At 43.0% G+C, this 144,179-nt stretch overlaps 1 protein-coding gene across 2 annotated transcripts; it reads left to right on the forward strand.

The window, feature by feature from the left end:
• The first annotated feature begins 6,051 nt into the window (after positions 1-6,051).
• On the forward strand, positions 6,052-110,217 carry map3k9 (mitogen-activated protein kinase kinase kinase 9). Of its 2 annotated transcripts, XM_052031381.1 has the most exons (12): positions 15,277-15,309; positions 33,218-33,281; positions 33,784-33,858; positions 77,445-77,625; positions 82,074-82,222; positions 85,683-85,858; positions 86,742-86,982; positions 87,261-87,383; positions 90,632-90,785; positions 97,542-97,654; positions 104,053-104,847; positions 108,402-110,217. In XM_052031381.1, exons 3-12 carry the CDS (start codon positions 33,855-33,857, stop codon positions 108,878-108,880), a joined length of 2,415 nt encoding a protein of 804 aa, XP_051887341.1. In that variant the 5' UTR covers positions 15,277-15,309; positions 33,218-33,281; positions 33,784-33,854; the 3' UTR covers positions 108,881-110,217. The 2 variants fall into 2 exon arrangements, with proteins under 2 accessions (XP_051887333.1, XP_051887341.1); XM_052031373.1 differs by lacking the exons at positions 33,218-33,281; positions 33,784-33,858 and adding an exon at positions 6,052-6,421 and having other exon boundaries at positions 14,757-15,309.
• The last annotated feature ends 33,962 nt before the right edge of the window (positions 110,218-144,179 follow it).

The raw sequence follows: 144,179 nt of genomic DNA on the forward strand, positions 1-144,179 counted from the left end.
CATCTCAGGGATAATTTTCATAAACCTCCTCTGGATCCTCCAACGCCAGCACATCCTTCCTTAGGTATGGGGCCCAAAACTGTTTATAATGCTCTAAATGTGGTCTGACCAATGCCTCATAAAGCCTCAGCATTACACCCTTGCTTATATATTCTAGTCCTCTTGAAATGAATGCTAACATTGCATTTGTCTTCCTTACTACTGACTCAACTTGCAAGTTAACCTTTAAAGAATCCTGCACTAGGACTCCCAAGTCCCTTTGCACCTCTGATTTCTGAATTCGCTCCCTGTTTAGAAAATAGTCTACACCTTTATTCCTTCTACCAAAGTGTATGACCATACACTTCCCTACACTGTATTCCATCTGCCACTTTTTTGCCCATTCTTCCAACCTGTCCAAGTCCTTCTGCAGACGCCCTGCTTCCTCAACACTACCTGCCTCTCCACCTATCTTTGTATCATCCACAAACTTGGCCACAAAGCAATCATATGCGTCACCCAGATCATTAACATATAACATGAAAAGCAGCGGACCCGACACCGACCCCTGCAGAACACCACTAGTCACTGGCAGCCAACCAGAAAAGGCCCCCTTAATTTCCACTCTTTGCCTTCTGCCAGTCAGCCAATCTTCTATCCATGCTAGTACCTTTCCTGTAATACCATGGGCTCCTACCTTGTTTAGCAGCTTCATATGTGGCACCTTGCCAAAGGCCTTCTGAAAATCCAGGTAAACAACATCCACTGACTGTCTATCCTGCCTGTTACTTCCTCTAAGAATTCCAACAGATTTGTCAGGCAAGATCTCTCATTAAGAAAACCATGCTGACTTCGGCCTATTTTATCATGTGCTTCCAAGTACCCTGAAACTTCATCCTTAATAAGGAGCTCTAACATCTTATCAACCACTGAAGTCAGGCTAACCGGCCAAAATTTCCTGTCTTTTGCCACCCTCCCTTTTAGAGAGATGGAGTGACATTTGCAGTTTTCCAGTCCTCTGGAACCATTCCTGAATCTAGTGATTCTTGAAATATCACTACTAAATCCTCTACAATCTCTTCAGCTACCTCTTTCAGAACCCTGAGGTATAGTCCATCCAGTCCAGGTGACTTATCCACCTTCAGACCTTTCAGGTTCCCAAGCACCTTGTTCTTAGTAATAACAACTACACTCACTTCTGCCCCTGACTCTCTCGAATTTCTGGCACGTTGTTGGTGTCTGGAGTACTGATGGGCTATTCCATGATGAAGAATACCAGGAGTCAAAGTAGGTCAGTTAGTACAAGAATAATGGATGAACAGGACTTTGTGAAGGTTAGTTCCAGCAGAGTGGAGTTTTGGATGACTCTGGTAAATATGGTAATTGAATAAATGAAAATCAATTACAAGCCCATGGATTTCTACAGCTATCGTGACTATACTTCCTCCCACCCTGACCTCTGTAAAGATTCCATTCCATTCTCTCAGTTCCTACACCTCTGTCACTTTTGCTCAGATGATAAGTCTTTCCACATAGGTGATTCTGAAGTGCCTGCCTTCTTCCTGAAGCATGGTTTACCTTTTACCACAATGAACAGAACCATTGACCCCATATCATATCATCTACTTCCCACACCTCCTCGCTCACACCCTCTCTTCCTCGACAGAGCAAGAACAAAGTTCCCCTGGTCCTGACCTTCCACCCCACAAGCCTCTGCATTCCACAGACCAGTCTATCACAGACTTGTCACTTCCTTCCATCCAGTCCATCTTCACAGTGCGTTGCTTCAGAAAGGCTAGTAGTATTGTCCAGGATGCCTGCCACCCTAGCCATTCCCTTTTCTGGGAGAAGGCACAGGACTTGAAAGTATATCCATACTTAAGAATAGCTTCTTCCCCACTGCTATCAGACTTCCGAACCAATCACCTCTTTCACACCATCTTCCCAGTGGTTCTGCTACATTCTCATACTCTTTACCTCTTTCAGTTATTCTGTTATTGTCACTTTAGCACTTCTTTTTGCTCTACTTCAGATTGCACTACAATTTTTGCACCATACTGGATTCAAAATTGGCTCGGAGGTAGGAAGCAGAGGGTGATGGTTGAAGGTTGTTTCTGGGAATGGAGACCGGTGACGAGTGGTGTGCCACAGGGGTCAGTGTTGCAACCCTTGTTATTCTTTATTTATATCAATGATCTGGATGCAAATGCACAAGGCTTGATCAGTAAATTTGCGGATGACACGAAATTAGGAGGTGTTGTTGATGGTGAAGAAGGTTATCGTAGATTACAGGGGAATCTTGATCAGTTAGGGAAGTGGGCCAAGGAGTGGCAAATGGATTCCAATGCAGATAAGTGTGAGGTAATGCATTTTGGAAAGTCAAACCAGCGTAGGACTTGTACTATGAATGGTAGGGGACTAGGGAGTGGAATGGAACAGAGGGACCAAGGAGTACAAGTGCATAGTTCAGTGAAAGCAGCATCACAGGTAGACAGGGTGGAGAAAAAGGCATTTAGCACACTGGATTTCAGTCAGAGCATTGCGTTTAGGAGTTGGGACATTGTTGCAGTTGTATAAGTCGTTGGTGAGGCTGCACTTGGAGTACTGTGTACAGATTTGGTCACCCTGTTATAGGAAAGACGTGGTTAAACTGGAAAGAGTGCAGAAAAGATTTATGAGGATGTTGCCAGGACTGGAGGGCCTGAGTTGTAGGGAAAGGTTGGCCAGGCTAGGATTTAATTCCTTGGAACATAGGAGAATGAGGGGAGACCTTTATAGAAATGTTTAAAATTATGAGAGGCATAGATAAGGTGGATGGCAACAGTCTTTTCCCCAGGGTAGGGGAGTCCAAAACTAGGTGGCGTAGATTTAGGGTGAGAGGGGAAAGATTTAAAAGGGACAACTTTTTCACGCAGAGGGTGGTGAGTATATGGAACAAGCTGCCAGAGGAAGTGGCTGAGGCAGGTACAATAGTATCATTTCAGAAGCACTTGGAGGGGTGGGGCTTGGAGGGGTATGGGAAAACATAGGAAATTGGGACCAGCTGGGTGGGCACCCTGGTTGGCATGTACTTATTAGGCTGAAGGGCCTGTATCCATGCTGAATTGCTCTATGACTCTGTACTGCTGTTTTGTGCTCGTTGTTATATTGTTGTATTTATTATTACCATGTATACTGTTTACTCTGTGAACTTCATGCGAACAAGGAATTTCATTGCACCCTGGTGTATTTGACAATAAACTAATCTAATCTAATTAAGGATCACCACTTGCAATTTCCACCAGCTCCAACAAGATTCCATCAACGGACACATATTCCCCTCCCCTCCCTTTAAACATTTCAAAGGGATTGCGCCCTTCATGACACCCTGGTGCACTCTTCTGTACCCACCAACAATCCCCCATCTTATGGCACTGTCTTTTGTAACCACAAGAGTTTCATCACCTGTCCACTCATCTCTTCCCATCCCACCATTCAGGGATCCAAACAGTCTTTCCAGGTGAGCAGCAACTCACTTGCAATTCTTCCAATTTAATGTACTGTATTTGGTTTTCACAATATGATCTTTTCTACATTGGAGAAACCTGCAGGAACTTGATAATTTGAATGGGAAATCTTATGCCTTTCAACTTTAAGTGAAGTTGCAGATAAATATTATCTAATGGAAAGTTATTGTTTAAATAAAGAAGATGTCATCTAAAAAAAAAATCTACCTAAGCTTATTACACAATTAAAGTGTTTGCTTACTTTAACCATTTCTCTGAAGTTTTGTTTTATTTGCCTATTAACACAAGAGAAGAATTCTCAGCTGAGAATTGCTTTCCAACACTTATTTTGGGAAATGTTGGGATTTCTGTCTTTATAGTTTAAAGTACTGCAGCACCTTCAATCCTTAGGGGAGAAGTTCCAGATTTCCACCACCCAGAGTGTGAAGAAGTTCTACCTGTTGTCTAGTGCTAATTAGAGCTGAAGCCTGCTTCAAAAGAAGTGCTTGCCATCAAAGCTGAGAAGAATGTGTGAAAAGGAAAGGGGAAAGATACCCCCTCCAGAAGGTCGATTTCCCACATGGAAACATATGCAATTTCTGCAAATATATCTACAACTCCAACACTGGATTACTGAGTCACCACTTGGAATCCATCAGGGATCATCCTTAAGGGATTGCTGCTGCTGCCACTATCTTATAAATTCAAGGGAATATCATTATGCTTATATTTTCAATGTTTATACCTTTTATCCTCCGTATGAATTCAACATATCAGACCCAGCAAATCCAGCTGTGCTGCTTGGAACAAAATCTAATACACCAGATGGTGCTTGACTATCACCCTCTATAACTGAAGCCCTTTGTCTTCCAATCTCTTTAAGGTGAAGGCTAAAATGCCATTTGTCTTTTTGATTAGCTTATATTGATCTCTAAATATGGATAGCTAAATCTCTTTGTTCCTCCACAGTTTCTCATGCCTTTCCTATTAGAAAATATTCTGCTTCAGCTTACTTAAACCTAGATCTTACATTTTCCCTTATTGAACTCCATATTGCCACGGTTCAACCCATAAACTTGATATGTCTATGGAGTCTTGTAATGTCTTGTTCTCTTCTACCCACCTTCAATCAAAAAGAGCTCATTCTACATATTTTTAAATCTAATTGAAAGCGCCTTCTAAATACTACATGTTTAACCATTTGCCTGCCTAATTCTGACTCATTCAGCAGCAGTTTATTTTTGATTTCTAGCAGTCATTTTGCATAGTTTTTTCCTGCCATACTGTAGATCTTAACTCGGACGTTTAGCTATCAAAACTAAGCATGACATGGCAAAACTTGTCGAATTACTCGGCAAAGCAAGCGAACTATAAACAGTTAACGAAAGTGTCAGGTGGCTTTCTTCATGAACTTTTCAACCCCTGAATTTATTTAAAATCGGTAAAATGACACATTAAATAAACTATTGATCATGAAGTCTTCTTCAAGGCTTTCGGCCTCGTAGATGATTTGATCACTGATCAAAAAAAAACACTTCATTTATCACTCTCTTCGTACTAAAAAGAGTTAAATACTCCGAACTCAGTTCCAAACACCTTGTGATATCCTTACTGTGCGGGGATTTAATCCAAGTTGATCATTCAGCAAAAAGACAAATTAACTTGTGTCAGAGACCATACCTTGTTTCTCATGTGCACGGGACATTTGTGCATTATTTAAATTCTTTATTTCGAATTCCGGCATGCAATCTTAATTTTATTTTTACCTCAGTTGACCTCATATTGCCGGCTTTGTTGGGGCTTCTCCCCGCTCCTGCTATGGCCCAGGCTGACATCCAATAGAGCACCTTGCTCCTCTGGACAGTTCTCTAACTAGATGAACGTGTCTTTGTTTGCGATGTATCCACATATTTATTCATTTGCGTTATTTGATTTCGCAAACGGGCGTAAAGACCAAACACCAATAAACTCAAATCCAGTGCCCAAAGCATGGATATTGACTGTGATGCTCATTTCAGATTTAACTGCGCTGTGAAGGGGGACTGCAAATTGCAGTGAATGGTCTGAAGTCGTCCGGACAGGATTAATACAAGGACAGCACAGCCGCACGGTGCAATCATATGACATGCTGATCCAATATCGGATCCCGAGCTATCACTTCATTCCCATCACTGCCGTGGTACTCCAAGGTCCATTTGCGTGATCGAGGTGACAGAATGAATTGCATAGGCATCGTTTATTTCAGAGCAGAACGCTTTAAAATGTGACGAGTAGAACAATGGAGGGCGGCGTGGAGGAATTTGCTGGCTAGTTTGCGAATTCAGTCCCGTTTCCAGGGAATGGACAGACCATCCCGTCACATCGCAGGTCCATTCGCAGCCTTCCCTTCCCAAATCCCCGGGACCCGAGACGTCCCGCGAGCGCTTGTATGATTGACAACAGTGCGCGGCCAATCCGACTGCGGGCTGCTCTGGAGTGACACCGCCGATCAAGCCAATCAACGGGGAGCATGCCAGGGGGAGTGGGCGGGACGAATGGAATTTCGCCCCCCTCCCCCTTTCCTCCTTCCTTCGCCTCAGTCCTCAGGTTAGGCTGAACCGCAGGTGGAGACGGATGCAAGCGGGGGAGCGGCGCTGCCGCTTCTCCCTTGCTCTTCCCTCCCCCCCATGGAGCAGCTCAGATCCGTGTTCATCAGGTCCCCCTCCTCTGCCGCAGCCGGCTGCTGCTCCTCCTCCTCCTCCTCTACAGCGGCGGGGAAGGAAGAGGTTGAGGATAGGGATAGGGCGGCGCAGGAAGCCTGGCAACAGCAGGAGCTGGACGAAGAAGAAGAGGAGGAGGAGGAGGAGCAGCAGCAACCCACTGCTAACCTTTACTGGACGGCCGTCTTCGACTATGAGGCGAGCGCCGAGGACGAACTCAGCCTGCGCAAGGGGGAAGTGGTGGAGGTGCTCTCCAAGGTAGGTTGGCTTTTGCGCACCCGGCATAAGCCTGGTTGCCAATGCACCTCAGTGGAAGGAGCAAGCATTGGGGTTGCTGATTGGTTTGCAGCTCAAACACATCAAAACATCTCGCACGGAACGCGAAACGAACAAATCCCAGTAAAATCGAAAATGTTCCAGTCATTGAAAACGCTGTCATTTTTTAAAAAAAGAGTTGGTTGACCATTTCCATATGTGGGGGATCGGAGCATTTGCAGAAGGTGCATTCCAGTATCACTGCATTCCATCCTTCCATCTCAACCTTTGATCCAAGTGAAAACTGACGTTTCTTTTATTGGTTACATTTATGTCAGAGAGAGCCAGCACTGATGTGTAAAGGTTTTGTCAGTCCCGATGAACCTGGATGCATTTCTTCTCAAAAAAGGTCAAGTAGTGGACGTGGTAACGTTATTTCCAGAGTTCTAACAGCTGTCTCATGCAGTCCATCGGAAGAAAATGTGATAAAGTTGAAGCTCAAAGGAATAACTTATTGATCTGGCGAGGAAATGACCGAGTTACCGGAGACAGGGGATAGGCAGGTGCTCTAATTGGTGGGATCCCAAAACGAGCTTCCATTAGGCTGCAACTGTTTACCATGTTTATAAATGACTCAGGCGATCTTCGTTGTGTGATTACTCCAGCCTTTCTACATTGTCTTTTCCGCATATTCAGCAAAAGCCACTGCTTCTGGTGATCCTGTTTTCAATCTGCCACAAGGAGCCAGTTGCCATTTCCTGATCATGGTCTTACTGCATGACTGAGCAGGCACAAGGGGGGTAGGGGTGCATGGTTGCTACCATTCAACAGCAGCCCTCTGGTAAAGGATAATTCTTCTGATTCCAGTGACATGGTCAGCTGCATAGTAGAGCACAAGAACAGCTATTTCCTGTTGAAAAGTGGCAGCTGATAACCACCAACCTAACATCGCCAGCCTTGATAAGATAGAAAGACAAATAATCCAGATTTTGATGACACAAAAATAGTTGGTGTAAAAGGAATATTGATGGAAGTATTAAGTTACACTTTATTCTGCATTCTGTTATTATGTTACCTTGTACTATCTCAATGCACCGTGTAATGAAGTGATCTGTATGAATGGTGTGCAAGACAAATTTTTCACTGTACCTCTGTACATGTGACAATAATAAACCAACTCCATTTCCGAGTTACAAATATGTTAATTAACTGAATGAATAGAAGCTACTTTTACGAATGAATTTCACTGTGGCGAGACATGAGGCATTCACTTTGGGCATAAGTAGATGTCCAAAGACAGATGGCGGGTGGTGGTTCTTTGAAACAGATTAATAGAATGTGTCATGGGCAGATAGCGAAAATAATGGATTGCTGGCCTTTTATGTAGAGGATTGGAGTAAGAGGGATAGAAGTAATGCTACAGCTATAGAATGTTCTGATCAGACCACACCTGGAATCAGACCACACCTGGAATAATGCAATGAATTCTGGATGTTACATCGTGGGAAGGATACATTGGGCCTGGGGGAGTGCAGCATTAATTTACAGTTGTCTGGATTTCAGGAAATGCGGGGAGAGATTTATGAAATTAAGGTTGTCATTTCTGGAATTTGGAAGATTTAAGTGATGATTGATTTACATTTTGTGTTGAAAATGGCATTGGCTAGTCATCTACCCCCTTACAGTACCTACTCAGCCATTCAGTAAGACCATGGCTGATCTTTTACCTCAGCACCACTAACCTTACTTCACAGTCACAATGATTCCTTTATTTTCCTTGTTGAACAGCCATCCTCCTCCAGAGCTTCTGTTATCCAACTAAATGGGACTGACCTCATTTGGCTCCATTCCATCTATCAAGCCATGGGTGTAGCATTTGCAGGGATCAGATCTCTTCCAACTCCCATACTGTTACCTTGAAGAGGCTCTAAGGTTATGTTCTTAGCCTGCTCCTCTTTCTCATCCATGTACTTTATCTTGGCAATATCATCAGAAAACACTCCAGATTCCACAGGCAAACTAATAACATCAAGCTGTGCCTCATCGTGACTTCTATCAACTTCCCCATGGCAATGGAGATTTTTTACCCATCCAGTTTTGCATGAGCAGAAACCTCCTTTCTCAGTAATAATTGGAAAAACTGGAGCAATTGGTAATGGTCCACTGGAATCTCCATATTTAAGCCACAAAATCCATCCCATTCCCTAAGCATTGTCTGAGATTGAACCAAAACGTTCACAGACTTGACGTACTGTTTGATCTTTATGTCTCAATGTCATGCTCATCGTCAAGATGTCCTGCTTCAGTGGTAGTCTTTGTATCTACCTTTGCCTCAATCCATCTAGGTTGAAAATGCCTTTGTTGCCTCTAGACCTCACAATTCCACAACTTTGCTGGATTGTTTCTCATCTTCCATTCTCGTAAATTTCAGCACATTCCTAAACATTGCTGCTCAGTGCCTAACTTTCAACATGTCCCTTTCTTCAAAGCTCCCTAGGCCCAGTTTAAGATCAGCAACACTGTATTCACATTTCTCTGTGACTTTGTCCCCTCTCTATCAATCTAACTGCTCCAGCCCCAAAATGCTTTTAATGAAGTAATAGAGAGTTGGTGAGGGCAGTGCATCTGATATTAGGTACATGGATTTTAGAAGGTTTGATTTAGATAGTCTTTGATGGAATGGGCAGACATAGACTATGAAATTTAATGCTGAACAGTGTGAAGTGATATATTTTGGAAGGATGAATAAAGGGATATTGATCAAATAATTCCAGGTTAAAGATGTAATGGAAACAATGTATGAAGCCCTCATGCATAAATCTTTGAAGTTATCAGGACAAGTCACTAAGGTTGTTTCTGTAAAATAAAAATCCTTATAGAATCCATAGCACCCCAGATAGAAGCATGGATGGTAAAGATAAGAAATTTATGCTCCATTAATTTATGTTAAACTTTATGTGCAGTTCTGATTACTATACTTCTGGAAGGACATGAAGGTTTTAGAGAGGACAGCTACTAGAATTTGCTCCCAAAACCCCTAGCTTGCTCCTAAAATCTAGAAAGGCAAGTTTTTCATACGTGGTGATCATTCCACAATATTTTTGCAGCATTTACTCAAATAAAGGTTACTCCATAATTTGTACTTCATTATACAATTTTCTGAAAACAATCCATTCCTCTACAAGTAAGCACATAAATTTCCCTTCACCATATGTTACTCTATCCATAGAAACGTAGAATAGCACTTAACACATTGAGTCTGCACTTGCTCTTTATGGAGAAATCCAGTTGGATCCATTCCCCTACTCTTTCCCCATAACCCTACAGCTGCTTTTATCTGAATATGTAATGCATAATGGTACAATAGCTGGTACTGCTGCTGCACAACTACACCATCTCCGTTTGATCCTGGCGCCAAAGCTATCTGGGTGGAGTTTGCATGTTCTCACTGTCGCTGCATGGGTTTCTTCTTGCATCCCAAAGGCGTTCTGTTTGATAGGTTAATTGGCTACTTTAAGTTCTCCCTGGTGTGGATGGGTAGCAGGAGAATCGATGGAGAGTTAGGTATTGATAGACATGCGAGGACGAACAGGTTACAAGGAAGTGGAACTGATAGGAATGCTCTGAAACCTGGCACAGATCCAGTGGGCCTAATGGTCTCCTCCTTTGACATAAGAAAAAATATATAATTATTTTTGGTAAGCTGAAATTGAATATACAGCCACCATACTTTCAGACAATGCATTCCAGATTATGACTACTATTGATTATTATGCTTGTCTCATTATTTTGTAACATGAAAATTGGTATAATTTTTCATCTAGTTGAAAAGGGAGGGCATTCTTGGGGAGTCAAGAAATAACTTGGATTGGAACGTTCATTTGCAGTGCTGGGGAAATCAAAGATTGAAAGTTTAAAAAGGTTGTGAATACTAAAACTTACAGTAATGACACATAGAGGAAGGGTATTAGTTTTCCAGGAAACTGGCTTCTGGGTATTGAAAAAAAAATTCTAAACTGAGGAAGCAAGATGGTTATAAATAATTGTGCTTATTTGTGCAAAAAAAAAGGGGCAGTCATTTGTGACGTTGCAAGGTAGACAGGCTGTGGAAAGTACTGGTACTTAACATCTTCCTTCAAAAATTATCATTTAACTATTTTTTTAAAGGTATCGAAGTGCTATTTCAATTGGTATCAGCAGAACAGTTCAGCATCCAATTAACAGCAGCACTGGTAAATGAATGATTGAATACATGTGGATGTGCGTTAACTGGCAATGCCTGGCTGAATGTTTAACATGAGCTGAGAGTTGTTTAATGCAAGATTAATATATATAATATTCTGATTTGCTGTCTGGAAAAATATTCATCAGGCAATCAGTTATGGAAGACTGCTAAAATGGTGGCTTTTAAATGCACTAAAATAAATGAAAATAGAATAAACCTGATTTTTCCCATCCCCACAAGTTGCACATGGCAAGTTTTCTTTATGCAGCTTAGTACACAATTTTGTTTGATAATATTATTGAAAACCCTGGAATGTTCATTTTTTTTATATGACAAGAAAATCTTCATACTTAGCTAACCAGTCCTTCAATAGCCTTTTGACATCCCATATGGAGAAATGAGGTTCCTTCTGCAGCGTAATTTAATGGACAGGTTAATGTAATGCGTTCTGTCATTTGGGAATCATGGCTACAGTTTAATTTTGGGATGTTAAAGGTGCTTTTCAAATTCAGTGATGTCTCATGCATGGTGACCAGATCATGGAACACCTGTGTTCTCGTGACATAGTGCCTTGTGGTGAATCCCAGCATGTGTGTTATTTTGTCTTTGGTTCAGTCTGTCCTAAACTTCCTTCTTACATTTACTCACCTAAGAATAAATTCAACGGAGCAGGCTGAATATTTTGTTTCCTGTTGCTTTATGGCTGCCAGTGTTTGAAATAAAAGAATGTTTGGTGAGGAGATGGGTCATTCAGCATCAGAAAGAGAAATAGAGAGGCTGATTGATAGTTTGGATATGACTGACTTGAATTTTGATCAATGTATCTGTGGAAAACACTGTACTTCATTTTTATTCCTGGATGATTGATTGATAAAACATTGTCTGAACTGCTTTGAGTAAATTATTGCACAGACCAGGACAGCTTAATTGAAATACTACCATTGATAGAAGCACTAACTATAGTTACAGCAATAGTTAGACAACAAAATATGTAGACACTATTGACTCTGAGTGGAGATTGACAGGATAGGTGGTGAGAGGATATTTCCCCCCATGGGTACGTAGTTTCAGAATAAGAGATTGCCTTTTTAGACTGTGAGAAGGAATTTCTTTGTTCAGAGTGTTGTGAGAATTAGTTTTCTAATATTAGTGGTATCCCATTCACTCCTTGTTGCTGAATTGCTGATTAGTAAAAGTTCAGTTTTGCTGGGAACTGGAAACATTTGGCAAGTAACGTGTGGTTATTATGTACTATTATTTTTACTTGTTTGTATCTGAATACAGGTTTGAAAACAAAAAATAGATGGATCTAGAAGGTTGCAATCTATCCTTGGGGTTCAGTTGATTAATGAATGTATGCAATGCTTTAGCATTCTGGTCTCTCCTCTTCCTGCAGCCATGAGATAAAATTGCGGCTTTAGTTCTTGATCTTGGGCCACTTCTTACTCTCCATACTAATATAGCTGATACATATAAACTCTTAATAGAAATTGTTTAAGCAAATTACTGTTCCTATTATTGTGACATGAGAACATAAGGAATGTGAGCAGGAATGGGCCACACAGCCCCTTGAGGCTGCTCCACCATTCAATAAGACCATGGGTGATTTGATCTTGGTCTGAATTCCACTTCATCCAAAAATTTATCTATCTCAGTCTTGATTATTTTCAATGACTTAGTATCCACTGCTCCAAGGATTTGCAACATTCTGAGCAAAAGAAATTCCTCCTCATTTGCAGTCTTAAAGGGCAACCTCTTATTCTGACACTGTGTCCTTGTTCTAGATTCCCTGATCCTCTCAGCATCTGTCCTTTCAATCCCTGTTTCCTTCAGAATCTGAAACGTCCACAAATTTTATTGAACAAGTATTGCTGTCACTGTAGTCTTGCTGTCAATGACAGTGTGACAATTAAGCCCTCCTGATCCGTGCAAAGATATACACAGATCAATTCAGACTTTTTTTTGTATGATTTTCAATATTAGTAACTAAATGCTATTTTTTCTATCAGTTTTCTCTGTCTTGTTATTCTGCACTTTGCCAAAGTGCATCTTTTCTAGTTATACGTTTTCTGGAGGAATGTTTGTGTAAGTTTTGTAGTAAGTTTCTTACTTAAGTAATTGTTCAGAAAATCAAAACAACTACTGAAGTAAGGATAGATATATATCATGATTTAATCCATTGTTTGTAAAAATGGTCACCAGACAATTAATTTTCCAAGAAGTTACATGGGGAAGTGTTCCTTGGGCTAGAGAGTTCATGGAGGAGCAGTTTGAATTACTGATCTGCCCTAAATTCATCCACCTAACCAAGGATGGTAATAGGAGAACAATTTACCTCTTTGTCGGTAACCAATTTCAATTTGGCAGCTGTAAGATCAATGCATAAAGCCTCCAGGCTACCAAGGGATTATGATTTGTCCAGGGTATTTGTTCCTGAACACTTGTAAAAACAAAAAATCAATTGGTCTTGTATGGATTTCTGGAGGAGAACAGGACTGAGTTTGGCTGTGATGTCTTTTACAATCAAAGCAACCCACTGCTATTCATTGTTTAAGGTGGAACCTGGATAATGGACACTTGGTAGGTATGTAGTTAGGAATGTTGGACTGTACTCAGGGTTAAGCTGGATTTGGATGCCAGAATGCTTGTCCTGTTTTTTGAAAGTGACATCCATCGATATATTTATTGCCCCATTTTCTCCTGATTTCCCTCTCTCCCTCTCTCCCATAAATCTCACAAACAAAATATAAATAAAGTTGACCCTGTAGTGATGTTTCCTCTGATCCTGATATTATGATGATCACCAGTTCAACTGAGGCAACTACATTTTTGGAAGGTTTTTTTGGTTCACTTGTATTGTTGTAGGTCTCTTTTTTTTAATCTAATGTCCAGAAAAAGTGGCTAGGATGGTGCAACATTTGACACCACTGCCTCACAGCTCCCCAGCTCTGGGTTCAATCCTTGCTACAGGTGCTGTCTATGTGATGTTTGCATGTCCACCCCATTATACCCTTGGTTTCTTCCCACCTCCCTAAAGATGTGTTGGATGGTTAACTGACAGCAGTAAATTACCACTTAGGGTAGATAATGGCAAAATAACCAAAGGGGAGTTAATGGGCGTGTGTGAGAAAGAACAAGTTGCAGGGCTACAAAGAAATGAGATGGAGGGTGGGATTGATGGACTGCTGTGCTGGGAGCCGGCATGCACCCGATGGGCCAAATGGCTTCTCTGTGTTTAGTAAGTAAGAATACTAGCACTTGACTTATTCCTCTTTGCTTTTAATCAATATATTTGATCTAGGTCAAAAGAGTGTCTCTGCTTGATGTTATTGTTGGTCATTCCAAAAGAATAAGCTTAGGCAGTACTGAAGTTTGTAATATGGGTTTAAGTTGCTTAAGACACTTTAATTCCTATTTCTACCATTATTTTATGACTCCAATGTAGACAAACCTTGTTAGAATAATTCAAAGAGTAATGGAATATCAACTGAAAATTGACTGCTGGTGTCAATTCTGCCAATCCCTGGAATTGCTTCAGATAATTTCTATGTATAATGTATGAGGGATGGACAGGTCAAGAGATCTCTTTTATTTATCAAATTAGCCGGCTGGAGTTTTAATAGCATACCAGGATCTTAACATGAATCACAACAAATAGATGTGCTTTTTTTTAAAAAAGTGCACAATAAGTCAATTGGCATCAAACAAGCTATTCTGTTACAGATGCTAATCTGAGACACTTCACCAGAATGACAAAATCAAACTTTGAAAAGGTTCTCTTTATGGAGAATAGAGCAAATGCTTGAAGTCTGTTACTAAAGTACACAATTAATTTTACAGGGTTTTTCTGTTGTATGCGGATTGATTTTTGTGAAAAGATATCAACAATTATAGTACAAGAGAGGTCAGCAGGATAGTTGACAAGACTTATTTAATGAAATTGAAGATGGAATGAGTGGGTGGGTATCCGCAGTGTATGAAAGACAGTGTAGGCCAAATAAAATGGAATTACTATAACATTATCTGCTGAATATGAAGGTATGATGAGTGCTGTCAGGGACAAAAAGTACATGCATTGAGATGGAATAAATGAATTATTTTTTGGCTGTTTAGGATTCCAAGGTTTCTGGAGATGAAGGCTGGTGGACGGGTAAAATCAATGACCAGGTTGGCATCTTTCCCAGCAACTATGTCACCAGTGCCCCATGTTACAGCAAGTTGCAAGATCGAAGTACAGATGTTTACCCTCATCTCCTGGAAACAGACTTCAATGAGCTGCAGCTGGAGGAGATTATTGGCATTGGTGGCTTTGGCAAAGTTTACAGAGGCATCTGGAGATTGGAGGAGGTCGCTGTTAAAGCAGCTCGACAGGATCCAGATGAGGATATCAGCCAGACCATTGAGAATGTTAAGCAGGAAGCAAAACTGTTTGCGATGTTGAAGCATCCCAACATCATAGCCTTGCAAGGTGTTTGTCTGAAGGAGCCCAATCTTTGTTTGATCATGGAGTTTGCCCGCGGGGGCCCCTTAAATCGAGTGTTGTCGGGCAAGAAGATCCCTCCTCATATACTTGTCAACTGGGCAGTTCAGATTGCAAGGGGCATGAATTACTTACATGAAGAAGCAATTGTTTCTATTATCCATCGTGACCTCAAGTCCAGTAACAGTAAGTACATCAAAGAATGAATGTCACTGGGCAAAGGTGTGCTTGGTGGTGTGATGGGAGAAGTTCAACCAACATGGGGGCGTAAGTTGTTTTGCTGTCTATCCTGTGCAAGGTAAAAGTGTTCATGTGGAATTGGAAAGTACTAATTTTGTGTTCTTTAACTTCTTCAGACGTGATAAGAAATAAATTCCTCCTGTATGTGGCTTCGATATTAGAAGTACAGGAAGAAGCAGGATTAGAAGTCATAAGATATGTACCTTCCAAAATGCTAAAATCATTACAAACGGTGTGTGGATTTCCACTGCTTCATTGTAATTGGATTGCATTATGCACCAATAAAGACAAGGGTACCTTGCAAGAACATATAGCTTTATGCAGAGTCTCAGAATTTAGAAAGGACTAGAGTCTGGGAGAAGGGGAGGAGGGTAGTTTCACAGGGAAAAAAAAAACCCTGCATTTTAAGCTGATGCAAATATTCCAAGTTTGGCTGGGATTTGCCATCTGCAAACTGTAATGGCTGTCTGCTTTGTAGCACAAGAACCCTATTCACCATTCATTTATGTCATGATCACACTTCATTTGTGCATCTTTGCTTCAATTCCTTGCCTACAAAAACCTGTTAACCATGGATTTGAAACTTGTAATTATCCCTAGCATACATTGCCTTTTTGGAAATGATTCCAAGCTGCTCTTTATGAAGTGCTTCTTGACACTTTCTACATAGATGCAGCCTGACCTGCTGAGTATTTCCATTGTTTTCTTTTCGTGATTCAAATTTACAGCATCTACAGTTTTTTTTGCTTTTTTAAAAAATCTGTAACTGTATCCTTTTGGTAGTTTGAGAGCGTCTCTGTAAACTAACAATAAAACAAATGATACTTTTGAAGTTTGGATGACAACGTTGAAAGAAAGATTTAATATTTGTAGAGCACCTTTCATGTTTTTGGAATACTCTGAGGCACTTCACAGACAATGGCATACATTTGGAATATTTATAATGCAGAGAACTTTTGTACCCAATGTGCATACATTAAGGCACCATTAAATACAGGACCAATTATTGATGCTGGTTTATGGATAAATATTGGTCAGGATTCTGGAAGATCTCTCCCACTCTTCTTTGAATATGGAACAGGAACTTTGCATCCACTTTGCATGCAAATAGCCTCTTGGTAAAACAACTCTGAAAGACGACAATTCTGACTGTGTAGCAGTCCCTTAGTACTGCACAGAACGCAGTGAGCCTCAGTTCTGATGGGCTTTGCAGATACAACATTGCCATTTGTTCCAACACAGTTTTTGGGGGAAAAATTATTTCAACCAGATCATATTTGTTCATCAGTCAAATTACATATCTTCACTAAACTTATTAAATGTATTTGTAGCCCTAAATAGATGAACAATAGCAAGGTATTGGTATCCAATGAAATTGTTGTGCATAGAAGTATTAATATAGTGAACTTAGAAGATGAATGTCCTATGGGTTATGAAAAAGGTATGAGAGGAACTGGATGGGCCAGTGAACCAAAAGTAGTGCTACCACTTATCCAGGCTGCTACACAGATGCTAATGTTTTAAAAACCTGGTCTCTGGGATCTGAAGTCAGATTTTCCTTTCAAATTAATGATGAAGCTAATGACAATCCCAGTCATGTGCAAAGTACAGCAACTTCAGATTAAGAGTAGTTACATGGTTTCATGTGAATATCCAAATGCTGCTATCTGTCTTGCTCTGCTCTAGCACTGGCTTTGTGCAAACAGCATTTCATCTACTGCCTCACTTCTGAGATGCATTGAAAGTCATTTAATTACTGCCTTTGTACTGTAGGTATGAACTAAACCCATTGCAGATATTTCAGGCTGGCAATTGATAACCCAGATAATCTTTTAGCAATTTGAGTAATTGTCAATTAATCTGTTTTGCACTAAAGTTTAATAATTATCTGTGGTGTCACATTATTTTGCATTGTGGAAGGTTTGAAGAGTTTTTTTTTTGTTGTCTTTTGCGTTTGATTTCTCCTTTCCATTTTGTTTCCTGTATCCTGATTTGACATGAAATTCACCTTCCCCTTTGTCCTTTGCTTAATTATTTCGCAATCATAAATCTCATTTGTTAAGGAAGTGCAGTCATTTACACCACCCCCCCCCTTAGCCTTATTAAACCTTTAATTGTTTGAGCTTTCAGCAATTTTCTAGGCAAAAAAACCTTTCCTTTTTAAACTGTGTTTGGAGCCTTGTTGAATCAAAAATTGATTTACTTTAATGCTTCAGGGACAATGCAAGGTTTGATGGCTTATGCAAAGGTTAATGGCACGTAGTTCTGGTTGGAGTGTGATTCCATCAGTGCTAACGGTCTCGATATATTTTGCCATGGTGTGACTGAGCTCGGCTTTGCTTTAACCAATGTCTATATGTGAGATGGAGCTTGATGGATAGGAATTAAAGTGGGGACTGGCATTGACTTCCTCTTCCACTATTCCCCATTACTTAACTTCACTGCAATTTTTTTTGAAGTAACAGACCATCCTGTTAGAGGGGGCTAATTTGACAGAGAGGAAGCATTGAACTGATAACCTTTGTTTTTTGTGCATCACTTCCACTTGATTATAGTGCTTGCTGAGTAAGCTGGGTGGAGTGGTTTACTCTAATACGTTTTTGCTTTAAGTCTTGTTCCCATGGGAATTTATAGTAAGTGAAGGTCAAGTAGCCATTTGAGTTATTTTATTTATAAAGATCTCTGTGATAGGTATTGCTGATCATTCCTTTTATTTGGTGAAGAGTGTTTAGCTGGTCTGTTGAATTGATTTTAAACCTCCTAGTTGAAAGCAAGTGACTTTTAAAGCATTTTGCTAATTAGATTATATTGTTCCTTGCAGTGAAGGAACTAGAAGGGAAAAGAGATGTCTATTTTTACTGATAATTACCTTAATTTGTTTTCAGAATACACTTAAAATCCACTGAATGCCTTGTACTTAAACTGGGCATAATCAAACCATTTGTGCCATTGAATTGGAGATCATATCTTATTTTCTTATGATATAGAAGAAGGCTATTCAGTCCATTGAGCCCATGTTGGCTCCCAGTTGAGCAATCGCATCAATCCCATTCTCTATGTCCTCATTTCCCTGTAGCCTTGTAGCTTGTTCTCACTCGTGTACCCATTAACTCTACCTTTGATTACTTTTGCCACTTTTTTTTACACTAAAGGAGAATTTACAGTAGCCCAGTTAATCAACCAGCACTTCTTTAGGACGCATGAGGAAACTCAAGCACCCAGTGAAAACCTACGAGTGCAACAAAAAGTCTATTGGTTTGGTATCACTAATCTTAAAGACAATGAGTGGACCATTTAGGGATGTAATGCATGAGTATTTAGATTTCGAAGAGCACATTAATCTGTAGGCAGGAAACTAGCAGGCCCATAGGCAGAAGTTAGTTACAGATTGACCAGTGATGTTGCCAGAGTGATAATGCGCAGTATTAATAATGATCTAAATATAGGTTCTGTTTGTACAATATGCAAACTTCCCAGTGATAGCAGAATCTGGAGAAGAGTGAACACGATAGATTTCAGTGGCTTTGGATAGAACATTCTGAAGGGGCAGAGAGAACAGCCAGAGGCTGTAGTGCACATTGATATTAACACAAAGGTAGAAAGAGGGATGAGGTTCTACAAAGTGAGTTTGAGGAGTTAGGCAAAAGGTTATAGACTCCCTGTGGTACGTGCTCATGAGAGTAGAAATAGGAGGGTAGGACAGATCGACACTTGGCTAAGGAACAGGTGCTGGAGGGAGGCAGGTTAGGAAGCAGGGGAGGGCTGGCACACTCAACTGCATTTACTTCAATGCAAGGAGCCTCCTAGATCAGTCAGATAAGCTTGGACCACAGATCAGCACTTGGAATTATGATATTGATGCAATCATAGAAACGTAGTTGAGGGAAGGGCAGGACTAACAGCTTAGGGTACAGAAGCTTCAGACACGGCGGAGGCAAATGCAAAAGAGGAGTGGGAGTCGCGCCACTGATTATGAACTTAACAGAATTACTTGGAGAGGATATCCTGGAGGGATCAGAGAGGCCATATGGGTAGAAGTTAGGAATAAGAGAGGGGCAATCACTTTGCTGAGGTTATACTATAGACCTCCCAATAGTCAAGAGGGAATTAGAGGAACAGATATGTAAGCACATCACAGAACAATAGGGTTATAGTAGTGGGGATTTTAACTTTGCCAATATTGACTGGGATTGCCTTAGTCCAAGGGGCTTAATTGGGGTGGAATTTATTAAGCGTGTCCAAGAAATTTTTTTGAGACAATATGTAGAAAGTTCTACTAGAGATAGGACAGTACTCAACCTAGGAAATCTTAGAAAATGAAACTGGGCAGTGGTGGCAGTGTCAGGGGGGAACACTTTGGGAACAGTGATTGTAATTCTCTAAGTTTCAAGGTAGCTATGGAAAGGGATAAGGTTGGTCCTCAGGTTAAGGTCTTGAACTGGGGGAAGGCTGATTTCAATAATGTAAGAGAGGACCTGGCAAAAGTAGATGGGGAGCAGATGCTTGCAGGTAAAACGACAGTTGACAAGTGGGAATCTTTTAGAAGGGGATTGATAAGAGTTCAGGGCCAGCATGTTCTGGTAAGGGTCAAAGGCAAAGATGGCAAAATGAGAGAACCTTGGATGACAAAGGATGTGGAAAGTTTGATCAGGGGGAAAAGAGGAAACATGGAAGGCATAGGCAACATGGGACTGAGGGAGTCTCTTGAGGAATATAGAGTGTGTAGGCAAGAACCTGACAGAAATTTGGAGCACAAAAAGGTGGCTATGAAATATCCTTGGCAAGTAAGATTAAGGGAATCCCAAGCATTCTGCAAGTACATCTGGAACAAAGCAAGTCACCATAGGGACCAAAGGCTGGAGCCAGGGGATGTGAGTGAGGTCCCTAAATAAATACTCCTAGTCTGTATTCAGCAAGGAGAAGGGTGTGAAAGATGGTGAGTTCCGGGAGGGGTATGTGGATAATCTTGAGCAGTCAGTATTATGGAGGAGGTGGTGTTGGTTGTCGTGGGATGCAGAAGGATAGATAAATCCCCGTGGCAGGATGAGACCTATCCCAGGATGCTATGGGAAGCAAGGGAGAAGATAACTGGGGCCCTGACATAGATGTTTGCATCTTTGTTAGCCATGGGTGTGGTGCCAGAAGACTGGAGTATAGCTAATATTGTTCCTTTGTTTAAGAAGGGCAGCAGGGATAACTTAGTTAACTACAGGCTGGTGAGCCTTTCATTGGTGCTAGGGAAATTATTGGAGAAAATCCTAAGGGATAGGATTTATGTACTTTTGGAAAGGCAAGGGCTGATCAGGAATAGGCAGCTTGGCTTTGTGCAGGAGGAAATCCTGCCTCATCAGTTTGATTGAGTTTTTTGAGGAGGTAACCAAGCAGATTGATGAAAGCAGATTCACATCCAAATCTGTAATATACATCACAAAAAACAAGGGTCCCAGCACTGATCTCTGCAGTATACCACTGATCACAGACTGGCAATCAGAAAAGCATCCTTCCTCCATTGTAGCAGGGTTGTCTATATTTAATACGACATTTGATAAGATCCTGCGTGGTAGTCTGGTCCAGAAGGTTAAGGCACATGGGATCAAAGTATGCTGGGTGATTGGGTCCAAACTTGGCTTGGTGATAAGAGGCAAAGGATAATGGAAGAAGGATGCTTTTGTGATTGCTAGTCTGTGATCAGTGGTATACTGCAGAGATCAGTGCTGGGACCCTTGTTTTTTGTGATGTATATTACAGATTTGGATGTGAATGTAGGAGGTATGATTAGTAAGTTTGCAGATGACATGAAAGTTGATGGTGTTATGGATAGCGAGGAAGGCCATCTAAAGCTACAGATGGATGCTGATCAGACAGAAAGTTAGGTGGAGCATTGTCAGGTGAAATTTAATCCCAACAAGTGTGATGTGATGTGATGCATTTTGGGAAATCAAATAGCAGTAGGGACATGTACAGTGAATGGTGGGCACTGAGGAATGTTGATGAACTGGAACATTGGGGTTCAAGTCCATGGTTCCCTGAAAGTGGGTAGAGAGGGTGGTAAAGAAGGCATTTGGCATGCTTGCCAAATCAGGGCATAGAATGTAACAGTCGGGATGTTATGTTGCGACTTTGCAAAACACTCTTTAGTATGCATTTAGAGTATCGTGTGCAGTCCTAATCATCTCGCTATCAGAAGGATGTAGTTGAGTTGGAGAGAGAGCAGAGAAGACTCACCAGGATGTTGCCTGGATTGGATGGCTTTAGTTCTGGGGAGAGATCAGATAGGCTGGGCTTGTTTTCTCTGGAGTGAAGGAGGCTGAGGGGTGACCTGATAAAAGTATATACAATTATAAGAGACATGGATAGACCAGATATTTGGAATCTTTTTCCCATGTTAGGGTATTAAAAATAAGTGGGCATATGTTTAAGGTGAGAGAAAGAAGTTTTAAAGGGAATTTGAGAGGAAAGTTTTTTTTTACATGGAGCCACTGATATCTGGAGCTCACTGCCAGAGGAGGTGGTGGAATCGGGTATAATCATTATGTTTAAGAGACATTTAGACAGGCATTTGAATAGGCAAGGTATAGAAGGATACAAAGAAGGAAAGACTCGACGGGGTTCTTCCCCCCAACCCCCCCCCCCCCCCGCTCCACACACCCTCTCCACAGATGCTGTTCAACCTGCACAGTTGCTCGAGCAGATTGTTGATTGCTATAGAAGGATACAAACCTAATGCAGGCAAATGGAATTAGTGCAGATGGGCAAAAAAGTCGGCGTGGATCATGGATGTGGTGGGCCAAAGGGCTTGTTTCTGTGCTTTGACTCTATGACACTTGGTGTGTTGGAGGATTGAGGTTGTCACTGCCAAATGATATTTTACTGAGGAAAAAGCACTATACATGTGGTTGGGATGAATGCTGAGTATGTACACAGCCATCATAGATAGCATTAATATAGGGGATAGAGAAAAAAAAAGATCTGGATGTTCTACAGTTTTCTAAAGATTCATGAGCAATGAGTAAAGCTATTCTTGTCCAACAAAGTGCACTATAGGACAATTAACTACAAGATAAACGAGACTACTTTTACATAGATTTTTACTCCACAGATGCTGCCTGACCTGCTGAGTTCCTCCAGCATTTTGTGTGTGTTGCTATTTTTACAAGACCTCGGTCAGGCCTTGGTTAGAATGCTATGCTAGTTTTCGCCATCTCACCTGGTGGGTGAGTCAACCCCTGTATTAAGATGTTGAGGTTGGCAAAAAGTTTGGATTCTGTACTTCAGAGAAGCAAGGCTGTTGAGAAGTTCTGTAACCGGTAAGGTGATCGAGAATGAGTTGTGTTTGACTTAATGGTTTCTTCTAATTAAGATGGGTGAGGGGGTACAGTTCTAAGACCTTTTAAATTAAGTTCCAGGTTAGGAGTCAGGACAAGGTTTTATTTCTCCAAAGAAGACTGGGTCTGAAAAAGGTTTCTCTCCCTTGCAGTGAATACTGATTTGCTGAATTCTTCATGTGAGACTGACTCTATTTCTGGTGAGTGCAGAGATTGCCCCTTAAAGAAGGTAGGAAGGAATTTGTGAGGTTTTTAACTCTGGGAAGATTTTCACTTCTGGTCATTTTAAACAATGGGTGACATCTGAATGATTTTCATCCTCCAACAGTGTTCTTTCTCTTCCTAAGGTTCTCTTTAGTGATGAGAGAATTTTAGATAGTCACTGCAAGCAAGTGAGTGTTAGCTCCAGATGCTGAGTGTCAAAAGGTTATTTGATATGACCTGATCATTCAGAGTCTAGATATTTGTATGTTCTTTTCAGCAAGCGCCACCTGGGAGTGGTAACCCTGGCTATTCTTCTTTAATCTCTCTGTTACTGCACCCTCCTCCAGCCAATCAGGAAGAAGGAAGGATTGGATGTGCATAACTAAAGTGTGGACTGAATATAGCATGACCTTCCGTCTGTGTTGTTGAGTATCCATGCAGATACCAGTGTTTCTTTTATACTTCAGCAGAAAATTGAACAAGATTTTAAGTATATTTTGAAATTCCAATAACTGACTTCAGTGACTTGGACAATATGTGCCCTAATTGTTGATGGACTATATTATGAGTTTGCTTCATTGTGACTTGCTTAATGCCTTAAATTTATTATGACAATGTGACATAATTAGATATTACACAGCGAATTAAAGATATTAGGAAGCTAGGCCGAAAGGTTATAGACTCATAGAGTGCTGTGTGACTCCATGACTCTATAACCTCTTTTTCTATTGTAAATGCTGATGTGATGTCACTAATCCTTATTTTCATTCATAATATCTTCTTTATTTGTTTTCATGGGGCTCACATTCTTCCTAACCATTCTTTCAGTATATAATTGTCTTCTGTTTTCTGAATTTAATCTTCCTTGCAAGTTGTTTTACCAAATTAAGTTTTGTAGCTCATGTCATTTTTACTGTTCTTTGCAAATCCCCTAGAATCCAGTGTTGATGCTAGTTAATGCATTTTTTTTGGCCCTTATGGTTTTAAGTTATACTTTATGACTCAAGTTCATGGTTGATTTTCTTTCGATAAGTTTAGCTGTCATAACGTTAGAGATATCAAGTGGTCCTTTATCACATTAATTTTATTTTAATCTTCTTTGATTTTCTGATGTTTTGTTGACTCATTTGTCTTACTTCCTGTTGAAAATTTCTATTACACTGCAATGAAATGCGCCTTGCACAAATAGAATCTTGGCTGATTTGCATTTCTTATTTTCTTGCATGAAATTGAACTTGTTTGTAATCTGTTTGCTTTTAGATAAACAGTCACATTCCAGTATTTCTCTGAATTGAATCTGCCTCATTACTAAATCTATTATGACCTGATTTCTTGGTGGTTTTGGGAGTTTTCCTGAATATACCTGAATAAAATAACTTACTGACAAAATCCTTCATTAAAACCATTCTATCTTTACAACATGCTTGTCTGATCATGGGATTTATGTATTCCCGCTACTTCAGTGCTGCTACAAGGGATAAATACACAACTCCATAACAAAATTAAACCCCTTTCGGGTTTTAATTCTACCCACAAATCCCACCCTCCCTCCTTGTCTGCCATATTTGTCCTCCCTTATCATTGAATTGCTGTCATCCATCATCACTAACATTATTCCTTCTTTACCATTTTTGTAATCTTCCCTGTATTTATCTACTGCATGTTGGCTGTGAAGATGACTATGAAAAGTAGGATCCTAGTAAGTCAAAGTCATTCATTGTCATGTGCACAAGTACATGTATGCACAGATGCAATGAAAAACTTACTTGCAGCAGCATCACAAGCACATAGCATCAGATGCACAACATTCACAAGGAAAACATAAATTAAACACAATTTTTACAAAAAAGAACACAATTAGAGAAAAAAAGCAAAGTTCATTGTCATGCACAGCGGTCATAGTGTTGCTGTCCTGAGGTTGGTTCAAGAACCGATTGGTTGCTGTTCTTGAACCTGGTGGTGTGGGACTTCAGGCTTCTGTACCTCCTGCCCAATGGTAGCTATGAGAGGATGGTATGGCCCAGATGGTGGGGTTCTTTGACAGATGTTGCCTTCTTGAAGCAGCGCCTCATGCAGATACTTTCAATGGTGGGGAGGGATGTAGCCGTGATGTATTGGGTTGAGTCCACTACTCTCTGCAGCTTCTCGTGTTCCTGTGCATTCAAATTGCTGTACCAGTACGTAATGCAACCAGTCAGGATACTTTCAACAGTACATCTGTCAAAGTTTGTTAAGAGTATTCGGTGACATGTTGAACCTCCTTAACCTTCTAAGAAAGTAAAGACGCTTGTGTGCCTTGTGATTGCATCTGTGTGCTGGGTCCAGGACAGGTCATCTGATATGTTAATGCCGAGAAATTTAAAGCTGCTGACTCTCTCCACCACTGCTCCGCCAATGTAAAATGGCACATGTTCACCCTCCTTTCCCTTCCTGAAGTTAACAATCAGTTCTTTACTGACTATGAGCAAGAAGTTATTGTTGCAGCACCATTCAACCAGGTGTCCTACCTTGCTCCTGTACGCTGACTCACCACCACCCGTGATTTGTCCAACAACGGAAGTGTCATCGGCGAATGTGTCTATTCCATTGGGGCTGTGCTTAGCACGCAGTTATATGTGTACAGAGAGTAGAGCAGGGGGCTATGAACACACCCTTAAGGTGCACCTGTGCTGATGGTCAACAAGGAGGAGATGCTGTTACCAAACCTCACTGATTGAGGTCAGCCAATTAGTTATGAATCTTAGTAGGCACACAATTGTGTTTGCGGAACTGAGACTCCTAGCACCTAAATTAATAATGGAAAAAATAAATGCCACTTTTGAGTCTAGTCTGGTCAACTTAAAAAAAAAATTACCACTGCAGACAAGATCCTTTGTCAGTACTTTTGCTAATTAACAGAAACTGAGCACAGCATTTATATTGAAGCTAAAGGACTGTTAGACATCCATGAATGCAGTGGGATGTGAATTACTTCTTTTTATGACTTGTCCACCCATGAACAGACTGGAATCCTGCAAATCCAGGGTAAATCCCCCTGGAGAGGTTGCATGAGGGAACCATACATTTTATTTTGATGGAGAAACAAAGGACTGCAGATGCTGGAATCTAGATGAAAAACACTCTGATGCTGGAGGAAATCAGCAGGCCAGGCAGCACATGTAGAGAAAAGCAGGCGGTCAACGTTTCGGGTCAGGACCCTTCTTCAGAACAGAAGATAGGAAAAGGGGAAGCCCATTATATAGTATAGGAGGGAAAAGCAGGGCAGTAATAGCTGGACAAAAGAGGGGAGGTGGGGTGGGGATCGGTATATGCAGGTAAGAGATAGTGGTAGGCAGGTGCAGGGGAGGTGGGGAGAGCAGAACCACTGGGGGATGGGTCAAAAGTCAGGAGAGAAAGGAAAAATAAAAGGAGGCTAGGAAAGGGAAGAAGCATGGTTGGGGGGGAGAGGTGGTTTGGGGAGGGGGGGTGGGGATTACTTAAAGTGGGAGAATTCAATGTTCATGCCGTTAGGTTGCAAGGTTCCAAGATGGAAAATGAGGTGCTGTTCCTCCAGTTTGTACTTGGAATCCTCCTGGCCTGGAAGCCAAGGACTGACATATCTGTGATAGTGTGGGAGGGGGGAGTTGAAGTGACTGGCAACAGGGAGATGCAGATCGCCGTTACAGACAGAGTGCAGGTGTTCTGCGAAACGGTCACCTAGTCTGCGTTTGGTCTCACCAATGAAGAGGAGGCCACACTAGGAGGACCGAATGCAGTAGATGATATTAAGGGAGATGCAGGTGAATCTCTGTCTTACCTGAAAGGACTGTTTGGGTCCCTGGATGGAGGTGGTGTAGGGGCAGGTGCTGCACCTATGGCGGGGGCAGTGGAAAGTTACCGGGGTGGGGGGCGAGGGGAAGGAGTGAACTCGGGAGTTGCGGAGAGAGCAGTCCCTGCAAAAGGCAGAAAGGGGTGGGGAGGGGAAGATATGCTTGGTAGTGGGGTCCCGTTTTATTTTGATGTTTGATGAACAAGACAGGTGGTTTGTGAATCTTTTGAAGAATGTTTTCTTAATTCAAGATGTGTTATTAACACAATCTATCATTACTGAACCATTTATTCCCAAATGTAAGGATTGATTCTATTTTTGATTAAAATGATCAGAAGATTGCAAGAAAAATCTGAAAATATTCAAGGCTTTTTTTTTTACTTTGTATAGCAGTAACACTGCAAAAACTGTTCCTGCAATTTAGTGCACACATTGAGTAAGATAGTCCTAAGACAAAGTTTTGATGTTGCTAAACATGCTGCCATGATGGCATTACCATGATGAAGTATCTGAGTCCGGAAGAGTTTGCAAACCAAACAATTGCAGCAGATGTGGCTGCAAATGTGACTGATAGCATCAGCAACTTAACTACGAACTTGCTTACTAAGTAGGCTGATATATTCACAGAAAATCTTGTCATTATTTTTTTTCTTTTTCCAGTCCTCTGTGACATTCAGACTACATTCTTTTTCCATTTCAAGTTCAACAAAGGATATTTCGACTCTGGATGAGATTTAATGTTGTTTTAGATTATGCTGAATCCACTGAAATTAAAGATTGATTGGGCTCTTTTACAGATGACATTAACTTAAAACTGAAATTGTACTTTTGGTGGACAGGGACCTTTGCAGCATTAAAAATTGAGATTTGGGTTAATTTGGGTTAGACTGAGTCATGGTGCAGAATGTGTTCATTATTGTACATTTCACAAATTGTAACTTAAATGCGTGTCCAGAGCAACTAGTTTGTCCTCCGTTTGTTTCAGGGGTGTACCTCTTGTGTCACACTATGATAGACTTTGGCTGCTCTTAACCAGCAAATGTAAACCGCCTGGGTCACCATTCAGACAAAGTTTAGATAGCTTGTTTACTAGGCTCACCCCCGGCTATGAAATCCAGCAGTAGCTTTCTACATTTTACAGGAGAGAACAAGCTGTTTGATCAATGGTAGACATAGAGTTTGAAAGTGCATTATTTTGACTGTTTTGGAGTCACAGAAAATACAATGTTGCTTTGGGATGCAGTAAAGCTAGGCTCATTTGAAGGATAGGAGCTGGAAGGGAGAGGCAGATAGTGCGAGGATTTTGGGACAGTTAAGTTGTATGTTTTCCTTCTACTAACACTGTCAGATTGGCTCAGTTTATAACACTTCTGTCTCCTGAGTTTCAAGTGAATGGATTCAAATCCCATGCAAGAACTTGAAACCTGTATTGAGGGTGGCTGTACAAATGGGAGAATTGCATTCACAGAGGTGATCGCATTGGATAATATGTTAAACAGAGACACCATCTCTGGAGGTTCATGTGGAAACTAACAATCCTATGGGGCTTTTCAAAGATGAGTTTTCCTTTGTCAGTGGCCAATATTATCAAATAACAATCAATTGTAAGAGGCCTCATTTTTCCAAGTTGTTCACTAACTCCATTAGAATTTGTAGGAAAAATACTGAATAAACCTGATAAAGTATAGAAAGTCTTCATGGATGGTCAAAGTTCAATTTGCCCTCCTTTACTTCTCTGATACAAGTGGCCCAAACATTGGTTCTATAAACAAGCTATTACACAATTGTAAACATGCAGTTTTAAAGTTTGTACCAGGCTCATCAAATTGTGACAATGATTGTGTTTCTCTATTTTGAACAATCCTATTGGCAATTGTTGCATATGACATCAGTCACTAAAAGCCTTTCAAACCCGGAAAAGATGAAGGAATTGAGTTTGATTCCACAGTGGTGAGTTATCTCCTGTCCCACATCCTTCTGATTATGCTCCCCATATGCCATGGCCATTATCAGCTCTATCTTCTGTGTGACCTGTGCATATTTTGCCTTGGTCTGCATCACTGCTGTTTGTATCCATCTCAAGGTGATCCCACAAACTCTGGTCTCCTGACCTAATTGCATTCCAATGAACTTATTAACTTGGTGCATCACTGAATTTTGCCCTGCTGCCCCTATCGAGCCATGACCCCATTTTACCTAGTTTATGCAATTCCCCTTGCCCTGCTCTTATTCAGACTGCCGTCTGTTTTCTCTCATACTGTGGCCGTGATTTTAGCTACTACACATTAGGTGGAGGAACATCTGACTTAGGGTCAGTAGTGTTGGTGGCTTTTGGTCACTCAATTTACACTCAGTCATGCTTCCCATACCCTGCCCTCTCGCCCCACTTACTGATCAAGCTGCAACCCTCACTTGATTTAAAGACCTTTTCCAGCACTTGCTATTAACCAATGTCTTTCAGCCTGAACTTCAGTTACTTCTATATCCAGCATTTCTGGATGACCTCCCCATAGCTAATCCAGAATCTCTTCGTAGCCATCTATACTTCAGTTCATGTCATCCCACATTATCCAAGATATGGAGCCGTGTATCACTAAACACTTGTGAAATACACTGAGATTCATACAAAAATGACTGAAGCAAGTGAAAGATTAAACAAGTAGGAAAAGAGGGGAGTTGGAATGAGAATAAGTAGCGATTGTGAGACAGACATTGACAGGAAGCTATTTTCAGTGGTGATCTGTGTCATGAACCATTTAATTTGCAGCAATTGTACTATTTTGTGTACCTAATGGATTTCTCACTTGAAGATGTGAGATAAAGGTTTTTTGTAAGGATGTGGCTGTGATAGGATGGTGATTGGAAGCAGCACATTAATTAATGCATTTGTGTTATGTTTTGTTGCCTAAGTAGAGCTAGTGAAATACAATTGGAACATTTGCTGGTAGTTGCATCACTTTGATCTATTTGGTGCATTTATTGGTATTGGTTTATTATTGTCACTTGTACCGAGGTACAGAGAAAAACTTGTCTTGCATACCGATTGTACAGGTCAATTCATTACACAGTGCAGTTACATTGAGTTAGTACAGAGTCCATTGATGTAGTACAGGTTAAACAATAACAGTACAGAGTAAAGTGTCACAGCTACAGAGAAAGTGCAGTGCAATAAGGTGCAAGGTCACAATAATACCACCTTAAGTGTTTCACAGGTGTATAATCAAATAATATTTGACACAGAACCACATGAAATGCTATCCCATATTACATTTAATAGTGTTCCTTAAAAGAGGCAAGAAAAATGACTTTAGGGAAGAGTTTCCAGAACTTGGAGCAGAGGCAGCTAAAGGCAGAATTGGTGCAGAGCAGAGATCTTGGGCCAAGGGAGAAAATAAGAGATATAGAAAGGGAATTCTGTGCTGTATTTTTTTTAAGGCGAGCTTGAGAATTTTAAAACTAGGAGATAATATTGGACATTTAACATGTAGGTGATAGTTTTAGAGGATTTGGTGTGAGATGGTGTACATAGTCTGTGTAAGCTTGAACTTGCAGAGAATGCAAAATGGGAAGTCCATCCAGATCATTGAAGAGTGGAGTCTAAAAGCATGAGTAAGGGTTTCAGCAGCAGGTGAGCTGAGATGTGCCAAAGACAGGTGATGTTGATGAGGTAAGAATGGATGGTCGTATGGATGATATGCGGTAAGAGATAAATAAGACACCAAGATTAGATGAAACTGCTTAAGAGGAGATCTGTCAAAGAACAGAAGTATCAGCATAGACCAGTTTGGCTCTATGGCCAGCTTCTGGGCTGTAAATTCCATTCAAGTCTAGTGATTATATGGTTGCCGCCCTGCTTTCCTAGAAGCCTGATTACATGCAATTAGGATAATTTTTAGTAACAACTCAGTCATGGCTGGAGAGCCATTCTGAAGCACCACTGAGGCCACTTCTATTGAATTGGTTTATTATTGTCACTTGTACTGAGGTACAGTGAAAAACTTGTCTTGCATACTGTTCATACAGATCAATTCATTACGTAGTGCATTGAGGTCATACGACATAGACAATAAGGTGCAAGGTTATAATGAGGTAGATTTTGAGGTCAAGAGTCCATCTTATTGAACTAGAGAACCATTCTATAGTCTTATAACAGCAAGATAAAAGCTATCCTTGAGCCCGGTGGAAAGTGCTTTCAGGCTTTTGTATCTTCTGCCCGAGGGGAGAGGGGAGGAGAGAGAATGTCCAGGGTGGGTGGGGTCTTTGATTGTGCTGGCTACTTTACTGAGGGAGCGAGAAGTAAATCCATGGAGGGGAGGCTGGTTTCCATGAAGTGCTGAGCTGTGTCCACAACTCTCTGCAGTTTCTTGCAGTCATGGGCAGAGCAGTTGCCATACCAAGTTGTGATGCATCCAGATAGGATGCTTTCTGTGGTGCACCAATAAAAGTTGGTGAGTGTCAAAGGGAACATGCCAAATTTCTTTAGCCTCCTGAGGAAGAAGAGGTGCTGGTGAGCTTTCTTGGCTATGGCGTCTATGTGGTTGGACCAGAAGAGGCTATTGCTGAAGCTCATTCCTAGGAATTTGAAGCTCTCAACACTCTCGACCTCAGCACCATTGATGTAGACAGATGCATGTGCACTGCCCACCTTCCTGAAATCAATGATCAGCTCTTTTGTTTTGCTGACGTTGAGGGAAAGGTTGTTGTCATGACAGCATGTCACTAAGCTCTCTATCTCTTTGCTGTACTCCGTCTCATCATTATTTGAGATATGGCCCACTACGGTGGTATCATCTGCAGACTTGTAGATGGAGTTAGAGCAGAATCTGGCCATGCAGTCATGAATGTATAGGGAGTAGAGTAGAGAGCTGAGGACACAGCCTTGTGGAGCACTAGTGTCGAGAGTAATTGTGCTGGAGGTGTTGCTGCCTGTCCTTACAGATTGCAGTCTGTTGGTTAGGAAGTTAAAGATCCAGTTGCAAAGGGAGGTGTTATCCATTTGTTAATTTACAACCACTTGCATGCTGCTGAAAATCAGTTGCTAGTGGAATGTGTTTTCTAATTAATTTCTGGTTGACCTGCTTCCCAGAAAGCTTATTGGGCCCAAACTTGTCTGTATGGACTGAAAGTGTTTTTTTCTACCATCATTAGCCAGCAGATAGATAACGTCAAAATGGGATAGAATGTGTTGATTTTTGGAATCAGATAGAAAATTATTTGGCAGGTGGCAAGCTGATCCCAAATCCCAATTGCATCCTGCCCAGCTACCCTCAGCAACCACTTCAATAGCTAAGGTTGTGTTAAGTCATATAATTGAGTGATGGCTGGTCCATTATCAAAAAAGCTGATTCTCTTCATACTTCAGATCAAAGGAATTTGTTCACCCATTTAGGCAGATGTTGTACTTGCATGTCATACCGTGGAATTGTTGTGCAGAGTAAAATACCATCTAATTCATCATCAGATTAATGGAATGGCCCAAGACACAGCCTTCCTACCATGATAATGTGTCACTGCAGGTTGTTGTCCAGTCAACCTCCATCCTGGGGATCTCTTCAGAGAACAAGATCATCAACTTTGAGCTCCTGCAGTTAGCTGCATCTATCAACATGAGGCACTGTAGTGTAGCGGTTAGCATAACGCTTTACAGCGCCAGCGATGTGGGTTCAATTCTGGCCACTGTCTGTAAGGAGTCTGTACATTCTCCCTGTGTCTACGTGGGTTTTCTTTGGGTGCTCTGGTTTCCTCACACATTCCAAAGACATACAGGTTAGGAAGTTGTGGGCATGCTACGTTGGTGCCGGAAGCATGGTGACACTTGCAGGCTGCCCCCCAGAACACGACGCAAAAAACTGTATTTCACTGTGTTTTGATGTACATGCGACTAATTAAGATATCTTATCAATACTGGGCCAATAATGTTTGCTGTGGATTGGCCATGCTTATTGGTTAGATTTTCCCAGGGATGTAGTCAGTTGGCCACTGGGTTATGATCTGTCAGACATCCATACCTAGATAGCAAGGACAACTTCTAAGTGAGATATGAAGAAGAAGAGCCTCAACACAGAAAGCTGGGAAACAGCTGGACAGTGGTTGTGTCTTCTGAGTGCTGACTAATGAGCAGGGCATCAGAAGAGGAGAGCGGCTAGATGAATGGAGGCCTGCAAGTTTTGCTTTCTCTTAGTTACTGCCTTTAGCAACTGCAGCAGAGACTACCACACCAAAATGGGGATCCTGAGCTACACTGGATGACGACATTCAATATGGAGTTGACCACTCACATCGCCCATCAGTTCAGAAGGCTGACAAGGCGGCAGTGATTTCAGCAGTGGAAAAATGGGCAATGATTATTAATTCAGCAGGGAAAAGCAGATTGTGTAAAGGAGAGAGGTGGTGCTGTGGTATGAGCAGGAATTTAATTTTACCGTCTGCTAGGGGGATGTATATGAGTGTCTTTAATGTTGTGGAATGAATGTGCATTCATGCAAACATAACTTCCCTTTTCCATGATTTTTTTCAGATGATTACTTGAGGTTGGGGTGCAAGGGCTTGGCTCCTTGTGCAGGCACTTGGCCTGGAGAAGGGTAAGGCAGGTGATTATCTCACGGAATTGTTAATTTGAAGGGTCACAGAAGGACTGTTCAAGTTCAAAGTTTTTTTTGGGATTCGTAAATGTAGCTTGGATTGATGACAAATGCATTGGAGAAGCTCTGCCCAACAGGATATATCTGTTGCAGTCTTGTCCTTTACATGTGCTTCATTCAAACTTAATACCACTAAAGACAGGAATGATAAGAAATTGGTGAGACAAGCAGCAGTTTCCATGTTATTTCTTGATTAACACTGACACAATTCAAGATTTTTTAAATACTTATTGGAAAAGCAGACTAGATTTTGTGTATTTCTAGTTCAATTATACAAGGAGATGTGGGGTGAATGAGGAAGGTGAGCTTTCATTATGGCTGTGGTCCATGGGCTACAATGCAATGAGTTAAAGACCCACCTCTATACTTAAGTATTGTTTCACAAAAAAATTTGGAACAGTGATGTGGAGGTTCTCTATATTTATTCATATTTTTATCCTAGGCTGTAGGAATGGTCATGGTTTGGGGAAGGAGAGGAGGAAAAGCACCTTTAATTGGTTTCTCCTGGCATTTATGGGTAAGTTTAGCTGGGACATGCCTTACTGACTCTCTCAGGAATTGAACAAAGGTGGTTATACAAAACTGAGGAGAGGCTGCTCAAGGGAGAACTTTGATTTGCCCTGGTGCCTGAAAGTGTCTGTGAAACCTGATTTGTTTGAACCTGTGGGAATAGCCATGATTTGAAGCACGTGAAAGTGGAAAGTGACCATGTGCTGACTTGTGGGAGCTGGCTACTGAGCTTCCCCTCAGTCTGAGATTGACAAGTGGCATGGCAAGTTCTAATAGGCAGTGTGGTAAACACAAAGCATCAGTGGAGACTGATTTTGAAACAAATAATAAAAATGAGGGGAAAACTTCCAATGTTGGGAGGCTGAACTAAAATAAAAATATTCAGCAGATTTGACAGATTTCAGTAGAGAAATAAGTCAACATTTGGAGTTTCCCTCATATGTGTGATTTCTTTGCCCACCTCAAACAAAGAAGGTAAACATCTTTGCTCAGCTCTTGATCATTTAATGCAGGGCCAATGTTTGCTTTGCATTAAAGCATGCATGCAGAATTGCAAAGGTGTGAGTGATTATTTCCTGTCATGTTCAAGATTAGCACCTTCAGGAAAGCCATGGGTGTCTGTGATGAGTATTGAAAGGATGGTGGGCTGTATCTCTTTCAATCTGCACCATTACATGGGCAGGAGACCTTGATCTGTTTTTAAATAGTTTTCAAAGACCATTGACTGCACATAATATCATTCCCACGGTCACAAGTAAATTGCTCAGCAGAAATTTAGGGCACTTAAGCAGACCATTTGTTCCATCATGCACATTTAGCTCAAAAAAGAACTGACGCCAATTCCACTTTCCACATCTTGGCTTTGTAAATTACACAATGTCATGCACTCATGGAGTTACTTTTAAACATGTGATTAGGGTTTCTGCCTCCTTTACTGTTTCAGGCCATGACTTCCAGAATCCACAAATCTTTGGATGAACAAATATTGTAACCTACCTGTTACCTTAAATCTATACTCCCCAGTTATTGTCCTCACTACTATGAGGAATTGGTCCTTCCTTCCTCTTCACACCATATTGGTATTGGTTTGTTATTGTCACTTGTACCGAGGTACAGTGAAAAACTTGTCTTGCATACTGTTCATACAGATCAATTCATTACACAGAGCATCGAGGTAGTACAGAGTGCATTGAGGTAGTACAGGGTAAAAACAATAACAGAATACAGAGTAAAGTGTCACAGCTACAGGGAAATGCATTTCAGGTAGACAAGAAGGTGCAAGGTCAAACATGCTGGATTGTGAGGTCGAGAGTCCATCTCATCATATAAGGGAACCGTTCAATAGTCTTATCACTGTGGGATAGAAGCTGTCCTTGAGCCTGGTGGTATATGCCCTCAGGCTCCTGTATCTTCTGCTTGATAGGAGAGGAGAGAAGTTTTCCCAATTAAATTTCTTTCTAGTCTCCTCTTTTCTAAAGAAAACTATTCCTGTCTGGCCTGTATTTCCTCATAATTAAGCTTCCCCAGCCTATCAACACTATCAAGGGCTATCACTTTAGTGTAGTGACCAGAGCTGTGCACAGTACCCTAACTATGACCTTACCAGTGTCTTGTATGGTTCTGGCATGACCTTTCTATGAGATTCCATGCCGCAGCAAATAAAGGCAAGTATTTCCCAACTGCCACCGTAACCATCTTGACTCTAAATGTCGAATTGTTGTGTGGTTAAATACTTAAGGAAAAAAAAATCAAAGTAAGCCTTCTATTTTAAAATAGTTATTTTAATTAACGAGATCACAAAATACAGAAGCCTCACCAAGTGCTAGAGAACTCCAATCCATGTGCTGCACTTCAAACCTGAAGTAGTTGTTCCTTTGTGGCAGGCCAGCTAGCTCTATTATTTCCCTTGAAGAAAGTTAGAGATTTTGCCCCAACCCTGCAACGTCTGAAGAAAGGTGGTACTGAGCCAGGAAGGTTATAGTTTGATAGTTGGGGGACCAATGGAAGTTTGGCAAAGACTTTGGCCTCAAAATAACCAGTTAAGATTCACTTCTGATTGCAACCAAGGGTCATCTTCTGGCTTGAAGAAATGTACAGGGTAAGTACTGATTGGAGTGCCCTATGTAGAATAATTGGCTATGCAGTGCCACAGCATGCTAGTGAAAAGTAGGGGAGAAAATTGAATGTGGGAGAGGGACAGGAATGTGGGGAAGGGAGGAGATAGTAGATATAGAAAAGAACCTACTTCCAGTTAGTTGCACGTTTTTCTGAGTTGGTTATGTGATTGAAATGGGAATAACTTGGCTTCTCTTCCTTCCAGCATTGTTGAACCAACAGGAAGATGCATAAGTTTGTGTGGGACAGCACCAGAAGCCACTGTGATGTTTCTTCACACTTGCAGCTAAAGTGTTTTCCCAAAGAGAGGAAATGCATTGCACTAATTTTACTGCTTTCATTTGAGACCCATTTCTTTTCAAAAAATATTGTGGTTGTAAAGTTAAAAGGTCATGGATTTAAAAAAAACAGAATAAAAGAGCAAAATAAGGCATGAAATATTGAATTTTATAGCTGAAATCTCTGTTACTCACATTTTCCTGTTTGCGCAGATACAGAATTGTGACCAGTCCTCTTTTACCCACAACTGATCACTCTAGAGTATTTCCGGTGTTAATAACGCAGTTAATCTTTGCATGTTGAATAGCCTATATGTGGCAATCCAATTGGCAATGCACTTTAATCACAACTAGTGTGGATTGTGATATAGGGAAGAAAGTGAACTTAACTGTGCATGTTGATCTGTGATATTGGTTGAACTCAGAAGAATGTCACCTTGGGCTGAGGCGGACTGAGCAACAATTGCAGTGAGGGACGAAGTACTCCATTCCTTACTTTCCACCCCCTTTCTTCCTCTTGTTCATTGTAGTCTAATTCTTAGTCAGTAGATATTAATAAATATGACATCACAATAGACATGCTTCATGTGTGAGCACAAGCAATCATTTAGAATCATTGCTTTGACTTTGAAATTACAGATACTATCAAACACTCAGACTAATGTTAATTCAGCACTTTTCCCCAATTCTACATTCTTGCACTTGGCAGCTGCTCTTCCTGCTTTTTGGCCACATGCAGAATGGTGAGGTCACGATTTGTTGTGGCATGAAATAGGAATGTGTCAAACTTGAAAACTGACTTATGGGCTAGACGTAACATGGGACACCCCAAATTACTTTACAGTCAATTAATTTTCTTTTGATATGCAGCCACTGTTGGAATTTAGGAAATGTAATAACCAACTTATGCAAAGTAAGTTCTCACAGAAAAAGTATGGTCATGACCAGTTCATTTCTTTCAGTGATGTTGGCTGAAAGATTGCTATTAATAATGATATCAAGGATAACTGGCCTGAATTTCATAAAAAGTGTGATATGGAATCTTTGTTCTTTCTGAGAAACTAGGTGTGGCTTGAGTTTAATATTTCATCCACAGGACAATACCTCTGAGAGTGCAGCATATCCTTGAGTATCAACCTATTTTATCCATCCACAACTTTAAATGCTTCTGTTGAATGTCTACAGCTTGCATTATTCTCACTAGAAGTCTTTCCTCACTCAGACATCATTCTGCTCAATCTCTATTGTACCCTCTCCAAAGATTCAAAATGCTTCCTGTGGTATGGAGCCCAATACAGCACATGGATAACAGATAAATAAAGGTCTTGTGGAAACTTGCCAAATTACCAAAAATGTATTTTATATTCTTTTTCTCTGAGAACCTGGAATTCCATTAGGTTTCTTGTAATAGAGACTAAATGTCAAGTGATTCTTCCACTGCTCACAGCACTGAGTTTGTTTCCACTTGGAATACAATGACGACCGTTTGTTTTTAACAAAGTGTAAGCTCTAAAATTTAGTGGCATTAATTGTCATATCCCACTATTTTATTACACTTCCCATTTCTTGCCTTAATATCCGTACCTAATTTACAGTAAGAATGGAAAACAATTCAACCTTTGTCATCATTACTCCAAAGCCAGGGTCAGAGCAACTTCTGTTATCAATCTGCAGTACACGGGATACTCGTGTAAGCACACATGCAGAGATCAAACTCCAAGTTGTTGACTCCTTAAGTGTTTGAGAAAATTAGCCATTGAACACCTGCAAAACAAAGATCTTTTGTCAACCTACCCCTCACGACATTACATCAACCCCTGACAATAAATATGCACAATATGAGAGAGAAATAAAGGACTGCAGATGCTGGAATCTAGATGAAAAACACTATGACGCTGGAGGAACTCAGCAGGCCAGACAGCATCCGTGGAGAAAAGCAGGCAGTCAATGTTTTGGGTCAGGACCCTTCTTCAGGACTGAAGATAGGAAAAGGGGACGCCCAATATATAGCAGGGAAAAGCAGAGCAGTGATAGGTGGACAAAAGAGGGGAGGCGGGGTGGGCACAGGGTGGTGACGGGTAGATGCAGGTAAGAGATAGTGACAGGCAGGGGTGGGGGAGGAGGGGAGAGCAGATCCACCGGGGGATGGGTTAGAAGGTAAGAAGAGAGAGAGGGGGAGAAAAGGTAGAAAAAAAGAGGCTAGGAAAGGGAAGAAGAGAAGAAGCATGGTGGCAGGAGGTTACCTAAAGTGGGAGAGTTCAGCCTAATGGCATGAATATTGAATATCACTGCTCTGCTTTTCCCTCCTATACACTGGGCTTGCCCTTCCCTATCTTCAGTCCTGAAGAAGGGTCCTGACCCGAAATGTTGACCGCCTGCTTTTCTCCATGGATGCTGCTTGACCTGCTGAGTTCCTCCAGCGTCATCGTGCTTTTCATGCACACTGTGACCCTTGAGAGCCACCTCAATAGAGACATCCATAATAAAATTCACCATTGCCTTCAGTATACCAGCAGTTTTAGTGTATGTGAGGAAAAGAATGCTTGAAGGTCAAACCTGGCACAGAATTCATGGTGTACTGAGTAGCAATGATCCCTACCCTCTGGATGTTTCATTGACATGGGCTACCTACAAAGGCATCTCAGAGCACTGGAGAGGTACTATTAACAGCATCTCTGCAGAATCCTCCTAATCCACTGTCAGGATAAGTGAATCAGTGCCCTCTTCCAGCTCAATACACAGTTGCTTTGAGTCAGTGGACTGGTCCATGTTCAAAGACTCGGCTGCCAGCCTTGATGAGTATGTCACCACCATCACGGACTTTATCAGCAAGTGTGTTGAGGACTGTGTACCAAAGAGGACATTACGGGTGTTCCCAAACAGGAAACCATGGATGAACCAGGGGATCCACCCCTTACTGAAGTCGAGGACTGCTGCATTCCAATCAGGTGACCCTGACCTTTACAAGAAATTGAGATATGACCTCCAGAAAGCTGTCAGGAATGCCAAGAGACAGTACTAGTTCAAAAGAGAGTCCCAGACCAGCCGTCAGTTGTGGCAGGGCTTACATGCTATAACAGGCTACAAAACGAAGTCGGGCAGCATAGTCGGCAACAGCGCGTCCCTTCCCGATGAGGTTAATGCCCTCTATGCACATGTTGAACAGAAGGGGAGTGGATTGTCACCACCCACCCTGACAGCTTCCAATGCAACTGAACCCATGGTCACAGTCGAGGACGTAAGATCAGACTTACAGGAGTGAACCCAAGGAAAGCAGCTGGCCCGGATGGTGTCCCTGGCCGTGTCCTCAGAAATTGTGCTGGTGGGGGTATTTGCAGATATATTTAACCTCTCCCTGCTTCAATTTGAGGTTCCCACCTATTTTAAGAAGACCACTATTATCCCGGTACCTAAGAAAAACAAAGTAACATGCCTTAATGACTACTGACCAGTGGCTCTAACGTCCACTATATGAAGTGCTTTGAGAGGCTGGTCATGGCACACATTAACTCCAGCCTCCCAGACAACCTCGACCCACTTCAATTCGCCTATCGCCGAAACAGGTCTACAGTGGGCGCCATCTCCCTGGCCCTACACTCATCTTTGGAGCATCTGGACAGTAAAGACACCTATGTTAGACTATTGTTTATTGACTACAGTTCTGCCTTCCATACTGTAATTCCAAGCAAGCTCATCATCAAACTCTGACCTGGGACTCAACACCTCTCTTTGCAACTGGATCCTTGACTTTCTGACCAACAGACAGCAATCAGTGAGGATAGGCAGCAAAACCTCCAGCACAATTATTCTCAACACTGGTGCCCCACAAGGCTGCATCCTCAGCCCTCTACTCTACTCCCTAGATACTCATGACTGCATGGCTAGATTCTGCTCTAACTCCAAGTTTGCAGATGATACCACCGTAGTGGGCCATATCTCAAATAACGATGAGTCAGAGTACAGGAAGGAGATAGAGAGCTTAGTGACGTGGTGTCATGACAACAACCTTTCCCTCAATGTCAACAAAACAAATGAGCTGGTTATTGACTTCAGGAAAGTGGGCAGTGCACATGCATCTGTCTTCATCAATGGTGCTAAGGTCGAGAAGGTTGAGAGCTTCAAGTTCCTTGGAGTGAACATCACCAATAGCCTGTCCTGGTCCAACCATGTAGACGCCACAGTCAAGAAAGCTCACCAGCGCCTCTACTTCCTCAGAAGGCTAAAGAAATTTGGCATGTCACCTTTGACACTCACCAACTTTTATTGATGCACCATAGAGAGCATCCTATCTGGATGTAACATGGCTTGGTATGGCAACTACTCTGCCTGGGACCGCAAGAAACTGCAGAGAGTTGTGGACACAGCCCAGCACATCACTGAAACCAGCCTCCCCTCCATGGACTCTGTCTATACCTCTCACTGCCTTGGTGAAGCAGCCAGCATAATCAAAGACCCCACCCACCTGGGTCATTCTCTCTTCTCCCCTCTCCCATTAGGCAGAAGATACAGGAGCCTGAGGCCACATACCACCAGGCTGAAGGACAGCTTCTATTCCACTGTAACAAGACTATTGAATGGTTCCCTTATATGATGAGATGGACTCTTGACCTCACAATCTACCTTATTCTGACCTTGCACCTTATTGTCTACCTGCAATGCACTTCCCTGTAGCTGTGACACTTTACTCTGTATTCTGTTACTGTTTTTACCCTGTATTACCTCAATACACTGTGTAATAAATTGATCCGTATGAACGGTATGCAAGACAAGTTTTTCACTGTACCTCGGTACAAGTGCCAATAATAACCCAATACCAACATCCCCAGCGTTGAGGCTCTAATTACCTTAGTTGTCTCCAATGGACAGGCCACATTGCCTGCATGCACCATACCAGACTCCTGAAGTGGATAGTCTATTCCAAGTTCTGACATATTACAAAATTGCTGGAACAGAGTAAATAATTCAAAGATGTTCTTCAAGGTTCCTTGGTCAAAAGTATAACAACATCCCTGACTTGTGAAGATCCCAGGCCCAAGACTACTCAAAAATGGAGAAGGAGCACCAGGATGGCACTGAGAACCTCTGGTCTCTTTGGCAGCATGTGTAAGCCCAGTGAAATTGGCAGAAGGAGTGCACCACCTTCCCTGCTACCCACTCCATCAAACCTCTCCTGTCCCACTTGTAGCAAAGTCTGCGATGTCACATTGGTCTCATTCAGAACTGATGGGAACAAGTTATCCTTGACCTTTCGGGTCTAGCAAAGAAGCAGTATGCTTCTGACTTTTGAGAAACAAAATTGACTCCCTCTGGGCAGATGTTCAAATCATTGATACGCATAGCTGAATTTTCTCCAGAGCTGAACTTATTGGAACATAAGGACATAAAAGACATAAATACTTTAAATCAATCTGGAAAAAACTCCTTATTTTCTGCTTTTTATTCAAATTTCCTGCTTTTTATTCAAATTTCCTAATTCAACACCTCTGTCTTCTGCGTTGATCTCAGCATCCAAGGTTTTCAAAAATCCATACGACTTCCACTCTCTTTCCCCCATCTATCTTCTTGTACCTTCCCAAAAAGTTGTATGAAATTTGTCAAGCAAAATTATCCCATGTTTAATCTCATGGGATAATTTCTAATTGTATTTTTTCTTCACCTATGCCATGGTAGTTTAATTCTACCCCTGTGAGAATGTGCACTGGTGAGACTCTAAGGATAGTTTTGTCCACTCCCAAAAGTAAATCACAAAAGCACTGACCTCTGGGACAAAGCAGCAAGTAGCAGGAATTTGTTTTTAAATTTGACTTTGGACATTGAGCTCCAAGCCCAGCAAACAATTATACTTGCTAGATTGTTTGTAAGTCAGTCCACTTTGTACCTGGTGATAGTAAGTCCTGTTTCAAGTCTAGGACACTTATAATTGGAGAGAGCAGTAGTGTGATAGTGAACTCTGAGCTATTTTGGTGATTACTTTTGTGGAGTAGACTATAATGAAAGCACCAGTCAATTTGTATGGAGGCTATTATTCCAGTGAGTTTGTTTTGAGGAATTGTGATAAGAATGGTCATACAGAATTGGATTTTAGAACAAAAATAAATGTTGTAAACTCCCATGTGTACCATGTTAAATAGTGTTACGTTTCTTCATTAAGTTGTTTATTTTTGCAATGCTCCGCTTTGTGGATGGATACTCCTTTGTGTAAATAGTGTCAAAGGACTGGCCACATCATGACCTGCTGGCAGAATGCCAGGCAGCGAATGCGTGCAAAAAAAAGCTGAAAGCAGGCTGTTGTTCTGCAAGAATTCCCGAACAGTTAAAATATCAGGAGGTCTTCCTGTACAGCAATGATGGAGGAGTTACCTGCGTTCCTTTCTGCTGTGAGTCAGAATACAGTGTTCAGTCTTGCGGTGCTTGGGAGCCACTTTTGTTCTGGATGAAAAGTTGTGTTAGTTACACAAACCAAATGATGTTTATATGTGAATTTTAATGATGGTTACACTCAGCTGATTAGTCCCAGGTGGAGGCAGCAGTGAAACTCCAAGTACCAGAGATGCTGAAAATCTGAAAGCATTAACAGTGAGTGTTGGAAATATTTGGCATCTATGGAGTCAATATTTTAAGTTGGTGATCTTCCATCAGAAATGGGAGATGAATCAAGTCTTAGGATGACTGTGGGGAGCTGGCTGGCTGGGGAGGAGGGGGGGAAAGGAGTGGTGTTTTGGGGGTGGAAAATGGGCTGGGATGGAGAGGACAGGGCCAAAAGGAAGGTCATTGTCACCATGACGAGCATGAGAGATTAAGCAAAGGGGATGATGCATACAAAAAAAAGGATGGCTCTGAAAAGTCAGGTAACAAACTGTGGGTGAGGAGAAAATGTTAATTGGAATATCAGAGCCGTTATTTGAAGTTGGTGTTGAGTCTGGAAGGTTTTAATTGCCTGGTTAGGATACTAGATGTTTCTCGAACTTCTGTACTGCTTTGACAGAACGGTGCACAAGGTTGTCAAGACCAGAAATGGATGGATGATGTAAGTGACAGGTAATCACAAACTCTGGGTCATGCTTCTGGACTGAATAGAAATAAATACAATTTCTCTTCTACCTACAGGAGAGTCTGGGGGTATGGACAGTGGAAATGGAGGAGATAAAAGGCAGATATCATATCTCCTGTGCTTTCCTGGGAAAACATGAGAGAAGGGAAGGTTGGGATGGTTGCTGGGGAGTTGACCTAGATGTCACGGAGAGAATTCTTCCTTCTGAATGCTGCTAGGTGAGGTCAGGGGAAGCCGTGTTTCATGGTGGCATCGTGCTGGAGGTATAGCGAGTGGAAGGGGAGTTCAGGCAGTTTCCTATCATGATTCTCAGAAGGGAACTGGTGAGAGCAGGTGCAGGAAATAGAACAGCCATGATCAAGGAGCCAATGGAAAATGATAGAGGGGAATTCTTCATTGAGGGAAAAGGAAACCTATTGGAAGCACTGGAATGGAAAGTGACATGTTCAGAACAGATGTAATGGATACATAAGAACTTTGAGAAATGAATAGTCTTTCTAAGGAAGCTTCCAGGAAGGGGATTAGAAGGAAATGTAGTTGAGGTAATCTGCACTCTTAGAGTGGCTTTTCATTGCTTGCACTAGAAATGGAGATGGCAGTGTTGAGGGCGGAAAGATGAGAGTTTGAGAGGGACTGTATTAAAGATGGAAATTGGAAACAAAGTTAATAAATTATCCATTTTGGGGTGAGGAAAGGAATTGGACCAACATAGTGCAGAATAAAAAGGTTAGAGGAGAACTCAGGTCGAATTTGAGGAACAAAAATCAAAAAAAACCTGCAGATGCTGGAAATCTGAAATAAAAACCAGAAAATGTTGGAACGGCTCAGCAGGCCAGGAAACATCTGTGGAAAGAGAACCAATGTTTCAGGTCTGACAAAGGGTTGCAGAACTGAAACGGCAACTGTTTCTCCTTCCACGGATGCTGTCTTACCTGCTGAGTTTTTCCAACATTTTCTGTTTCTCTAATTGGAGTGATGCTCTGCAAGTTCCACAAAAAGGAAGGCATGACTCAGCCCCATGTAGGTTTCCACAGCACTACCTTTTATCTTGAGGAGTGAATGTAGTCCAAGGACAAGTCATTCAGTGTGACAGCAAGTTCAGCCAGGCAGAATAGGGTGTTGGAATTGAGACAGGTGTGGCCTCTGTTGAAGGGAGAAGTGGAGGAACCGCTGGCTCTCTCAGGAGGGGATGGAAACCCCAATGGACTGGACATCAGGGCGAAACTGAGGTGGTTATGAACTGGATGCATTGGTGCACAGAGCAATGGAAGGATAGCAGGTGTAAGTAAAGGGTATGCTCAAAGGAAAGGGAAATAAAGCTGAGATAAGAAGTACTACGTTCCACGAGAAAAGAAGGGGTTGAAGCAATATTTCTGCATGGGCAGGTCTATGAATGGATCTCGGTGGAAGTGTCAGTTATGACCAAATCAAATGCATCTGGTTTGCTTTTCGTAGCAGCACAAATCTGAAAGCTTCTCCATATCATGATGCAGCAACATACAGTACATAAGTTTCTTTGCCCAAACTCTCTCAAAGGTTCCATGGTTGGACTGCAGTTCTATGGGGAGTCCTCTGCAACCTGGTCCACTCCTCTCTTGAGAAAAAGTGCAGGCTTTGCAAACAGGTCATATCTGACTTTCTCCCAGTTTTCCAGCTGAAGACTTTAGGAGAGCTGTTGCCATAAAATAATTCATCCACTTGAGTTTGGAAACCTGGAGGCGGGGTGGGGTGGAGATTGAGATTTATTTTATTACTTTTAATTAAAATAATTCATGATTCAGATTTTACAATTTTTACTTGTGTTCTCACACTGTGAAACTGACAACATTTTAGTTATTTCTACACATGCATACATTAACTAGGAAAACTGATTTTTCTGTTCAACTGGTCTCCAGAGCCTTTGCACCCATCTCCAGTAAAATCATAGGAAAAAGTTTAATTGTTGAAAGTTCAAAGTATTTATGCAGTTACCACCATAAACCACCCTGGAAATTTAAAGTTTTGTTGGATGAATACTTAATGGTTCACTAAGCTAATGTTATATGTGTGAATCTTCTCCTAAATAAGTAGTTCAATGTTATTATTGATTTTAAAATTTTACTCTGGTGTTTCAGCATCAGACTTTCTTTTTGTATGCATATGTTTCAATTTTTATTTAGCATGCTGTAAAATGTGCGGAAGAATAACAAAAATTCTGCTTTCAGTTTCCCTGTTTGCTCTTTCTAAGAATGCTTTAAAGCGATTGGTTGTTCAGTCAGATGTCATTCCTACCAGATGCCAAGGATTCCTTCAAGCAGGTGCCCGAGGACAACCAATATTGAAAAAGGGGAGGTCCATACCACAGAGATTGTGAGCTTCCTCCTTTTGAGGGTATGCTTGAGACAGTTGCTTTCATGCTAACTCCAAAATCAGGATCATTGTGAGTCTCAATGTGGACAATCCTGTGTTGAAGTCAACAGGAAGTATTGATTCCATGATATCAGATGAGTTGCAAAAGATTTTTTAAAAATTGCTGGTTGCAACTATTATTGAATATGTACAAGCAATGAGTTGTGGTTTTGAGAGATAAGGAAGCCTTTGTCCAAGCCCAATACTCAGCCATGTCATGGTGGATCCAGCACAGGGCAAGGATAGAGAGCTACATTGGACTTATCTAGAAACCCAGGTGGATCCAGAGCCTTGCTTGACTGCTGAGAGCTGTAAATTGGAGCAGCTTTTGCAGAGTGAGCACCACTGATGTCATATGGTCTGGATTGTGATGTCGTACGGTCTGCATTATCTGGCTGGATGCGAGACTGGAGAGGACACAGCAATGCCTTGGCTTCTGAATTTCTCAGAGAATAAAAACCCATGCAGGTTCCCGAACTGATGGCTGCTCCCAGAGCTGGCAAAACTGGCAATAGAAGATGCTTTCCAACTTATTTCATTGAATCATACAGCACAGAGGCTTTCAGACCACCTCATCTATGCCAACTGTGATACTTAGCTACACTAATCCCATTTGTCTGCATTAGGCTCATATCCCTCTCAGCCTTTCCTTTCCAAGCCCCTGTCCAAATGCCTTTTAAGTTTGCAATTACGTCTGCCTCTACCACCTTCTCTGGCAGCTCCCTCTGAATGAAAAAATCTACCCCTCGGATCTCCTTTATGTTTTTCTCCCACCTCACATTGAACCTGGGCCCTCTAGTTCCCCCTGCCCTGGGAAACAGAAGGTGGCTATCTATCCTATCGATGCCCCTTATAATTTTATAAACCTCTATAAGGTCACCCCTCAGCCTCCTATGTTCCACTGAGCATAAACCCAGCCTATCCAATCTCTCCTTGTAACTACAGACATCTAAACTACAGCCATTTGAGCAAAGGAATTGCCCCATGACCTATAGAAAAGTTGTGAAAGAAGATGGTAGGGCAGGCAATGGCTTGCTGGGAGATGCAGCAGTTGTGGAAATGTCTGGCACAGGATGACTCAGCCTATATTGTGAAATACAAATACCAAATATAAAGCTGCTGGAATGCAAATCACACTGTGTGCTGCAGAATTTCTGTCATCTGTCTGGGGGGAATGGCCTTGTAAAACAACTATCTGGCTCTTTGTGCTGTTATCTTACTGTAGGATGTCAGTCTGCAAGAACTTGCTAAGAGGCACCAGTGAAAGTCAGATCCTTTACAAAAAGGAAGCTTCAATGATCCTTGTGGTGCTGAGCTCATTAAATTTTTTAACATCCCTTTCAACTTGCTTCAGTGGTTGAACTTCATTTCAAGTCGCACTATAGGTAATGGATGGTAATGAGTCATGCAAAGCATACCAGACAAATAAACTCATTAAGTTCTGGGGTCTGAGTAGTTGGCTCAGTCTACAAAATGGTAACATGGCTTTGCAAATACAAATTTGCAGTTGTGACGGGTTCAGAACTTGTTGGCATCATCCTGGAGACATGTTTAACCTTGTTTTGTTTGTGAAATAACTAAATCTGCTTTGCTCCAGCTGCAATTACAATTCAGGTTGTGCTGAGTTAAAATGGTGTAAGATCATCTCAACTAGTGGGGACAGAGCTGGCAAAGCCAGAATTTATTACCTATCCATGTCTCCAAAGCATGCAGCAGGGTAGGGATCACTGATGCCTAGTTGATCATGAACTTGTTGCCAGTTTGAGGTCTAGATCTTTGCAGATGTTAGTCCTCAGATGGCCAAAGGTTATACTGATGCACTGGAGATGGTGGTGAATTTTGTCACTGATGTCTGTCTTCACTGAGAGGTGACTCTTGCAGTATGGAGAGTGATCCATTGTGGCGATTCCTGTTGGGGCCAGTATTATGCGATGGGAAGGTTGGTACAGGGCCTTCGTCTTTTGAGTATTTAATGTCAGACCCATTTTGTTGTGTACTTCAGTGAAGGAATCAGCTACGATTTCGAGCTCAGTCTCTGAATGTGCCCAAACAGAAATGTCACTTGCATACTGTAATGTGATGACTGACATTGGAGTGATCTTGGTCCTGGAGTGGAGATCACAAAGGCTGGATGGTTTCCTGTCTGTCCTGCAGAGTAACACAACTCCATTGGGAAGCTTGTTGGAGATGAGGTGCAAAATTGTAGCATGGAAGAACAAAAAAAAAATTGCATGATACAGCCTTGTTTGTCTTTAGTCTACTCCAGGAATGGGTCTGTTGTGGACATGTCAGTCATGTCATCACTATCATAAAATGGTACTGAATTTCTGAGAGCAGCTAACTTTGAGAAGGATTCCCCATAACCCTTTTGGCTGACAGTCAAGAAAAGTCGTGCATGGTGGTTGGTGCTGCTTCTTACAATTTTTCTTGGATTTATCATGTGATGAACACAAAGTACCTCTTGATGATGAATTCATACTGGGACTCTCAAAAGACCTGTTCAGCCACTGGGAGAAGACTGTTGAGGAGCATCCTCATGAAGACTTTCCCTGTGACAGATGTTTGGGAGATCCATCTGTAATAATCACAATTGAACTTGCCTCCTATCTTGAAGATGATCACAATCATGGTGCCTCTGAGAAGATCTCCTCTTCCTAGATTAGGGAGGCAAAGTAATAAATGTGTGCTGGAAGTACTCCTCTGGTGCGTTTTGGTTTTTCAGCAGTGATTTATTGTCTGCTCCCCAGACCTTGTTGTTTTTCAGCTGCCTGATGGTGTTTTAAGTCTCTAGCTGGGCTAGGGGTGGTACCAAGGTTGTCATGAATAGTGTGCTGTGTGATAGAGTCAAAAATGTTCATGTGAAAGATGTTCTTAGTTAAGGAGATCTTTAAAGTGTTTCTTCCAGTGAGTGCTTTTGCCTCTCTTGACAAACTCTCTTAATGACTCCTTGGGTGTTTGGGCCTTGACAGTTCTAAAGAATGTCATGGTTATTGACTATTTGTTGTGTCTGTTGTGCTTTTCCAATTCACCATTTGTTCTTTAGGTTGTGAGGCTTTTGTTTTTGTTGTTGGATGTCAGCCTTCAACTACCAACAGGTCTGAAGATTTCATTTTGCAACATGATGGTGTTTCCATCTAAGAGTGCCCTGTATTTACAGGTAATCAGTTTCTGGATCTCCCAGTCCATCTCATCAAACTGTATTGGTGTTTATTGGACTTCGGGGCAGATTAGGCACCATGAGAACTCTGTACGTCCTACAGCTTAATGATTGTCTATGAGATGGTGAAGAGCTTTCTTTGCCGGGCCCTTGATTCCTTGGATGGTGGTGGCATTTTTGTTGCCATCTCTGTGTAGGAGCCAAACTAACAGAGATGACAGACCAGATTAGGAGAAATGTATTAAGCAGTTGTTGTTGCCTGCCATGGTGCAATTGATGTACATGTCTTTGCAGTTCTCAACAATGCAATGACATAATGTAGCTGGTGCCAGTGCTCGTATTGGGTGTGCTGCCAGGAGGTATTGTACTCAAATCTCTGATGAAACAGGGTGTTGTCTATTGACACAGTTGTGTTCCACGCATTTTATTAGGAAGATAACTTCATTGGAGTTGGCTTTTCCTAGCCCTTGCCAATCTCACCTTCTCATAAATTTGTGCCCTATCTAACTCTGGCATCAAAGTCCCCAATTGGTTTGTCTCCTCGCACTCACAATAGTATCATATACCATTGCTAATGAACAAATTGGACAATAAATTCGGGGCATTGTGGGATACTGTGAGTTGTGAATCTCCAGAAACAAGCTAGGTTACATAAATGGTGCCTTGCGCTTGGTCGCCCCATTATCTCTGGGAACCTGTTAGATATGAATATATTTCGATGATAGAGCATGTTGCAGGAAGTTAGACCTGGTTTTTAGCTGCTCCAGTATTAACATTTTGCCAGCTGTTAAACCTAATCAGGCTCTCTGGGCCCAGAAAGGAAAATTTCCTTATTTACCTGTTCAACATTACCACTCTACATTGTAAGTTGTTGACAAGTTTTGAAAAATACAAACAAAAATTTTAATTTTTTTTCTTGTCTTTCCTTTCTTTTTCATTGTATTTCCTTCTCTTTATTTCCCTTTCAGTACTTGATTTGGTTTGATTCACATTGCTATTCCATTTTTCTCCCCGATCCTTAAATCCTATTGATTATGGAGTGATAGTGCCAGCCCCACTAATCATTAGGATGCCACTTGCCCTGGCCACAGCATTCTCAATACGCGTCTGTTAAGTTATGACATGGAAGTTGTCAAAGCCGAAGGTTGCAGGGAAAGTTCTAACAGTATGTACTGCAAAGTGTTTCAGTTCTGCAAGATCTTGTCTAGTGTCTTTTGTGCTTTTCTGCATATTGCTTTGATGTATAAAAATTGAATGTGTTCATGTTGAGATGGTTTCGGCACTATTGAGAAAAACTGCCTTCAAAGTGCTGTGTCAGTGCTTTCAGTGTTTTGTGGGACATAAAACACTTTAATATATTGATTCAACATCTTTAAGGTGCACTGTTGGAAAGCACAGACTAGGAGAAAAATGGTAAAAGGTTTCTTTTGAAAATTCTTGGCTGCCCTTTACCAATAAACACAAAAGTTCAGCCGGCCTGCAGTCCTGACCTTGTTTTAAAAAACTAAGGAATCAGCTTTGGAAGGCTGCCTTTGGCATCAAATGGCTGACTCACTCGCTCTCACCCCTGCAGTGCCTGATTCCTCTTGGTATGTTTGAAGGCTGAACCAGGAACCTTGCCCAACAACGGTGCTGCTCAAATCCCTTGAGATCACTGGCCTCGATCTGCATTACAGAGAACAGGGATGGTGATTCAGTGAATATGGCTCAAAGAGACAGCTTCACTTAAGCTGTAAATTCCACACCTCTGCAAACATATGCAATGCAATATTAAATCACCCTGCCATCACCGAGGCATAGAACTGGAAGGAATACATCAGAATGAAGAGGAATTATGTCATAAAATGCACATTCAAAGTACAAATACTGCTTGTCAAGAAAGCTGTCCTTTTCTGCTTAAGACAACTCTTGAGAGCTTTGCTGTGTAATTAACTATGCGTTTATCCTTTCTAGTATCTACTGTTCCATTGTTCTCATCACAGGCCTTGTAAAATTATTGATGGAATCAGCATGTGAGGGTCTTAATTTTAATAAGAAAAGCTTTAGGTGAGATTGAAACATCATGTGGTGTAGATTTGGATGGTAGCAAGTGACTGGGTGTGTGTTAGTGATTATGGAGACACGAGACTGCAAATGCAGGTATCTGAAGCAAAAAACAAACTGCTGGAGGAACTCTGTGGGTCAAGCAGCATCTGTGGAGGCAAAGGGATTCTGGATCCCGACCTGAAATGTCAACCATCCCATTGTCTCCATAGGTGCTGTTCAACCTTTTGAGTTCCTCCAGCAGTTTGTTTTTTGCTTGTGATTATGTTGTGTGTAACTTGGTAGATCCATTATTTACTGAGTGAAGGGCAGCCACCTCTCAATAAGCATGTTTAGCTGGTCTTCTGGCTTGCTCATTCCTAAGTAGTGATGAACATAGAACACTACAGCACAGTACAGGCCTTTGGCCCACAATGTTGTGCCGACATTTTATCCTGCTCTAAGATCTATCTAACCCTTCCCTCCCACATAGCCCCCTATTTTTCTATCATTCATGTGTCTATCTAAGAGTCTCTTAAATGCCCTAATGTAACTACCCCCACAACCTCTGCCGGCAGTGCGTTCCACGCACCCACCACTCTCTGTGTAAAAAAAAAACAACTTACCCCTGACATCCCCCTTATACCTTCCTCCAATCACCTTAAAATTATGTCCCCTCATGTTAGCCATTGTCACCCTGGGAAAAAGTTTCTGACTGTCCACTCGATCTATGCCTATCATCTTGTACACCTCTATCAAGTCACCTCTTATCCCCCTCCTCTCCAAAGAGAAAAGCCCTAGCTTGCTCAACCTATCCTCATAAGACATGCTCTCCAATCCAGGCAACATCCTGGTAAATCTCCTCTGCACCCTCTCCAAAGCTTTCACATTCTTTCTATAATGAGGGGACCAGAACTGAATAGAATACTCCAAGTGTGGTCTGACGTGAGTTCTATAGAGCTGCAACATCACCTCATGGCTCTTGAACTCAATACCCCGACTAATGAAGGCCAACACTCCATACGCCTTCTTAACAACCCTATCAACCTGCGTGGCAACCTTGAGGGATCTATGGACGTGGACCCCGAGATCACTCTGTTCCTCCACACTGCTAAGAGTCCTGCCATTAACCTTGTATTCTGCCTTCGAATTTGATGTCCCAAAGTGTATCACTTCACATTTATCCGGGTTGAACTCCATCTACCACTTCTCAGCCCAGCTCTGCATTCTATCAATATCCTGTTGTAATCTACAGCTACCTTCTTCACTATTCACAACACCACCAACCTTTGTATCATCAGTAAACTTACTAACCCACCCTTCCACATCCTCATCCAAGTCATTTATAAAAATCACAAAGAGCAGGGGTCCCAGAACAGATCCCTGCAGAACACCACTGGTCACCAACCTCCAGGCAGAATACGCACCATCTACCACCACCCTCTGTCTTCTATGGGCGAGCCAACTCTGAATCCATGAGAATGGCCAGAGGGAAAGTTGGCTGCTCTTCCTTGCACCAATTTTATGCTTGTTAAGTTACCCAGTAATCTGTGGTTTCTATTGTGCCCCATACACTCCATTTATCCTGTAGAACTAATACAGTCAAATGGAAGATAGTTTATTCAAGAACATTTCTCCAAAATTATTGTGCAGCTTCAATATTAATACAAGTGCCAAGCCAAGTGTACCTTGCCAATCTGGAGTTGAGTGGATGAAGACCATTGCCTCTTCGGGCAAAAACATTCAGATAATTTTCTCTCCTTGTAAGATAGCTACACATCACAGTAACTTTCTCCAAGGTTACAGTGCCTTGGGAAGATTACTGTCCACTGGGCTTGCAGTTCAATCGGCATGAAAATGCCAGACAATTTGTTGGCGGGCTCTTTATCTCTGCCACTGGAGGCAGTGTGAAGCTTTTTTCCCTTTCATTGGCTTTGGGAGGATTTCATGTCACCAGCAGGGGTGTTAGGTGGTGCTCATGTGACTGACATTCTTGAAGCAGTCCTAAATTTCAAAGGAATAATACTTCAGTCGGAGAAACCAATTGTGGGAAGAGAAGGGGAAGATTGGCTCTTCAAGGATGTTTTTAAAAGTTGACTAAAGAAAAGACTATACCCAGCCTCTGGTCAGTGTTGGATTATCCTGTGGTGAATGCCCTTTTGTCTTGGCACCCAGAGCCTTGCCACCATGTAAAAGGCACAATTCAGGAGCATGATGGAATACTCTCCACTTGCCTAGATGAATGCAGCTCCAACAAAACTACATAAGCAATACCATCCATGGCAAACGGTCTGTTTTACAAACAGAAAATGCTTGAAACACTCAACAGGTCAGGCAGCATCTGTGGAAAGAGAAAAGATGAACCTTTCAGGTTGAAGAACTTTTGTCAGAACCGAAAGAGAGAGAATAAATTAGTTTGAAGTTGCTGACAGGATGAGGAAGAGATGGACAGGACAAACTGAATTTCTTTGTAAGGGTTGCTATGGGAACAAACTGTCGGTGAATTTATCTGGTTGATGGGTTAATGAAGGAATCTACAGAGAGAGAGTGTGAAAGAGAACATGAACAAGGAATGTAAAAACTGAAATGAGGTCAGTTACAGAGAGAGTGAGAGAGAGAGGCAAATATAAAGAAATAAATGAATAGGCTGTGAAATGTATAGCTGATGGAAATACCCTGCAGTTCAGACCATGCTAACAGAATGAGGAAAAACTGAGCCAGTATTGCAGATGGATACCCTATGGCAGAACCGGTCAGTTCTGATATAGACGGAGAAAGTGAGTTACCCAACATTGTTGAATTAATTATCGAGTCTGGAAGACTGCAGCATGTCCAGGCCCAACATAAGTTGTTCCTTAACTTTATAACTGTGCAGGAAGTTGAGACAGATTAAAGTAGGAGTTGTGTCGCTAAATGAAGTAGTAGATGTTTGGAAGCTCAAGGTCTGTCCTGTGTATTGAGCTCAGGTGCTCTGCAAAGTGGTTGTCCAATCTGTGTTTGGTTGCTCCAGTGTAGAGGAGGCCACGCTTTGCCCACCAAATACGGAACAGTGGAGTGGAAGAAGTTCAAATGAATTGCTGCTTCACCTAGAAAGATTATTTGTATCCCTGCTTGGGGAGAAGTGAAGAGGTAAAGTGATAGTTGTTGCATGGTGGTGTCATGAGAAAAAGGAGTAGTAAGATGGAGATGGAAGATTGATGGACTCATAGATAGCAAAGAAGGTTGTCTGAGGATAAAGTAGGACATAGATCAGTTGGAAAGTAGGGCAGGTGGAATTGAATTCAGACAAGTGCAAGGTAATGAACTTTGGGAGGTCAGGTGCTGGGAGTACATATCGAGTAAATCGCAGGGATCTTAGGAGCAATGATGTACAGAGAGACTTTGGAGTGCAAGTCCATAGCTCCTTGAAAGTGGTGACACAGATGGATAGGGTAGTGGAAAAGGCATTTGGTACGCTTGCATTCATAGGCCAAGGCATTGATTATAAGAGTTGGGATGTAACGTTGCAGCTGTGCAAATCATTGATTGGACTGCATTTAGAGTATTGTGTACAGTTCCGATCAGCACACTACAGAAGGGATGCGGTAGCAATGCAGAGAATGCAGAATAGATGTTGCCGAGAATGGAGGGCTGTAGTTATAAGGAGAGGTTGGATAGGTTGGGTTTAGTATCACTGGAACGTACAAGTCTGAGGGGTGACCTTACAGAGGCTTAAAATTGTGAGTGGTGTAGAAAGGATAGATAGTCAGGATCTTTTTCCCAGAGCAGGGGAGCTTAGATGAAGAGGGTACAGGTTTAAGGTGAGAGGGGAGAAATTTAAAGGAGATCTGAGGGGTAAATTTTTCCACACAGAAGGTGGTGAATATTTGGAACAAACTGCCAGAAGAGGTTGTGGAGGCAGATGCAATTACAATGTTTAAAAGGTATTTGGACAAGTAAGGTGTAGAGGGACACAGGCCTAATGTGGGCAAATGGGATTCACGTAGATGGACATCATGATTGGCATGGGTGAGGTGGGCCTGTTTCTGTGCTGTATGTTTCTATGATTCTGTCAGTAAAGAGTGGACTAGGGAGTGACAAAGGAAAGAGTCCCTTTGGAATGATGAAATGGGAGAGGAGGGGAAAGGTGTTTCTCATGGTGGGAATTGTGAAGGATGAGCCATTGAATGTAAAGACTGATGGGGCAGAAGGACCAGAGGGAATATATTCTTGTTGTGGTGGGAGGGGAGGGGGTGAAAGCATGGGTGCAATGTAGATGAGATGTAGTCGAGGGCAGTCTATTTAAAGGGTACCCATTGCAGCACCTTAAAGGTTTACTCTCTTCTCCACTGGGGCACAGAGGCTGCAGCATGTACCCTCTCACAAGAACTTGTCATGGCTTCTTCAACAGAAACTGTGACCTTGACTGTTATGCACAAGGGCAGTAAAGAAAGTGGGAATATCACCACATCCAGATTCCTTTCCAAGTTGCCCCCATCCTGAGTTGGAAGTGTATTGGTATGCCCACCTTACAACGATGGAGCACCTTCACGTAAAGGACAACAGTGGTTGAAGATGGCAGCACATCACGAAGTTCACTTTCTCAAAAACAAATGCAAACCAGTGATAAGTGGTGGATTTCCAATGACTTCCATCTCCTGTGAATGATTTAACAAAAAAACAGTTGCTTTGGTTTTCTTTTCAACATAGCTCTCGCTGCAAGGGGACAGTTGACGTGTCTCTTTTCTTGTTTTTACTAAACTGGCAGGTGAAAGCTCACAGAGAGTTATTTGTAACAGCTCCGAGGGGAAAAGGGCACCATTATTTAACTGTAAAAAGAAAAGATGAAAAGAATGTGTTGGAAGTTAAGCTGCAGTAAATTTCTGATTATCTGGGCCAGTGGTTTCAGCTGACTCAGATCATTTAAGAAGGCCCCGAGCTGTGAATTGTTCTCCTAGCTTTGGACACCAGTCTGTGAGCTGGGCCACCACAGACTGCCTACTGCTGAGCAAATAAGGGAAAACCTTTCAGTTCCAGGAGTTAGTGACCCAAACAGGTGCTATGAAGAAAGGCTTGGAATCCTGGCTCAGCACCCATGCCTGCTTGGCTGGGGCCCAGGCATTGAAACCAGTGTCCTTGATGGCTTGAGCTCACATTGTTCAGATTGTGGTCTCTGGTGCTTTATTAGATCTCTTGCTGAAAGCAGTTCCTTTACAAGTTAAGGGGATGCTGTGTGTATTATTGTTGTTAGTTAACTTCCTACTCAACTTGAGGCGCCTGAATGTCCAACAGGTCAGGTTACTGTGAATTATTGCTGTGGTTAGTTTATTCAATATTAGGTAGACTTGTATGTATTTCTAAATACCCTCCTCCAACTCTTGCCTTTAATGCTGAGTGTTTCATCCTGATTTGAAATTGTATCTCAGCTGGTTTGCCTGCTTGCATTTTCATCCCAAGCTGAAAAACCTTCAGATGTTCTCCAACTCCTGCACAGGCTCCTGAGAGCCCTTCCGAAACTTCAACACACATTAGGTTAGTTTCACCATCATGTGCCAAGAACTTTTCTTTAATAAGCTTGAGAGGTCACCTCGTGTTTCTCCACAGACCAATTAACCAGTCTTTCGCCCTAATCATACCTTTAGCACCTAGTAACATCTCTGCAAAGCCTCTGGCACGGAGGTTGTTGGACAGTTTCTTTTGCCAACCAATCAGAAGATTTTCTGTGATCCTTTTCATGGAATGGCCTCTGGAAACTGAGTGGAAAAAAATCCATGATTTTCAGGAGATATTTGTGACCTTATCTACTTGGGCAAGGGTCCAACACAATCCACTAGAACCCTACTAAGCAGCTCATAAAGTGAGGGGATCGGCATCATCAAGTGAAAGTATCAGTTTTAATGGAACAGGTCTGATCAAAGGTAGTGGTTTCCCAATAATTTGACTTGCTTTAAAAATGTCCACCATGTTCATATGTTATCATGGCCAATAGTAATGCACCATTATCCTGGCCTGAGCCTTCAGAAAACCCAAATGATCAGAATGTCAGGGGCAGTTTTCAAAATCTCACTGCAGCAAGGAAGGTGGGCAGAAATTTGATGGACACAATCCAGTGCTCATCAGCTGACACTGGGACAGTCTCCACTTCATCAGCTGGCCCTTGTGACGGTCTGTGTCATTATCAATGTGCTAATCTTGACCGACAGTCACTGATATTCGGACCTTTTATGAATTTCTCTCCAGGTAGTTGAATGAGTGCAGAAGCATTAGTTTAAGCTGATGGTTCCTCATTCCAGTCCATGCGTTGATTTGGAATGTGACCTGGTCACTGGTTGTGTTACCACTGGTGGTGTTCCTCATTTGTCTATTGAAGGTATGGATTCTTTGCTGAGAAATTACTTGGCTAGAGCTGAAGTAATGGCATCTTCACTAAGTCAAATCAAGACCATCCGCCAATGCAGCAGCCGCCTTTTTCACATACATTCGATCCCGTTCCAGGTGGGACTTATTCCTGAAGGAACCTCTTTTAGGCTTTGAAGACTTCCTGTCATTTTCAGTCTAAACCATATTCAATTCCTATTCCCCAGCAATCCAGTCTGGCTGTGTTTTTTTGTTTCCAAAGTTCTATAATTCTGTTGATCAGCTTTTAATCCCTATAGAGTGGTACCATAAACTACAGCCTTTTCTGTTGTATTAACCTTTGATTGCTGCTCTGAAACAGGAGAACACCTCCAAGGATTTCTCAACAAAAAAACTCGGCAGAAAGCATAGTCCAATTTTTTTTTAAGGCTAATTCAAACTCACCGCAGTTTTCATAAATAATGCAGAGTATCTGTTGACCCTCTTTGCTGAAGTTAGGTGAGAGATGAATCACCTTTGCCAGATGAGAACCAATGAGAGTTTCCTCTGTGTCAGCATCATTTTTGTCATCTTCAACTCAAGTTCACATAATTTGAATCAATGCTCCATTTCACTTTTTCTCATACTTTTCTCATCTCAACATAAACCTTTTGTCTCTATCTAGAGTTTCATGTGACCAGCCAGATTATTATTATTGATTTTGGTGTGTTTTGTTTACTAATAATTCTGCTATGTTTTCTGATCAACTATTCTCAACTCACGCAGTTTACTGGGGTGGCACAGTGGTACAACCTGTAGAGCTGTTGCCTAGCAGCTCCAGCGACCTGGGTTCAATCCTGATTTCCTCTGTATGGAGTTTGCATGTTCTCCCTGTAACTCCTGGGTTTCGCCTGGATGTTCCTGCTTCCTCCCCACATTCCGAAGTCGTGCTTGTTGGTAGATTAATGGCTACTGTAAATTGTCCCTGGTATATAGATGAGTAGTGGAATCTGGGGAGGTTGATGGGAATGTGGGGAGAGTAAAACTGGGATTACTATAGGATTAGTGTGAATGGGTGCTTGATGGTTAACATGTTTCCATATTATATGATTCCATGACTCTATAAAACTTCTCTGGCAATAAACGATTGAACATCTTGGGTATTGCTACATCCATTGGGATTAGCACAAGGAATGTTGTAAGAACTAAGGTGAATTTGCATGTGTTCAAATCTGGGAAAGTTCCAGGCAACTGGTTTTCTTGTTGTTATGACTGAATATCAAAACTTAATGTGTATCCTAGATAAGCCTCTGCCATTCATTATAATCACAGTGTTAAGTCAACAACCAAACCATAATGACTAGGATAAAAGATACTGTAGACAAGAGTTCACATGCAATTAAGCAAGCAATATAACCTTTAATGAACATAACAGGTTGCTTAATGTGGAATATTGTCAAGGATCCACAAGCAAAGTTTATAAAGTCCTGCGGGCCTATAATGAGAGGTTGCATTAAAAGAAGTCTTCTCCTGTTACCCTCCAAAATGAATTTCTCCAACTAATTCTTCACCAACCACCTGATGTTACCATGGCGAATTTCCTTTGCAATATTTTATGTTGGTTTCTACCCTCCATAATTGGCTGAAAACAGCAAGTTATAAAGCTATACAGCACTGAAATAGGCCCTTTGGCCCAACTCGTCCGTGCCAACCAAGTTGCCTAACCGAGCTAGTCCCATTTGCCTGTGTTTCCCCCATGTCCCTCTAAACCTTTCCGATCCATGTAACTGCCCAAATGCCTTTTAAATGTCATAATTGTATCCACCTCTACCACTTCCTCTGGCAGCTCATTCCAAATGTTAAATCTGAACTATTTTGACAAAGAGGATGACATTACAAGTTGGAAAACTGATGCGTTCAGAACCAACAAATATGACTCTTGGTTTCTTGTAGGAAATACCAATTTGAGTGAATCAAGACTCGGAGATACCAGTATTGCAACTACCCTTTCAATTGACCTCAAATAGCACTCTAGTACTATGGGGCTGTTTTTATAAGTAACTCAGACCAGGGAGCTGAGAATGAAGTTCTTCTTTACAGAAGGTGCATGGATATCACTCCATTCCCAAACAGAGTACCCTGCAGCCTCGAGGAGATTGGTTTACAAATAGTGCTGTCAGCACCTCCACCAAAGCAAAACACAAATAAGATTGGATTGAACATCAGAATGGAGGAATCACACAGGAATCATAAATGAAACTTAAATTTTTTTTAAAAGAAGGAAGCCTTTTGAAAATCTCTATTGAAGGTAGGATGTAGATGTGCTCAGAGGGTTGATACTGGACGCTGCTGCTGCATGTGGGTGAAAACCTGCCAGGGATGTGTTGTATCAGTTGGATCCTGTGGGTGCCTTGGAGGTCTATTAGTTCAATGCAGATGAAAAGTATATCCACACAGTTTTTGGAAGCTAACAAGAAGTTGACAAGAATTGGGGTCTCTCACAATCTGTATTGTTTGAAGCATTGAAGTTTGGAGATGATAGCTAACACAGGAGGCATTGTAGCTGCAATAGCTATGGCTGCTAGTCCTCCACTCCGTTACGTTGCAGGATAAAATCTACTTTTCTTTGTGTAGGTTGGGGGGGAAGCAGGAAGAAACTGGCAGGGGAAGAATTGCTTGATTTTCAAAAAAGCTTCCTTCTTTTTAAAAAAAAATTCAAGAGTTTTATTTAAACCTGTGTGATTCCTCCTTTCTGATGTTCAAGCCAAACAACCTTTATTGTGTTTTGCTTCAGTGGAGGTGCTGACAGTGCTGTTTGTAAACCAATCTCCTCGAGGCTGCAAGGTACTGTAGTTTTAAAGTTTTTGGCTTCTCAATTGTGGATCAGTAATCCCTGAAGCAGCTGTTTCTGCCGGCATATAACAAAACAGATCAAAATATTCCACCTTTTATAATTTGTTTCTCCAAAACATATCAGTTATTTTTTTGAAGCTTCATTGCATCTTAACCATATCTAACCTTTAGTGCATTTTACTAAGAACTGCTTCAGATTTCTAATTTAGAAGTTGGATTTCCAATCCAGTGGACCTACCTGAATATTTTAGATTTAAGTGGCTTTGAATTTTTTTTTAAAAAGTCAGTCATGCTGCGTTCATCTTGCTTATAAAGGTACTTCAACAAAGTGCCTGAAAGTACTACATTTTCCTGGTGGTAGGTGTACTTGTGTGTCTGTACCTTCATCGGATATATCTAGCAGTCTAGGTTTTACTGCAGATGGCCTTGTCCTGGTTGCTGAATAAGTTGTTCATTTGACTGACATGCAAGCTCATTGAATCGTGTGCCAGCTGTCTGTTCTTTACATGTCCACCTTAATCAACAATGCCCGAGATATTCTATAAAGCTGTACAGGTCTTCATTCTGTTTACTTATCTGATGTGGAAACACTAAAAGATGCTTGATGACCTCCAATAACAGGGAACATAGGCCCAGTGAACATGGAAAGAGGTGCAGATAGCCTAGGGAGCTGTGGGAATCAGTGGGTTTATAATAAGTGGCATGGGATAGTTTATCTCCTGAGATGGAGACAGATCCAGTAAAGGGAGAGGTGTGTCAGAAATGGTCCAAATGAATTTGAAAGCAGGGTAGATCCTTTCCACCAACACTTCATCTGCCTGGTAGAACTTGTTTCTACCCTGAACAACTTCTCTTTTGACTCCTTTGCTTCCTACTAATTAAAGGTATCAGGATTTATGAGTGACTTGGATAAATGGTTGAATGAATAGGATCAAGTTTATCATGGTCTTCACCCACAAAACTTTGCATTTGTGGATGCAATGCAAAGTTCACAAATTGGCATCTGCAGAATCCCAAACCAGACACAGGCTGCCTGAGTGGTGGCAGACCAAAAGGTTATAGCATAGTCTGCCTCTTGTCACAGCACAGGTCTCAGATATTTTAGTATTGCCTCATTTCACCATGAAAATCAGGGGAAAAAACTACAGATGCTGGAAATCTGCAAGAAAAATAGAAATGCTAGAAATGCTCAACAGGTCAGACAGCATCTGTGGAGAGAGAAACAGAGTCAATGCTCATCATTTTGCTGAAGGTTCTTGGACCTAAAACGTTAACTTTTTTTTTATTCCAGTTGCCTGACTTTTGAGTGTTTCAAGCATGTTCTAATTTTTGTTCCCCATTTTGGCGTGTTGGTTTTTGACTGCCCGAATGGGTATGGGGATAACTAGCCAAGCTCCAGTGTGACCATAGGAAGCAGGGAGGACTCAGAATCAGAACTGCAGTTTATAATGTGGACAAACACCAACATAAATTGTGTTCAATGATTAGTTTTGACTTGAACAAAAAGTGATGGCATTCAGAACTCTTTCTATCTATCGATCTGCAGGACAGCATTGTTTGCATTGGAAGAGCAAACTGTTTCAGCTCATGTATCAGCTGATGCTAATGGAATAAAAACAAAACTTAACCTTGCCTAGCTTCCTGACAAGTGAACATTGCACAGGCCTGTCCTGCAAGACCCAAAGGTTAAAATCCAAACTCCTGAAGGGGGAAAAGCGTACTCTACTTACTATGTATCAACATCAAAATTAGTAACTGGTTTATTATTGTCACATGTACCGAGGTACAGTGGAAAAACTTTGTTTTGCATGCCATCCATACAGATCATTTCATCACATCAGTGCATTGAGGTAGTACAAGGGAAAAGCAATAACAGAATGCTGAATACAGTGTTATGGTTACAGAGAAAGTACAGTGTAGGCAGACAATAAGGTGCAAGGCCATGACGAGGTAGATTGTGAGGTGAAGAGTCCATCTTTCGTACAAGAGATCTTATAACAGCGGGATAGAAGCTGTCCTTGAGCTTGATGGTGCTTTTTCTTGTTGTTTTTATCAAAATATCTTAAAATCATTCCTCAGCCAAAATGTCAGTTGATTCACCTCTATCTCCTCTTAAGGTCTTCACAATGACAGAAGGCAATATTTGGCCAATTCAGTTTACTCCATGTATAGAGGAATGGCTGAGTGTGTTGGTTATAGCCAAAGCTGTGGGTCTGAAACATCCCAGCTGTTTGATGTAGAAAGCTTGTGCTCCAGAATTAGCTGCACCTCCAGCCAAGCTGTTCCAGAAAAGCTACGACATTGGCATCTACCTGACAAAAGTGGAAAAAAATGCCCAGGTATTGTCCTGTCCACAAAAATTCCATCCTATCTTGATCATGAGCAAGGTGATGGGAAATAATCACTGATAGCGGTGAACAAATACCACCTCCTTGCAATAATCTCACCGATGTTTGGTTTGGGTTCTCCAAAAGGCTGGACCTCATTGCAGCCTTGAGCCAAATGTACCAAATTCCAGAGAAGAAGCTCTTTGCATTAAGGCACCGGTGTGCCACCGTGGAGTTTAGTCAGTAAGAATGAAGGGGAAATCTATTTGCAAGCTGGACTCCTATCTGGAATAAAGCAATGTTGTTGTGAGTATTGGAGAACAGATATTTCAGCCCAAGGCCGTCTTCAGCTGCAGCATCATTGACGTTCTCTCCAATGCAGGTCAGAAGCAGGAATGTTCGCCAAACGCTGAAAGTTGATTTCACTTACAGCTTCTCAGATAATGTCCAGGCTCAGGTGCAGCTAGTTCCAGACACTGGCTTGGGCTGCATAAGATATCTTTATTAGTCACATGTACATCGAAACACAGTGAAATGCATCTTTTTGCGTAGAGTGTTCTGGGGGCAGCCTACAAGTGTCGCCGTGCTTCTGGCAACAACATAGCATGCCTACAACTTCCTAGCCAATACGTCTTTTGGAATGTGGGAGGAAACCGGAGCACCCGGAGGAAACCCACGCAGACACGGGGAGAATGTACAAACCCCTTACAGACAGCGGCAGGAATTGAACCCGGGTCGCTGGCACTGTAAAAGTGTTACGCTAACCGCTCCACTACCATGCCAAGCCATGACAACACAAGTGCCTTACTCAACAATGACAATAACTAACTATCTCCTCTTAATATTTGATGGTGTTACCTTTTATTGATAACATCCTGTGGTCATCATTGAACAGTAACCTGTGCTTGTAGGTATATGAACAAGTTGAGTAACTTGCTTCCTCTCAAGTCTTTCCTTTTCCTGCAAGGTAAAAAATAAATGAGGTGTATGATGGAATACCTACCTCTTGTTTAGAAGCTGCTGGTGCAGAAGCATTCTAGGAACTTAACATCCAGAAGAAAGCAGCCCACCAGCTTAAAACTCCCACTCCATTCATTGGTGCAATGGGTATGTACCGTGCACAAGGTGCACTTCAGCATCTGTTTATTTGTGGGTGTATTGTGAGCAAAGGAGAAGCCTTAGCAGCATCCATGTGTTTTGTCACCTGCACGAAGTTTGTACTTCCATCCTTTGTGGATGACGACTTAACGTCAAGTGAAATCTTCCAGTTGGATAAAAGTGACCAGGGCTATTTTCAAACCAGGTGTTTCAGTAAGAGAGAAAATGGACAAGTGGAATATAAAAGAAGCAAATAATCAATGTTGTCCTTCCCAAACCAAATATGGTTTGTTCTTACCGTGTAACATTTGATCAGAAGGAATGCTGCCACATGACACCACTCCTGTAGCTGAATCACTTGACATTTGATCGAATGGCATTTAGCCACAATTTTCAAAAGTTATTGCATTTATCTTGGCTGTGTGCCTCTGTATCACCAAGACCAAATAAAGTGGTTTTATCATCTGGTTTTATAGTAAAATGAATAACAAAACATGTAAATGGAAGGAACTAAGCCACAAAAAAAGGGTTATGAAGAACCAAGGATGAACAATTTTTAGATAAAGAAAAAATCCTGTGATATTTCCACTGCCCACTACAATGAAAAACTAAACACATTTGTTATGATTTTGTACATTTTTACCACATACAGCGAGGTATTAAAAAAATGAAACCATGACCAAACCTGATTCAATTCATTTACTCTAATACCCTGTGGGTGAAGCTCCCTTACAGTGGGATCAGACATAACATTATTCATGCCTGACTTCCAGAATAAAGCACCGATGTATGAAAGCACAGGTTATAGGTTGGCATTGACTCTCCTGTCTTCACTTTGCTCTTCTCTCGTCTTCCCTTTGTACAATGCACTCCACGTCTCCTGATTTTGGTGTGTGTCCTCCGGTTCGTGCCCATTCATGTGCTCCCACCCCCCTGTGTGCTCTCTCTCCCTCCTCCAGAAGTTTCTGGGTGATTTTCTTTGTTCCTGATGCAGTTATTCTCACAACTATAAATGGATACCTTGAATTGTGGGGAGATCTGTAAAGTCTAGACCAAGCAGTTAGATCGCAACTTGCTTCAGCAAGTGTGCTGTGCATACAAGACATCGTCTTGCAGGGACCACTTGCTAGTACTGCGTGTCTGGTCACCAGTCCCTCAGTCTGGGAACTCTTTCACTGGGGACCCTCGCATCTACCCTGGGCTGGTTTCTCAGTGCTAGCTGCAGCCTGCAATTTTTTGTTGCCATTTGAAGCAGCCAGCATATGTGAATTCTATAGCACAAGATTGCACTTTTTAATTTATTGAAGGCTTGAGCCAGCATTTAATTGCCCATCCCTGATTGCCCTTGAGAAGGTGGTGGTGAGCTGCCTTCTTGAACCGCTGCAGTCCTTGAGGTGTGGGTATGCCCACAATGCTGTTAAGGAGAGAGTTCCAGGATCTTGACCCAGGGACGGTGAAGGAATGGCAATATATTTCCAAGTCAGAACAATGTGCGGCTTGGAGGGCAACTTCTAGGTGGCGGCGTTCTCATGCATTTGCTGTCCTCGTCCCTTTAGCTGGCAGAGGCTGTAGGTTTGAAAGGAGCTGCCTAAGGAGTCTTGGTGAGTTGCTGCAGTGCATCCTGCAGATGGTACAAAATGCTGCTACTGTGCATCAGTGGTGAAGTGAGTGAATAATTGTGGATGGGGTGGCTATCAAGCGTGCTACTGTATTCTGTATGGTGTCAAGCTTCTTGAGCGCTGTTGAATCTGCACTCGTCCAGGCAAGTAGAGAGTATTCCATTGCAGTCCTGATGAGCCTTGCAGTTGGTGGACAGGTTTTGGGGAGATAAGAGGTTAATTATTCACCGCACATGGCTACAAGAACAAGTCAGAGGCTAGGAATCCTGCAGCAAATTGTTAGTAGGGGGATATTGTTAGTGGGGGATTCAGTGATGGTAATGCCATTGTATGTCATGGGGTAACAGCTGGATTTTCTCTTGTTGGATATTGCCATTGCCTGGCCCTGTGTGTGGTATGAATGTTCTCCCTCTGCCCACAGGGCTTCCTCCGGGTGCTCAGGTTTCCTCCCACATCCCGTTGGTGGCTTAGTTAGCCACTGTAAATTGCCCCTAGTGTGTAGATTGAGTGGTAGAATCTTGGGGGAGTTAGTGGGGGAGTAAAATGGGTTAGGATAGGACTTGTGTTTTAAAAAAAAATGAATTGATGGTTGGCACAGACTTGATGGGCTGAAGGGCCTTTTATTGTGCTGTATCTCTCTACGACTCTGACTCCATTATTTTATTTCATCACCTTGCAGAGATATGGATCTATTTCCTGCTTGGAGTGTTGAGACCAGATTAAATGCAATGGCCACCTTGGTCTTGGCTAGACCTGTACTGGGTTTTCTGGAGTCCAGCAGTGAGGCCACAGGAGCATTGTGGAATGCCCCAGATGGCCTATGATCGAAGGCAAAGCTGTCATTGAACTTAACAACTGAAAAAAAAAACAATTATCAAGAGATTTCAATTAACTTTACCCTTTCTAAATAATAAATATATAAAAGATGTTGCAAGTAATTTAATAATAAACCAGGGCAAAATAATAAACAAAATATCTGTCCCTTTGCCTCCTGATCTGTAGGCTGAGAATCCCAACTGATTTCAATGGGGTGTAGAATCCAAGGGGCAATTTTTAAATATTTCTTTTTCTTTCTCCCCCTCAGCGTAAAACTTGGTTACACACCTGGACAGTGGGGCTTGGCGATGGAAAGTTGGGAGAGATTTGCTGGGGTACAGAGCAGAAGGCCTCTTGTATCATAAAGATTTAAAAGATAATTTCACGCTGGGTCCTGTTTTCATTCATTTCCTCACATTCCCTCCTGTTCACCCACTCCTTTCTGTCACTGACTCTTGCAATTTCTCGTCCTTCAGTGTCTGAGCCTCAATAAGAGAACGGTGTAACAGTCTGCACCACTCCAAGGATCTGAGAGTTAGGCTTCCCTGGACACCCTATCTGGAATTTGATCACTTTCACGTTTTATCCCTGGCATATCTGAGTTGGCCTCTGGTGTAACCTTATTGATTAGTAGAACAGGTTCTAGAGGCTGTGCGGAAGAAAATAAGGGCAGGACCAGGTCATCGGGCTCCTTAAGCCCACCCATTCAGTATGATCACGGCTGATCTGCCTCTGGCCTCATCTCTTCTGTGCCATATTCCTGATCTTTCAAATGTTTATTTACCTCCTCTTTCAACACTTCTTAATGATCTTGTCCCTGGAGTAGAGACTCTCAGAGATACAGCACCCTCTGCGAGAAGAAATTCCTGCACCTCTCGGTATCAAACGTTCACAGTGGAACTCTGCTCATCCAACCTTCCCGGGCTTTTGGTGTTGGACTAGCAGATATTCTGGACTGTTGGATGGTATTCTAGTTAATACTGTAACAACCTTTTAATTTGCCTATTTTTGGATGTTAAAGAATCCATTAGTATAATAAATTTTCCAGCAAACCCAGCAAGTTTCAAGGCAGTGCCAGAACCGAGATGTGGCTCCTCAAGGAACGGATTGAGAGTCTGGAGCTGCAGCTCGATGACCTTCGGTTGGTTAGGGAGAGCGAGCAGGAGATAGACAGGAGTTATAAAGAGTTTGTAGACAGCACCTCTGTGGCGGTCCCCCTCAAAAACCGATTTCTCCAACCAAATCTAAAATGAGATGATGACCTGATAGAGGAAGACCTCAGCAAACGGGACCTTGGCACCATGCCTGGTACTGTGGTCCAGCGGAGGAAGCGAAATGCAGTGGTTACTGGGGATTCTATAGTAAGGGGTATGGATCGCAGATTCTGCGATACCGACAATGAGTCTTGGATGGTGTGTTGCCTCCCTGGTGCCAGGGTACGGGATATCACGGACTGGGTCCAGAACATTCTGAGGGGAGAGGGTGAGCAGCCAGAAGTCTTGGTACATGTAGGTACAATGACATAGGTAGAAAAAGAGAAGAGGTCCTGAAGGGGGAATACAAGGCATTAGGGAGAAGATTGAGAAGTAGGACCTCAAGGGTAGTAATCTCAGGATTACTACTGTGCCACGTGTCAATGATAGGAAGAATAGAAAGCTCTGGCAGATGAATGCGTGGCTGAGTGACTGGTGCAGGGGGCAGGGCTTCAGATTTTTGGATAATTGGGACCTTTTTTGGGGGAGGCATGACCTATTCGCTAAGGATGGGTTGCACCTAAACTCCAAAGGGTCCAATATCCTGGCGGGAATGTTTAATTTAGTTGTAGGGGAGGGTTTAAACTGATCTGGCAAGGGGATGGAAACCAGGATGTTAGGTTACAAGATGCTAAGGTAAGGGAGGAAGTTTATAGAAACAAGTCCAATGAGGATGGCAAGAAGGACAGGCAGGTGAGAAGTCAGGATAATTTGCTGAATAATAGAAGTACAACAAATCAGGATGTTAGGATACAGAATGTTAGGATAGGGGATGAGGTATATAGGAACATGTCTAAGGTAGTATGTAGTGAAGATGGTAAGAAGGATAGACAGGTGGAAAGTCAGGATAATCTGCTGAACAATAGAAGTACAACAAAATCAATAGCAGATACTGGACTAAATGTACTATATTTAAATGCACGTAGCATTAGGAATAAAGTAGATGACCTAGTGGCACAACTACAGCTTAATAAATACGACATTGTGGCAATCACCGAGTCATGGCTTTATGATGGATGTGATTGGGAACTGAATGTCCGGGGGTACACAGTGTATAGGAAGGATAGGCGGGTAGGCGGAGGGGGAGGTGTGGCCATGATGGTTAGTAGTGATATAAAATCAGTAGAAAGGAAGGACATTGGGTCAGAGGAGGTGGAATCCTTATGGGTGGAGCTAAGAAATGGCAAGGGTAAAAGGACAATAGTAGCAGTCATATATAGGCCCCCTAATAGTGGTCAGGAAGTGGATGATAAGTTGCAGTTTGAGATAGAAAAAGCATGCCAGAGTGACAATGTGAAGATAATTATGGGGATTTTAACATGAAGGTGGACTGGGAAATCCAGCAAGGCGGTAGAACTCAGGAGAGTGAGTTTGTGGAATGTCTAAGGGACGTTTTTCTGGAGCAACTTGTTGAAGAGCCCACCAGGGGATCGGCTGTTTTGGATTGGGTGCTGTGTAATGAACCGGAGGTGATTAGGGAACTAAAGGTAAAGGAACCACTGGGAACCAGTGATCACAATATGATTGAGTTCAGTTCAAGTTTGAGAAGGAGAAGCTGATAACTGGTTGTATCGATATTTCAGTGGAACAAAGGAAATTACAATGGTATGAGAGAAGAGTTGGCCCAAATTGATTGGAAGAGTAAGCTAGCTGGAGGGACGGCGGAGGAGAAATGGAAGGAATTTCTACAGGAAATAAGGAAAATGCAGGATAGATATATTCCAAGAAAAAAGGTTTTGAATGGAAAAAAGGCACAAATGTGGATAACAAGAGAGGTGAAGGCTAAAATAAAAGCAAAAGGGGTGGCGTACAAAGAAGCAAAAATTAGTGGGAAAACAGAAGACTGGGAAGCTTTTAAAAACCTGCAGAGAGAAACTAAGAAGGTCATTAGGAAAGAAAAGATGAATTATGAAAGGAAGTTGGCAGATAACATTCGAAAGGATACTAAGAATTTTTTTAAATATATAAGGAGTAAAAGAGAGACACGGGTTGATATAGGACCAATTGATAACGGTGCAGGAGGTATTGTAATGGACGATAGAGAGATGGCAGTGGAATTGAATGAATATTTTGCAATCGGGTCTTCACTGTGGAGGACATCAGCAATGTGCCGGTTAGTCAGGAGTCTCACGAAATGGAACTGAGTTCAGTTAAGATTACTAGGGAGAAGGTGCTAGGAAAACTAAATGGGCTAAAGACTGATAAGTCTCCTGGACCGGATGAGGTGCATCCCCAGGTTCTGAAGGAGGTGGCTTTAGAGATAGCGGAGGCATTGGTGATAATTTTCCAGGAATCGATAGATTCCGGCATGGTTCCGGAGGACTGGAGGGTCGCAAATGTAGTTCCGTTGTATAAGGAAGGCGGGAGGCAGCATAAAGGAAATTACAGACCTATTAGTCTGACGTCAGTGGTGAGAAAATTATTGGAATCTATCCTCAAGGATGGAGTTACGGAATACCTAGAGGCGCAAGGCAAGATAGGTCCTAGCCAACATGGTTTTGTGAGGGGAAGATCCTGCCTGACCAACCTATTGGAGTTTTTTGAAGAAATCACAGGTAGGGTGGATAAGGGAGAGGCGGTAGATGTTGTGTATTTAGACTTTCAAAAGGCCTTCGATAAGGTGCCTCACAAGAGGCTGATTAATAAGATGAGAGATCATGGAATTACGGGTCGGATAGCAGAATGGGTGGAGCATTGGCTGGTTGGCAGGAAGCAAAGAGTGGAAATAAAAGGATCTCGTTCTGGTTGGTTACCGGTTACTAGTGGTGTGCCGCAGGGGTCGGTGTTGGGACCGCTCCTTTTTACCTTGTACATCAACGATTTGGATAATGGAATAAATGGTTTCGTGGCTAAGTTTGCGGATGACACCAAGATAGGTGGAGGAGTAGGGAGTATTGAGGAGATAGGAAGGTTGCAGAGGGACCTAGACAGTTTAGGAGAATGGGCAAGGAAATGGCAGATGAGATTCAATGTTGAGAAATGTGCAGTTGTACACTTTGGAAGCAGAAATAAGTGGGCAGATTATTATCTAGCAGGAGAGAAAATTCAAAGTACAGAAGTACAAAGGGACTTGGGGGGTACTCGTGCAGGATACCTTAAAGGTTAACCACCAGGTTGGATCGTTGGTAAAGAAAGCGAATGCTATGTTGGCATTCATTTCGAGAGGTATAGTGTATAAAAGTAAGGAAGTGTTGATGAGGCTCTACGGGGCACTAGTGAGGCCTCATTTCGAATATTGTGTGCAGTTTTGGGCCCCACATCTTAGGAAGGATGTGCTGACGTTGGAGAGGGTTCAGAGGAGATTTACGAGGATGATTCCAGGAATGAAAGGGCTTACGTATGATGAGCGTTTGTCGGCTCTTGGACTGTACTCACTGGAGTAGGAGAAGAATGAGAGGGGACCTCATAGCGACATTTAAAATGTTGATAGGAAAGGACAGAGTAGATGTGGCTAGGCTGTTTCCCTTGGTGGGTGAGTCCAGGACCAGAGGGCACAATCGTAGAATTAGAGGGCACAGTTTCAAAACAGAGATGAGAAATTTCTTTAGCCAGAGGGTGGTGAATTTGTGGAACTCCTTGCCATGTACAGCAGTGGAGGCCAGATCAGTGGGGGCGTTCAAAGAGGAGATAGATAGATATTTAAATAGTCAGGGTATCAAGGGATATGGGGATAAGGCCGGAAATTGGGATTAGAATAGGTTTTTTTTCTCCCCATTTTCCATTTCTTTTTCCCTTTTCCTTGGAGCAGACTAGATGGGCCGAATGGCCTGCTTCTGCTCCCTTGTCTTGTCATCTTGTGATCTTGTGAACCAGAGTCCTGGAATATCAGAGGAAATGTGGGAACTGGGGGCCCGGTATATCAGAGGAACTATGGGAACTGGGGTCCTCCTTTGTGGTAACTATTTCTTTATTACCCCTGCTGCTCCTTTTTACCTTATCTCGTAAGCGTTGGACTTAAAGAAGGAGAATGCTGCTATCCATGTGCTTTCTAGCCATTGAACTACTTCTGAAGTGCAATCACCGTTTCAATGTAAGAAACAGTACCCACTTATTGCACATTGAAGCCCCACAAACAGCTGTATTGGAAGTCTATAGAACCATAGAACCATACAGCACAAAACAGGCCCCTCGGCCCACCATGTTGTGCCGTCCATCAAACCACCCTCACACTACCTAACCCCTTCCTCCCGCATATCCCCCCATCCCACACTCCTCCATATGCCTATCCAACAAGCTCTTGAACCTGTCCAATGTATCTGCCTCCACCACCACCCCAGGCAGTGCATTCCATGCACCAACCACTCTCTGGGTGAAAACCTCCCCCTGACATCTCCCCTAAACCTCCCACCCATAACCTTAAAGCCATGCCCTCTCGTCTTGAGCATTGGTGCCCTGGGAAGGAGGCGCTGACTGTCTACCCTATTCTATTCCTCTCAATATTTTATATACCTCTATCATGTCTCCTCTCATCCTCCTCCTTTCCAGTGAATAAAGCCCTAGCACCTTAAGCCTCTCCTCATATTCAATACTCTCTAATCCAGGCAGCATCCTGGTAAATCTCCTCTGCACCCTCTCCAATGCCTCCACATCCTTCCTATAATGCAGCGACCAGAACTGAACACAGTACTCTAAGTGTGGCCTAACTAGAGTTTTGTAAAGCTGCATCATCACCTCGTGGCTCTTAAACTCAATCCCGCGACTTGTGAAGCCAAATCCCATTGGCCTTCTTAACTGCTCTTTCCACCTGTGAGGCAACTTTCAATGAACTGTGAATATGAACCCCCAGATCCCTCTGCTCCTCCACACTGCCAAGTACCTTGCCATTTACCCAGTACTCTGCCCTGGAGTTTGTCCTTCCAAAGTGTACCACCTCACACTTCTCTGGATTGAACTCCATCTGCCACTTGTCAGCCCAGCTCTGCATCCTATCAATATCCCTCTGCAAGTTTCGACAGCCCTCCACACTATCCACAACACCGCCGATCTTAGTGTTGTCCGCAAACTTACTAACCCAGCCTTCCACCCCCTCATCTAAGTCATCTATAAATATCACAAAAAGTAGAGGTCCCAGAACCGATCCCTGCGGGACACCACTAGTCACTGCCCTCCAATCCAAGGGCACTCCTTCCACCACAACCCTCTGCTTTCTACATGCAAGCCAATTTCTAATCCACACAGCCAAGCTTCCTTGGATCCCTTGGCCTCTGACCTTCTGAAGAAGCCTACCATGAGGAACCTTATCAAACGCCTTACTAAAATCCATGTAAACCACATCCACCGCACTGCCCTCATCAATCTTCCTGGTCACCTCCTCAAAGAACTCTATCAGGCTTGTGAGGCAAGATCTTCCCTTCACAAAGCCATGCTGGCTGTCCCTAATCAGTCCATGATTCTCTAGGTGTTCATAGATCCTATCCCTTAGAATCCTTTCTAACAGCTTACCCACCGCAGACGTGAGACTCAACGGTCTATAATTCCCTGTCCTATCCCTATTAACTTTTTTGAACAAGGGGACAACATTCACAACCCTCCAATCCTCTGGCACCATCCCCGTGGCCAACGAGGACTCAAAGATCCTTACCAGCGGTTCAACAATCTCCTCCCTAGCTTCCCGAAGCAGCCTGGGGAAAATCCCATCAGGCCCCGGAGATTTATCTGTCTTAATATTATTTAACAATTTCAACACATCCTCTCTCTTGATATCTACAACCTCGAGAACATTACCCTACCAGCACTCCCTTCCGCGTCATCAAGGCCCCTCTCCCTGGTGAGTACCGAAGAGAAGTACTCATTGAGAACTTCTCCCACTTCCGCCGCCTCCAGGCACAGTCTCCCACCTTTGTCCTTAATTGGACCTACCTTTACCCTAGCCATCCTCCTACCCTTCACGTACTTGAAAAAGGCCTTGGGATTTTCCTTAACCCTACTAGCCAACGCCTTTTCATGTCCCCTTCTCGCTCTCCTCAGCCCTTTCTTAAGTTCCTTCCTCGCTACCCTATATTCCTCACGGGCCCTGTGTGAACCTTGCTGCTTATACCTCATGTACGCTACCTTCTTCTCCCTAACTACTCGTTCCACCTCTCTCGTCACCCACTGTTCCTTCACACTGCCATTCCTTCTCTGCCTCACCGGGACATATTTATCCGTAACATCCTGCATAAGATCCCTGAACATCGACCACATCTCCATGGTACATTTCCCTTCAAAAAGGACATCCCAATTTACACTCCCAAGTTCTCTCCTTATAGCCTCATAGTTCGCCCTTCCCCAGTTAAAAATCCTCTTGTCCTTTCTGCACCTCTCCCTGTCCATGACAATTTTAAAGGTTATGGAGCAATGGTCACTGTCCCCCAAATGCTCACCCACCAATAGATCCTTCACCTGTCCCGGTTCATTTCCTAAAACTAGATCTAACATGGCATTCCCTCTAGTCGGCCTGTCAACATACTGCGTCAGGAATCCCTCCTGGACACATTTAACCAGATAATCACCAGATAATCTGCTTCAACGGTGTTGATGGATAAAATGCATTCAACATTAGAAATAGCTCCACATGGGTTTTCCAGTACAATGCCACTTGAAGAATATGGAGAGGCTTTGGGGAATACAAACAAGCAAAGTGAATGGGCAAGGGCATGGCGGATGGAATACAATGTAGGGAAAATGAGAGAGCAACCACTTTAGTAGAAAGAAATAGTAAGCTGGAGTGTGTTTGGAGTGTTTTTTAATTATTGAGAAGTTGAAAGGTGTTTGGAGGGACCTGGGTGTCCTCCTTCATGAATCACTAAAAGATAAAAAAGAAAGTGCACAAGCTATTAGGAAGCCAAATAATACTTTGGCCTTCAATGCAGGTGGGTTTGAGTATAAGAGTAGAGCCTTTGTGTGACTGTATCTGGAATATTGTGTGCAGTTCTGCTCTCCTCTGAAGGAAGGATACACTTGCGATAGAGGGAGTGCATGAAGGTTCGCCAGACTGATTCTGAGGATGGTGGCTTTGTTGTATGAGGAGGGATTAAGTAGATTGGAGCTAGACCTTCTGCAGTTTGGAAGAATGAGCAGTGATCTCATAAAAGTGTACAAAATTCTTAAGGGTCTTGACAGGGTAGATGCAGGGATGATGTTTCCTCTGGACAGAGCAATCTCAGAATAAGGGGTCAGTCAGAGTGAGGGAAATGGACCAAGAACAGGTGCTGAGGTAAGTGATCAGCTATGATTTTATTGAATGGCACACAAAGGCCTGAATGGGCTATTCCTGCTATTTTGTGTTATGTAGCATCGTCTGGGTTTTGATTTCACAGCCAACAAAAACTGCCCACCTCTGACAATTCAGCACTCTCCAATTGCTAGTCAGCCTAGAATTGTATGCCCGGATCTCTGGACTGGGGCTTGAGCACACAACCACCCTGACTCAGAGGTTAGCTGGCTACCCTTGGGGGAAGTACTGATGCACAGTTTGAATTAGTAAGAATTAAAGTTAGTGTCCCCCAGCAGTGGAAACAAAAATGTGCTTTTGCTTCCACCTAGTGGAATTTTAACAAATTGCAGCAACATCAGCAGCTGTTGAGCTTGAATAAACACGATGCTGGCCCTGCAAAGAACCAAATATTGTGTAGGCAGTAGTTCATCAGGAGTTCATTGATCCTGCAAATGTTTAAGGAAATGGGGGAATATTTTGAACGATGCGGTTTGTCAAATTAAGTAGCATGCTGACGGCAGTATAAATCTGCAGAATAATTGAAAATGTCATGTAAGTATGCATTGAGTCACTGCCCAGAGTTCAGATCCACAGTGGGTCTTGCACTGGTAGGGTGGACCAAAGCACTAATCTGATTATAACTAAGGTTTTGCTCCAGAAAATAAACCACCTGAGGATTCATCTCCTGGATTGCAGCACTTAAGGCCTCTCAGCAGAGTTTTGTGATGCCTGTACCGACCTTATGTCGACCATCTGCTGCTCATTGTGGACTGAGCCTCAACTGAGACTTGCTAAGGAACGGGCCTATTTCACATTACAGCTCTTCCTATGGATTCTCAAATTGCTAGTAACTCTTTTTAAAAAAAACAATAAAATTAATTTCATAAAATAATTACTCTGAGAAGTTTATTTAGTTTTTGATTATGAGAAAAGGCAGGTTATAACATTTTGACTCTGCATCTTTAAGTCTCCACAGCAGATGGAGCTTCTGGTACCATTCAGCCAGTGAGCTCAGTCTCGCCATCATGCACTTGCCCTCGCTGGAGGTGACTAGTTATTGATGATCTCCCGTGGTCTGTGAAGGCCTTTCTGCTGTCAGTGCTGACTGCCAGATTCTGTGCACTTCTGCTTAGTCAGCCTGTTCCGACAGGCTGCTGGAGCCTGCAAGCACCAGGCAGCGGTTGGAAGGCTGCAGAATTTCACAGCAGTGAGTCAGGCTTCAGCCAACTGGAAACATTATGGACTGATGTGACCGGAAAGGTCCTGGAGTGCTGAGAATAAAGATTGTTATATTGCCTTGAGAAGGAATGAATAGTTTTGAATCTCATGTATTTTCTTTGAAACGTCTTCTGCGTCTGAAAGACAAGGACTTGAGAAACAGTTCTGTGGTTGTCTGCAGGCCCTCTCCATTTAATAATTATCAGGTTATTCATCTGTGAGAGGCATCATAGTCAGGTCTGACCCCATGCTGATCTGATGTTAATGGACCTGCTATTAAGCAATGGTCTTTGTATCATGATTAGAAATGGGAATCCCTGGTAAGAGTATCCACTTGCTCTTCTTTCTGTGTAATCACCGATTCCCATTTTAGATGGCAATGCCACATTGTACTTCAAAAATAAGAGATATCCTGGCTCAAACTTCCCACCTCTCTGCTGTCGGCAACAATAATTACAGCCAATGTAAACAGAAAATCCTGGAAATACTTGGCAGGTCAATGCTTAGGCTTGGAACAGAAGTCCCCCTCCTTTGGGAGAACACTTAAGGAATGTGGGAACAAAGCCACCATTGGTGCTTCCTGAGCTCAGCAGAGATCTGTATCCATTAATAATGGATGCTGGGACCCCTTAACACATGTGGTCTGTTTGCAGCTGAAGAGTATGTATTTTGTGTAGAGGAATTGTGCACCCCTGTTCTTTTCTCTGCTTGTTAAGTTTATAATGTAGAGACCAAGTACTTGAAGGCATCAGTGGTAATTTCACCTTTCTTGCCAGTGTTGCTGGGTGTGCCCTTCACTTTGAATTGTGGTATGGGTTACACTGGCACCGTAAATATTGTGCATGAGTTAAAGGCACATTCCCGAGTACCATACAATGACTCCTTTAAATTGTGTTGTGAGAATCCTGATTTTTGTCCGGATGTCCATTATTTCTAGCTTCCAGATCGAGCCTTAATCCTTGTGCTGTCTTTAACTGACATTCTCCCCCTCCCTATTTAACTCCCAACTCACTCGCTCACTAACTGGCCTTAAAGTGTATCGGTAACAAAGTGAAAGATGAGTGGTGGAGTCAATTTGTAAATACAGTAATCTTAAGGGAACCTATGTGCATCTTTGTCTATAATTAGCTCCATTAGATTACCAACTAGCCAATGTTGTGGCATTGAGAGGAAGCATCTCGTGTTGGGAGTAGCCAGTGATATTTTCATATTTCCCCTTCCAGGGGTGTTGATTCACTGCAGGATGTGGTCTCTAGGGCAGTTACACTCTTGCAAAGGTCCAGCCCATGTATGGGGAAACAGGGTACCGAGTTTTAGGAATATGATCCTCTCCTGCCTGAGTGAAAGTTCCATATCTGGCTGCTGATCTGAGTATGAACCCTTTACATAGGTTGTGTGGCAAATTGCAGCATGTCTATCTGTTTAAAATTATCTGATGTAGGTCTAGACAGAGTTTATGCTTTGCAACATGGTATCTGTTGGAGCAGAAGGCCAGACATTCTGCAGTACTTCAGGTCCTTCAAAGATCTCTTCACTTCCTATTAATTGCATGGAACCGCAGTGACTGTTGTTGGGCTGGCTGACTGGGGTTGGCGGCTCACTACTTTTCACAGGGCAAGATCCCACAAGCCCAAAAGCAGAGTCAGGTTATTCTTCACTCTTGATGGCTGAGTTGTGAATATTGCCCAGTGCCTGACATAAACTCTGGTGCACTTCATTTTAAGTGTGATGGGATCTGAGCCAGCGGAGTGGTTCATACACGTTTGTGGCCGCTTTCTGTGCAGATTCACCGTGCATGAGTGTCCGCCTGTTTTTGAAGAAGCGACCAGTGAGGGTGGCTGTGTTCAGGTTAAAAAAATATTCTTGCTCCATTTCATTCCCCTCCTAGTCTTGATACGCGAGAAGGTGGAGAATGATGGGCTGAGTAACAAAACCCTGAAGATCACGGACTTTGGCCTGGCGCGTGAGTGGCACAAGACAACCAAAATGAGCGCGGCGGGCACCTATGCCTGGATGGCCCCAGAGGTCATCCGGTCTTCCATGTTCTCCAAAGGAAGCGATGTCTGGAGGTATGATGCTGTCCATCGCCCTTGTTCATCTCCCCTTAACCGACAGTATCTCTTGCACTGAGAAGGGGAGGATGTGGGAGAGGGTCCATTGGTTTGTTGGAACGTTCAAGGGTGGAATAACTAAATGCATGTGGCGGGTATGAATGTCTTAACTTCCACAGACTGAAGTGAATTGGAATGGGGACAGGGATGGGCAGATGGTGGGGTTTTTGAGTTCCTTTAGCAGAGCGGAAATGCTGATGCCGTCAGAAACGTTCTTCATTTCGATGCAACAAGTCACTGAAGTTCCACAAGTTTCCCAAATCCTCCATTGTTGCCATTACATTAGAACATAAAAAGAAACAGGAGCAGGAGTAGGCCACCTGGCCCCTTAAGCCTGGCCCACCATTCAATATGATCAGGGCTGATCTGCCCCAGGCCTCATCTCTTCTGTGCCAGTTCCCCAAAGTCCTCAGTTCCCTGATCTTTCAAAAATGTATCTACTTCCTCTTTAAATACCTCCATAGATCCGGCCTTCACAATTCTCCAGGGCAGAGGATTCCAGAGAATCAATAACTTCTGTGAGAAGTTGTTCCTACACACCTCAGTCTCCTAACCTTGTAACTGTGTCCCCTCGTTTGAGACTCAGTGTCTCAACATCTACCCTGTCGTTTCCCCCCAGGGTTCTTAGATATTTCAATAAGATCACCCTTCTTTCTTCATTCTTTATGCTGTAAACTCCCATTGGAGTTTCTTTTTTGAGAAGAGCATGCTGAAGAGGTGGTGAGCAGACGGAAAGGATGAGAGTGATTGGACACCTGCTGGTTCAGTTCTCCGGTCCTCTGTCCCTGACCTGAGCCAGCTGCACCACAAGGTCGATGACAGGAGGCTTGTCTTTTGCTCTAAAACTGGGGGAAATTCAATTCAATGGTAACTTGGTGTAAACCACTTGAGGTCAAGGGCCACAGGCTGCGAGGGTGAGAGGTCACCCACCCAGGCCTGGCCAATCCAACCCCGACCTGAGTCAGAGGAGTCGCACAGAATAGGAATGGGCCCTTTGGCCCACCGAGTCATCACTGACCATCAAACACCCATTTTACACTAATGCCATTTTTATTCATCCCCACGTTCCCATTAATCCCTCCCAGATTCTACCACTCACGCTGGGGGCAACGTAATAGCTAATTGACCAACCTTGGATGTCTTTGGGATGTGGCAGGTGGGGGGGAGGGTGGGGGTGGGTGGTAACCTATGCAGTTGTAATGAGAATGTGCAAACTCCACACAGGCAGGATTGAGCCTGGGTTGCTGGAGCTGTGAGGCGGCAGCTCGACCACTGCGTCACCGTTCTCTTCAGTTTTGACGCTCTGATCCCATTTCTCCATGCAATATCGACCAAGCCTCTGTGCATATGAAACCTCTTCCATACTCAGCCCAAAGGTAGTCGCAAAAAAGAGCAAACGAAAGACTTGCTGCTTAGCATGTACACTCCAGCTGATCAGGAGTAATGACACTTGGGTAATACTGAGCAAATCCTGCTGACCTGGGTGGGTGTGGCATCAGCCTGACCTGAACCAGGACGTTCAATCCAAATGTACACCCCACCTGCCCTGAACCCAACATAGATAGTTGAGTCCCACAGGGCTTGGGGTTACATAACAGGCTCTGGCCTGGATGGCTGCAGAATGATAGACAGCTCAGCTGAATTCTGCTGTTGATTATAAGACTGAGGATCTGGAAGAACATACAAAAGGGTGTAATCCACATGTTGCCAGGTGTTTTGAAACACTGAACATGCTGCATGGAACAGCATGCAATGATGTCACTAAAAACCCTTGGACCAGCCAGTGTTTGGGACACTGGTTGACATGCATATACCTTGTTTCCCTCTCCCTCCTCTCTGTTTCTTGTGTCTCTGCCTGAGTCATGACAATCCCAAGAGCATCAAGGACGTTACAATGAAGTTACAAGGAAGCATCAAGTTGCATCAAGGAAGGTACAATGATATCATTGGACCAGGTTGGAAATACTTGCGAATATTTTTTGAGTAAAAGGTATTCTTGAAAACTAAAGTTGTTCCTGGAGGTGACCAAGCTTTGGGAAGGTGTCTAAAATTTTGCTTCCACTTTAATTTCTATTTAGTGTCTCTTCTTCCCTCTCTCCTTCCCTGGCCCTTGACCGTCCTCTTCCTTACCTCCTGTCTCTCCCCTCATCCCTTCCTCCTCTCTCCCCTCGTCCCCTCCTTTTCCCCTTTTCTTGAACGCCTCCCCCATTTCCACTGCCCATCTTGTGTATTACACCCAACAACCATTTTAAAGGTTTTATTTTCATTTTGGTTCTTCCCCTGACTTCATACATCTTGCACGACTCCATCGTTCTGCACATCATCTGGACCAGCCCCCACCATGTTAAACATGTCACACCTTGAGAACGAGTCAGAAAGCATTACAGTGAGGCATGTGACACACTTAACTGTGCAGGACACACCAGTGTAGACTCGCGCATTTGGTGCTCCAAGTGTGGCCTCCTCTACATTGGTGAGACCAAACGCTGACCATTTTGCGGAACACCTGAACTCTGTCCGTAACCACGAGCTGCATCTCCCCGTTGTCAGTCACTTCAACTCCCCCTCCCACACTATCACTGATACGTCAGTCCTCTGCCTCCTCCACTAGCAGGAGAATTCCGAGCACAAACTGGAGGAACAGGACCTCATTTTCAGTCTTGGAACCTTGCAGCCTAAGGGCATGAACATTGAGTTCTCCCGCTTCAAGTAATCCCCACCCCCCTTCCCCACAAACACCCCCCCCCACCATGCTGCTTCTCTTCTTCCCTCTCCTAGCCTATCTCTCCTTACCTTTGACCCACCCCCCAGTGGATCTGCTCTCCCCTCCTCCCCTGCACCTGCCTATCGCTATCTCTTACCCACATCTCCCCATCACCACCCTGTGCCCACCCCGCCTCCCCTCTTTTGTCCACCTATCACTGCTCTGCTTTTCCATCCTATATATTGGGCTTCCCCTTTTCCTATCTTCAGTCCTGAAGGAGGGTCCTGACCCGAAACGTTGACCACCTGCTTTTCTCCACGGATGCTGCCTCGTCTGCTGAGTTCCTCCAGCATCATAGTGTTTTTCATCTAGATTCCAGCATCTGCGGTCCTTTGTTTCTCTAGGTTCACATAATGTAAGAGACACACAGGGCCAAATCAAAACGATGCCAGTTTGTGAGGGGACATCAGCTTTCCACCATTCCACACTGTGTTTCCCAGACTTGCAGTCTGTAAACTTGCCCCCAAACCTCTGGTATGAAAACACAGGAAGTTGGGTGGAACAAAAGGAGGTCGTTTTGTGATTATTTATAATCTCTCCAGCATTGTGCATTTTTTGGTGTTAATTCTAACAATGTTTGCACAAGTCTCAAAGACAACTCGTGCTGGACTGAATATTTTCCAAAGTTAAATTGTGAAATGTTTCCAGAACCTGGGTTAAGTACCAATGACAGAATTCCTGAAAGGATGGGGTGCCATCCTATAGGATGAACATGGATAAGTTAGTTAGCCCAGCTCCATTCATCTACGTATAAAATGATGCATCCCTGGACCTTGTAACACAATATCCAACTGCATCTTAAATAATTCTATGGTATTTCCATTCACTGCCAAGATCCATTTCATTTCCTTGGGAGAAGACTTTTTGAAGAACTTTGTTTCATTGATAGTCATCATTTTGAACCAGTATCCCCTTTTGCTCTGCTGTAAATGTTGTGCTTACAGTTTGGCAGACCAATGTTGTTTTCTGTCTCGTTTATCCCTTGGGTTGGCACAGTGGCACAATTAGCAGAGCTGCTGCCTTATGGGTCCGGCATCCCAGGTTCAATCCTGCCCTCTAGTGCCGAGTCTGTGTGGAGTTTGCATGTTTGCCCTGTGACCCGTGTGGGTTTCCTTCAGGTGTTCTGATTTCCTCCCACATCCCAAAGACGTGTGGTCAATTGGCTAGGTTAATTAATGTAAATCTTCTCATGTGAGTGGTAGTGAGAGAGGGAGTTGATGGGAATGTGGGGAAAATAAAATGGGATTAGTGTTGGATTAGTGCAAATGCATGCATGATGGTCAACATGGACTCAGTGGTCTGAAGGGTCTGTTTCCGTGATGTATGATTCTATCACTCAAATTGTCCCTTTCTAAATTGGAAGAATCAAAGATTCATTAGTTTTTTCTTAAAAGTAAAATGCAATTGAAATCTTTATCACCCTTGCTGCTTGAGAGAGAAGCACCATTAGAATTTTGTGCTGAAATTGTTTATTTCACTGGTGATTTCCTGTGGTCATTCTTGGATATTTCCTATGATATATATTTTTTTAAAAAGGTTGGGTTAGATTGAATTGCCTACTTGGAGATCACTGCTTTAAATGTTACAAGATATTCTACAATTGAGTTTTCTTTTCTCTAACCAAGAGTCTTCTTATTCTTAGTTATGGTGTGTTGTTGTGGGAACTGCTGACAGGAGAAGTTCCATTCAGAGGGATCGATGGACTGGCTGTGGCTTATGGTGTGGCTATGAACAAACTAGCCCTTCCCATTCCCTCCACCTGTCCAGAACTTTTCAGCAAACTCATGGAAGGTAAGATGTTCACTTTCACCAAAACTGAAGAATTCTCCATCATCTGCAAATAAAAAAAAGATTAAAAGTAAGATGAAATTGTTCCAACATTCTGTATTTTTGCTAAGGACTTAGCAAATTTTTTTGATGAAACATCATCACTTTGGTTTTTTTCTTTTTTTTTATTTTCCCTACATTTTAAAGGGTACTTTTGAAAGCTGTTCTTTTGTATGAAAGAGCCCAATTATCTTTCCCACCTCCCAAGGCAAAGGTCCATTTGAGAGTCCAAGTGTGTAGAGTATCTCGCTTTTTATATTCAGACTGTATAGGGGTGTGAACTGGTGACAATCTCAATGCTCTGAGCAGGGCTGTAGCTTAACCATTCAGCTTTTAAAGTGGCTCACATTGAAAGAGCAGGGTGTCTCCGTAAGTGTGCAGATTGTTGCTCTTGCATTGCAACTTGGTGCTTGCCGAGGAGAGCATAAGACGGTATGACAAATGAATGCTCAGAACTGAAGATCTCACTGATAATCATTATATAAGGGCCTTCATGCCCATTCATTTCCTTGTTGTAAGATGGGCTGCATCATTAAGACAGGATGCCTGGATACATATGGGTTTGCATGGCACGTGGGAGGTATAGTGGAAATGCACCCATTCAAGTTTTTCAATTAGACTACTACTAAAGCTCATGTTTAACTAATCTTTGTTCCACCATAAAAGGGGCAAATAGTGAAAGTACCTACGAGATTTTCCATGGTCCTAAAGCAAGCATGGGGTTCTTATTTATTTATTTAGTATCTTATTTATTTATTATCTATTTATTTAGTACCTTTCATGACCTCTTTATTTTCCACATTGGCTTATCGCCAATTAGGTACTTGTGAAGAGTTGGTAACCCATCAATTTTCACACACAAAACAATGAAATAATCATATTCCCTGTGAGGAGGGTTGTTTGAGGGATAAGTGTTGGCCAGGACTCCAGGAGAACTCCCCAACCATCTTTGCTGGTGCTTGCCTGAGAGGTCAGGTGAGGCCAGGCCATGGTTTAATAATTTATCTGAAAGGCACTGTGGCGCTCCCTCTGTACTGGATAGTGGTGCCTGCTTGGATTATGTGCTGAAGTTTCTAGAGCTGGAGATGAACCCAGCACGATCTGACCCAAGTTGGAGTGTGTTTACCACTGAGCTGAGGTGGCCAAATACACACCTTTTCTCATGTGCGAAAGGCTTTGTACCTGCAACATCAATCTAGTTTTCTTCAGTGTGCTGACTGGGTAGCTTCTAGCATTCTGTGCTTTTATTTTGTAGTAGTTTACGGTGTCATGGAGAGAGCAACTGTAAACTACTACAGAAACTGGCTCGGCCCATCGAGTCTGTGACAACCATTAACTTTTACACCAATCCTACATTAATCCCATTTTATTCTCCCAACGTCCTCAACAATTCCTCCCAGATTCTACCTGCACACCAGGGACAATTAACAGCACCCAATCAACCTACCGACCTGCATGTCTTTGGGGTGTGGGAGGAAACCAGAGCACCCAGAGGAAACCTACGCAGTCACGGAGAACATGTAAACCGCACACAGAGAGGGCGGGATTGAACCCAGGTCTCTGCTGCTGTGAGGCTGTGGCTCTACCAGCTGTGCCACTGTGCCTTTTATTTACCCTCGTTAGATGTTTTAGTTAGTAATGTTGGGGGTGGCAGGAATCTAGTGAAAGGGTTGAAGACTGCATCTGGTCAAAGTGAAGTAATGCAAGGTAACCTGCAGTCTTTCATTTGGCACCACATCAATTCCTGGAGAATGTCATACAAAAATTAAAGCTTGGAAGATGCACATAACCTTTACTTGGGCTTTAGCATTTCCTTGCTGCTTCTCCACATTTCTCAGTTTGATGCTTGAAGGCACCATTTCTAGGACATGTTTCCAAGGGCGGAGACTTTTCCTTAGACCTTCAGTCACGGCACATTTTCTGTGAGTAAACTTAGACAGCAATCACTGTCAGGCTATTTAACCCTGGGCACTATAAAATATTACTGCAGTTCACCACAGGTCCTTTTAGTCAATAATAGTAGATGAAAACCTGGATTGAGATCTATGGGCCATGCTTTTTAATTCCAACAAGCCAATGAGGGAATTTAAATTCAATTATTTAAAATAAATTTGCAGTCAGTAGCAGTGACCATGAAAGGACGAGATTTTGGCTGAAATAAAAACAATCTGGTTCACTGAGGAAACATGGCTCTGCTTTTCTGTTCTGGCCTTCCTGTGACCCCATAGCATCCAAAATTTGGTTGACTCTGAATCCGCCCAGGAATTGGGGATGGGCAGTAAATACCATCTTTGCTCAGGCCATAAGAAGAATTTTCCAAAAGAAGGAAGTCAACCCAAGCAGGATCTCCGAATTGTTTTGCTTCACAGAGGAAGTAGTGGCCTGTTGTGCCTTTAACATTGAAGATTGGTCTGAGATTGATTAATCCTGCCAGGCAGGATTAAGCTGGGACCTTCTGGGCTGCATCCATGCTTTATATTTTTCCATTGAAATCCTCTAAGGATCCTATTGTTGATTCTTCTTGGTTGTCTCTTCCAGAAAAATAAATTACATAATTCCTAATAAATGTGGAAAACTGGATTAGAAAATAATCTTATGAAGATGTAGAAGCAGATTTTTGAAGCATATTTTGTGCCCCTTCTGTACATTACCTTCTTTCAATAGCCACTTACAAATAAGTGGAACAAAAGTATAAATATTTATGTAATATGTTCTCCTCTTTTACAAATGTGCTGCCTCACAGGTTGAGTTGCTCTGAGCAGGTGCTTCCCAATATGAATCTGTTTAGTGTTGCCATGAGTAGGATACTGACTATGTGCAAAGTGATATCATTGTAGTGTGCATGTCAAATGCCTAACCCTTGTTGACTGATCAGTAAGTGTTCTATTGTGTTTATCATGGAAAATAAAATGTTAAAGGTTGAGATAATTTTGAGATGTGGAAAATGAATTAAACGGAGACCCAGGGATAGGGTCACTTATTATTCCTTCATCTAACAGTCCATAGTAGAAGCAGGAGAAATTTATTTTTTTACGGCAGATGGCACAGTGATGCAGCTAGTGGAGCTCTTGTCTCACATCTCCAGTGATCCTGGTTCAATCCCAAACTCTGGCACTGGTGTATGGATTTTGCACGTTCATCTGCAGATTTTTCCCAGGTATTCTGGTTTCCTCCCGCATCTCAAAGATGTGCTGGTTGGTAGGTAAGTTGGTTGCTGTAAATTTCCCCAAGTATGGTAGACACTGGAGCCATTGATGAGAATGTGGAGAGTGAGGTTACCAGGATAATTACTGGGGGAATGGGACCGCTTAGTGAACCGGCAGAGACTTGATGAGCTGAAATGGCCTCATTTTTATGTTGTAAGGAAATGTGAAAATATGGTATATCAAATAATAATGGAATGCAATTGGTGGTTTTGCTTCAGATTGCTGGAATGCCAATCCTCACTCTCGCCCATCGTTTACCTGCATCTTGGAAAAGCTAACTGCCATTGAAGAATCTGGCTATTTTGAAATGCCTCAAGATTCATTCCACTCCCTGCAGGAAGAATGGAAACTGGAGATCCAGGAAATGTTTGATGAACTTCGGGAAAAGGAGAAGGTAGGACATTTAAAGTGGGATTCTTTCACTGCTTCCTCTTGGTCCCAGCCTATTTCATTCTCCCCTGCCTTTTATGTGAAACAGGAGCAGGTGCAGGACATGCGACCCTCAGGGGGAGGAACTCTGGGTCAGGCGCATCTATGGAGGGAAATGGACAGTCGACATTTCGGGTCGAGATCCTTCATCTGGATTTCCCTCCATAGATGCTGCCTGACCTGCTGAGTTCCTCCGGTGCTCTGTGTGTTGCTCCAGGTTCCAGAATCTGCAGTCTCTTGTGTCTCCATCTAACCCTTGAACCTGCTCTAACATTCAGTAAGATCATGGCTGAATCTTCTTTCTGGCCTATTTCCCTTATGGCTCACCCACTTGCTTTCCTAATTACTTGGTGTAACCTGCCTATTTCTTTGCGATTGGTCTACCTCAAAATCCATTTGAATGTCAATACTTGCCAACACTTTGTAAAAACAAAAAAAAGCTTTTCCACACTTCCTACCAAGACAGATAATGCTTCCTCATATTAAATTCTGTCTGCCACCTTCTTACCTAAACACATGTCTGTACTTTTGTAGCCTGTGTGCATCCTGTTTACTTACTCACCTACCTTTGTATTGTCAAAAAACTTGGATACATTACACTTGGTTCCCCCATCTGGACCATCAGTCATACGGCACAGAAACAGGCCCTTTGGCCCACTGAGTCTATGCTCATCAAGAAGCACTCGTTTACATTAATCCCATGTTATTCTCCCCACATTCCCATCGATTTCCACCCCCCCCCCCAAATTCACCACTCACCCACACACTAGGGGCAATTTACGGTAGCCAATTAACTTGTGGACCTTGTGCACGTTTTTGGTCACTGATAAAGATCCTGCATTAACCAGGAACTGCGGAGCTGGGAGGAAGAGCTGTCCCGGGCAGCCTTGCAGCAGAAAAACCAGGAGGAGCTGCTGCGGCGTCGGGAACAGGAGCTGGCCGAGCGAGAGATTGACATTCTGGAGCGGGAGCTCAATATCATCTTCCACCAGCTGCACCAGGAGAAACCCAAGGTGAAGAAGCGGAAGGGCAACTTCAAAAAGAGCAGGCTCAAACTCAAGGATGGCAACCGGATCAGCCTTCCCTCTGGTAGGTAGCACTGTCAGAGCATCTTCCCTGTACCCCAGTGAGCATTGGGTACTTCACATAGTCATTGCATTGGAATGTTAACAAATGTGGCCAGTGCTTTAAATGGTGGGAAATCAATCTTGCATTCCTTTTGATCTCCCCACCCCTTCTGTCCACTGACGGGACTTCTCATCCACGACTTCCTCCTGCCTGCCTGTTCCCTGTCGCCACACCCCTCTCCTTCCCCACCTTTCTCCAAAACTCCTGCTGACTTCTTTTGGTCTTGAAATTTTCTGCAGATTTCCAGCATAAAATCACAGTGCAGGCTTCTCCCACTGTGGATAAGAGGAAGAGTCTGATCAACAGCAGCTTGAGCCCTCCCGCAAGCCCCACCATCATCCCACGACTCAGGGCATTTCAGCGTGAGTATTGCCTGAGTACATGTGGTGCTTAAAAAAAAGTCACTTATACCGCAGCTAGTGTTGCATCATGTTTGCTTCTAGATTGATCAGATATTATTTTAAAGAGAGTAATAAACCAACTGTTGTTTGATACTCATTAGAATTCCTTGGACCATTGGCCACCTGTTGCCCTCTGCATGTAATTTTTATAAAATTCATGAAAATCAAACTGATGTTGGAAAACACATATAGCATTACTGATACCCAAGATCTTTCTCAGTTGCCTTTTGCCAGCTACATCCTCACCTTTTCAGAATCAGGTTTATTATGACTGACATGTGTTGTGAAATTTGTTGTTTTGTGGCAGCAGTACAGTGCAAGACATAAAGACATAAAAAGTACTATAAGTTGCAAAAATAAATAAATAGTGCATAACACAATTGTTGAAAGCAAAACAGAACGGTAATCCTCATGAAACCAAAAGTGAGGTTCTTCTCTGTAATCAAATGGTGTTCTTTGACATTTGCCTTTGTTGGGTCACTGCTAACTCTGTCAGTTACAATTAATGCTTGAGTCACCATGAGGCCACTAATGTAGTGATTTATAACCAAGCTAAGTGAGCTTGGATCCTCACAGTCACCTGCCCTCAAGTAGGGCCCTAATCACCAGTCTTGGCTCCCCCAGAACTGCTGTCTGTTAATAACGAGTGACTCACAGGGGACGACAAAAAGGGGCATTCATGATTGCTTGTAAAGAGAGTTTGGTTCTTCGGGGGGGAGCTGGAGGGATTGCAACAGACTTTGATTCACAATTTTTCATTTTGGACACCAGATGGCGGTATTTATAGCCCAATAGAGTTCCACTGTAATAAGAGTAACCTGCTCTGGTTTTGTACTATAGCAGCAATCTTTCAGCTAGTCAATGAAGGTCACATTGGTGGAGAGATCTGCAGACTGACCTGATGTGTGTATGTGTGTGTTGTGGGGGTGAGCACAAGGGATGAATTTGTGGCTGATGGACTTACCTGTCCAAAGCCCAAATGATTATTACATAAGGTGCTCCTCGCCTAAACCAGCTGTTAATTCTCTATTTGTGGCTAATGTTTCCAGTACCTCCCTGGGGCGGAAGGAATCAAACAATTCAATTAGTGAAATCCTTAATCCCTTAGTCCAACAGATATCAATAAAACCTTTATCAAGGTGCCTATTGATTTTGAATCATCGGTCGTTATGACTTGGATGCCCTTACAGAGCATTTTATATCTCATTCATAAAGCATTTCCTTTCTGATGATTAAATCCTTGCTCCAGCTTTGTACCTGGGACAGCATGCCAATGGAATTGTTGTCCCTTTCATTTGTGGACGTTAGCATTGAATGTATTGCTAGATCTCACCATAACTCCTCACTGATGGGAAACGCCAGGTTGACTGCTCACATGACTTGGACCAACATTTAAGATGGTTAGTTTATGGAGAATTAGTGATTTTACTAAGTTGTACAATACTTATGGCATATAGGTTTCAACACAATAAATGTAGTTAATGTTCTTGAAGTCTTCTGCATTTGCAACAGCACAGTAGTGCAGCTAGTCAAGCTGTTGCCTCAGCTTCAACAACTCCAGTTCAGTCCTGACCTGTGGTGCTGCTTATGTGGTGTGTGCACATTCTTCCTGTGACCACGTGGGATTCCCCCTGGTGCTCCAGTTTCCTCCTATTTCCCAAAAGTGTGCAGGTTGCAAGATTAATTGGCCACTGTAAATTATCTCTAGTGTGAAGGTGAGTGGTAGAATCTGGGGGGAGCTGATGTGAATGTAAGGAGAATAATATGGAATTAGTGTAGTATTTGTGCAGATGGGTGTGGGCCGAATGGCCTGTTTCTGTGCTGTATGACTCAGACTCCGAACCTCCCTTTGTGGACCTTGTGCATGAGCAGTGTATAAGACTTAAAGCCTTGTGTGGATTTGACTCTTTTTTTTCCCAAAAAGGAAAAGAGACAAGATTGTATCCTCAGTGATGCCTCTGTCAACTTTAATTCAGACCATGACAAAGAAAAGATCCTGCAAAAAGGGCAATCTCTGTAACTAAGCAAGGCTGTCAGTCTGAAATAGATTTTGGAGATGCACTGAAGCATCTCCAAAATCTATTTCACATAAATATTTGAAACTGGGCAGATGTGTGACCAGTCCTGATTGTAGTTATTTGTGCCATGGATTCATGCCTAACAGCCATTAGCCCTCAGCACAGAATTGTCAAATCTCAGCACCACTTCAAGGTAGAATGTACTTGGGTGGGGGACTTCAGTATAACTGAGAACAGAAAGTTCATTGTACAGTGTGTGATCTTTACAATGAATGGATTTTAAGATCTAACAGAGAAGGCAGAAACCCGGAATCATATTAGAGGTCAGTGGATGTTCAGGTATAGATAAAGAAGAGGGTGAAATGAGAGAAAGAAGGAATTTTTTTTGATGGTTTTCCTTTTTTTTGGTGATTTTTAAACTGGGAAGACTTTGTTCAGTTGCAAACACAGATGGAGTTGGGATGGAGCATGAGTAGGGTGGGTGGAGATGCTTTTGACATTAGTGATGAGGGCAAATTGCTAGATTTGAGATCCAGGCAGAGTAGCTTGAGTCCTCTACCACTGAATGAAAATGAGTATTACAGAAATGGAAAATGTTACTTCAAACTGTTAGGAATCATGAGTAAAAAATGAAAGTTTGTAAGTATTTCACTTAATAACAGAATAATATTTGCTGATGACTTGGATGGCACGTTCTGCAATTTCATTCATTTTCTGAAACATGAGCTCTGACTTTTACATTTTGTGGAATTAGATTTTTTTTAAAGATACAATGCAATGTGTCTGTTTGCCATTGTTGATTAAAGAGCAGAACATTGAATTGGTGTTTATCAGTCCTGATAAATTCCCAGCTACCTGTGCTGACAGTCCATGGGATTGGGAAACGTGAAGTCCAAACATTTCCCTATGGTTAAATAGGCTGTTGACTATCAGGGTTTGCATGAGATGCTCAGCCATGTGGGTGAGAGCATGGAGGGCTGTGGAGAGTTGGGAAGAGTGGGTCATCAGGTATTGGGGGCTCTGATGCATAATAGATTGATTCTGAGCTATATGTAGTTAGCTCTAGTAGATATGAACCATTGCTAGGCAAGTCGTATAAAAGTCCAACATGTTGAATAACCTTAAATTATTTTGCCAGTGACTGATATGAAACTACTGGGATAAACGGCCATCTTTTTAACCTCTTCATAGTAACACCAGGTGAAAGCAATAAGACCTGGGGCCGCAGTTCAATGTTTCAGCGAGAAGAGTGTGATGAAGAAGAGAAAAAGGGGCATAAAAAGAAAGGTCGGACCTGGGGCCCCAGCTCTTTGTACCAGAAGGACCTTGGTGGTGTGGAAGAGAGGTAAGAGAAGAGCCTCCAATTTCTGTTGCTGTTTCACTGTATTGCTGCACTAAACTCTTTTTCAGTGCGTTTTTATAAAGTTCAGGTATTTTCAGATCAAAAATGGTCCAGAGAATACATAATGGATAATTCTGAGAATCTAATGGTACCCTGCGTCCATGGGTCAGAGATGGACCATGTGTCGCTAGGTGAGCACATGCTCTGTCCACTGGCTCTCGCTTGGCTTTCCTCTTTCCATGTGGCCTGGGGTAGGAGAACCCTGAAAGGGTAGGGGGAAGGGTGTGTGGCTGAGCCTGATTTTGGGGAAACTCTCCTTGCTCCCAGAAGTCATGGTGTAATTCAGTGTGTGGCATCTTTGAATACAACTTACTTCAGTTGCATGACACTTGTTGTGGTTTCCACACTGGTCTCCTTTGAGAACCCCTTGACGAAGTTCCACAACCAGGAATCTTTGGGCACTGGCCAACCTTTAGACCAGGTGCCTGCCCAGTTGTGACTAGCATTGAACCTGTCCCCAAGGGGTAAATTCCTGATTTATTTCCATTGGAAATGTATTCCCTATTGATTTGGGATGTCACTATGTGTTTATCATTGAAGATTAAATGTATGTTTCATTCATGATTTACAGGAGTATATAATAATATTATTCTAACCACCACACACCAACAAGGTCAATAACTCCCACTTGGAGGTTCTAGTCAGATAAATCCAGAAGTTTTAGTCTTTGTTCTATGAACTTTTCTAACCCATATTAGAGTTGTCAGAGCTGATAACCAATATAGTTCAATTCTGCCACACATTATTAGTATGTCACTCTCAAGACAGCTTATCTGTGTTTGAGTGTCTTGTTCAAGCTACTGTTTTTTTGTCCTTACTAACCTGCACCATTACTCTTATTTATTTGTGTATCTATACTCCTGGATTCCAATGTTCCTGTCCCTATATTCACTATTCAAACAGAACGTGACCTCTTTATTCTTCCTACAAAATACACCACTTCAAATTCAACCTAAAGTGAATTATTTGCTAATTACAATCGCATTCCTCAAGCTTATCAATGGTTTGTATTCTGTTGCGTGCTTCATGTGTCATATTGCATTGATGGATTGTTCATGCACTTTAGAATAGACTGGGATATCCCTTTAAATCTGCCTCTCATGATGAACACCCATCCTTCTAGAACTGTGCAGCCAGATAGTATTCATGGAACTCTGTCTCTACAGAATATGCCATTGATAATTTCCGAGATTTCTACTGTCTTACATATTTGTTTCAGTCCTGATAAATGTTTGAGGACCTTCAGATTAGCTTTTATTACTGAGATTATTTTTCCTTAGACTTCTAATATAAACACAGCATAACTGATTGCACAGGTTGTCTCTTTGTTGGGCTTTCTTGCAAAAAATAAACTCTCCTCTTTCTCTAACTGCAGGTTTTTGTTCCAGCTGGCATAAACCAAGATGCCCCATTCTAAGTAATACATTTTGTTATAACAAAGTTGAATTGAGTAGAAAACTGAATGAGAATTATAGGTTGAGATTCAGTAATTCTAAGTTGTTTGGGTAAAGTTATTGGAAACTTTTATCATTCCTCATTTTACAAAATAGAGTCGTGTAAAATATAAAAGCTGTTGAAATTCCCATTGCCAATATATAAGAAACATTGTCCACTGAAAGTATATTTGACAAAAAGTCCAAAGACAAATAATGGTTATACCTTTTCACAAGCCACAGAGCTGGCTGTGAGATTTTATCAAGTGACAGGTTCAATGTTACTTGCAATTTTTTTTTGGATGGGTAAGAGGAGAGAGTAAGTGCATTTGACACAGATTATGTTGTTGATTATTCTAATAATGCACATTATAGCTTTTCTTTTTTTCTCAAAGCCTCAATGAATAAACCCAGCCTTCTCATCTTAATGGAAAAGATTTTAAAATCAATTTTCATTTCTTTTCTCTGATCAAACTAAATCGTAAAGAATGCTGTTTTTCTGCCTGAGTGGGCTGAAGTTTTTCAAAGACTTCTTAGTTTGCTTGAAGGTGAAATGTTTTGTTTCTTGGATTCAAAGTAAGAACATGACGGAAATCATATCCATCATTTTTTTTCCAGAGGAAGTTTAATTTTTCTCCCACTGGGAGAGATGAATTAAGATTAGTGGCTGTTCTATGATTTTTCAGAATAATTCATTGGAATCAAAAATTATAGAACTTAGCAATTGACTCTTGCCTCTGAGAACACCATCAGTGAGCACTGACAACATTGAGGGTTTGTCTTGTACTTGATATGAGAGTGCAGAAACCAGCACTGCACTGTTGGAGATGCTATCTATCACTTAGACAAGATGTTAAGCAGACCTTATCTGTTCTTTCGGGTGAATCCTTTGAATTCACCCGAGAGAACTCAATGTTTTGAAGAGCATTGGTGTACTGGTTGATATTAATCCCTCAGTCAACATCACTAAAAAAAAGTTACTTGGTTGATGTAATTTCACTGTTTTTGGAGATTTGCAGTGCACAAGTTGGTTGCCGTGTTTCCTACATGATAGCTGTAATTACACCTGAAAAGTACTTGATTGGCTTTAAAGTGCTTTGGGATATCCAGAGATTGTGAAAAGCCCTACAGAAATTTGCTTTTATAAAAAAAAATGGGTACTGGAACACTGCAAGGAAGGCCAGAGAGTTATTAATTACCATGAATGTTCATCAAAATAGGGAGATTTTACTTTGGAGACTTTATTCCATTCCAAGTTGCTGTTGGAGAGAGCAGATGGCATAAATTGATTTGAAAATAAAAGTGGCATTAACTTTGTTAGGAAATCCCATTCTAATCCTACAAAGCACCCCCACAGAGAGTATATGGAATGGGCACTGGCTCAGCTCAGACTTAATTGCTGCAGGTGTTTTTAATGCCTACTATTCAGAAGTCCGTGAGTCAAAAGCAGTGATGTAAGTTTGAAAATGACTATGTTCAGTAAAATGAAAACTGCCATCTTTCTGGAATTGTGTGTGTGTTGGACGGTGTAGGCTTGTTATATGTGATTGCATGTTTTGCAGAAAACTGGAGATATTATAATCAAGATACTGAAGCATACTTATGAACTTATGTGCAAATTGACATCAGAGTCATGTTTATTATCACTGATATATGTCGTGAAGTTTGTTGTTTTGCGGCAGCAGTACAGTGCAAGACATCAAGACCTAAAAATTACTATAAGTTACAAAAATAAATAAATGGTGCAAAAGAGGAATAATGAGGTAGTTTCAAAGACCGTTCGGAAATCTGATGGAGGACGGTAAGAAGCTGTTCCTGAATCGTTGAGTGTGGGTCTTCACGCTCTTGTACCTCCTCCCCGATGGTTGTAATATGAAGAGGGCATGTCACAGGTAGTCAGGGCCCTTAATGATGGATGCCATCTTCTTGAGGCACCACCTCTTGAAGATGTCCTTGATGGCGGGGAGGGTTGTGCCCATGATGGAGCTGGCCGAGTCTACAACTCTCTACAGCCTCTTTCGATCCTGTGCATTGGAGCCTTCATACCAGGCGGTGATGCAACCAGTCAGAATGCTCTCCACCGTACATCTGTAGAAATTTGCAAGAGCCTTTGGTAACATAACAAATCTCCTCAAACTCCTAATGAAGTAGAGTCACTGGCATACCTTCTTCATGATTGCATCAATATGTTAGGCCCAAGATAGATCCTCCTGAGATGTTGACACCCAGGAACTTGAAGCTACTCAGCCTTTCCACTGCTGACCCCTCAACGAGGACTGGCGTGTGTTCTCCCGACTTTCTCTTTCTGAAGTCCACAGTCAGTTCCTTGGTCTTGCTGACGTTGAGTGCGACGTTGTTGTTGCGACACCACTCAACCAGCCAATCTATCTCACTCCTGTACACCTCCTCTTCGGAATCTGAGATTCTGCCAACAACAGTGGTGTTACCGGTGAATTTATAGATGGTGTATGAGCTGTGCTTAGCCACACGGTTATGAGTGTAGAGGTAGAGACAGTAGAGCAGTGGGCTAAGCACGCATCCTTGAGGTGCGCCTGTGTTGATTGTCAGTGAGGAGGAGACGTTACTACCGATCCACACCGACTGTGATCTCCCGATAAGGAAGTCGAGGATCCAGTTGCAGAGGGAGGTAAGAGGCCCAGGTTTTGAAGCTTGTCGATTAGTACTGAGGGGATGATGGTGTTGAACGCCAAGCTGTAATTGATAAACATTAGCCTAACGTATGTTTTGCTGTTTGTGGATACAGAATAGACTGTAAGCAAGTTGATTAAAAAAAACATTCAAAAATAGAATTGATTCAGTGATTGATCCTAGTCTCTAACTTTAATTAATCCTTCTCCATAAATCTTGCACACGGCTGGAATTTCGTAGTGTTGGAGCTGGTTGTATGTCATTAATTTCATATGTTTAGTATTGTAATGCTGAGTCCCTTTTTTTTCTCCTTGAAATGGATCCTGGGAATCAGGATATCAGGATTTGCATTTATATAGCATGTCCTATGAACTTTGAGGAAGACAAAATGCTTTACAGTTAATGGTGTGGAATTGTTATTGGAAAGTAGAAAATGTGGTAGACAATTTGTGCACTGCATGCTCTCACAAAAATAAGAGCCAGATAATGCCTTTTAATGGCATTAATTGAGGGGTACGTATTGACTCAGATACCAACACTCTTTGTCAGAATGGTGTTGATAGATCTATTGCATCCACCTTGATGTGTAGTTGGGGTCTTTGATAGTGCAGCACTCCCTCAGTACTACACTGGAGAGGCAGCTCAGATCATCGTAGTTGGGTTTCTGGAATGGATATGAACATGCAATATATTGACTTGGGTAAAAAGTTCACCCACTGAGCAACAGGCCATTAATTGCCAAATCCTATAATTTCTAACTCCATCTGAGTATTCCAAACAATCACACAACAGCAGTTGCTTCCCTTAATTGACCAAAGATAGTTTAGGGTTCTGCTTGGGGAAATAGTCTAGAATTCAGAGTGAGTGGGAAGATCCAATAATTGGCAAGCAAGGAAAATGTCATAAAAGTGTTACATTCAAGAAATGGTGTTGAAATGTTTGCCAAGGGATTAACAAAGTTCATGGAGGAAAATTAAACAAATAATTCATGATTTCCATATGGGAGCCTTGTCCAAAGAAGTAATGAGGTTAGATGGAAAGCTATCTGGCCAAGATGATTAGTAATGCCAAGAGACAACTTGAAGTTATTATGAGTAATGCTTTAGAAATTGTTTTATTAAATCATGTGGAGATCTTCTTTGGTCTCATCTGAATTTGGTCTTGTACTTTGAGTAATTTGTTTGTGGAATGATTGCTGCTTTTTTATTTAGAATTTTTGGCAGTCACCTTTGTGTTGATGAGTTTACCCAGCAAGTGTTCACATTTTAGATTGGCAGTAGTGTTAAATCTAAGCAACTGAGAACATAACAAATGAGAGCAGATTACACCTTTTCCATGGCTGATGTGATTTTTTTGTTGTTGTTTTCAACATCACCTTTCTACTTGATCCCCACAACCTATGACATGCCTCTAGTTCAAAATGTTCTCCGTCCCAGCCTCAAATATATTCAATGACTCAGCCTGCACAGCTCTCCTGGGTAGAGAATTCCTAGGTTCACAAATTAAATAATTCCTACTGGATGACACTTATTCTGAATACATATTCCCTCGATCCAGGTTCCTTCATGAGAGGAACATTCTTTCAAAATCTACCCTGTCAAGCCCCCTCAAATTTGCACATTTCTATAAGATCACCTCAACCTGCTCGATCTTTCCTCATGGGACATCTCCTTTAGTCCAGGAATCGGTCCACTGTACCTTCTCCAAACTGCTTCCTGTGCAAGTATATCACTTATTAAATAATGGGTTCCAGCATTTTCTCAATGGCAGACGTTAGATTAACAATTGTTTAGTTTCCTGCTTTCTATTTTCTGCCCTTCCTAGATGAAGGATGATGCATTTGCAGTTTTCTAGTCTGCTGAGACCTTTCCAGAACTTTGGTCATGACCTTCCAAAATTCCCAGTGCATTCACTATAGCACATCAAAGATTAATTTTAACTGGTAAAGGTGGGCAAATGATAGTTTGATGAACAAGTGTAGGACTGTTGAATCTTTGGCTCCTTGTCCTTTTTTGTATCATTTAAGATGCAGAACACACACCTGTCTACTTGGTTGAGAAAAAAGTATAAATATAAATCAGTTTCTGTTTGAAAGTGATTTACATTTAATATGTAGGATGTTTTTAGATAGTGCTGGACACTAGGCAGCTCATTAAAAAGTGAACTGAGTGAATTAATAATAGCAGTGTTTCTCTCTGATAATTTCTATAATGATAACCTGCTGTTAATTGCTATGATGTCCTGGATTTAGTTTGTCTGACCAAGTTCAGAGAATAATAGGATGTAACACATATAGGCTGGGATCCTTGACTCTTTGTTGCTGATCTTGGTTGTACCATGACAAAAATTGTCAATTGGAGCTACAAGAAGAGAGAATTTCAAGGCGGTTTGTTATCAAGCAGCCCTACCTTGTCTAATTGGGTAATATTGATGAACTACTCAACAAGATTAATGTGCGACTTCCAAAAGCTGACTAATTCGGTAAACATGCCAATGAAAGGAGGGCTACCCGCCTCTACAACATGAGGAACTTTATCAAGTGTATTTAAACATGTTCTGCTAATTGTAGATTATGCTGACAATTACTCTGTTCTTTTCCTTTCTTTCCCAAACCAAGCCTTAAGCACGTGGTCAATGGAGGCAAAGAGTGGCCATCCGGTGCTCCCAACCTGGGGAAAAATCATCGGACTGCTGCTATTGTGCCAGGGTTTACCAGCCTCATTGAAATAGGTACGGGCAACGAGCAATGTTTTACATGTACTACAATACTGAACTTTGCTTTTCTTGTTAGGGATATTTACTGTGAGAGATGTTTGAAAGTGAACAATTACCCTCTTCCCATGTTCCTCCCCTTCACTGGAATAGTAGTTTTAAGATTGCCACCAGCCCTTCAATCTCTGACTGCATTGGCCAGTTGTTCACATGTGAGCCCCACCAGTGACTACCACATGAGCAGGGGTATTACATCCGAAGCCTTGACCCCAGAGTGCATGATCAGTGGCGAAAGAGCTGTAGATTTTCAGTGCTTTTGCACAGGGATTTGCGTTAAATAGACCTGATTTTTTATTTATTAATCATGTTCCGATGTGGGATCGCTGGCAAGGTTGGTGTTTATTGTTCATCCCTAAATGCTTTGGTGCTGAGTCATTTGGTAATATTTATGTTCATGGTGCAATTCTTGGTATGCAATTGATCACTCCTTACATTAATGACCTAGAAGAAGAAACAGTGTGCAAGGTTTCCAATTTGGCCAATGATACGAAAATAGATGGAAAGGCATGTTGTGATGAGGATGTTGTGATTCTTCAATGGGATATAGATAGATTGGGTAAGTGGGCTAAAAAGTAGCAAAATGGAGTTTAATGTGAGAAAGTGAGACATCATGCACTTTTTGGTATGAGAAATCAAAAGGCAGATTATTATCTAAACGGAGAGAGACTGTAAGTGAGTGAAGTACAGAGGGATCGAGGTGTTGTGATACATAAATCACAAAAAGCTGGCAGGCAGGTCCAACAAGGAGTTAAGAAGGCAAATGGCATTTTTGACCTTTATTGCAAAGGGGTTGAAGTTTAAAAATAGGGACGTTTTGTTGCAATTGTAGTGAGTTGGTGAGACCTCACTGGAATGCTATGTACAGTTTTGGTTCCCTTACCTTAAAAAAAAATTGTACAGGGTAGATGTTGGGATGTTTCACTAGTGGGAGGGTCTCGAACAAGGGGACATAACTACAAGAGCAGGGACAGGTCATTTAATACAGGAAAGTAGAAATTTCTCCTCATAGAAGATCTCTGAATCTCTGGAATCCTCTGCCCTGGTAGGTGGTGGAAACTGAATCATTAGAAGTATTTAAAGTGAAGGTAGATAAATATTTAACAGAGTGAGGAAAATAAGGTTATTGAGATATGGTACAGAAGAAGAGTTGGTGGGGCAGCTTTGAAGGGCCTGATGACCTACTCCTGCTCCTGTTTTCTTCTGTTCCTGTGCCAAGTTTAGAATATTTAAATCAATATAAATTCATGTGCAGACAGTAAAATAGAGGAGGAAGTGAAACAGAGGTTTAAAGGAGGATACAATTAAGAGAGAGAGCAGAAACACAAAGAAAATATATTATTTTTAAATGTTGAATCATCCAACAATAATTAAAAACTGAAGGAGTGAGACTCCGCATTTGTAACTTTTCAGACTCAGAGAGTTGCTTGGCAAAAATCAAGACTTGCCACCCCATTAATCACAATTGAGAGAACATGCCCTAGTTTCCTCTGGAATGTTTAGTGGTTAAATACCACAATTGTATGAATGTCACCTTTCATAATATGATGCTGATGTAGCAAAACCTGTGGAAGAACAGGGTAACCCATACAACAAATTTCCAATACCTTTTTTTAATTGTGCATTTGCTGATGCTGGAAGTTGTTGTTGGGGTTACTTTCCAATAATGGATGCCTCTTGGCTAACTAACTGAAAATGGAGTCTCTCTTTTAACAGGCTGTTAGTCGGGAAGGGAAAACCTGACCGTTTTTCTGAACCACCTTTTCCTCAATGCATCACCATTGATGTCAACCCAGCCGTATTTACCAGGGATCAAATTGTGATTGACTAACTCAATGTAGACCAGGGTTTGAGTCTAGAACCAGACTAAACTGAGACCAGGCAGGATATTGAGAAGGTTTTTATGTTCTCTTCTGTTTCTTGTGCTCAGTGATGTATGAGCCAAAGCACCACATTCCTGACATAAGACAGATCTTTACAAAGCTCTTTTTGCACTTGTTAGTTTATTATTTCGTTCTGTTATCCACTCACTTTTTTTTAAATGATCGATATTCAACTGTACAAATTATTCCAGCTTATGTGCACTGGCTTTCCTGATGAAACTTGAATATTATGCAGAGTCTGAAGCTGACTATGCATCCTGCATTTACTGCTTACATGCTCTTTTGAAGTCTAAACTCAAATTAATATTGGAGAAGAAAAAAACTTGGCTAAGCAGTTTCTTCCAATTTTGGGACCAACAATGTTTTCTCTTGATTCCACAGCTTCAATAATCTTATTACATTAGCCTGTTACCTTTCTAGATAACTAAAAGCAAAGGACCCATTTCACTACATACTCCTGACTTTTAAACAAATGCCATTTTATTTGAGCACTGTCCCACAGTAAATACTTTATCTTAGTCAATTTTCTATTCATCTTTCCCTTTTCCAAATAAAAAGGTGACCCAATATTGGTGCATCTGTTCTGAATGTAGAGGGCACAGATCAGCATGGGAATTGGTAATTGGTTTATTATTGTCACATGTACCAAGGTGCAGTGAAAACTCTTTTGCATGCCATCCATACAGATCATTTCACCATATCAGTACATCAAGGTAGTACAAGGGAAAAACAATAACAGAATGTTGAATATAGTGTTACAGTTACAGAGAGAGTGCAGTACATGCAGACAATAAGGTGCAAGGCCATGACAAAGAAACTCATCCTAGTTTATATAGGGCAAGAGTCCGTCCATCTTATCGTAGAAGAGGTCCATTCAATAGTCTTATAACAGTGGGATAGAAGCTGTCCTTGAGCCTGGTGGTATGTGCTTTCAGGCTTTTGTATCTTCTGCCTGATAGGAGGGGGGAGAAGATAGAAGGTCCAGGGTGGGAGGGGTCTTTAATTATATTAGCTGTTTTTCCGAGGCAGTGAGAAGTGTGGGCAGAGTCCATGGAGGGGAGGCTGGTTTTCGTGATGTGCTGAGCTGTGTCCACAACTCTTGGCAGTTTCTTGCAGTCTCAGGCATTTGCCATACCAAGCCATGATACATCCAGATAGGATGCTTTCTGTGGTGCATTGATAACATTTGGTAAGGGTCAAAGGGCACATGCCAAATTTCTTCAGCCTCCTGAGAACGTAGAGGTGCTGGTGAGCTTTCTTGGCCATGGCATCTACGTGGTTGGACCAGGACAGGCTATTAGTGATGTTACTCCTAGAACTTTGAAGCTCTCAACCATCTCCACCTCAGCACCATTGATGTAAACAGGAGCGTGTGCACCACCCTGCTTCCTGTCGTCAGTGACCAGCTCTTTTGTTTTGCTGACATTGAGGGAAAGGTTGTTGTCATGACACCATGCCATTAGGCTCTCTTTCTTCCTGTACTTTGACTCATCATTACTTGGGATTCAGCCCACTGTGGTGGTGTCATCTGCAAACTTGTAGATGGAGTTAAAGCAGAATCCGGCCACACAGTTGTGAGTGTAAAGGAGTAAAGTAGGGGGATGTGGATGCAGCCTTTTGGGCACCAGTGTTGAGGATAATTGTACCGGAGGTGTTGCTGCCTATCCTTACTAATTGTGGTCTGTTGGTCAGTAAGTCAAGGATCCAGTTGCAAAGGGAGCCGTCAGTACCAGGTCAAGGAGTTTGAAGATGAGTTTGTTTGGAATTATGGTATTGAAAGCAGAGCTGTAGTAAATAAATAGTAGTGTGACGTAGATGTCTTTGTTATCCAGATGCTCCAAAGATGAGTGTAGGACCAGGGAGATGGCATCCACTGTAGACCTGTTTTGGTGGTAGGTGAATTGCTGTGGGTCAAGGTTGCCTGGGAGGCTGAAGTTGATGTGTGCCATGACCAGTCTGTCTAAAAATCTTCATGATGGTGGATGTCAGAGCCACTGGGAGGTAGTCATTAAGGCGCATTATAAGATAAGATATCTTTATTAGTCACATGTACATCGAAACACAGTGAAATGCATCTTTTGTGTAGAGTGTTCTGGGGGCAGCCCGCAAGTGTCGCCACACTTCCGGCGCCAATGTAGCATGCCCACAACTTCCTAACCCTTACATCTTTGGAATGTGCAAGGAAACCGGAACACCTGGAGGAAACCCACGCAGTGACGGGGAGAACGTACAAACTCCTTACAGACAGCGGCCAGATTTGAACCCGGGTCGCTGGCGCTTTAATAGCTTCACGCTAACCACTAAACTATAATGCCTGCCCTTTACCTGTAGTACCTTATTTTTCTTAGATAGTGGTCTTCTTAAAGTAGGTGGAAACCTCAGATTAAAGTAGGGAGAGGTTAGAAATGTCTGCAAATACCCCCGCCATCTGATCTGCACAGGATCTAAGGACACAGCGTGGACACCATCTGGGCCAGATGCTTTCTGCAGGTTCACTCTCTGGAAGACTGATCTTGTATCTGCAACAGTGACTGTGGGTACAGGGGTGCATTGGAGGCTGTTGGGTAGGTTTCCATTTCCTTTCTGTTCAAAATATACATAGAATGCATTAAGCTCATCGGGTAGGGATGTGCTGTTGTCAGCAATGCTGCCCAACTTCATTTTGTAGCCCAGTATAGCATGTAAGCCCTGCCATGTGATGGCTAGTCTGGGACTTGATCTTGGAGTGGTAGTGTCTGTTGGTATCCCTGATAGCTTTACGGAGGTCGTATCTTGATTTCTTGTGTAGATCAGGGTCACCTGATTTGAACACCACAGGCCTGGACTTCACTAGGGAGTGGATCTCTCGGTTCATCCATGGTTTCTAGCTTTCCTCTTCCATATTGTCCTCTTTGGTACATAGTCCTTAACACACTTGCTGATAAAGTCTGTGATGGTGACATACGCATTTAGATTGGCTGTTGAGTCTTTGAACATGGACCAGTCTACCAACTCAAAGCAGTCGCGTAGAAGCTCATCTATTTCCTCAGACCAGCACTGTACAACTTTCTGTACTGGATCCTCACATTTCAGCTTCTGTTTGTATGCAGGGAGAAGGAGATCAGCCCGGTAGTCTGATTTACCAAAGTGAGGGTAGGGGATGGCTCAGTACACATCTTTTGTTGTGTAGCAATGGTCAAGGGTGTTTGGGCCCCTGGTGGGACAGGAGATGTGCTGGTAGTATTTTGGTAACACACTCTTGAAGTTGGCCTGTTTGAAGTCACCGGCTATGATGAACAGAGCCTCAGGGTATCCTGTTTCAAGGCTGTTGATCGCGGAGTATAATTCATTGAGTACAGCCTTCATGTCGGCTTGGGGATGGGATGAAGTCTGCCATCAGGATAGCTGAAGTGAACTCCCTTGGCAGGTAATTTGGGCAGCATTTAACCATCAGATATTCCAAATCAGGTGAACAGGAACTTGCCAGAACCGTCATGCCCAAGCATCATGAGGAGTTGATTAGTAAGCAGACCCGTCCACCTTTTACTTTGCCTGAGAATACTGCACAGTCCACCTGGTGAATTGAGAAGCCCTCTGGTTGTATAGCACAGTCAGGTGCACATCAGAAACTCCTGGTGAGGCCAGGATGAATCAGCAAGCACATGGGCACCAGAACCCAGTCCAAAAACCAGTCCTTTCTTTAGTTTTGAAACCTCTTCAGAAGATGTAAAAACAAAACAGAGTTGAAAACATTAATAGAAATCATAAAGAGAATGGTATAGTAGATTTTACATCAAAAATACAAAGTTGAGGAGTTTATGTCTCACTTGTACAGAGAAACTATCAGAATTCAACAGTAATACCATTTTCAGTTTTTGCATATCCAGAAAGATATATTGTTTCTGGACAAGATACAGATTTGCCACAATAGTGTAGGGTCAAAATGAGTCAAATTATGTTTAAACTTAATATTTTCTCATGTGTTTGGGCAGTTAAATTGGGTGGGGCTGAATGGTGATCTAATCAAATATTTAAAATGACTTAAGTTATCGCTATGGTGGCTATGGAGAAGCCATTTTCCCTCATGAGGGAATCTTGAGATGTTTAAGGAGAGAATCAGAAGCAATTTTATTTTACCTGGAGGGTATTGGAAATCTGGCATTCTCTCTTCCAAAAGATTGTGGATGATAGTTGGTTTCAAGACTCAGATCTTTCGAATTTGGATGTGTAAGAATATTGCAATTGCAGAAATAGAGTTGAAGCATGGTAAATGGAGCTTAAATCAGCTATGATGTAATTCAGTAACGAAACGTTTCTCAGAATCTGATTGGGCTGTCATGAGAAGCTATGGCATCCTGACATCCCTAAATGGTAACAATGGTACTTTTTATTATAGAAAGGAAAAAAAAAATTGACTGATGGCTACACCTGCATGAAAGATGAGAGAATTTATTATGAAGCCATGCAGATTCATGGATCCTTCTCCTTTTCCTACAGAACATGAAGATGGGAATGCTGTGAAGGATTCTGACCCTAGATTGCAACAGTCTGCTTTTCCTAACCAGTCCTACCTCGCTTTACCTTTCTACTGTAATGATGAAGGTGAGGGTGGTGTTAGTGACAATAATGAGGAACCAACCCCAGTGAACTCTGCCACCAGCACCCCCCAGCACACCCCCACTAACAGCTTCAAACGTAGCTCACAAAGGAAGAAGTGCGACCTGGTCCTCCTGGGTTGTGGTGCTGTCTTGGCAGCAGTGGCCTTGGGATTTGATTTGCTGGAGCTGGGAAAATGCCAGGTTTTACAAGAAGTCGTCGAACCCAAGGAAGAGAAGAAAAAGAAGGAGGGCATTTTTCAGCGCACCAGCCGATTGCGAAGGAGTATCAGCCCTCCTTCTCGGAATATCTTCAAGAACGAAGAATTCGTCATTCCCTCCTTCGATCCATCTTCCTCATTGACGCTGCTCTCATTGTCTTCCATTTCTGAATGCAACTCCACGAGGTCTTTGCTACGTTCAGACAGTGATGAGATGGTGGTGTATGAAATGCCCACAACGCCAAGTTCAATGGACGAGGGCTCCGTCTTTATTACTAATCATCCTTTAGTAGACATAACCATCGAACGCTTCAAACGGGACCCTAAACAATCATTGACCCCAACTCACGTGACAACAAACAGCACCACCACACACCGGGGTCACAGAAGAACTCCTTCTGATGGGGCCATTAAACAGATTCCCCAGACTCTGAACTCCACACCATCCAATGGTACCTCAGGCTCCGTTGCCACAGGTAGGTGCTTATTGTTGTGTTTATGTTAATGTCTTGAAATTAGCAGTAATGAGTGAATTGTGTTCGTGACAGAATTGGATGGCTTACCTAATGTAATTTCCATACCAGCCTTAATTGATACTTCTATTGAATTTCTAATACTACTTTTTCCTAATCTTTTAAGCTGATCCACAGCCATCCTGTCCTTTGTGGTTCCTTGTACCTCCAACCAATCAGTTTTCCCTAATTACCCATGGTTTCCTTCCTTGTGACCTGCCACCCACTCTGTTTCAAAGCAGGGCCAACCCTCAGCAATGAAGGGCAGAGAGTTGATGCCTTTTGAACCCACATCAGTTTCCCAGCGACAAGAAAATTGATCAGTCCAACCACTTGCTCCGCAAAAGCTCCATGACCATGGCATTCCTTCTTGCTGGATGGTTGCATTGCCTTGTGAACTATATACAGTAAAACTCCAATAATCCACTATGCTTGGTACATTGTGTGCCAGACTGGTGGATTTTCTGGACTATTGAATGTTCTTCCCACTAATACTCCAACACAATTTTAATTAGTTTTTTTTAGATATTACACACTATTATAATAAATTCTCCAGTGAACCTGATAAGTTTCAAGGGAGCATGGGAACTGGGAACCCTGGTGAGTCTTGGGGGGAGCACAGGTACCAGGGCCCCAGTGAGTCTCGGAGCATGGGGAATATCATTTGATGAGCCAATGGTATTTCTGAATAGTTGAATAGTGGAGTATTGGAGTTTTACTACAGTGTCTACACAGTCCCAAATACGTGAAGCTTTCAATCCATTTATAAGTTAGTTGTAGGTACTTGGAAACGGTGGCATGAGCAGACCTGTATAATGTTTCAAAACATCACTGTAGAACTTCAAATGGGTTTAAGGGGTGCCATAATAAGTAACCCCTTGTGACCCAGCATACTTATGAATCTTCTGTGTTTGGAAATTTAGTCTGTGAATGTGAAATAGCATTGAGAAAGGTGGCAAATTCGTGATCTCAGCTCTTGGTTCAAAACCCTATTTGTCAAGTGCCTGGTTTATGCTGGACTTTGCATGTCACCTAATTTCTGCCCATGACTTAGGGTATTGGGGTGAATCATGTTGGCTGTGGCTAGGAGCTGCTAGATTTTAGACATCCCCAGACAAGTAGGTCCCTGGATTTATGTGAACCCACCCAAAGTCTGGGATGAGCAGAGTGACAGACCCATTGAGATTCACAATGTGATGTCAACCAGAGCTGCTGTAGGATTGGATTCCCCATTCATTTCAATGGAGATAGTCAACCTGGAATTTAAGAAGAAAATGTTGGGTTTGATTATTTGATTTTTTTTTCCTTATTGTTTTTAATTTTACTTTTGAAGATATGTTTAAATATATAATTATTTGAAGAAACTTTGATGGCTTGTAAATGCTCAGAATATCAGAGGCATTTAAAAACTGTGGCAAAGCCTTGAGCACTTTGACAGGCTACTAAACTCTGCTCTTAGCCTTGCTTCTTGATAAATGCTGTCAGGGTATTCGGGGTCAGGGCCTGAGGCCAGTGGCACGGCAGATAGTGCTGTTGATCCTCAGTTCTAGCAGCCTGGGTTCAACCCTGACCCTCCTCTGCTGCCCGTGTGGTGTTTGCATGTTCTGCTTGTGATAGTTTCCCCCAGTTGCTCCACTTTCCTCTCTCACCTCACAGACATGCAGGTTAGTTTGTTAATTGGTTACTGTAAATTTCCCCTGGTGTAGGCATTTGGTAGGAAAATCAGGGCAGAGTTGATGGGTGTGTGTGAGAGAGTAGACTTCAGAGCAATCAGTAGAGGAATGGAACTCCTGAGGGAACAAACATAGACTCTGTCAGCTGAATAGCTTCTCTGTTGTAAGAAAATATGATATTTTACTCCATGGCACAGTATGGTGTGAATATGTTTTTAGGTGTGTTATGTGCTCATCCAAGAGTGCCTTCTGATCCTTGCATAGCCTTTACCTTCTCCTGACCAGCACCTATGTAAAACAGGGCTAAGTTACAGAGCCAGCAGCCAGAGTACTAGACCGTTGATCCAAAGACACGAATTTGAATCTGACCAGACAGTTGTGGAGTCTTAATCACTTGGATTTAATGAAAATCTGGAATTTAAATTTTAAAAAAAGCTAGTCTCAGTAATGGTGTGTGTGAAACTACCCGATTGTTGTAAAGTCCCACCCGGATCACTAAAGTCCTTCAGGGAAGAAAATGTGCCGTCCTTACCTGGTCTGGCCTGGATGTGGCACCGGACACAGCAGTGTGAATGATACTCAACTGCTTCCTCAGTTTAGGAGCAATCAGGGTTAAGCAATAAATGCCTGCATTGCCAGTGGTGTACACATCCTATGATTGAATATGCGGTCTAGTGGGTGCAGTAGTAGAGCTGATGCCTCGCAGCTCCAGCATTCTGGGTTCAGTCCTGACCCTGGGTGCGGTCTGTGTGGATTTTGCTGTTCTCCCTGTGGGTTTCCTCTGGGTGCCCAGTTTTCTCCCAGATCCCAAACATATGCTAGTTGGCTGTTCAAACTTCCTCTGTGTAGTTGGGTGAGAAGAGAATCAGGGTGGAATTGATGGGCATGTGAGAGAGAATAGATCAGAGAATAGAGAGAATAGGAACACAAGTGGGGGGCAGGGGGAATGGGATTGCTCTGAGAGCTGGAATAGACTCAGTGGGCTGCAGGGCCAACTTCTGTGTCATAAGGAAATACAAAAAAATATGCAGAGAGTCATAAATGTAAATAATGAAATTAAAATTATAATTTGCCAGTTGGAGGCTCATTTCCTCTGATTAATTTTTAAGCCAATGTGCTGTCACTTCATTACTTTTTAGTGTTAAGTCTCTTTTTTTTTCATTAAATCTCCTACTTAAACACAAGGAAGCATGGATCAGGAACTAAAGCATAAAACAATCTTTGTCTTATGAGGACAGGTTGAGCGAGCTAGGGCTTTTTACTTTGGAGCGAAGGAGCATGAGAGGTGACTTGATAGAGGTGTACAAGATGATAAGAGGCATAGATCGAGTGGACAGTCGGAGACTTTTTCCCAGGGTGAAAATGGCTAACATGAGGGGGCATAATTTTAAGGTGATTGGAGGAAGGTATAAGGGGGATGACAGAGGTAAGTTTTTTTTTCACAAAGAGAGTGGTGGGTACATAGAACGCACTGCCGGCAGAGGTTGTGGGTACTGATACATTTGGGAGACTCTTATAAAGTCATATGAATGATAGAAAAATAGGGGGCTATGTGGGAGGGAAGGGTTAGATAGATCTTAGAGCAGAATAAAATGTCGGCACAACATCATGGGCCAAAGGGCTGTACTGTGCTGTAGTGTTCTATGGTAACCCTTTGTAAGCTGCATTAAAGCAACAGAAATACAGGTTCCATTCACTTAGTACTTGTAGCAAAATCCACTTAATGAACTTTTTAATTCTTTAATGTAATTTTTTTAGTGTTGAGTGGCTATTATAATGGGAAGGAGGAAGACCCAAAGCAAATGCTCAGTTGGAAAGATTAACATGACTTTTTCTTTATATAAGGTATAGGTAAAACCCCAAGCCCCAACAGGGATCCAACAGAAGTTCCTCGTCTGCCTGACCCCAACCTGGTCTTTCCTCCCACTCCGAGACGGAGGAGCATGAAGCAAGACTTCACTCTCGAAAGGCCCAAGACGCTGGAATTTGTACCAAGGCCGCGTCCGTCTGCTAACCGCCAACGGTTAGATCCATGGTGGATTGTTTCACCCACTAAAACACACAGCAACTCCCCCATTAATAGCTCAAGTACTGACACGCCATCCAATCTGGACTCTTGCCTCAGCAGCAGTGGAACCGTGGAGGAAAGACCAGGGCTCCCTCTCTTTCTGCCTTACAGGCAAGGGCTTGCTGGCTGTGAGCGGACATTGTTAGACACAGATGTGGAAGGTCAGAGTCAGGATGGAACGCTTCCTCTCTGCAGAGCAGAAATGAACCCACGCAAGATGGCGACCTATGATCAGGAGCACAATTTCTGGTCATAGCAGCATGTATAATTTCACAGGAATCTGTGAAAGGAATTTGCACTGGGAATGCACTTTTACATAAGGACTGGTTTGAACTGAATGCCATTTAATATCGCCCAAGGAACTTGACGAACTTCAAACTTGGAATCAATATCCATAAATTCATTCGCTCAACAAAAAAAAGCTGTTCGATTCTATTCAATGGAGTTCCATTCATCTTGCTCCAAAATCTCGTCTTTTACTGTACGTAATTGAAACCTTTTTATGTATTGCCATTCTTGTTGACTTTGACATTGTTTAGAATCATGTCACAGCAAGTTGAGGCAGAGTTCAAGTTGCATCCATTCGTACAAAAAAAAATTGTCTGTATTCCCCTGTGTTGTAACCTATTTAAACAAGTTTCAAGGTAAGCACGTTGGCAGAGTCGAAAAGCATGACCAATTCAGATTTATGCATATCCCAATAGCCTGAATCCCAGATAAACTTATGCCTGAAGTCCTACAATCTTGGTACCATTTTGTTTTTTTCCCTCTTGAAGAAGGGTGGCAGAAGCAGCAACTTAGGAAAAGGTTGGGGCTGAGAAGGAAGCCGTCAGAGAAATCTATTATTCCACTTGAGACCAATGCTTATTTTTAAAACCCACTTTTCAGTCTAATGAAAGTTGAGAAGCTCAGTGAATGGACACTACTGCTTCTGAGGTGAATGTACAAAGCTTCTTATCACTTTCGTGAGTGTCACAAAGATCCCACTACAGCAGGACAACACCAAATATTTGTATTGTGTGTTTTCTCCATCCTGCTTTCAGTCAGCTTTTCTCAGTCTGTGCTACAGACCATCTCATCTTTCTTGATGGTTTCCCTGTATAAACTGTGGTCGCTTTTCACAAGTTTCTGATGTGGTTATGAGTGGGGAACTTGAATAAACATATCTGCCATTAGATCAAACTTGGGTTGCCTCACCTAAAGTGATTTTGATTTTTTTGTTTTTAACAAAAAATTCTCTTTGAGGACGTCAGCTATTGAGGAAAGCTTCAACACCAATAGCCTGAGAGTTAACAATCATCCTCACAGCTGCTCAGTCAATAATAGTATATTATTGTACTTGCTAAATCTATCAGGATCTAATATTCTGGAGTTCATCTCAAGGCCCTGTATATGTGACTACTAGTATTTAATGCTTTTTATTGGGAGTATATATTGTACCAAGTCTTTGAGAGTCAAAGATTACTGTATTATAATAATGCACAAGGGGAAATTGCAATGGAATGTACCATTATTTCTGAGGGGTGGTGGAATCCCCTTTTGTTGAGCTGGGGTACAGGGTCTGTACAGTATTTGGAAATGGCAGGAGCCTATAAATAAGATGTTTTGTATATGCTGTTTAATTATAAATCAGTGCTACTGACTTGCTTGCAATATTTTTCCAAACAACTGCAGCACAGACTGATGGGACAGGGTTTGCATGCAAAAGGGAGAGCTATATGTTGAATTGTTAATTCAGTTGATGTTTCATTTGATGTGAGCGCTGTAATAACCTGGAACCTCAATTGCTTTTTCTTGCCACCAAGCGAGAAACTGAAGGAGCAGTACCTTGGGTAAAATAGAATGCTGGCAATAACCAGCAGGTTCAAAAGCATCTGTGGAGAGAAACAGTTAATAGTCCAAATCAAACTGCCTGACACCCAGTGGTATGCCTCAGAACTGCAGGCTACCAACTATTGGCACATGTATGACCAAATGCAGACGTCCAAGGTGAGGTGGTAGTCGGATGTTGGGACATCTGACCTCCTGCTCCACCGCTGGATGCACCGTTGACCCTACAATGGAGTGCTGATGACCTTTGGACAGGCATGGGTGCACTTCACATCAGACCCCACAGCTTTACTCCAGGGAGGCCTGGCACACAAACATCGATCCCATTCATTTGAATGTGGTCACTAATGTTATGGAAAAATAGCTTATTTTACTTTAATATTCTTATTTATTCACGCTTAGTGTTCTTAATTTTATTTTAATATTTTAAATGGATTTTTTAAACATTTAAATCTATTTGTATAGCTTTTGATGATAGTCAGCTATTTAGCCGGTAAGCTGTCAAAGGCTATCAGGATGTTCTGGGGATGGGGCTTCCAAGCTTCTACCTTGACAAACACCCATTTGGTGCTGATCATCGGCTTAACCACTGCATTGTACCAAGTAGTGGCCTGAGTCCAGATGATCTGGACTAGCATTTTAGATTAATAACTTTTTATCAATCTCCAGCATACTTCCAGACTTTTCTGTTCTATTTCAGACTTCCAGCATCTGTATTATTTTTCTTGTGGAGCAGCATCTTGCCCCAGCTAAACCAACATTTTACACATGGGTAACCTCCTAAATTGGTGCCCATGGGAGAGCAGGTATGCTGCAGGTCACAGTGAAACTGTGGGGCAGGAGAGCTGCTATCACTTTATAGCCTGTGTTTGTCAAGGGAAAGTCCAGTGATTGTGCAAGGGGTGTACTCTGACAACCCACCAGTGGGCACTTCCCAATACAGGATGAAGCTCTATAATACAGCTCCAGGAAAACATACATCAAATGTTCTACTTGCCATGCATTAAATCTATTAGGCTTGTCAAAGTCGAGTTTATTGTCATATGCACAAGTACATGTATGCACAAGTGCAATGAAAAACCTGCTTGCGGCAGCATCACTGGCACATAGCATCTGATACACAACATTCACAAGAAAAACATAAATTATACAAGAAAACACAATTAGAACAAAAAAAAAGTCCATCACAGTGCAAAGTGATCATAGTGTTGCGCTATGAAGGTGGTGATTAGGGTTGTGCAGGTTGGTTCAAGAACCGAGTGGTTGAAGGGAAGTAGCTGTTATGTTGCCCACTGTTAAAGCTGACAATGTTGTGAGTGTATTTCATAGATTCAAAAAACACACTGGCCTTGTATTTTTACCAGGCTTCAGATATGTGAATTCCAAGAGGATAATTAGTTTGGTTTGCATGGTGCTGTGGCGAAATGCTTGAGATCTGAGCTGTTTGATTTTCGACCGTGACGCACCAGAATCACCAAGGGGTGAAACTGCCTTCACCTAACCTCAAGAGCCTTTCCCAAGGTTCTTGCTTAGAAATCTCTCTGGTGATGAAACAGCAGTATTAACCAGGTGTTGCGCGAGTACCTGGTTTGGTCATTAAATATGTTGCGAGCCTCCAAAGCATTTTTACTCAATTTGTAACAAAAACAGAAAATGCTCTAAGAACTTCACAGCATCCATGGAGAGAGAAACAGAGTCAAAGGTTCAGGTCAATGACCCTTCAGAACTGGAAGAGTGGTGGTGGTGAGGGAACAAAACAGGCATGTTTTAAAATGTGGAAAGTAGGAAGGGTAACAAGAACAGGAGAATGCCGGTGATAGGGTGTTTTAACCAGAGGAAGTTTGTCAAGATAACAGATAAATACTGGCAGTTGGAAAACAAGAGACAGAAAAATAAATTGAAACTGAAATAAGAGCAACATCTGTGGATAGAGGAAGAAAAAGCTGGTTATGTGAAATTGTTGAATTCATTCTTGCAGTGTACCCAGGTGGAAGATGAGGGACTGGTCTTTGAGCGGGTGTTGGGCATCTTTGGAACGGTGCAGAAGGCCAAAGAAGTCAGAGTGGGAATGGGATGGAGAATTAAAGGGAACTGGAAGTTTAGGGTCACCTTTGCAGCAAAATGGTCACCTAATCTGCATTTGGTTTCTCCAGGGGAGAACGCATCACAGGCACTGAATGAGGTAGATAGGGAAAAGTGCACTTTCTGATTTTCATAGAGTCGTAGAGAGATGGAAACAGGCCCTTTGGCCCACAAGAGTCCATGCTGACCACCAACCACCCATTTATACTAATCCTACCCTCACCCATTTTATTCTCCCCACATTGCCATCAGCTTCCCCATCTGCCCCAGATTCTACCCCTCATCTACACACTAGGGAAAACTTACAGCGGCTAATTCACCTACCGAACCTGTACATTTTTGGGATGTGGGAGGAAACCAAGCACCTGGGGAAATCCATGTGATCACAGGGAGAACATACAAATTCACACACAGATCACACTAGAAGTGACTGGAGTGATATCAGTCTCTGTGCTACAACTAAAGGCCATGTTGTGCTGGCTCACTGATGCAACAGTAGATGTATCACTTCATGGTGGCACCAATAAGGACATGCACTGACTTAAGTAGACTGAATCACAGGAATTCGCAGCATCTTCTCGGATGTATTACTCGCATCTAATACAATCACAGAAAAGTTTGGCAAATGAAGTGGTCATTTGGCCCATTGCTACTGTGCCAGCAATGAGGCTGTCCAATCTAATCTGACTTCCCAAGACCATTTAGGTTATATCTCCAGTAGTTATTAAATGTACTGAATGGTTCTATCTCTACAATCTTTTCCAGCAGTGAGGTTCAGAGCTATCAATATACCGTAGGAGAAAATATTTTCCCTTAACCCCTCCTAATCCATTTACCAATTATTTGAAATCTGGACACCCTGGTTTATTGACAACATGTTACTATTTGTTTACTTTTTGTGCTCTAGCAACCTGACTACTTCCTCTTCAGTACATGTGGATGAGGGTCTGCCTTTGTTACTACCTGCAATGATGGCACCACTGGAAATATTTGATGAATTACTGCCTAAAACTCTTTTTGTGCTGTGTGCAAGTGGGCGCCAATATCTTTCATACTGACCAAGACCAATTTTAGTTGGAAAGTCCATCGTGCACAGAGAACAATGGAAAGACCCAGCTCCTTCCTGTGTAACTCTAGTCTCATTCTGTTCAATCATATCGACCCTACACCTTGCATAGTAACATGCAATAACATAATATCAACCAATCTTATTACACCTTGCACATGGAACCTTAGTTAACACATTAGGGTGCTTTCTTTCACATTTATGAAACACATTAAATACTACAAACCCCTTCACTGCACAGTTCACAACACAACTGCCTGATATGCACAACCTTGACTTCCGTAGCAACCTTAACAACAATAACATTAGTTGCAGCAACATAGTTATCATTGGACTGCAGGCTGCTACTCCTTGTGCTCCAATAAGGACGTGCAGTTATTTAAGTAGACTGAATCACAGGAATTCGCAGCATCTTCTCAGATGAATTACAAGCATATTATACAGTCACAGAAAAGTTTGGCAAATGAGGTGGTTGTTTGGCCCATTGCTCCTTGTATCACAACATTAAAAAAACTCCAATACCTCAGAATCTAAAATTTTAACACCATCGGTTAAAATATTAATGCTGTGTTTCAGCTGGCATTCCAAAAAAATTAAACTTATCAAAATCTATATTTAAAAAAAACCTTGTTCTACCTGGGTTTATCTTCACAATTCAAATCCTCGCCACACTTCTTTCCCTCAGCACCCATCCTAGATATGGGTGGAGATACCAGAGTAACGTTGGGAGCTAAAATTCTTTCAACTAAAATAACGTTCCCCTCAATAGTTTGAGTGCCTGAGGTAAAGACCAGCTGATCTGGGTTTAAGGAGAACCTGCCGACAGTAGGCGCACATCACAAAAAGCCCCTGTGGAGATCTCATTGATATTATTTCTCCAGATTTCAAACCATCAATTCTGAGCGCCCTACTCTGGAGCTTACTCGCCAATGTTATCTTTAATGTTTGACTGTACAACACACAGTACCCAGCAAATTCTAGTAGATCCACTCAGCTGGCAAGGTCATTGCCCAAGAGGAATGACGTGGAAAAGGGACCACATGATTATGAAATATACACTTGCTAACTGTAATTGGTGTCCCACTCAGTAGGTGAGGCCACTGTCCATATGCACTTACAAGTTTGCAGATTATCTTCCTCTTTGGTAAGGAAATTAGATTCCTCCAATTTACTGCCCAGCCTCCTCAATTTCATCTATGGAAATCATTTTTTTTTAAAGATTTTACTTACAGCGTGGTAACAGGCCCTTCCGGCCCAACGAGTCCGCACCACCCATTTTAAACCCAAGTTAACCTACCTGTACGTCTTTGCAATGTGGGAGGAAACCGGAGCACCTGGAGGAAACCCACGCAGACACTGGAGAACGTACAAACTCCTTACAGACAGCGATGGGAATCGAACCCTGATCGCTGGCACTGTAATAGCGTCGCGCTAACTGCTACACTACCATGCTGCCCCATTCTATTGGAGGAAAGTGTAATTGGAATCCTGTGCACTCTTCAGCTGGGCTCTTCTTGCATTTATCACTTGCAAGTGACCAAATGGCAATGTCCATAGAAACAATGTTCAACAATCCATCCCAATGTACAGTGTGATGTTCAGCACCCTGACCAACTGTTAGGGATTGTTTTTCTTTTGATGAATGTTACTTGGTAGCAGGTTCATTTGTACTCTTGTGGTCCTTTGACGCCTTAATTGAAGCAGCCATGCCAATACAGTAACTGCAATAACAGCATGGAGGCTGGGTAGCCTGTGGCGAGTGATGCAGCCCTGAGATACTCAAGTCAGATGTGTGATGGGACCACTTGTGTCATCGTGTGCAATTCCAGCAACGTTCAAAAAAGCTCAAGACCATTCAGGACACAACAGCCTAGTTGACTGGCACCCATTCCCCCATAGATACCCACTATGCCACCAGCACACCATGGGTAAAATGTGTGCCATGTACAACACACACAACAGCAGCTTGTAAAGGCATGCTTAATCCCATTTTCCAAACCCATTACCTCTACCAATTGGAAGGATAAAGACAGGGAAATTCCACCTTTGGGTTTCTCTCTAGGTTACACATACCACCTTTGCCTCATTTCCTAAATCCAATAAATGGATAATAACATTCTGAAATTTAGATCTGTGTGCAACTTCAATAGAGATGAAACTCTGAAAGAAGGAGATGTTTATCACTTGCATATAGATATTTTTCTATATGATTAATAAAGCACACAGTGGGCTCTGGTTATGTTGATTAATTTGGCCAGTAGCACATTTGTTCCCCCTGATTAGTTGATGGGCCAGGTAATCTCCCAAAGCCCACTACTGCTCAGTGACTAACCAGTAGTTCAGATGATCAAGTTGCCTTGTAGTATTGAGCAGCTTTCCGCTTGATTGCCATTTTGGAACACAATTCAGCAACTACATACAAGTGATATTTAGGCTAAGCAGCACTAACAGTCCTTATGTCAAGATCAGTTGTCCAGGGAGCCAAATAGGAGCAGCTGTTTAATAACATTGCTCACCAATACAATCAGAAAGTGACGACAGTGGATTGTAAGCACCAGGGACTCCAATTAAACTACAAATTGTGAAAATATGTTCTAGATATACATGAATAGTTTTGTAAATAGTACTCAGAATGTTTTTCTCCATATGTACTGAATCATGCCATTTCTAACTCTGACATTTTTTGATTGTATGAATGCAAATAAGAATTTAGTCATAAACTTGAAAGTTTAGGTGTGGGATTAAGAAACCACAAATTTGACCCTTCTGAATAGGTACTAGTTCAGGTAGCACTGTAAAGCTATTTAAATAACTGAAAGTGGTTGCATGCAACTAGACAGTCCTGAAAGCAGATCTCTGAAATGGGCCCAGGGAATGAACCAGATTCACTCGGGCAAGACTCATGACGGTGACAATGAAAATGCATGTAAATGCATCGCTGTTCTCGGTCACCATGTATCACTCCATTCACCTGAAGCCCAGCCCTTTTAAAGAGAAACAGATGCTTACTGAGGCATTCAATTTCTTTAGGGTACACTAGAGATTCTGCAGATGCTGGAATCTGGAGCAACACACACAAAATGCTGGAGGAACTCAGCAGGTCAGGCAGCATCTATTGAGGGAAATAAACAGTCGACGTTTTGGGTTGAGACCCTTCATCAGGACTGGAAAGGTAGAGGGTAGAAGCTGGAATAAGAAGGTCAGGGGAGGGGGAGGAGCACATGCAGGCAGGTGATAGGAGGAAGGTGGGGGAGGGGGAGAAGTAAGAAGCAAGAAACTGAGACATGATAGGTAGAAGAGGCAAAGGGCTGAAGAAGAAGGAATCTGGTAGGAGAGGGCAGTGGACCATAGAATAAAGGGAAAGATGTGCGGAATAGATAGGCAGGTCATGAGGGTGGGGGAATGGGGAAGGGGGCCACAGGAATGAGGGAAGACAAAGGAGAAAAAAAATAAAAAAGAGAAGAGGGGAGGGGTTACCGGAAGTTGGAGAAATTGATGTTGAGGCCATCAGGTTGGAGACTCCCAAGGCGGAATATGAGGTGGTGGTCCTCCAACCTGCGTCTGGCCTCAACGTGGAAGTAGAGGAGGCCATGGATAGACATGTCGGTATGGGAATGGGATGTGGAATTGAAGTGGGTGGCCACCGGGAGGTCCTTGCTTTTGGGGTGGACGGAGCGAAGGCGCTTAACGAAGCAGTCACCCAATCTGCGTCGGGTCTCACCGATGTAGTGGAAGCTGCACCGGGAGCACCAGATGCAATAAATGACACCCTCGGATTCACAGGTGAAGTACTGCCTCACTTGGAAGGACTGTCTAGGGCCCTGAATGGTGGTGAGGGAGAAGGTGTAGCACTTAGTGCGGTTGCAGGGATAAGTGCCGTTAGGGTCATCTGCGGGGAGGGACGAGGAGTTGATTTCTTTACTCAGTCTTCCTGCGCCAGCTGGTTAATTGAGAGTGTTCAGTTTGTGTGATGTCAGCAGAAAGTTGCACACTAATCAGTGGAGTGCTAAGCTTGAGTTAATACACAAAATACAGGTATTAATTTTCTTGGGGGCTGTAATTTATGATGCTGACATACTATAAATGACTAAAGAGTGGGTCTGAGTGGAATGCTCACTGAATGTTGTGATAAGTTTTTCTTTCATACCCAGACCTTGTTGAGTGCAGTCTTGGACAGTCGAGGGGATTGAGGAAAACTGGCTTCCATTCTGTTTTGTTAGTGTTGACATAGTTGATGAGACCAATGTGAGAATCACAGACTCCCCCTTAGGGGAGGCAAGAAGTGGCCTAATGCCCAGGTGGACGGTTTGTGAAGTGGTGTACTCCTGCTGCTGCTTATGTGGGGCCTCGAGGTTCTGCAATAAAAATAGAATGACTCCTTCACTTTCAGTACTGTGGTAACATTGGGAACCTGTGGCAGAAGTTGTGAGCTTGGCAAGTTGTGCAGTGTGGTCCACCTGACGTACTTTACCAGATTAATGATTTTAAGTTTGTCTAGTAATATAAATATAACCAGAATAAATGTTTGCGTTTCAAATAGTATATAGCCTCAAAAATCAAAAATGAAAATTTAAGGAACATCACTTTATCCTTGCTCTGGGCATTTTGCAGCCTTCTGGACTTGGTGTTGAATTTACTGCTCCTGGTAACTTGCTCACTTTTTCTGTCTACATCAGAACTGGCCATTTCTGTTGGACATCCATCTGTGATTTTGCCTCAGACTTTCTCCACCTACTAGTAAGGCCTGGTCTGCTGGACATGTCCAACAGTCCTAGTCTGTGCTCTATATTAGCAACACAACTCAGACTGAATGCTTGTAACTGCCATGTTAATTCTTTTGCTCTCTCCCTATCAGAGATGTTCCCTTCTACTCATCCTTCCCCCCACCATCTCTACCATTGAAAACTAACTTGTTTTTCTCTCTGCCTCCCAGTTCTGAGGAAGGGTCTCAGCCTTGAAGCGTTAACTCTGTATCTCTTTCCACAGATGCTGTCTGACCGGTAGCTGAATGCTTACCAGCATTTTCTCTTTCAACATAGTCAAAGCTAAAGTCAAGTTTATTGTCATGTATGCACAGGTGCAATGAAAAACTTACTTGCAACAGCATCACAGACACATAGCATCATATAAGAAGTATTCACAAGAAAAACATAAAATTAGACATAATTTATACACAATTTCACAAGTAAAAACAAAAAAAAACAAAGTCCATTTTAGTGCAAAGTCATCAAAGTAGTTGTGGTGTCATGGTGTTAAGATACTGTAGTGGTTAGGGTTGTGCCGGTTGGTTCAAGAACAGAATGGTTAAAAGGGAAGTAGCTGTTTTTGAACCTGGTGGTGTGGCATATTGTCTTTGGTGGTTAAAGAGTATCATTCCCTGGTCGAAAATAAACTTTTGGGAAACCAATTATGCTCACAGTTGTACAGCACAAACATAGAGATAACTTTGAAATGTGTCACAACTAAGACTTTGCACTTTTCTTTAAAGATGGAATTGAGCGGGTGGAGAGGGCAGGCATGGTAGTGTAGCGGTTAGTGTAACGCTAATACAGCACCAGCCACCAGGGGTTCAATTCCTGCCACTGTCTTTAAGGAGTTTGTACATCCTCTCCGTGTCTGTATGGGTTTCCTCCGGGTGCTCTGGTTTCCCCGCACATCCCAAAGACGTACAGGTTAGAAAGTAGTGGGCATGCTATGTTGGCGCCGGAAGCGTGGCGACACCTGCGGGCTGCTCCCAGAACACTCTACGCAAAAAGATGCATTTCACTGTGTGTTTCGATGTACATGTGACTAATAAAGAAATCTTATCTCTTAAAGATTTTCATTTAGGCAAAGGGCTGTTTAATGCTGCAGGTGTTTGTTCCAGTCATCTGCTGCAATGATAATATTTGATGACCTTTAGATGCACTTACTTGTTAATTTGGTTTGGAAGTGCCTTCTCTGTTTACAGTGTCCATTTAAAAAAATGAGCCTTTTGAAGAGTCTGCAAGTTAAATGAATTTGCACACGGCTTGCTAAACTAAGCACAACGGTTGAATTATCAGAGGTGGAGGCAAGACACATCCCTAATGACATATCAAGCTGGGTTTACGATTATAGATTGTGTTCAGGCGCATAACCTGCACCAAAAATATTTAGTAATGAGCCACTTGTAGCGGCTAGCTACACACTACAAAATGAAGACACAGAGTTGCTGGTTCGAAATCAGAAGTCGAATGAACGACAGGGGCGTGGTGCGCCTTTAATATCCCAAAACTTCCCGTGCTACAGTTCCCGTGCTGACGTCACGCGCGCGGGCTTTCTTAGCCCGATGATGGGGAAGAAGGAGGGCCCCGTGCCGTCTTGGATCGGGGCCTCCGACGATGTTCGCGATGTCGGGAGCCGGTTCGATGCCGGTGTGGTAAGTCACTACATAACCCCCCCCCAGAACTGGCAATACCGTCGCGAAAACCAGAATTAAGTAAACTATGACTTGGGTGGCCTGCCCCTGCGCCGCGCTCACTGGACCACCACCAGTTGGTCCAAGTCTAAATGAGCCAGCTTCAGCTGGTCAATCGTAAACACCTCCTCGCGCCCCCCAATGTCCAGCACGAACATAGACCCATTGTTCCTGACGACCCGGAGTGGCCCTCCGTACGGCCGTTGCAGCGGTGATCGGTGCATGCCCCTCCTGATGAAGACAAACTTACAGTCTTGGAGGGAAGTCGGCATATGGGTTGGGGCCTGTCTGTGTCGCGAGGTGGGAATCAGGGCCAGGTTTCCAAGCCGCTCGCGCAGCCAGTCGAGCACCGCGGCAGGTTCTTCCTCTGGCCCCCGAGGGGCTGGTAGGAACTCGCCTGGGACGACTAAGGGTGTTCCGTAGACCATCTCCGCGGACGAGGCATGCAGGTCCTCTTTTGGCATGGTGTGTATCCCCAGCAGGACCCAGGGGAGTTCGTCCACCCAGTTGGGCCCCTTAAGGCGGGCCATGAGTGCCAACTTCAGGTGTCGATGGAACCTCTCCACCAGCCCATTGGATTGCGGGTGATAGGTGGTGAGGTGGATCCGGGAACCCCACAAGTCGGCGACAGCAGACCACAGGCCGGAGGTGAATTGAGCTCCCGTCTGAGGTGATATGTGCCGGGACACCAAAACAGGCCACCCAAGTTGACAAAAGAGCCTGTGTGCAGGACTGGGTGGAGGTGTCTGCGAGGGGAATGGCTTCGGGCCAGCAGGTAAAACGGTCGACGATCATGAGGAGGTACCGCACTCCTCGGGAGACTGGGAGGGGGCCGACCAGGTCGACATGGATATGGTTGAACCTCCGGCGGGTAGGTTGAAAATCCTGCAGGGGGGCCTTGACGTACTGCTGTACTTTCGAGGTCTGGCAGTGAGTGCAGGACCGGGCCCATTCGGAAACCTGTTTACGCAGGCCATGCCAGACGAACTTGTCTGACACCATCCCGACAGTAGTCTGGATGGATGGGTGTGCAAGGCCATGGATGGCATCAAACACCCGTTGGCGCCAGGCAGCTGGGACGATGGGGCGGGGTCTACCTGTGGAGATATCGCAGAGCAGGGTGCGCTCACCGGGGCCTACCAGTAGGTCTTGCAGTTGCAGGCCCAAGACTGCGGTGCGGTAGCTGGGCATCTCCATGTCCATTTGCTGTGCCTCTGCCAAGGCGCCGAAATCCACCCCCTGGGACAAAACTTGGATGGTGGGCTGTGACAGTGCATCCGCGACCACGTTCTCTTTCCCAGACAGATGGCGGATGTCAGTGGTGAACTCTGAGATGTATGACAAGTGCCGCTGCTGCCGTGCTGACCAGGGATCTGACACCTTGTTGAAAGCGAAGGTCAATGGCTTGTGGTCGGTGAAAGCTGTAAATGGCCTGCCCTCCAAGAAGTATCGGAAGTGTCTGATGGCCAGGTACAACGCCAACAGTTCGTGGTTGAAGGCGCTATATTTGAGCTCTGGTGGTCGAAGGTGCCTGCTGAAGAACGCCAGCGGTTGCCAACGCCCTTCGATAAGCTGTTCTAGAACACCTCCGACTGCTGTGCTGGAGGCGTCGACCGTGAGGGCAGTCGGGACGTCCGTGCGAGGATGCACCAACATGACTGCTTGGTGTCGACGAACACGGTGTGAGCCTCTTCCGACCAAACGATGTCCTTGCTTCTGCCTGACAGGAGAGCAAACAACGGGCGCATGATGCGGGCGGCGGATGGTATGAACTGGTGATAAAAGTTTACCATACCGAGGAATTCCTGCAGGCCCTTGATGGAGGTGGGTCTGGCGAAATGGCGGATGGCGTCGACCTTTGCAGTCAGGGGCGTGGCGCCATGTTTGTCGATCCGATGGCCCAGGAAATCGATTGTCTCCAGCTCGAGTTGGCATTTGGCTGGGTTGATGGTCAGGCCGAAATCCCTCAGGTGAGAAAAGAGTTGGCGGAGGTGCGTGAAATGTTTCTGGCGGCTATTGCTGGCGATCAAGATGTCATTGAGGTATATGAAGGCGAAGTCAAGGTCGCACCCGACTGCGTCTATCAGTCGTTGGAAGGACTGAGCGGCATTCTTGAGACCAAAGGGCATCCGGACGAATTCAAAGAGGCCGAAAGGTGTGATCAGCGCCGTCTTCGGAATGTTGTCCGGATGCACCGGGATCTGGTGATACCCACGGACGAGGTCGACCTTGGAAAAAATGGACCGCCCGTGCAGGTGGGCAGCAAAGTCCTGAATGTGCGGCATGGGGTACTGGTCCAGGATAGTAATGTCGTTGAGGCATCGGTAATCGCCACAGGGTCGCCAGCCTCCGGCTGCCTTGGGGACCATGTGTAGCGGAGAAGCTGTCCGACCTGCGGATGATCCCCAGCTCCTCCATTTCTTTGAATTCCTCTTTCGCGAGGCGGAGCTTGTCTGGGGGTAGCCGCCGGGCGCGGGCATGGAGGGGAGGGCCCTGGGTGGGGATGTGATGCTGGACGCCGTGCTTGGGCAAGGTGGTGGAGAACTGGGGCGTTAATATGGACGGGAACTCTGCCAGGACCCTGACAAACTCGTTGGTCGACGTGGTGACAGAGTCGAGGTGTGGGGCCAGTAGCTTGGCCTCACCCAATGAGAACGTTTGGAAGGTCCTGGCATGTACCAAACGCTTACCCAGCAGGTCAACCAGCAAACTGTTGGCGCGAAGGAAGTCTGCCCCGAGGAGTGGTTGCGCGATGGTGGCCAGGATGAACCTCCAAGTAAAGTTGCAGGTGCCGAACTGGAAGTGTACCAAATGGGTGCCAAAGGTCTGAATGGCGCTGCCGTTAGCGGCTCTGAGGGCGGGTCCTGGTGTGCAGTTGCGAGTCTCGTGGCTGTTGGGAGGCATGACACTGACTTCGGCTCCGGTGTCCACTAGGAACCGACATCTGGAACGCCTGTCCCACACATGTAAGAGGCTATCTGGCGTCTCCTGGAAACCTGCATGGTGGCCGGCATCTGCGGGTGTCAGCGCCCCACTGCTGGTGGTAGAAACACCATTGGTCGGTTGGTGTCTCAGACCTGGTGGCGGGTGGGGTGCATTCGATTGCCGGGTCTGGCCTGCTGGGCCACTGGGTATGTGGCGTGGCAATGCGCTCGATGGACGCCCCGCTCTCCTTTTTTGCCCGCCAAAGGACATCCGCCCGGGCGGCCACCTTCCGGGGGTCACTGAAATCAGCATCCGCCAGGAGCAGGTGGATGTCGTCGGGTAACTGCTCCAGGAAGATCTGCTCAAACAGTAGGCAGGGTTTATGCCCGTCTGCCAGGGCCAACATCTTGTTTAGGAGCGCGGAGGGGGGGGGGTCTGTCGCCCAACCCATCGAGGTGGAGGAGGCGGGAGGCCCGTTCGCATTGGGAAAGGCCGAAAGTCTCGAGAAGGAGGGTCTTGAACTTATCATACTTCTCCTCCTCTGGGGGCGCCTGGATGAAGTCCTCGACCTGGACTGTGGTGTCTTGGTCGAGGGCGCTCACCACGTAATAGTACTTGGTGTCGTCCCTGGTGATCTGGCGAATCTGGAACTGGGCCTTGGCCTGGCTGAACCAAACACGGGGTCCAGAAGGTGGACAGTTTAAGGGCTACTGCCTGTACCTCTTGCTGTGCAGACATCGTGGGTCCAAAAACGTTTGGGCCCATCGGGGTCACCAATGAAGTGGCTAGCTACACACTACAAAATGAAGACACAGAGTCGCTGGTTCGAAATCAGAAGTCGAATGAACGACAGGGGCACGGTGTGCCTTTAATATCCCAAAACTTCCCGGGCTACAGTTCCCACGCTGACATCACACGTGGGTCACCTGACCTTCCCACGCGTGGGCTTTCTTAGCCCGACGATGGGGAAGAAGGAGGGCCCCGCGCCATCTTGGATCGGGGCCTCCGATGACGTTCGCGATGTCGGGAGCCGGTTCGATGCCGGTGTGGTGAGTCGCTACACACTCACACTATTGGGATCTTCTTCGCTACCTCAGCCATGCATTAGATTTTACTTTAAACCATTTTCATTTGACATATCGAAATGGAAAAATTTTCTTGTTGTGGAGATGCATTTCAGGCAAAATTTGCAATACCAGCACTCACAGGTATTGACCCAGAGACTTTCTCTTTGTGCCCCAACTAACAATACTGGCACAGAGGTCTGTATCCTCAATAATAATTCCTGCACAGATGATCCCTTTGTCCACCCAGACTAATAATATTGGTACAGATGGTCCCTCTGTATCCCTACTAATGACACTGGCACAATCAATCCCTCTGAAACTATTGGTACAGATGTAACTAGTAGTTGGATTTCTCCTGTTTCTGGGATGCTAAATGGGTACTGCATAGAACTTTAATGCCCATTCATTTTCCAGCAACATTGGTCAATAATGCCTTTACAAAAGGGATAAGGTGCTGTGCACCTGAAAGCATGCATTAAAGTGGAAGCTGCACAGTTCTTGAAGGCACCTCACCTGGTGTTGCACATTCTGCAGCTGCTTTGCGGTGCATCACTCCCAGAGGGGCCTGTACCCTTGAAGACACACCTTCCATCGCACATGGACAGCAGCAATACACGTTATGGCGGAGGCAGTCTTCAGGGGAGAGGGAGAGATTCAGTCAATGGGACACTGAGCTTCTAATAACTGTAACAGAGGCCAGAAGGGATGTGCTGTGCTCCAGATAGGCAGGACAATCACTGGGGCTGCCACTTGTAGAGCATGGGAAGCAGTGACTGGCTGTAGTTTGGCTTCAGCGAGGATCCATGAATGATGGAGCAATGTTGGAAGAAATTTCATTATTATCCAGATATGTCAAGGTAAGCTGTATAGTAATATAAATGGTATCTTTCTTCTGTCTCTCTTCCTTTCTCTCTCTCTTAAAACGCACACACCTGCACTCTCTTGCATTCACCCACAGACAGCTGTGACTATATCCACACATACACCCACACACTGAGGTCAAGCATGCATAGGAATTATAATAATAATCCTGCCTGTGCCCTTTATCTCCTGCATTTAGACCAAAGTTATCAGGAGGAGGAGGAGGGAGGCCACCTCTCCTGGATGGGGCTCCACCCCAGAGTCAGCGCCTCACTAAACAGAGGGGCCACCAAGCCATAGACCACTGGAACTGTTCGAGCTACCCGCAATCTGATGGGTAGGTGCACCAATATTTTACAGAGATGACGATATCCCCACTGATCTGATCAACGTTGCACCGCCTTGCCTGTGATGTTGTGCCAACACAATACTGCATAAGGAAATACAGGGTGAATGGTTACTGGGACTTGGCGGGAATGTAGTTCCAATCAAATCTTATTGGATGGTGGAGTGGGCTCAAGGGGCCTATTTCCACTCCTGTTCCTATGAAGGTGTAGCTGCTGCAGCTTACAAATACAATGATCTCCTGTTTTGTCTCTGCAGGGTATGAAGAGAGACCAGCAGTGTCCCGCTCTTCACGAGGGACTGAAGAGCTGGAGGAGGAGGAGCCAGGGAGGAAGGAGGGGACACTGGACAGAGGCCAAGAGCAAGAAGGGGAAGAGGATGACAATGAGCACACTGAGTCATTGCACTTGGCATCCGAGAGGTTGGCACCACTGGGAATAAAGATATTAGGTTAGAAGGGCACGTGTCTGTTGAAGATTGACCAGACACATGTGGGCAGCAGACCGAGGGAGTCTGAGAAGGTGTTCTGTGTAGCCACAGAAGATTCAAGACTAGGGCAATAATTGGAATGCTTTCGTGACCAGGCTGTTGTGGATGCACAGCAGGGTGGTTAGTGAGGCTTTGAGACCATGCTGCTGAGCACAGGAGATAGCAAGGAGCATGAAGGAGTTCATCTCCATGCTCTCACAAGGGTGGTGCAGAGCTAGGAAGCCGTGACCATCTCTTTGGAGGTCGTGTACTCTTCCTCGCAAAGACTTGGAGTTAGCCTCTTCCCACGGCACATACCGGAGCAGGTGTCAGCTGTGATGGAAGTCAATCAAAATCTTAATACATCCCTGCAGTCCCACCCTGATCCAGCTGAGTGCCTGGTCTCTGCCACATGGCTGCATCTTTGTGCTCTAACAGAACAGTGATGTACCAGAGGGCAGTGGTTACCTCCCACGAGCAGCTCGCTGTTCTCCAGGACTGAAAGGGATACTACGTGTGAGAGCTGAGAGATGCTCCAGGTAAGTAGCTTTCTTCCACGAGCGTGGACATAAGCAGATGGCCCCATTACAGTGCAATTGATATGACATGTGGGAGATTGCCTCCCCTACTCAGGAGCAGAGACGGGCACCTTCCACTCATGCACCTCTTCACTGTGAGCTGAATCCTGCTCATATTGCACAGAAAACCCTTCCTGAGGAAGAGGAGGAAGACAACAGGGACCAGACCCCCATCTTTCACGGCATGTCAGTCACCTTGGCTCCAGATCCGGAGGTTGAAACAATGGTGGAGGGGGCTCGGCACCATTGCCCCTCAGCGCTATTGTCCCCCGATGGGTTGCCTCCTGTGCAAGTTCAGCACATCGATGTGCTGCCATCCCTTCTCCAGTGGTCTCCTGGACAGCACACTGACCCGTGCCACACAGCCAGCAATCCCAGAGTGCTCCCTCAGTTGGCCTTGGCGAGCAGGATACAGCTGGCCCCTCCAGGGTTAGAGCTTCTCATCCACGTATCTGTCTGGGCATTTAAGCGATGGTTGCAAGAAGGCTGCTCCCTAGAGAGCAGCCACGCAGACACTGCACTGTGGTGCAAGGACTTGTAAACCTATTTGGGAGTGGAACATGAGGGGCATTCAGATGTTTAATTTCAAGACGTATTGTTACTTAATACTTGCGTTTGACTTCATTTGTTATTGCTATAAAGTCTTGTGACCACCCCAGCACTGTGAAAATACACTCAAGTATAATTCTGATTGCGCCAGTTATCACACAGAGATAACTTGAAATGTTGTGACAGATACACAGGTTATAAAGCCTCATCTCAGAAGTTTGATGTAATGTAGGCCAGGCGAATTCTCCAGACTTTCCTTGCTTTGTATGATGCCTCCCCCCTTGAAGTTTGTGGCTCTCCTTATTGTGAAATTTGTAAACTCCTGCCACTGGGGCCATTTTCTTCTGACAATGATCACATCTGAGGCTGAGGCAAGGTCGTCTTGTTTCTCACAACTTTCCTCCCCCGCTTGTTCTACACTCACACTAGTTACCAGAGTCACCTCAGAGGCAGTGAAATCTGCAGAGTTGAGGAGGAAAATCTTGTGCAAAGTGCTCCTCGTACAGAAAACCCCCATTTTACAGCAGAAACCAAAGGCTGACGTAATACATAAGGGGAAACCTTCATCTCCCTGGGTTGTTCCCCTGATTGGGGTCAAGGTTCATGTCACAAGATTATTCCAAGTGGCCAGGTATCATAATATGCTGCTCATCGTGACATCACAGCATCACAGAGGTCACCCAGGCACTATTTTGGCAGAGGGATAACTTGCTTCAACTGTAGTAAGAAATAGGTGCCAAGTATGCAATTTTTATTAGGGTTTACAAATTGGACCCACTTAATGTCCATTTTTTTTTATCTACAGATACAGCATAAAAGCTATTCGGTGCATGATTTAAAGGATAGTGCCCATCATAAATGAGTCCAGTCTGTAAGCACAAGTACTCCCTGTATCTCCACAATAATATCAGCATTGATGAACCTCTCTGTATCTATGTAATGATATTGGCAAAGCTGGTCTCTCTTGGTTTCTCCACTGATAGTTTTGGTGCAGAAGGCTCTTCTGTGTCTCTGGTTTATGGGAAAGTTGATTTCTCTTCAGCCTGACATCTCTTGCATCTGCTTCACTAAAGACTGCTCCATATTGACTATGTGAGATGGCAATGCAATAGAGTTAGTGAAGCAAAGATTGTTACCAATCTAAAATGCAAAGATCCTGTAACTTTTGCATTTTCCTCTGCGTTGGGACTTAGCTCCTTTCAAAGTATGGTTTGTCAATTGTACATACTTATGGTCACATTATAGACCATTCTGAGTATGTGTCTACAGGTGGAGTGATAGACCGGTACTTATTTCCTACTGGGACTGTTGACGTTCTTAAAGGGCTTTGAAACAGCGCGAGGTTTGTGAAATGTGCTATATAAATGCACGTTTCTCTTTGCAAATTTTTCCTGAAATCAAATGCTATTGAGCTTTGAAGTAATAATTATTGACAGGTTTAAAAAGGATATGTACAGTGCATTTAATGACAGGGTTTCAGATTTATAGCTGGAGGCAAGAATGTTGATGCTTATAAATAGTAATTCACTGAAAGAATATAACTGTCATAGGTAGGTAGTTTATGGTCTTCTAAGATCATAACGTGGGAGTTTCAGCCACCTTGTATTCTGAAGATTGGTTTGGGGAAGGGTTGAACTCTCACTGAACTGGCCTAGAGATTGGCTGGTGTTGCAAGAGGACATTAAGCCAGTCAATGCTTGGTGACCATTGCGCGCTTTGCTTATGGGTCCATGCCAGGAAATTCAAGGCTCAACTCATGATGGAGCATTGGGGGTGGGGCTTGGGTCATGGAGAGATGCTGGGGGGTTGGAGGGATGGGGAGGGGATAGAGCCAATGGGAGGACTGCGATCAGGCAGGAAGAAGCTTGACGTTGTATTGTCAAATGAGGTGACTGGGCAGGGTAAGTTTGGGGTGAGAGTCGACTACTGGGGCTGTGTGCAGGAGAGGTGTACTCGGTAATGGAGGTTGCAGAGGGGTGGAGTCAAATCGAACACCAAATTGGTGGGTGGGTGTTCGGGTGGAGTTGGGTTAGGATGGTGAGCCTGGTGGTGGGATGGAGCCCATGACCATGTTGGGGGACATTGCGTGCCTGAGAAAGGGCTGGGCAAGTAAATTACCGAAAGGGGACATTCATCCTGAAGTGGTTTCCCAGCATCATCCTGGGACATATACAAAGATCTCTCTCAATATGTGTAGACAAAGGATTCACAAGCACTACGTAAGCCCGTTTCTGCATGGGGGGGGCGGTGGGGTGCACATGGCAAGGACCATGCATACACATTTGGACATCATTCTGCATGTCTGGGTTTCTCTGCATGTCAGTGGGACAGGCACAGAGGAAACCTGGAATGATTATCGTGGATTTTGCATTCCACAAGCAGCCAATTATCGGTTTTGTTTTCTCACTGGAATTGAATCACACGGTGTACACACTGTGGCAGTGCACAATCCATTTTCTGGACACTTTTGTGTTGTAAACTTTGAGGCATTAGGGCAAGATCCATCCAAGTGACTGATGGGTAGAGGTGGGGTGGGGTGGGGTGAGGTGGGGTGGGGGGAGTGGAACATGTGAATGTTGAGTGTTGCAATGCGCTCCTGGCAGTTCAATATGTAATTCAACATGAAAAGACTTCAAAGTAAAGAGATAATGGGTAAATATTAAAGTACTCAACAGAAGAAGTATACTGCAGCTATAACTTATTATTCTTAATTGATCAATTAGTTTTATTTTGAAAGGTAGACAAATGACACCAGAGGTACCACATTAGTTTAAATTACTCAGAGGATAATAATGCAAACAACAAGATAACTAGTTTAAAGCCTGGACTATTGCTCTTTCACTATTTTGTCGATAACACTTGTAAATTAACAGTACCTTTTTACCTGTTACATAGTTGTAGGTGTACACATTTAGTTTTTTTTGCAGTAGTTACTTTACAGACAAAATAGTTTAACTACCACTTTCATAGTTGTAACTGAAAGCTTCAGAGCAGAATAGTTATTGACACCAGTGAATTACAGGTAAGGCTGGATATACAGCTAATTTTAGTTTATTAAAAGTCACTTGATTCATCAAACTATCTATTCAAAATGTCATTATAAAACTCTCAACCAAAACTACAGCAACCTCTGCTGGTAAAAGCAGGGATGTTAATCTGGCAAAATTTATGAACAGGAGATGTTTTATGTAATTTGACTTCTATCTGGGAATAGCAGAGTGAAATGCACATCTGTAATCTAGGAATATGCAATTGCTTTAATGTATTGTCAACAAAATAGTCAACACATTTTCCCTACTCCCAATTTCCACCTATTCCCAGCTCTCCATCATTTGATCTGTCTGTGGTAAGGTCCTGCTTTCTTGCGTGGTTGAGATTATTTGGATTCCTACAGTACTGCATTCTGACTTTGGGTATTGCACTGCATTTTATTAGTTCATTAAATTTATTTTTTTTACGTGAGATAATTATTTTTCAAACAGAATACTCAACTTGAATGAAATACTTAAGGGGAAGTTTCTTTTGACTGTAGCAAACATAGGTATTATCTTTGGTCAATTATTTATTATGTTACAATATTTTAGCATTTGGCATTGTGAATGGAACTTTCTGCCACATGTTTTTCTTTGATTTAAGTGGTTAATTAAATTCATTGATGTAAATTTATGTTTGTCAATTTAATTGACAAGAGTCACCAAATGATGTACTTTACAATTATGAAACAATGCTGCCTCCCCTTTCCTAGTTAATGTAAGTTAATTTGAGTATTTTAGATTTTTTTTGTGTAAGTTATGATTGATTTAAGATGAATAGAACAAATATTTAAGTTTTTTTAAAAAATCAAATGAAGTCATTTGTTGTAAGTTTTTTTAAAATAAAACCAGGTAGCCAAGCGGGCTTGGTTCATTCACCAAACCTACCATTAATCAGCATTTAAGCCTTCATCACGTCAATAAATAAATAGACTTGAATAAAATTTCCTGTATGATTTAAAACTGCTGCTGTGTGTATTCATTTTTAAGTGCATTTCATCTCTTTGCTCATCAGGCTTGTGTATTATTCAAGAGTTTCTGAAGATGTTGCCCATATTGATCATCCTGAACTTGTAACAAGAATACAGAAAAACACAAGAAAATAGGAGCAGGAGTAGGCCACTCGGTCCTTCAAGCCTGCCCCTCTATTCAATGTGATCATAGCTGATCTACCCCAGGCCTCAGCTCCTCTTCTGTGTCAGTTCCCCATCGCCCTCAATTCCCTGATCTTTCAAAAATTTATCTACTTGCTCATTAAATACCACCAATTATCTGGCCTTCACAATCCTCTGATTTATCCAGTGATTTATCCCCCTCTGCAAATACATTAAGATTTCTTGGGGGATGGCAGGAGTAATATGTACTTCTGATTGAAAGTGTTTTTTTATCCTTAATGAACAAGGGGAATCATACTTCCAGTCTCCATTTGCTTACTTCCCTGTACTTGGCTGGTTCATTGAGGGAGTTTAACTGGGGTTGATGGGAAGGGGAACAGGAGCATCTTCTACATTTTCTTTACCTTTCACCTAAAGGATCACACTGCTCTATTTTCAAAGAAAGGAGTGTGGTGGTTTCTTCCTGGGCATCTACCGATGATAACTCTGCTTCAATGTGGCAATATTGTCAGTACTCCTGTAGTGCAAGTGACTTTTTAAACAACTTTTTCTAGAGAATTGCAAGAGAGGAAACATGTTGGCTCAGAAATCAGTCTGCACTGTTTTCCTAAACTGAAAATAGCATTTTTAAAAAACCTCCCCATCACAATTTCAAAACAAAACCAAAATGAAAATGTCTGATAATTATATGAGCCAATTCCAAAACAATTTTAGTGGACTCCCTTGTGTAATGCTACTGTGCATCAGGAACAGTGGGCCTTGGGGTCGAACCTGCTGCCTTAGTAATGCCTTTCCTCATGGTACTGACCTCAGAAAGTAATCCTTAAAAGGTCAGACCATATTTACAAACAACATTCTTTCAGCTGCTGAGTAGTGTTGGCAAAGAAAGAGTGCAGGCTACAGTGAAGGGAAGGAGGTGATAGAGTCTCTTTGTGTGGACTTTTGGTGGAAGAGGTGGCTGGGTTGCAGGGAAGAACCTGCATTGACTTGTGAGAAACAGTGCACGCAGATGGCAGCTTCCTTGCACAAAAGACACTTATGGCAGGAAGTTGCCAGGCAGGTGTCTGCAAGGGCATGCACATCCTTTATGAATGTCTACACATTTGGGATCCCTGCAATGCAGCCAAATACCTCACTGAGTGTGAATGGATAGGTTGCATTTATCAATAATGGAAAGCTTGAGAACAGTGCAGGAGACACAGTGGACTGGAAGACTTTAGTTCAGGGGAGAGATTGGATAGGCTGCACTTGTTTTCCCTGGAGCACAGGAGGCGGAGGAGTGACCTGATAGAAAGATGTCAGATTATGAGAGGCATACACTGGGTTGGTAGTCAGAATCCTTCTCCCCCAGTAGGGCACAATTTTAAGGTGAGAGGTAGGAGATTTAAAGAGGATCTCGGGAAAGTTTTTTCACAGACTGAGTGGTTGATATCTGGAACACGTTGCTAGAGGAGGTGGTGAAATTCAATACAATTACTATGTTTAAGAAGCATTTAGATGGGGACTTAAGTAGGTAAGGTATAGAAGGATACAGTCCTAATATAGACAAATGGGGTTAGTACCTATGGGCAAACATGCTGGTGTGGATGTGGAGGAGCTAAGTGGCCCATTTCTGTGCTGTACAACTCTACGACAAGAGGAAATACAAACTTTGGGTTATGTTCAATCACAAGTGCCAGCACTGCTCTCAGAGTCGGTCAGTGTAACCCAGAATCTCAGAAACCTTGGCTTCAATTCCTTCTATGCTGACATATGTTATATATTTTGAACCCTCTACCGTTGCTAAAGGTGATTTCTGCATTTACACCTGGAAGGGCCATTTGACTGCATTGCAGACCTCCCAAAAGTGCTGGTGTTCATGGATGGCACTCAAGCCCTTGCAGATGCCTTCCCCCCCCCCTCATAATTTACTGCCATGAGTGCCACCTCATCTATTAGCTTTCCTTCTCTAGTTTTGTTTTACTTCTGATCTTATGAACAGATCAGGATTTCTTCTGGTATTTTTGGCCAATTCATTTTGAGGAGAAGCTTATTGAAACCACCAGGGGATGTGGTGCCTGGCAACCCATTTCAGATCAGTCTACTTGTGCAGTGTTGGGCGGAGAATTGGCAGCACTCTGCCAATGAATGCAAGAGGAATACACCTGACCATTCAAATAACGCTCAGTTTTTTTCCTTCAGCATTATTAAAAGCTGGTTCTTCAGGGAGTAAACAGCAGCAGTAATGATTCAGACCAATGTGCTTGAAAATCCTACAATAAATTAATTTTGTGTGTTGTACAACCATTGACATCATTTGGACTGAGCTGAATAGCTGGAAGACTATGTTTGGTACACTAAAATCTGGCAGCAATATGTCCATACCCTATTAATGACTGGCACTAACTCACCCAGAAACATTTACAGCAATGGTTAATGCAACCTTTGTCTGTACAATACAGTTTTGTTACACATATAAACAATGCTTCCCCAAATGCTGCGTATGTAGCATTGAAATTTGAGACCAAGTGAAAGTGTTTTCATACATCGTACAGGGCATTTTGGTTTGCAATAATAGGCGAATAAATAGTTATTTCCTGTTCACTGTCAGTCCTTGGCATATTTGATAGAACTAACAAAAATACGTGGATAACCCCTCAAAATGAATTTAAGCACAAAATCTAGGCTAACACTTCAGCGCAGTGCAGTGAAGGGCCAAGACTGTCAGGGGATCAATATTTCAGATGAAGTGTTTCACTAAGGTCCCATCTGCTCACTTAGGTGGAAATAAAGATCTCATGGTAACCTTTGAGCTAGAACAGCAAATTCTTCATTTGGACAATATCACTAAAAGCTGGTCATTTCCTCCTACATGCTGTCTACTTGTGTAACAAAAGTAATTTTACTTAAAAGTTACACACTGGCTGTAAACATAAGGATGTCGTTCTCTCTTCTCCCCCCTCCCATCAGGCAGAAGATATAAAAACTGGAAAGCACATACCACCAGGTTCAAGGACGGCTTCTATCCCACTGTTAGAAAACTATTGAATGGTCCCCTAGTACAATAAGATAGACTCTTGACCTCATGATCTAACTTGTAAAGGCCTTGCTCCTTGTTGTCTGGCCTGTGCCATGTTTTCTCTGTAACTGTAACACTTTAGTCTGCATTCTGTTATTGTTTTCCCTTGTACTACCTCAATGCGCTGTTGTACTGAGATGACCTGTATGGATGGCATGCAAAACAACATTTTTCACTGTACCTCGATACATGTGACAATAATAAACCAATTTACATAAGTCTTTCCTGCATTTGGCCAGTAAGACCCAACAGCTCAGTAACCACCTTGCTGTGCATTTGCACCAGCCTTGGTGCGAGGGAATCCAGTCATTATCTGAATGCTCTGGGGTGATGCAGGTGTGTGGACTTTCCCTCCAGTGAGTCCCACAACAGATTCTGAACATCTCATGCCAGAGTGAAGCCTGCTGATGCCTGGTTTATATCCCTGGGACATGCATCCCTCATGATGTTGTTCTCTTTTGTGGCGTCATTGTCGTCATGATCGTGATAATCATCGTTATGGTCTTCACCACCACCATCAATATTCTACATTTCCTCATCATTCAAGTCTTCCCTCCCATTCCTCCTGCTTTTCCAGCTCCAACTTATCATGTTCTGAGGAGCTGGAAACAATGGGCCTCAAGAACAAAACAAAGTCATACCTGCAGGCTGTTCCCAAAATACCTTTCTGGAGATGAAGCAGCACAGGTGGTGTTGAGGGAGTCCACTGCAAATCGAATCAAAGGGAATATAGTCCTCACATTGAATGTCTGTTATTGAGCATCCCCAACAGAATCCTCAGAGCCTCTGCTCAAGAGGTAGTTTACACCTCAATGACCCATATGCTTATGAGGAGGAGGATGGTCTTCTCCATCCTAGGGAGGTTTGGGTTGTGTCCCTCCTATTCCTTGGTGTTTTGGCCAAAGTTGGGGAGATGTAGGACATTTAGTGACCTTTTCATTCTCCGACAATTGGAAGCTTGACCTTAATATGAGGAGTGGAGGGGATTGCAATTCCTTGGTGGGGAGAGAGTGGGATGCATGGGGGCAGTGTGACTGGAGTAACTGTTTGTGTGGGTATGGATAAGAGCTGTCCTTTTACTTGTGCTCAGCTCTCCTTGTTGTACAATTTCTCAGAACATTGCTGCATTGAACAGGGGTTCTCACTCCTGGAGGAAACAGAGCAAACCACCTTCTGTCCACTTGGTACTGGTGGTCCTGTTGGGTGTCCTGCCCCATTCCTAGACACGTTCCTGATCCTGATACACCTTGTGGACAAAACATCAACGTCCTTTTCAGTAAACCTTGGCAATCACCCCATCTATCCTGTAGCTTCTGTCCTCTATGGCAGCCGTTATGTATGTTGCTGCTATCCAGCTGCCATAGGGAGTGTCCCTTTAAGGGCTGATACCTTTCCCTGATTCCTGCAGAGTAGGTTGCTGGGAACCATACTAATTACTGTGGTCCTATCAGAAGCACATGGGTCCTGTTTGAAAGTTTCATTCTGGATGTAAAGCATTCTACCACATTTCAAATGGGTTTTTCTTCTGTTTTTGAAGGGAACTCAATTTGGCATTAGTACCCAATAGAACAAAAGTTTAGCAGGTCAAAAATAAGTGAAATCCAACTTCAAGGCTAAAGATTTTATAATCTTCAAGACACTTTTTAAGGTATTTTCCAACTCCTTCACTATTATAATTTCTCCCCACCCAGCTAATGCTTTTGCTATTCGTTAACTTGCCATTATTATCGTAGCACTGAAAAAGGAGAAATTTCAGAATGTTAAATTTCAGACATGGTAATTAAGTAAAAGTGTTAAAATGTTAAATTTAAGATGGGCTGGAAATACTGCTGTGCTTTTTGTTCTTTTGTGAGTGTTTTGTATGTGATCAGGTTGAAAAGAGTGCAGCTGTTTCTTGACCTATTTTCACAGGCTGCATGCACTGGCCACTCCAGGAACTGCAGAATGGACAGCAAGGGTTGGAGGAAGGTTTGACTCTTATTTTTAAAAAAAAGGCTCCTCTGAAGTGACAGAAATAGAATAATTTCAATAGCTTCACACCTTCCTTAGCAACCTGATTGAATTTTTGATTGGAAAATAGAAATATTCAAAATAAATTCATGAAATGCAGAGGAAGGAAATCTGTCTGTCAAAGTCCATGCCATCTGCTACCCATCATCTTACCCACTGAGCAAAATGCACCAACTTAGAAATTCTTGACACTGCATATTATTAGTAATACCATGTAGTTGGCATTACTGAATCTTTCTACTCCCTTCTGCGTCTCTTAAAGGATCTGATTGTCAAGTGCATCCTGTGAGGAAAGAAACCATTATAGTGAATATGAATCTATTTCAGGTGCCTTCAAAGCTCTTGTCTTGGCTCAAATTCTCTGATTGCTGATTGGTTTGGTCTGCTTCTGGGGTGTGGATAATAGCTGCCCTGACAAAGGTTTAGATTAGCAGCCCCAAATTGTTATCCAGCTTCAAAGCCCTTGTTAGGCTTGGAGAGGTTTATTTTCTTAGCTGTAGGAAAGCATAGACTTCAGAAACCTTGGATTGAAGCCTTTAAAAATATTACAAGGGCAAGATTGTGTGTTCATGGGTAGGCTGTTCGGATTAGATGTGCCTTGAAGAAAAACGATTTTAACATAGAAATTAAATAAATTAGGTTTGATGACTAGGATTTATCCTTTGGCATAAGGCGTTGACATTTGGAACAAGTTGCTAGCAGCCAATATACCAAGAGCAGATTGTTGTGAGTCAGAGTCATACAGCACGGAAACAGACCCTTTGGCCCACTGAGCCCTATGCTTGCCATCAAACACAGTTACACCATCCTATGCTAATCCCATTTCAATCTTCGCACATTCTCATCAACTTCCCCCAGATTCTACCATACACGTACACACTAGTGGCAATTTACAGTGGCCAATTAGCCTACAAACCCACATGTCTTTGAGATGTGGGAGGAGACAACTTTTCCAGGAGAGAGAAGAAACTGCAGATGCTGGAATCTGGAGCAACAAATAATCTGCAGGAGGAACTCATTTGGTCAAGCAGCATCTGTGGGGAGGAAAGAAATTGTCGACGTTTTGAGTCGAAATGCCGCATCAGGACTAAGAGTGGAGAGGGACAATAGCCAGTATAAAGAGGGGGGCAGGGGTGAGACAGGGGCCAGTGGGTGATTGGCGAACTGAGGAGGGGTGAGGATGATGGGCAGGTCGAGCCAGGTGTGGGAATGGGGAGGGACGGAGTTGGGAGACAGAGGCAGGTGGATGATTGATGGAGGCACCAAAAAAAGGCAGATGGAGCGAGGTGGGGGGAGAGGAGGGTGAAGGTGGAGACAGCTCGGAGTGTGATAAGCAGGAACACCAGTGCTGGAATCTGATAAGTAAGGAAAATGATGATGGGAACCACTAGGGGGGAGGCGTGGGGGAGGTGTAGGGCAGGTGGAATCAGAACCAGGTGGGGTGGGAGGGATCCGGTTGATGAAACGTGTGGGTAGTAGGTGGACGGAGCCAGGAGGGGGCCAAAAATAGGTGATGGAGTCTGGGGAGAGGGTAGTATGGGAAAGAGGACAAAAATGGGAAGACCAGAGGAGGATTGGAAGGAGAGATAGAAACAGAGAGGTGAGGGTTACCTGAATTGGGAAAATTCGATGTTCATACCATTGGGTTGTAGACCACCCAGGCAGAATGAGGTGTTGTTCCTCTAGTTTGTGTGGGCCTCACCCTGGCAGTGGAGAAGGTAGAGGATGGACAGATCAGTGTGGGAATGGGAAGAGGAATTGAAATGGCATGCAACTGGGAGCTTGGGATGGCCACTGTGGACAGAGTGCAGGTGTTCTGCAAATCGTTTGCCGAGTCTGTGCTTGGTCTCACCAATATCGAGGAGGCCACATAGGGTGCACCGAATGCAGTAGGCAAGGTTAGAGGAGGTACATGTGAATCTCTGTCTCACCTGGAAGGGCTGTTTAGGTCCCAGGATGGTGGTGATGGAGGAGGTGCAAAGACAAGTATTGCAGCTCCTGTGGTTACAGGGGAAACTTTTCCTGGACAGAATCAGGTTTATTATCACTGACATGTGTCATGAACTTTGTTGTTCTGTGGCAGCAGCACAGTGCAAGGCATAAAAATTACTATAAGTTACAAAAATAAATAAATAGTGCAAAAGAAGAATAACGAGGTAGTGTTCATGAACTGTTCGGAAATCTGATGGCAAAGGGAAAGTAGCTGTTCCTAAAACGTTGAGTGTGGATCTTCAGGCTCCTGTACCTCCTCCCCGACGGTAGTAACACAAAGAGGGCGATGAGGACTTCTGACCATTCCCTTCAAGTGTTTGTAAAAATACAATGAATGGAATGGAAAAAGAAATGGAGGAAACCCATTCAGTCACAGATAGAACGTGTAAACTCCAGACAGACAGCAGCAGAAGTCAGGATTGAACCCAGGTCACTGAAGCTGTGAGGCTGTGGTTCTTCTAACTGCACAACAGTCCATCTAAGGGACTTGGCTGAGGCTGCTATCACAACATATAAATAATTGGTGGGATATAAATAGATATCCCAAGATTGCATGTCTGGATCTTGATTTCATGGGGGGGTCATAAAGATTTTCCCAGTTTCTTTAGCAAGTTTTTAAAAATCTATTTTTGCCATGACTCATGATTATAGTGGATGCTGAGTCAGCTGTCCCACAACCACATGGGGCAGACCTCAGAGCAATTGGACTTCTCCTAGTCATATTTTCAAATGTTTGTACTCAAAAACACAAAACATGGAGTGGAAATGGTTTGTTTCCTCCATAACCCATGTGCAATTCCGTCTTGGCCAATATTCCTCCACCACCTGTTGGCTGCTTACAATATTAACTTCTTCCTGAAGAAACGGCTAGAAAATTGCTCATCCTTTTTCATCAAACTTCAAACCAATCCAACTCTCTCAATTTTTTTGATTAGCCCAGTAATAAATCAACCTACCAATGAATGATGGCTTATGTTGAAAGAAATAAAAATGTCCAGACTGGGGTGGCTAGTCAAACAGGCCAAGGAGCTGACATGCCTGTACTACAGTAAGTAGCACAACAGTAATTTAAGGAAAGGAAGTTAAACCTACTATAGAAGGCAGAGATGTTCAGAGTCTTGCAAACATCTGCTTATGGATGAAATACGAACTGAATTCTGGCTACAATCTGACCTTCGGTAATCTCTTTTAGTCGCAGGCTTTGGTCTCATTGGCTTGGCTTTCTCTTTACTACAACAACAATAGAATCTATCCCAACTTGTGCAAGATTCTCCACAATTCAGCATTAATGGGCAGTGTCACAATGGTTTACAGTTGCCCCGAGTTCCCAATTTCATCTGGAATGCGAGGAGTTTAGCAAAGAATGGACCATTTCCCCACAGGGCCAGGGGGTAAAATGGGAGAGGGGAGGGACGGTCCCTAACAGGCTCGCTCCAACATTGCTCTCAGTCATTGAAACAGGAGGCAGGACTGTATTCCCAGAAGCTGGCTGACTGTCCATTCTCAAGTGCAGGCTGATTGTTCCCTGCACCACTCGATGGATGCACTGCTTGCCCCTCAAGTGGTAGGTCGACTGTCTCTCACACATCATCCCTCACTCCCCCCAACTCCTAAGAAAATGGCTGAATGCCTCAGGGGACGTACTGCTTGCCTTTCCCTTTTACGGAAATGATAATAGAATCCACCTCTTTGGAGCAGATTAGTAGATGTTTGGAAGTCTGCCTGTCTTCCTTGCATTGGACCGCACCTCCTCACTGGTGTGGCCAAACAGAGAAAGAACCCTTTGGGTGGTTTTCTGTGCCTGTAGAGACATGGGTTCAAAAGGGAACCAGTGCAGTTTGACCTCCCCCAGGCCTGTATCCTGAATACTGAACTTGCACTACACAAAATCCCTTTCCCTGCACAAAATCACTCTTCCCCATCTTGCTCAATTCTGAAACGTCCGTTCCTTAGCCACAATGTCAGCTGATGCTTGATGTTTCCTGCTCCTTAGTAGATGGTACTTGTGGTTCTCAATGTCTGAGAGGCATTTGGACAGGTATTAAGATGGGAGAGGCGTAGAGGGAATGGGGCCTAATGTGACGGCACCCTTCTCCCATCCCCTACCCAGGGGCTACCCCCACTGGAGCTCGAGCTGCTGCGTGAATGGACTGGTGGACCACCCCCCACTTCACGGCACAGTGAGTTAAATGTCAGTGACAATCAGAAGTCGGCTTTATGAGCTCCCGGCTAGGTATCCAGGGAGAGGTGCAGCTGACAATTTGAAATTGGAGAACCGGCTCAAAAACCTCAGGCTGTTCATCCCTACAATAGGAGGGAATGCAGGTAGGAAGACAACACCACTGGTTGGGGGTGGGGGTGGGGGGGGGGCGGGGGATGGGGAGGGGGGGAGACGTTGAATGTGTAGGGGATTTGGATCATTACTCCCACTGCCGTAGATGCACACATGTCAACTAGCAGGAGTACGAAAGCCAGTCCTAAGTAGAACAAGTGATTCAATTGGTGTACAGAAGAATCATAGAATCAAACAGCACAGAAACAGGTCCTTTCAGCCCACTTCGTCCCTGCCAAATATGCCTATCAATGCTAAGCCCATTTACCCACATTAAGCCCATGTCTCTCTATGCCTTTCCTATCTAAGTACCTGTCCAAATGTCTTTTAAACGTTGTAATTGTTTTTACCTTTACCACCTCCTCTGGCAGTTCATTCCAGATATTCATCATCCTGTGTGTGAAAAAACTCCTTTAAATGTCTCCTCTCTCACTTTAAATCTGTGCCCTCCAGTTCTGGACTCCCCTACACTGGGCAGAAGAAAATTCTGACTATTTATCCTATTCATAACCCTCAATTTTATAAACCTCTACAAGGCCACCCATCAGTCTCCTACATCCCAGTGAGAATAAACCCAGCCTATCCAATCTCTCCTGATAACTACAGCCCTCCATTTCCAGGCAACATCCTGGTGAATCTATCCAGATACATCACGGCTTGGTATGGCAACTGCTCTGCCCGGGACCGCAAGAAACTGCAGAGAGTTGTGGACACAGCTCAGCACATCATGGAAACCAGCCTCCCCTCCATGGACTATACCTCTAGCTGCCTTGGTGAAGCAGCCAGCATAATCAAAGACCCCACCCACCTGGGTCATTCTCTGTTCTCCCCTCTACCATCAGGTAGAACATACAGGAGCCTGAGGGCACATACCACCAGGCTCAAGAACAGCTTCTATCCCACTGTGATAAGACTATTGAACGGTTTCCTTGCATGATGAGATGGACTCTTGACCTCACAATCTACCTTGTTATGACCTTGCACCTTCTTGTCTACCTGCAATGCACTTCCCTGCAGCTGTGACACTTTACTCTGTATTCTGTTATTGTTTTTACCCTGTACTACCTCAATGCACTGTGTAATGAATTGATCTGTACGAATGGTATGCAAAACAAGTTTTTCACTGTACCTTGGTACGAGTGACAATAATAAACCAAGACCAATCTCTTCTGTACTCTCTTTTGCTACCGCATCCTTTCTGTTGTGTGGCAACAGAACTGCACATAAGACTCCATATGTAGTCTAATCAATGTTTTGTACAGCTCCAACATGATGTTCCAATTCTTGTACTCAATGCCTTGGCCTGTGAAGGCAAGCATACCAAATGCCTTCTACGTTACCCTATCCACCCTTGTCACCACTTTCAGCGAGCAATGGACCTGCACCCCAAGGTCTCTCTGTACATCAAGCTCCTAAGGTCCTCTACATGTCCTACCAGAATTTGACTTCCCAAAGTGCATTATCTCACAGATGACTGTCTTGACCCGAAACATCAACTATCCATTTCCCTCCACACGTGCTGCCTGACCTGTTGAGTTCCTCCAGCATCTCGTTTGTTGCTCCACATTCCAGCATCTGTAGTCTTGTGCGTCTCCTTGCCTCACACTTGTCTGGACTAAAATCAATCTGCCACTGCTCTGCCCAACTTTCCAGCTGTATCCTTAGACAACCTTCTTTGTTATCTACGATTCCACCAATTTTCATGTCGTCTGCAAATGCTAAAATCATATGAATATGAATTATTGAATCAAATTGCAACATATTTCGTGACAGATAAGGTTTGATAGGCTGCACATCTGCCCCATTTTAATTTTCTTGTGATCTTGTGCTTGAACATTTGAATCCACTGTGAGCTTGTTCCTGTTTGACCTGTGTGATATGTGGTAGGGAACTAGAAAAGAGAGTGTGACGTTCCCTTACGTCACTGCAATGCTCTGAAGTGGAGAAAAATGTCCAGCTACAATGCATTTGGTTCAGAATGAAAAGGGCAGACAATTAGTATGTAGTATAATTACCTCTTGCATGAATTTACTATTTTACTTATTAAAATTCTTGTGAGATGGTAAAGAAAAGGAAGAAGGGTACAGAGAGATGCCAAAATGAATTGACTAAATAGCTGTGCTATTCATTATTGATTAATCTCTTTACAGCCAGCTCACTAAACAGCAAATGGTAACCAAAACAGAAGTTGCACTTCGTAGTGATTAGCTATTTAAAATAAAATTACAACAATACAAGGCTTTCATTATAATTCTCAGCATTGCTATTATTTATGCAGAGTGATGTTTTGCTCAACAAAAATTTTTCACAGTCAACTCAGTGCAGAAAATAGATGAGACGAAGAGAGGCTGAAGCCTTAATTGAGCATTGTGCGAGCTCAGGAATTCAGGGAAAGCAGAAGGGAGAGGCAGGAGCTGCTGCTTGAATGAGCTGACAGATCGCCTTCATGATAGTTAGCAAATGGGTGATTTAAGTGTCAGCACCATGTAGTGAGAATTAAATTACTACTCAATACCGCCCCATTATTATTCAAAGAGACTGGGTTCAGAAACTGTATCACAATGCATCAAAGGGCACTCTCTCCACACCTTGCCAGTCACCACTCTTAAGCATGCCACAGAAAATTATTTGTTCGTTGCTAGACTGCCGAGCTTGAGAGCATGTTCTGTGAAATCCGGAGTATAATTTGTTAGTTTGTGGTGTGGCTCACTTGCCTGAACCAGAAAGCTGTGGGTGCAAGCAAATCCCTCTGTACCAGACTTGTCCACAGAATCCAGGTTAGCACTGCAGTCGGTACTGAGGGAGTGCTGCATGATTTGGGTTGCTATCCTTTAGATCAGTCTCTGAACCAAGTCCCTGGCTGCTCTCTCAGGAGTACATCAAAGATACTATGGCACCATTCAAAGAAGAGTGACCTGGTGGCCTGGTTGATAGTTGTCTCTCAATCAATGCCACAGAAACTGATTATCAAATCCTTATCATTAAGCTGTCCTTTGTTGTTTAATGAATACACTCCAACATTACATTGGGTGTTAAGCTCCTCATAGCAGTCTTAAGTCTTGAAGGTGGTAACAATGGAGAAGTATTTTTGTGAATGAGTGCACATTTATTTAGAACACAGAACACTACAGCACAGTACAGGCCCTTCGGCCCACAATGTTGTGCCTACATGTTATCCTGCTCTAAGATCTATCTAACCCTTCCCTCCCAAATAGCCCCCTATTTTTCTATCATTCATGTGTCTAAGAATCTCTAAAATGTCCCTAATGGATCTGCCCCCACAACCTCTACCAGCAGTGCATTCCACACACCCACCACTCTGTGTAAAAAAAAACTTACCCTTTATACCTTCCTCCAATCACCTTAAAATTGTGTTAGCCATTGTCACACTGGGAAAAAGTCTGACTGTACACTCGATCTATGCCTCCTATCATCTTGTACACCTCTCATCCTCCTTCTCTCCAAAGAGAAAAGCCCTAGCTTGCTCAACCTATCCTCATAAGACATGCCCTCCAATCCAGGCAACATCCTGGTAAATCTCCTCTGCACCCTTTCTAAAGCTTCCATATCCTTCCTATAATGAGGCAACCAGAACTGAACACAATACTCCAAGTGTGGTCTGACCAGAGTTCTATGGAGCTGCAACATCTCCTCGCGTCTCTTGAACTCAACACCCTGACTAATGAAGGCCAACATTCCATACGCCTTCTTAACAGCCCTATCGACCTGCATGGCAACATTGAGGGATCTATGGATGTGGACCCTAAGATCCCTCTGTTCCTTCTCTGAGCACCAAATACTCTTTG

This window comes from Pristis pectinata, chromosome 1, assembly GCF_009764475.1.
Source record: "Pristis pectinata isolate sPriPec2 chromosome 1, sPriPec2.1.pri, whole genome shotgun sequence".
Classification (NCBI taxonomy): Eukaryota; Metazoa; Chordata; class Chondrichthyes; order Rhinopristiformes; family Pristidae; genus Pristis; species Pristis pectinata.

What these genes read in the sequence shown, in the direction of transcription:
- map3k9 (XM_052031373.1), top strand. Translation starts at nt 6,131, where the DNA reads ATGGAGCAGCTCAGATCCGTGTTCATCAGGTCCCCCTCCTCTGCCGCA. An exon ending in TGGTGGAGGTGCTCTCCAAG is followed by an intron (nt 6,422 to 14,756) that starts GTAGGTTGGCTT and finishes TTGGCTGTTTAG; the next exon opens with GATTCCAAGGTTTCTGGAGA. An exon ending in ACGACTCAGGGCATTTCAGC is followed by an intron (nt 87,384 to 90,631) that starts GTGAGTATTGCC and finishes ACCTCTTCATAG; the next exon opens with TAACACCAGGTGAAAGCAAT.